Genomic DNA, 144,179 nt, shown 5'->3' with positions numbered 1-144,179 from the left:
ACAGTCCGTGGGGTACCAAAAGAGTCTGACCTAGCAATTAAACAACGAAACAAAATACTTAGTCCTCAAGATAAATATTTTAATGTGCTATTTTCTTACAAAATCAAAACTAAGTCCCCCAAAATTCCACAATGAACAAAATATCAAAGTGTTACATAAAGATTTCCCTGATGGTCCCATTGTTGGGACTTCACCTTCAAATGCAGAGTGTGCAGGTTCTATCCCTGGTGGGGGAAATAAGATGCTACATGCCTTGAGGCCAAAAAAAAAACAAAAAATAAAGATGGAAGCAATATTGTAACAAATTCAGTAAAGACTTTAAAAATGGTCCACATCAAAAAAACCTTTAAAGAAAAAAGTTAAATGAAAGCAGGTCTGACAGGGCTGGGATTAGGGTGAGGAAAATGAGGTCAAATCGTGCAAGTAGAGGGTCAGATCTCGTCTTTAAAATGTTGATATTCTGTTCATTGTGGATATTTGGGGCTTTTAAAAATATTATATGAAAATATTTATCTTAATGACTGAATCTTCTTTAATCTTGCACCCTAGGCTTTCCAAACCTGGTTTGGAAAATGAAAGCCATATCTGACCCCAGCTCTTGCCTCCTTTTTCCCATCATTTGGTCTCTGGCCAATGACCTCCCTGGTTCCTGATCTTTCTTACTTCTGAGCATCCGTCAGGCTGTTCCCCCTTCCTCAAACTCCCCCATTCCCAAGGCTTCCCCCTGGCTCAGTCGTATAGAATCTGCTGCAATGCAGGAGGTGCAGGTTCAGTCCCTGGGTTGGCAAGATCTCCTGGAGGAGGACATGGTAACGCACTCCAGTATTCTTGCCTGGAATTCCATGGACAGAGAAGTCTGACGGGCTGCAGTTCATGGGCTTGCAGAAGAGTCAGGTATGATGGAGCAGGCATGCTATTGCAATTATCATCATTCTAACAAATAATAACATCAAGTAAGAGGACTTCCCAGATGGAAAGGTACTTGCTAAGAAATAGGTAAAATGGAGCAAAGATTTTCTTCATAAAAAAAGACCATGGGCTCCAATTAGTGGGTGCACAACAGTTTTTTTTTTTGTTTGTTTGTTTTTAAGTCAATGAAGCTCCCCTGTTCCCTTCCCTGTAACAAGGACATTAGCGGACATTCATAGTCATGTCCAGAGAGTCAGTCCTTGAGCCAAACACGTAACATATGTATGCTGTCGTGTTCAACGCATGGCTCTGAGTTCAGACTGTAGCTCTGGCTGTCTCTGACTACATGTCTGAGTCAAGTTAGTAAACCGTTTTGGGCCTTGGATTCCTCAGTTATAAAATGGAAATAATAATAACACCCATTGATGGAGTTATTGTGAGGACAGAATAGGTTAAATCACGGAAAGTATTTCGTATTTGACACTCAGACTTCCCAGGTTTTGGCATCTAGAGTCCCACATTCCAGGAAATGTCTCAGTCCCTGGCAAACCAGGATGGTTGGTCACCCTAATTGGGGATGTTCAATCAAAGATCAAATGAGACATTTTTAGATTTAAAAAGCTAATAAAGTGTGTCCCCTTCAGGTCTGTACTACAAAGAATGCTGAAGACCACTCTTCAGATTAAAGGGAAATGTCACCAGATATAAACTTGAATATTCACAAAGAATAATAAGCATAGAAATGGTAAATATGTGAATAAATATAAAAGTATTTTTTCTCTGCATTTCTTTAGCATATATAGAATTGCTTAAAGCAAAATATTATAGCATGGCAGGGTGGGGGCTATAATACATGTAGTTGTGTTACATATAACAATAATAGCATAAAGGATGGGTGGATACAAAGGTAAGCAGGGGCAGCAAATGGACTTATAAGTTGCAGAGTTTTTCCATTTCACATCAAGTAGTGCAATATTACTCTCAGTGTACTGCAGAAATGGAAGGACATAAGCTGAAATCCTTAGAGCAACCTCTGAAAAATATAACTAAAAAAGTACATGGCTAAAAAGGTAATACATAAATTAGAACTGAATTTTTAAAATATATTTAACTAATCCAAAGGAAGGCAGAAAGAAGGACAGGGGATAAAACTTGAGGGGACAAATAATAAATAATAACAGAATAAAAGAAAAATGACAACAAAAATACAGTAAAGTGGTGGATATAAATCCAACCATAACCATGCTCTCATTAAATGTTTATAAGATACCTGTGTATATACATGGGGCTTCCCTTGTAGCTCAGTTGGTAAAGAATCTGCCTGCAATGCAGGAGACGCAGGTTGGATTCCTGGGTCGGGAAGATCCCTTGGAGGAGGAAATGGCAACCCACTCCAGTACTGTTGCCTGGAGAATCCCATGGACAGAGGAGCCTGGCAGGGTACAGTCCACAGGGTTGCAAAGAGTCGGACACGACTTAGTGACTAAATCACCATAAAGGGTTAATATCCAAAATATATAAAGAGCTCATACAACTCAACGTCAAAAAAGCAAACAATTCAATTTTAAAATGGGCAGAAGACTGGAAGAAATATTTTTCCAAAAAGGAAGTGCCGATGGCCAACAGGCACATTAAAAGATGTTCAGCATTGCTAATCATTAGAGAAATGCAAATTAAAACCACAATGAAATACCACCTCGCAATTGTCAGAATGGCTATCATTAAAAAAAAAAAAAAAACAAATTGTTGGTGAGGATGTGGAGAAAAGGGAACCCTCATACACCCTTGGTGGGAAGGTAAATTGGTGCAGCCACTGTGCAAAATAGCATGGAGTTTTCTCAGAAAACTAAGACTAGAACTACCATATGAGTCAGTAGTTCCACTCCTGAGTAGATATCAGAAAAAAAAAAAAAATGAAAACAGTAGTTTGAAAAGATGCATATATCTCAATATTCTTAGCAGTATTATATGTAATAGCCAAGATATGGAAGCACCTACGTGTTTATCAATAGATGAATGGATAAAGAAGATATGGTGTGCATACACAATGAAATACTACTCAGCCATAAAAAGAATGAAATTTGCAACAAGATGGATTTGAAGGGTAGTATTCTTGCCTAAAAAATCCCATGGACGGAGGAGCCTGGTAGGCTGCAGCTCATGGGGTTGCTACAAGTCGAACACGACTGAGCAACTTCACTTTCACTTTTCACTTTCACACACTGGAGAAAGAAATGGCAACCCACTTGAGTGTTCTTGCCTGGAGAATCCCAGGGATGGGGAAGCCTGGTGGGCTGCCATCTATGGGGTCGCACAGAGTCAGACACGACTGAAGCAACATAGCAGCAGCAGCATGCTAAGTGAAATAAGTCAGACAGAGAAAGACAAATACTGTATGATGTTACTTATTTGTGGCAAACTAGTAAATAAAACAAAAAAGAAACAGAATCACAGATAAAGAGAAACATTTCAAATGTTAAGGATTGTGTAGAATATACTTAAAACTCCTCTCCCCACTCGATATGTGGGTACATCTGAGGGTACACATATGAGTGTGTTGTAGGTGTGTGCATGTGTGTGTCTGGCATGTGTGAATCAGCACTCTTTCACAAGCATTATCCCCTACATGTTCACTAGTATCTGATAGAGCAAGGGGAGAGGACAGCCCCGTTTCCCAGCCTCCACTCTCTCCCTGGGGCCAGGAGGGTGGCATGTCCCCCGCCATACCCACCAGCCACGTTCGAATCACATCCCACCTGGTGACTCTGGTGGCCCCCGTGTCTGAGTGCAGAAAGGTCAGAGACAGGGTTTTAGAGACACTCATGATTACCTCCTGGGTGACCTCGGAGACAGGCTGTTTGGGGACTGACACCTTTCTAAACATAGCACGGGAGAAGGGCCGACATCCCGTTCGTCACCAAAGCCACTTACTTACCCGCCCCAGACAGACCCACATGCCAACAGGAGCCACTTATAGCCACCTTCAAAGGGGCCCAGAGTGGGTGCAGCACCCAGGGGGAGAGAGGGTGTGACGCTGTGGCCTGAGGTCTCTTGGCCAGAGAGGAATCTCTGGAGCCTGACACTTAGAGAGGCCAGGGGGCCTGCCTTCAAATTCTAACTCTGCCCCTTCAGTGTGACATCTAATCACTGCTCTGAGCCTCCTTTGTCCCATTGGCAAAATGGAGATATCGTTGCCCTGACTATTCCTAAGCAGCAGACCTTGTTGCCAGGGCTAAGGCCTGGAATTGACACCCCATCCCACCCTTGACCTCACTGGCTCAGAAACTGGTGAAAGCATTTTGCCTGGGGCAGGAGCAGCTATGGGCGTTCTCAGAATCACGGGTGTGCATAAATGTTCTGATTGAACACCATGTGTGCTGTTTGTCTTTGGGCGAAACTCTCGCCATCTCTGAGCTGCCCCTGTCCTTCCAGACCTATTTGGAGTCCTGCTTCAGCCACTGGTCACTAATGCCTGAAGAAAAGAGGCTACATCCCAAGTTAGGCTGGTCTTCCTTGTGGTCTAATTGCCCCAGAGCCGGCCCAGCCCTGGGTCCCCAGGAGGGCTAGGGAGCCTCCAGCAATGCAGACAAGGCCTGGCTCCCTTGCTCTTGGCACACATTCTCATTTTTACCAGGGGCCCAGTTGCTTCCATGCTGCCCTCAGGCTTCTGTCAATGGAAATTAATTCATTCCAAGGTGGTAGAGACTAAATGTGTCTCCAGACTCATTGCTTTTTCAAAGAGGAGCTGAAAGGGGAAATACTTAACCTGGCAGCATGACTGGGCAGGGGTGGCACCTCAGAGGCCCACAGGTAAGGTGTCTAGAAGCAGAAGCTCCTAAAGTCATGCTGTGGGTTTACTCAATCATGTCCGACTCTTCGCGACCTCTTGGACTGTAGCCCATGGAATTTTTCAGGCAAGGATACTGGAATGGGTTGCCATTTCCTCCTCCAGGGGATTTTCCCAACCCAGGGATCGAACCCACATCTCCTGTGTCTCCTGCATTGCAGACGGATTCTTTACCACTGAGTCATCGGGGAAGCCCCTCCTACAGTCACAGGTCAGAGCTAACAGCTATGTCCCCCCCTGGGCCCAGGTGGCTAGGGTTCCTCAGGGCATCCTGTTTTGGTTGTCCCAGTACCACTGGGTGGCAGGAGAGATGGGATCCAGGACATCAGATGCAGGTGGACCTCCATCCTCAGGCAAGTCCTGCGGGGGCAAAGGGGCTGTTCTGGGGGAGTGTGGGATATGCATGGGACCTTTTAGTTCTTAATGGCCCCTCTGACCCTGGGCTCAGGCTCCCAAGACAATGTGCCCTGGGGCAATGGGCACCCCAGGAAGTGGCCCTCCCCAGTTTTGGAGTCACAGAGGCCCACATTTGCATTTTGTCTATGCCCCAAGTGAGAGTACAACTTAGGGCAAGCATTCGCCTTTCTGAGCCTCAGTTTCCTCATCTGGGAAATGGGGATACTATTTCCTCCCTCATGGGCTTGTGTGAAGGCTTTCATGAGCTGAGCCACAGAGCCAGAGCCAGCTCTCTACAAATGGAGGCATCCACAGTAATGGTGACAGTGGGGAAAAGGAAGAAGAGGAAGAGGACCACATTAGAGGTGCTGATGGTTCAGGAAGCTGGCCTTAGATCTGTCAGCCGGAGCTGGGGTCGGGGGGCGGGGCAGGCTGGCAGCTCCTCTCCCTGCCAACAATGCTCTTTGCCATCAGCGACATCTGGCTCTCTGCCCTGGATGTGTATTAGGAGTGATTACGTGTCCCTTTAAATTCTGGGAGCTGTCGCTAACGGGTGCTGAGGTTTATCTGCACCGTTTATTTCAGCTCCCTTGCAGCCCCTGCCCATCTCTCCGGAGAGGGGCAGGGGAGGAGAGACACCTGCTCAGTGAGTTTAATTTCCATGAAGAGCGTGCTTCCTGGGAAGGAGGCCCTTTGAAGTGCTCCGGGTTGGCTGGAAATGAGTCCCTGGAGGCAGCCCCCACCCCAAACACAGGGCTCCCCCTTTCTGGAGATGAGGAGGAAGAGGGACCCTTTCTAAAGGGAGAATCAAATTGGTTGGAAATTAGGGTGGAGGAGAAAAATGATGATGAATCTGACTTGGGGGTGAAGACAGACTGGGGCTCCGGGGTCCAGCCAGCCTGGGCTTCTGTCACCTGCTGGTCACATTCTGGTTGAGTCTTGGGGCACATTTCCTAAGTGCATGTGTGTGTGTGTGTGTGCACTCAGTTGCAACCAACTCTGCGACCCATGGACTGTAGCCTGCCAGGCTCCTCTGTCCAAGGAATTTTCCAGAATTTGCAAGAATACTGGAGTGTGTTGCCATTTCCTTCTCCAGGGAATCTTCCTGACCCAGGGATCGAACCCATGCAAGATGTCTATTGCACCTCCTGCATTGGCAGGTGGATTCTATATCAGCTGAACCACCAGAAAGGGAAAGCTGAGCCCCATCCCCAACACACACACACACACACACACACACACACACACACACACTTGCAGAGTTGGGAGGATTAAACATGCTAGAGAATGTTGGATCCAAATCACAAAGGTTGACAGTCTCACAACCACCCAGAACATATGTGGAGCCAAGCTCAAGAAGCCCCACTTCTTAATGTTCCTCCCCCAGCTGCATGGCTCACTGTGAGGGCCCCTCCCAGAGTTGTTCTCCAGTCCAGTCATCCAGCCCTGTCTGCACACCGCCACTCCTCAGGGCCACGGGCACACATGCCAAGATTGTATCCCACCTTTGAGGGGGGATAGACTCAGAGAAAAGAAATACAGGGATCCTGAAGGACCATTTAGGCAAGAAATCATAGGTCCTAGGCACCCAGAGCATCAGCCAGAAGTGGGAGTGCACTCTCCCTTTGACTCTTGACCCTCACCTCTGAAGAAGCGTCACCTTGTGGGGGCAGGGGCATGGCTGCCGGATGGACAAGGCTGGACTCCTCCTTCTGGGTCTCCATGGAGTGCTGAGGTCAGGATCTGGGGAGTGTGGAGATAAATGGCTGCCATTAGCCACTCTCAGTGGGAGCGGAGGGGGCACAGCTATTTCGGAGGGCAGTTTGGCCATGGTTCCTGAAATTCCAATTGGCCTTCCAGATGGCATTAGTGGTAAGGAATCTGCCTGCCAATGCAGGAGACAGAAGAGACACAATTTTGATCCCTAGGTCAGGAAGATCCCCTGGAGGAGGCCGTGGCAACCCACTCCAGTATTCTTGCCTGGAGAATCCCAACAGACAGAGAAGCCTGGCCGGCAACAGTCCATGGGGTTGCAAAGAGTCAGACACGACTGAGGCGACTTAGCCTCCAGGCACATGGTGACCCAGGAAACAACATACCGCTGTGTTCAAACAGGTGGGTGCAGAGGTCACAACATGACTTATAAAAGTTGAAACACTAGAAGCAACCTTAATGTCCATCAGGAGGGGAATGTCTGATTAGACCACAGTGTGGCCACGCTGTGAAACACTGTGCAGTCATTAAAGAATAATGTCAGTCTATACGTTCTCAGAAGGGACAGTTGTGAAGGTATGTTTTGGGGCAGAAAGGAGCATAGTATTTTGAGCCAGTTTATAGCAAATCAAAGCAAAACGTGTATATGTCAAATAGAGAGCTAGTGGAAAGCTGGTGTATAGCCCATGGAGCTCAACTCAGTGCCCTGTGATGACCTAGAGGGGTGGGATGGTGGGTGGGGGAAAGGTTTAAGAGAGAGTATTAGTTGCTCAGTCATGTCTGACTCTTTGCGACACCATGGGTGATTGCGCAACAGGCTCCTCTGTCCGTGGAGTTCTCCAGGCAAGAATACTGGTGTGGGTAACCATTCCTTTCTCCATGGGATCTTCCCAACCCAGGGACTGAACCCAGGTCCCCTACACTGCAGGCAGATTCTTTGCCATCTGAGTCACAAGGGAAGCCGAGAGAACCCTCTCAAAAGTGACGGGACGTACATATACATATAGCTGGTTCACTGTTGTATAGCAGAAACAAAACAACATTGTAAAGCAATTATACTCCAATAAAAATCAACAAGCAAACAAAGAACACCGTCATATATTTCCACAAGAATAGGCACATGTCTGTAAACACACAGAAACACGTCTGGAAAAATTCACAGTATGATACCAGAGATTATCTCTGCAGAATGGATTAGGGGGCCAGGACTAGGAGACAGTGGTCAAAGGAACTTGAATCTGTGATGTGTGAAGGTCTGCACGTGGTCATGTGTTCCTTATGTCACTAACATTTAATCTACATTTTTGCTGAGTGGACACTGATTGAAATACATCTATGTTTCCTTTCCTTTCATCTTTAGAGCATGTGACAGTCTCCAAAGTGTTTCTCACTCAGAGTTTTCAAATCGGCAGAGCCAAGAGAACCCCCATTTCACAGAAGGGAAAAACAAGGTTCCTTACAGGGACTGATCAAGAACCTTCCAATCCCTCCTAGTGAGAACTCTACCTAGGAACATTAAGAGGGTGGCATGTATGAAAAACATCTAATTTCTTTAAAGAGATAGAAAAAAAATAAGAAACCCTTATTCTCCTTATCAGTATTCTTTAGCTGATGAAATGTGATCATCTGAGTGTCCTGCTTCTGCCTGGAACCCCTGCCTCACCCTTAGGGAGCCATCTCTGACTGCCCCAGTGTCAATCACTTCTCCTTCCTCTGCCTCTGTGTCTATGAGAACCAGCTCTATGTATCCACAGGAGTATTTACTGTGCACCTTCTATACGCTAGTGGCATTAAGCATTTTTTGAATGCCCATGAAATATTTAGGAAATAACTAAATGCTAAATCGTACAGTACTGAGAGTAAATTATTCAAAGCTTAGTTATTTTGAAACCTCGCTAGTCCAAAATACAACTCTAGAACGCTGTTGCTTTAGCCGTGCGTGTTTACGTACAGAAGAGTTCCATGAGGTCCCACTTAGGGCTTAATTCCTCTTACTTGACAAACTATTCTAACAATCACAGTGATGTGGTTTTTCAAATCTTAAGAAGAAACACAGATTCGAGCGGGGAGAGACATGGTGTTTCAGCAGTGATCAGGAAATGACAGCCCATATCCTGACAGGAAAATGAGAGAGACTTGAAATAACAGAGCCCTGCGGGACATTAAGGGCAAAGACCCACAGTGCCCCCACACCTGGGTGAGTCTCGAGCACACTCTCAATGTATTGAAGCCCAGAACAATAATGACATAGTTTAATTTATCCCTAAGAAGGATTAAGTGTTATTCAGAGTTCTCTGACAAAATAGGTTCATATATGGTCAATTGAGAAAATTTTTTCCTGGAAAAAATTTAGAAAAATTTGTATCTAGATAGCACAGCCTTTGATTATCTTCAATTGTCTAAAACTTCAGATATGTGAAAAAGCTTTATTGCTCCATGATTCTGGGTAACTAAGGTGGGACAGGTTACAGCAGATGGTTCCATGAAGTCTCAGTATCCATTCCATGGAAGATTCATGTTCAATGACTGCACCCATGTGGCCTCAGCATAACTCAGGGCTCAGCTGATGAAGATGCCCACCAGATCACAGGCTCACAACTCAGAACTGACCTTCACCCAGGCCTGTGCCTGGCATGCAGCTCTATCTCTGAGACTCTAGTGGGATCAGAGTAAGCTAGAAAAAAGTATCTGAAATAGATAACAAGAAACCCAAGCGATGGGCATCTCTAGTCTAAATTAAACAATGCCTGAGAGGAGGTGGGAGGCAGATTTATAGACGTGAAAGAGACAGAATGGCAGAAACCCAGACTCTAGGTCTTTGTGTGTCAGAAAGCCACAAGCCCATTGAGAATGTCAAGGTTCAACATGGCAAAGATAGTTCATTTGGTTTGCAGATGGTGATCATCTGCTAATGTCTGTTGGGGTAAGGAGATTCAGAGGCCAGATTCAGGCTCAATGAGAGAGATTGTAAGTGATAGGCTATCCATTATTGATGTGTGCCACAAGTGCGGTGAGAGTGGCAGAGAGCCTGCTAAGATTTGCTATCCCTGCTCTAGTCTAATGCCATTATTAAACAAATGGGGTGGTGGGTGGTCCAGAGAAAAGAGTGATTTGCCTAAGTCATCCAGCCAGAAGGAAGGAGACAGTTTAGAACTGTGCTGTCCAATATGGTGGCCACTAGCCGCGTGTGGCGACTTATCACTTGAAACGCAATTGGTCTGAATTAAGATGTATAAATATAAAACACTCAATGGATTTTGAAGACTTAATAGGAAATACCTCATTAACATTTTTATATTGATTCCATGCTGAAATGATAATATTTTGGACATACTGAGCTGAATAAACTGTATTAATTAATGTCACCTGTTTCATTTTACTTTCTTAAAATGGGGCTACTAGAGAATTTTAAATTACATTTGTGGCTCACATTACATTTCTGTGAAACAGCACTGTGTTAGAACAAAGCAGAGGCTGTCTGCCAGGCAGAGGGGAGCCCACTAGGACTAATTATCCTAATCTAGGAGGTGGTCCTGGGGGAGGGCAAGATCCAAAAACATTTTGGTTAATCCAAGGAACTCGGTCCAACTTTATCATCTTAAGGTGATTAAAATATGGGGCCAAATGGCTAGACTGCCTCAGAAGTTAAAATCACTTCTGCGTCCCTACCCTACAATGTCCCACCGTCTATGGTACATTCTGTGTCCCAGGCCTCTGTGCCTGCCTACCTCCACATCTCATCTCACTCAAAGAAGGATGCCATCCTACTTGATAGATGCTACAGCTGCACCAACTGGGGCTTCCGGATTCCAGGTAACTTGCCCAAGTTTACAAAACCCAGGCAGTGACAGAGAGACGGCGCTCCTTCCTCCATGTCCTTTCTCCATGAGGAAGAAACAACTCTTCAGCTGGTGCCTATTTTTAGGGCCAGGCTAAGCCAAAGAACTGCATTCATTCTGAAAAGCTCTGAATGGAATTCAGCCTTGCAATAAACCATAATCAAAACCTGACTTTTCAAAGCAGGGAGGGAAAGACCACGCCTTCTCCCCCCACCCCCCACCGCCAGCTCCTGTTAGTCCTTTATTCAAATTTCCCTCAAGAAGAAGCTGGGGCATGGCTACACACACATTTGGTGAGTATAAGCCTTGGGTGGCCATGTGCAGATCAATGTAACTCTCTCTAGAACTCAGTGTCCCTGTCTCTGCATTAGGAAGGTTCAGGTGATTTCATTCGACCCCTCCAACCTCTTCAATTCCAGAAAATCTGCTCTGCTTCCAGGCTGGTGACTTGAGGACGCTTGATAGGCTTAGCTCTAAGAATAGTCGAGTGAGATATCAGAGATCCAAGGACAAGGTTGGTAACAAGGCTTAGCTTTCCCAGCTCCAGGGCACCAGGGTCCTCAAAAACCCTGAGGCACCATTGGGCAGGATGTTCACTGCACCAGAGCATCCCTAAACAAAGCTAGACGGAGAAGAACTCCATTCCATCCCCCCAACCAAGTTCCTAGTGCGGGAGCCTCATCTGGCCTGAGGAAGGTGCATCTGTCTTTATGAGCACAAAGGCACCTTGTGGGGAAGTGGGAACTCCTGGCATTGTCCTCCCACTGAGCACTCACTCCCAAAATGATATCACCCACCCTTTTTTCTTCTACCTGGAGTGGTAGTGTCCACTCCAGAATTTGGTGTATCTTGCGGTCAGAGGCTTGAGAGGCATGTGCATCAATAGTGATCTCAGAGCCAAAGGTAGCCAAAGGTAGCCAAAGGTAGCCAAAGGTAGCCAAAGGTACAGGGGCTGGATGCCCAGGGGCATTCAGGTGTGTGCGGAAGCCAAGAGACAAGGCCAACGACCCAGGGACCATCTCTGGACCTGGGCTTGAACCGCCTCATAGTCCAGGAGCCACTCCACCACTAGCTCCTCATGTAGCTCTGGACAAGTCACTTTCTTTTCCTGAGCCTCAGTGTTCTCTTCTGTCAAATGGGGGTGTTTCTCCCAGGGCTCTGCTGAAGGCCAATGGAAAGGTGGATGTGGAAAGCACTTGACAGGCCATAGAACCCAGCCATGGGCAACTGACATGCGCAGTTCAAGGGGTGTAGGAGTTTTGTCCCTGGGGCCCCCCTGGATGACTCTACCCATCCTATCCCTGGCCCTGAACACACAGACTGCCTGCTTTTTGTCCTCAAGACCTTCCTGGTGCATGTAAGCCCTGCAGAGCTGCACCCCTGCTCTCCTCGAGGATGATGGATGATGAGATACAGGGATGGGGTAACATTAAACACACTCTCAAATAGTAGTAAAAATTGTCACCCCGTCTTCAGAGAACTTGAGGGCTACCCTCCTCTACCCACTGTGGCCCAGCTGCAGGGAGGGTACTCTGAGACGGCTGAGGCTTGGTGTTTTTCTTTCTTGTTTGGGACATGACCCAACTTAGGGGACAGAGAATGGGCCCCTGAAAGCTGATGCAAGGTCATGGATACATCTGCAGAGCTGGGCATGACCTTCACGGGTGCCGAGCTCTTGGTCCACTCCAGGGATCCCTCAGTCTGCAACGCAGGGGCTGACGAGAGGTGACATACCGATCCAGCCACGCTCTGAGGCCAAGAAGGGCCTTGGCTTCCAAAATCAAGGCCAAGACCAGGCAAGTACTGTCTGGGTGTTAATCAGCTGCCATCTGAGGCGTGCAGATCATTCAAGGTGACGGCTGACCCAGCCACTTTCTGTAATTGGGATCAAGTGCCCTCTTGGTATCTGGAGAGGAGGCTCTGGGGCATAAAAGACTCGCCAAGGTCTGGCCTCTCAACTCCCCAGGAGGATAGGGGGTCTTGGCTACCCCCACTTACCAGTCCCATCCCCCACTGCAGCCCATTATGGTCTCCCCGTCTTGGCTGCCAGCCCTGGAGGGTGAAGGAGAGTGAAGACGAGAAGCTAGGAGCCAGCTTCTCCCAGGCACAGCACAGGGTGGTACTTCTCTCCTCGGGACTCCTCTTCTGCCTCTGACACTTGGCACAGATACCAGCTTGAGTCAGACAGATCTGGGGTTCTATCCAACTCTGCCACTTACCATCTGGAAGCAGGTCCAAGGCTTCATGAGCCTCAGTTTCATATCTACAAAATGGGCATCTTTCTATCACCCAGCCAGTGTGGTGAATGATGTCTGGCATTGATGCTTTGTAAGATTAACCCCATCCCACATACCCTCCCTGCATAAAATGGGGAGAATAATGCCAGCCTGCCCAACTTCCTAATTTAGCAACAGGTGTTCACATTCTAATTTAGCTCTAAAATGCTATACAAATATTTCTTGTTATTACAACAATAATAAAAAGTGACACTGAGAATAGGAGGAGAAGGGGATGACAGAGGATGGGATGATTGGATGGCATCATCGACTCGATGGACATGAGTCTGAGCAAACCCCGGGGGACAGCGAAGGACAGGGAAGCCTGGCGTGCTGCGGTCCAAGGGGTCACAAAGAATCGAACACAACTCAGTGACTGAACAACAATAATAGCTAACACCTTGTGAGAGGTTAACTGTATGTGTCCAGCTAAATAGATATCTGTGCTAAACAGATTCCTTTCTTTGCGTTGTTTACTTGACTCCTCACATCAATTCAAACCAGTATGTACAACGGTTATTCCCATTTTGCAGATGGGGAAACTGAGGCATAGACAAGTTGAGGAGTCTGTGCAAGATCACAGAGGATGGAGTGGCCCAGACTTGAAGTCAAGGCTGACTCACTCCAGAGCCTGCATTCTTGACAACTGAGCCCCGCTGTCCTCATTAGCTGTGTAATATCTTTTACAGATCCCCGCCACCCGCCCCCGCCAGAACCCAGCCTCATGCTAGGGGCTCCTATCTGGACAAAGACAGGCCCTGTTCCTAAAGCCCTGGATCAGCCCAGGTGCCATCCCCTGTCTGCCCGATGATGCCCATCTCAGAGGCTGTGCCCGAAGGTGCTGGTAGCGGGCAAGAGGGCCGGTCCTAGGAGGGCCACTGTGATCCTGGCTCTCTCCCTTCTCCTACCCCATCCATTGATCTCAACAAGGGTTGAACTCTGACAGCCTGTCCTTAGGTTGAGAAGCCGGTTGTGGCCCCTGCCTCCCACCATTTGTTGAGTCAAATGGTGCAAAGCGAGGTTTGGGGGAACTTGTCTTTTTCCCTTGAGTATCACTCCATCTCTGCCTAGCATCTGTGTGCCTGGAAGGATCTAGAGACTTTTAGCATTTTACAGAATCTGAAAACTTTGTGAAAAACACACAAGTGATGTGGGTGAGCAAGCCCAGGGCATTTTTGGAAACTGGTGAAGACCAGAGGGGGATAAGAGATGAGCTGAGGCTGGCACCTAATGGCTCAGAATGCTAAGAGCCTCACATGCTGCAGGAAGCTGTCTAGACCTCATTCTGTACAGGAGCCACGGGAAGTTGGGGACCAGGAGATTGAGACATTCAGAGGTAACTTTTAGGGAAACAACTTGGGCTGGGGGAATGAGAATTCACTCTTTCATTGCACAAGTGTTTATTGAGCACCTGCTATATTCCAGACACCATTTCAGGCTCTGGGGACTGATTGGTGAACAAGACTGACAATGTCCTTGCCCTGGTGGGCTTACATTCTAGCACACCCTGCATTGGGGTACCTAGGAGTAGGCGGGGAGGGGGCTATCGGGGGAGTTCAGTTTTTCAAAATCCCCAGTTCCTCCTTTTTAAATCAAGCAAAGCCACCCTCCATCAGGCTCTGCAGATCCAAGACACAGACCCTGAAGGAAGTTCTTCTGCCCAAGCACCTCCCAGATAATCTGAGCCATGGTCAACCCCCAGCTCCTCGGTGGGAACTCTGATCCCTTTCCTGAGCCCCGAGGCACCTCTGCTAATCTGCTCAGCCTTTGCTTGTCTGTGCCTGGCTCCTACTTGCCAGCATCTTTTATTGCAATTGTGGTAAAACACGCAGAACATGAACTTTACCATTTTAACCATTTTTAAGTGCACAGTTCAGTAGCATTAAGTCTATTCACATCACTGTGCATCCCAATCTCCAGAACATTTTCATTTAAACAACAGCTCTCCATTTCCCTCTACCCCTACCCCTTGGAAATCGCTATTCTGCTGTCTCTATGAATTTGACTATTCTTGGTATCCCATATAAGTAAAACCATACAGTGTCTGTCTTTTTGTGACTGGCTTATTGCACTTAACATAATATCCTCAAGGTTCATCCATGTTGTACTGTGTGTCAAAACTGCCTTTCTGTTTAAAGATAAATAACATTCCAGGTATGTATAGATCACAGTTTAATCCATTCATCAACTGTTGGGTTGCGTCTGCGCTTTGGCTCTTGTGAATGATGCTGCTATGAACGTGGGTGGACATATATTTCTCTGAGTCCTAGTGACTCTTACTTTTTGGCTGTACTGGGGCTTCGTTTCTGCCCGCGGGCTTTCTGCAGTTGCGGTGAGTGGGAGCCACTCTCTAGCTGTGGTGCCCCGGCTTCTCACTGTGGAGCTCGGGTTCTAGGGCGTGCAGTCTGCAGTAGTCGCGGTGCACGGGCTTAGTTGCTGCACAGTATGTGGGATCTTCCTAGACCAGGATCCAAACCCATGTGCCCGCTGCTTTGGCAGGCAATTCCTAACCACTGAACCAGGGAAGTCCTCTTTTTTATGAACTTCTTTTACTCAAACAGAATACAGAAGGCTGTATGATTCGCGTGACATGCCCCAGAGTGACTGAGATCCAAGACACCCACCTTGGCAAAAGGACACAAAATATCTCAGATTTGGATTTTAAAAAAATAGCCTTTTATGCATTTACTTAGTTTACTAAATGTGCTCGAGATGTTAGCTGAGTTCACAATTTCCTTTTGAACTTCTGAGTGACTCTTACTTGTTTTTTCCATTTTGTTTTTACACCAAGGAGACCACAGTCAAATAATACACAGCAACTGATTTCCTTTCTTAAGTTCTTGTGATTATTTTCAGTAGATCAGAAGTGGAGTTACTGGATCAATTCATATTGGAATTACCAGATCATTACTGGATCATACAGTAATGCCATTTTTAATTTTTTAAAGAATCTTTGTGCTAAGTCACTTCAGTCATGTCCGACTCTTTGCAACCCTATGGACTGTAGCCCATCAGGCTCCTCTGACTGTCCATGGGATTCTCCAGGCAAGAATACTGGAGTGGGTCGCCATGCCCTCCTCTAGGGGATCTTCCCCACCCAGGGATCAAACTCACGTCTCTTGTGTCTCCTGCACTGGCAGGCGAGTTCTTCACCACTCGCACCAGCATCCTAAGTTGTTGATCAGTATGAAACCACAGGAGCTTTACCAGATTTAAGCACATGCAGCAGGTTAAAAATCTGCCTTTCCCAGAGACTGTTCAGACAGGTCAGACACATCTCAGGAGACAACTTTTTAGGCTAAAGCCCCCAGGAATAGCTGGCATACAAACGGTTAAGATCTAGGCTCACTGACCAGGGACAAAGTCACCATTTGTTGCTTTAGGCAGCATTGATTGGTGATGTCAGGATCTGAAGACTGTGGGGAAGTTTCACATGAATTCAAACACGAGATGATGAATTTACAAACCTCTTCAATGGCATGGTGTGTGCTGTGCTTAGTCACTCAGCTGTGTCTGTCTCTTTGTGACCGCATGGACCGTAGCCAGCCAGGCTCTTCTGCCCATGGGGAGTCTCCAGGCAAGAATACTGGAGTGGGATGCCATAACCTCCTCCAGGGGATCTTCCAAACCCAGGGATTGAACCCAGGTTTCCTGCATTGTAAGCAAATTCTTTACCATCTGAGCCACCAGGGAAGCCCAAGAATACTGGAGTGGGTAGCCTATCCCTTCTCCAGGGGATCTTCCCAATCCAGGAATCAAATTAGGGGCTCCTGCATTGCAAGCAAAGTCTTTACCAGCTGAGTTACCAGGGAAGCCCAGTGGCCTTAAGAATCTACTAAAAGAGGGCTTCCCTGGTGGCTCAGTGATAAAAGAATCTGCCTGCCAATGCAGAAGACACAGGTTCGATCCCTGGTCCAGGAAGATCCCATGTGCTGTGGAGCTACTAAGCCCATACTCCACAACTACTGAGCCTGTGCTCTAGAGCCCAGGAGCTGCAACTACAGAGCCCGTGTATCACAACTAGGGAAGCCCGAGAGCCCTGGAGCCCATGCTCTGCAACCAGAGAGCCACCCCCCTACTGGCTACAACCAGAGAAAAACCTGCCCAGCACAGCCTAAAATGAATAAATAATAGTATTTTTTAAAAAGAATCTACTAAAAGAAAAAATGGCTTTAATAATGAGCAAACAAATAACACATGATTCACCTTGTCAAGATCATGGTAGCCAGTGTTTCTCCACCTCGGCACTGCTGACCTTTGGGGCCAGATAATTCTGTGGTGGGGGCTGCCCTCTGCACTGTAGAATAGCTAAGAGCATCCCTAGCCTCTGCCCACTAGATTCCTGCAGCATCTTCTTCTCAAAATGACGAGCAAAAACGTCTCCAGTCATCTCAAATGTCCCCTGGGGGCGGTGGTGCAGAATTGCCACGAGTTGAGAACCACTGCTGTAGCCAGAGCGCCATTTGTCGTGTGTCGCAGTGGCCACTGCTGTTATTTAGACCGTGATGGTCGGGTGACCATAAAACCGTATACATTTGAACTAAAGCCAGCTTGGGCTCCCAGGGTCAAGAATGTTTATGGAAAGAAGGATTGAGAGAGGACAGACGGCTGGGTCCGGGGCATCCTCTGCTGTAATTTCCCCTTGGGCTGCATTTGGAAATGAACTTGTAAACCGGAGCCTGCACACAAGACTGCAGGGGGCGGATTTGGTCTTCTGAACAAAACCAGCTTTCCAGGGGCCCTGCATGCATGCAAATTGCCGCTGCCGTGGGCTAATTATAAACGATTATGAATTATTCCTCATTGCTCCTGAAAGTGGGTCTTAGGCACAGCCTTTGCTATTCCCCGTGGGATTGGAGAGGAGTGAGCCTGGATTTGGGGGGCATTTTAAAGAAGGAGGGGTGAGGGAGGTGTTTTGGAGGAGGGATGTAGAGAGGTGGGGAAATGCTCCCTCCCAGCTAGACTGCTGACCAGGGCATCCAGCTTAAGGTGAGATGGGCAAGGAAACCCTCTTTCTCTTCCCCCCGCCCCGCCCAATCCTTCCTCCATGTGCCATGCCAGCCTTCAGCAATTGTGCTCAATGGGAAGGAGCAGAGCTTTCAGGGGATCCGGGGTATTCCCGTTGCCAGCCTCTGTTTTTCAGCATTGAAAAATCTATACAGCTGTTGAAACAAAGTCTCGGAGGTTTCCCTTCATCAGGTTCCAGACGCCATTAGGTCCAGACCACTTGCGCTGTGCAGACCACCAGGGCATCCACTTTTCCCCCTGAGCCCTGCGCCACAAGATAGCCAGAGCTGGATGCTCCAAGCTGGGCCACCACTCTCTGAGGAGAATACTACCTCGGGTGTTTGTTACACAATAGCACGTGCCCAGCTGGAGGACAGCGTGCAAACTCCCTTTTCACATTCACTTCAGCAACCAGCAGGAAATGGGTCTCCAGTTAAATGAAGCTGCTCTTTATGATGTTTCAGAAGAGGCCAGGCACGGATACTCTCTCCCTGGATACAGAGAGGAAGGGGCACTGAAGCTGGGAATGCCCGAGTTGAACCCCCCAAGGGCTGTTTGTTAAGGTTCTGCATAGCACACAGCTGAAGAACAGACTCTGGCCTGTTAGGGCATGGGTTCAAAACACAGCCCAGACACCGTGCGATGTTGGGCAGGTCGCTTCACCCTCTACATGTCAGATTCTTCACCTATAGAGGGGGCTGATGATAGACCCTACCCCACAGAGCATCCTTGGTTAAGTATGTGAGTTTGCATATGGAAAGCACTAGAAAACTCCCTGGCATTCAAGAAACCCAGCTCAAGCTCTTCTCATTGCAGTGTGCTGTTATTCAGTCACTCAGTCTTGTCCGACTCTTTGTGACCCCGTGGACTGCAACACACCAGGCTTCCCAGTCCTTCACTGTCTCCTATAGTTTGCTCAAACTCATGTCCATTGAATTGGTGGGTGATGCCATTCAGCCATTGCAGTGTGGCATTCAGCAAATCACTTGAAGTCTCTCTGAGCCTCAGTTTCCCAAAGTGTAGGACAGAAACAGTAATGCCTTCTAAAGAGGGAAAATCAAGTAGGAAAACACATCTGATGTGCTGGGCACACAGCAAGTGCTCCATAATTGGCAGGGGTTATTTTTACACGATGGACAAAACCATGTCTCCAGCCTCTAATTCCTCTACATTTTTACTGTATTGTTTTCTCTCTCTCTTCTGTGTTGGAGGAGCCAAGAGATGTTTTCAGCTCATAATTACTCTTTTCAATAAAAGGGTCTGTTTCTAGAATGTCTATTTGTCAGATCAGTCTGTTCAGTGAGCTCAGAGATGATCGCCGTCCCACCTTCTCCTCGGCGTTCACCTATCCAGTGATGATCTCCGTGGAAAGTAATTATGGCCACTGAGCCGATAATTAGAGAAGGGTTCTATTTTCCTCTTCCAGCTGTGCAAATGTCACAGCTGGTTCCTCGGCCCTGAGTGCAGTCAAGCCCACTACTGGGGTAGAGACAATGCCTTCTCATCACCAGTGGCTTCCCCTGGAAGCATGCCTCTGCCCCTAACGCGCTGGGTGACCCTAAAAGCGTTAGTCGCTTCAGTCGTGTCCGACTCTTTTCAAGACCCTATGGACTGTAGCACAGCAGGCTCTTCTGTCCACGGGATTTTCCAGGCAAGAATACTAGAGCAGGTAACCATTCCCTTCTCCAGGGGATTTTCCCAACCCAGGAACTGAACCCAGGTCTCCCACATTGCAGGCAGATTCTCTAGTGTCTGAGCCACTGGGGAAGCCCGGGCGACCCTTAGCCAGCATTTCAGCTGATAATTTTTCTAGGATTCAGCTTCCTTAGAGAAGGACAAATAATATGCGATCCCTAACACCATGTTAGGACTTTCAGGAGCCAAAACAAAGCACAGGGCATGGCCCCTCTGGTGTCAAACCAAAGTGGGTGAACTGGCCTGCAGTTCAAGGGATGTGGGTTCTCCTCCAGGCTGGGTGACCTCAGACAAGCCGCCCCACCTGCCCCGCACTTGTGTTGCACATCTGTAAAATAGGCATTACACACATGAATCAGTTGTTTGTGTTCCTAGCTATTTATACTCTGCCTGCTTCCAAAAAGGATTTGAGACAGCTTGTAATCAGATGCTGTGAAAATAGACATGGAAAATCAAAGACCTTGAGGGAGGAGGAGGAAGAGGCAAATAGACCAGCCACATAGACCAACACAGTTTCTGTGGTTAATCTGACCCTTTTTACTTTGGATCCCAGGAAGCTCAGGACTAAATTTGTTATTCTGCAGTTACACAATCCAGACAGTCACCTGTTCAAAGAAAACCTACTGTTACCAGTTGTTGAGGAGGGACAACCTTTTTCCAGAAGTGAATTCTGAAAATGATTAACAACGAGACCAAACCTCAGAACACTCTGTAAATATCAGTCTTTTCTTTGATTCACTACAACTCTTTATTGAGCAAGATGCCAGGCATGGAGAACACTGGGGATATGGGATGAACAAAGCTAACAAAGTCGCTGCCCTCACCAAGTATATTTTAGTGAAGAAAAGCACACAGCATATAATAAACAACACCAAGTGAATAAATAAGAAGAGAGACAATAAACACAACTCCAAAAATGATAGGGTGGGGGTGGTGACCTTGGAAGGTCAAGAAAGCATCCTTGTGAAAGTAGCATTTGAGCTGAGAGCTGAATGGTGAGAAAACAGAAGTCTTGAAAATGTTTGAGGAGAGACAATTTTCAGGCACAGCATGTGCAAATGTCCTGGGGGCAAGTGTAAGAACTCAGCACTTGGAGGAAATGAAAGAAGAGGGGCAGAACAAGGTGAGGAAGGGAAAGAAAAGAGATGAGAGACAAGGAGTTAGATGATGGAAGTTGGAAGTTCTCATACAGAGCTATGTGTTAGAATCACCCCGGGGAGCTCTTCAAAACACACCACACTCTGGTCCCATCCCTAAGGATTCTAATATAATTGGTCTGGGCGGTGGGGGCATAATTTGTTTCAGTCTCCACAAGTGATTCTATAGAACACCAAGGTGAAAACCAGTGATGTAGGGCCTTGTGGACTATCTTAGAAGTACTCACTGTGATAGGAATCCACAGGAGGATTTAAAAGTCTTCTCTGCTGCTGGGTGGAGTGTAAATCCAAATAAGGTAAGAGTGGAAGGAGGGAGCCTAGGGTATGCAGAGCCCTGGGCAGATATCTATTCAGGGCCTCTGTCTACGTAAATAATTTGAGTCACCCCAAATCAATGAGTCAGCACCATTTAGATGACCAGAAATCATAGGATCCTATGAAAGAAATAGTGCACTGGCTAGTGTGAGGAATCTGCTTGCCAACTGGCCTCCTGACGAGGCCAGAGGCCCTGGGATGACCCCACAGGCGTGTGTCATCTGGGACATCTGGTCTACTGAATGTGTGTATCGGGTTGGGATGGGGAGTTAGAGAGGTGGGGACCCTAACATAAACAAGTCCCTGACTGGACTAAGGATGCCCAGTGGCACTGCTGGCCCCAAACAGTTCCCAGGCATTAAAAAGGGACTAAGACTTGCAAACTTCCAAGGAAATGACTCCAAAGTCCAGGACTCACTGAAGCCCAGCAGCCAGATCAAATGTAAGGATGCCACGGGGAGAGGGCACAGGCAGAGGAGGTGACAGGTGATGGCAGCCCAGGAGAAAGTAGTAGCAGAGCACGGAGAAAGAGGGCCGATCCAGGAATCCTGTGGGAGGCAGCACCCGTCTTACGAGCAGGATTTATCACAGTGACAGTTATCAGAGCTGTTGACAAATATCAGGTCTTCCTGTTGGAGGGCACATAGTCGAATCACGCTTCTTTGCCCATCTGAACTTGTGTGTGGTCATGTGAGTTGCTCTGGCCAATGAAACTTCCAAGGGAGAGGAAGTGATGTATCTCTTTGAACAGAAGTTCTGAGATAGCTCACAGCCCGCCATGCTTTCCCCTCTCCCTCTGCAAGAGGGAGCCTTCATGACCAGGTCCCCAGAGCGGCTGTGTTGAACAGCCATCTCCGCTCCACAGTGGACATGCTCCATGAGAGAACATGCAGCCTGGTTGCTGGCAGCCTCTGAGAGGAAGGGCTGAGGAGGTGTTTGTTACGGGAGCATCACCAAGCTTGTCCTGACTGACGCAGTGGTTCTCGATTGGCCAAGGCTGAGCTTTGCCCACAGTTTCCTCTCGTCCTTGGCTCACTGGGCTGGAGGGGTGAAGGAGAAGGGGTTCGCTTCCCAGCCTTATCCATTTGGCAGGCCCCTAGCCCTATTAGGCAGCCGTTTTCTGGGCCTTTGGAAGTCTCTGGAATAAAAACAGGCTGGTAGAGAACATATACGTGGCCCTTACCCCGCAGGCTGGCCAGCCGGGGCTCCTACGCCCCCACCCCGGCTGTGGGCTCATTAGATGAAAGTGCTATCACCTGTCAGACAAACTGCTAGAACTGTGATAAATTAATGATCAAATGATACAGTCGGCGCAGCTACTGTACTGCCTCGGCTAGTTACAAGCCGGCCGGGTGCTTAAAAAATGCAGCCGGCATTAAAAAAAAATCAGGCGTTAAAGGAAAATGTCACCCAGCTTTTCAAAAAGGATCTGTTTTAAAATGACCACAGACGGCTCAGTTTCAGAGTCTTTATTTGATTCCTGTTCTTTGTATTTTGTTTCATTGCTCACAAGGAAGGGGATGGTGGTGAAGTGGGGAGAAGGCAGAAGGAACGTTGGAATTTCTGACAATGTTCACCAGCCATCAACCCTTTGGAGCATCTGACCAGGAATTCAACCCCTCTTGACAGACACAGGGAAGTTCTTCCCAGGGCCTGGCTGGATTGAGTATCTGAGCAGTAATTACTATACAAATATAATAGTTAACACATTTTTTTGTTGTAAGATCTTTGCTTTCTTATTTCATTGACTCATTCTGATGACTCTACTAAATCCCCATTTGTCAGATTTAAAAAAATTGATAGAAAGTTACCATGATTACCATTCTTTGAGTGCTAACCATGTATACTGTGTACATGTACCATTTCATACAACTGCCATCATGGACCTAGGTGGATACTAACATGATCTCTATTTTAAGGAAGAAAGAGAGGATCATGAGATGTATGAAGAGTGTAACATGGAAACAGTTCAGTTCAGTTCAGTCGTTCAGTCATATCCGACTCTTTGTGACCCCATGAATCCCAGTACGCCAGGCCTCCCTGTCCATCACCAACTCCCGGAGCTTACACAAACTCATGTCCATCGAGTCGGTGATGCCATCCAGTCATCTCATCCTCTGTCGTTCCCTTCCCCTCCTGCCCCCAATCCCTCCCAGCATCAGAGTCTTTTCCAGTGAGTCAACTCTTTGCATGAGGTGGCCAAAGTACTGGAGTTTCAGCTTCAGCATCAGTCCTTTCAATGAACACCCAGGACTGATCTCCTTTAGGATGGACTGGTTGGATCTCCTTGCAGTCCAAGGGACTCTCAAGAATCTTCTCCAGCACCACAGTTCAAAAGCATCAGTTCTTCAGTGCTCAGCTTTCTTCACCGTCCAACTCTCACATCCATACACGACCACTGAAAAAACCAGAGCCTTGACTAGACGGACCTTTGTTGGCAAAGTAATGTCTCTGCTTTTCAATATGCTATCTAGGTTGGTCATAACTTTCCTTCCAAGGAGTAAGCGTCTTTTAATTTCATGGCTGCAGTCACCATCTTCAGTGATTTTGAAGCCCCCCAAAATAAAAGTCTGACACTGTTTCCCCATCTATTTCCACATTACCATATGTCAAATAGATAGCCAATGGGAATTTGCTGTATGACTCAGGGAACTCAAACCAGGGCTCTGTAACAACCTAGATGGATGGGATGGGGAGGGAGTGAGAGGCAGGTTTAAGAGGGAGGGGACATGTGTATACCTATGGCTGATCCATGTCGATGTTTGGCAGAACCAACACAATACTGTAAAGCAATTGTCCTTCAGTTAAAAACAAATTTTTAAAATAAAATTTTAAAAAGGAAGGATCAGAGAGGTTAAGCTACTCACTCATAGTCACACAGCCAATAGGAAGCAAAGAGAGGAAATCCACAGTTGTTTCTGGCTCCTAGGACACTGAAATCTCACCTCTGGGGACTTAGGGGAGCAATTTCCAAAAAGAAACAGGAAAAAGAGTTCTTTGGCTTAAAACCCAGGCCCAAATCTGGACTCCTGTTCATGGCATATAGGCATTCCATAAATGTATAGGTTTCCTCTGTGTGTCAGCCCCGCCTGGACCTTCCACCTCTAGTTTTATGAGCTTAATTTATTCTTTTTAATATAAAATCTCATTACCTGAACATGATACCACCACTTCCACTTTATCTTTGATATAAGAACAGAGAGAAACCTAAATCAAACCTTTAAATAAAGTCTATAACCATGCAGCACTTTCACTTGCTTTTCAAATTTCTAAACAAAATTAAGTTGAAATACCTCAAGGAGAGGAGTGGAAAGGGAGGGGGATTAGGGTGGGGAGAGATCCCTGCAAGTGGCTTTGCTAGGAAGCCGCCAGGGATGTGATTACTCAGAGCAGGAGAACGTCTCTCACCTGATGCTCAGCTCCCCAGCCCAGGTTTTTGGAGAGCAAATCAAATGAAGTCTGCTCGAACCTGTGTGTGCCAGGGATAAATCTCAAAAAGCTATTTGCCTTACCTTGATGTATATTTCAAGGCATTTCCTATCCAGCGTTAATTTTCATAAAGGGAAAATTGATGATCAGTTTAAAGAAACATAGTCAAGGGTTTTTATTTCCCAGAAGCCTGGGGTGGGCAAGTTGAGGCCAGGGGCAGAGGTGGTCTTGGAAGTTGAGGGTGGCAGGGATTTCTGGGAGAAGGAGCTTCTTCCTGGCCTCTGGAAGCACAGGTTCAGACCAGGAGCTCGCCTGGATACCAGCACCGAGAAGGAAAGAGAATGTCAGCTCTGTTGCCTGACGGGCAGGTAACTGTGGGCAAGGTATGTCTGTGCTCTAGGTACCCCCTCAGTTTTCCCATCTGTGAAATGGGGATGAACACTCCCCACTTCACAGAACTGGCACATTAAATTAAAATAACCTATGGGAAAGTGTCCAGCCTCGTGTCCACAGACAAGTTAAGTGATACCTGTCATCAAATCTGAGCTGCACCCCTTCTTTTCTTAGCACATCTCTTATCTTGGGATCTGGGAAAAAGTCTCTCGTTTTCTAGGAAGCCTTCCTTGACTGTTGATAACAGATCACTTTCTTTAGACCTCAGGCAAATGGGATACATCACTGTGGCATGAATAGAGAAAGCAACCTGAGCCCAAACACTGACTCTACATGTCCTCACTTGTGACCTTGGGAAGGTCACTTAACCTCTGGTATTTCACTTTCTTTTCTGTAAAATGAAAAATATTCCCCAGAATCCTGCTTCATAATTCTTGCTTGGATTAAATAAATTAATTTCTGCTAAGGAGCTTAGAAAAATGCCTGATACATAACAAATTTCAATAAGAGTTAACGAAGATTATCAATATTACTCCTGTCATCTTTCAAAGAAACTTAGGTGTCTATGGCTCTGTGTGTTTGTGTGTGTGTGTGTGTGTGTGTGTGTGTGTGTGTGTGTGAATCCTACCTAGGTGATGTTTTTATTGAAGTTTACTATACAAACAGAAATACAAACATACCAGAGATCCAAGAATTTTTACAAAGTAAATGCACTTGTGTAACAGCTTCTAGATCAAGACATAGAATACCACCAGCCTCGCAGAAGAGTCCTTTGTGCTTCTCCTGGGATGTAGCAGCCTCCTGGAAGACGTGGCTGGAATAGATAGAATTCCAATAGGTACCAGTAGGTCGGTCAATCTTAGAATAAATTCTTGAGTACATGGGAGAGATGGACAAGGACAAGAGCCACTGTGTTGAAAACTGTCGCTGATACTCTACTTGGAATACACCTTACCCCTGTCTCCAACTGGTAGTGAGACTAATAATCCCTTCCTCTCTCCAAGGTTCCATTTCCCCTTCTACACAAAGAGGCAGTTGGTTGAGATAACTTCTTATAGCTCTAAGGATGTATTTAGTCATTCACTGACTTAAATATCTGAGCACCTGCTAGGTGCCAGGTGCTGTCCTAGGCTCTTGAGTTAAAGCAGTAAACAAAATACCCATCTCTGCCCTCAAGAATTCTACATCCTCATGGGATGAAGTGGACCAACGATACTAGAAATCAAAAGTAATTCCATGTGATTCTGTGATTCCAGAGGAGTGTCCCAGCTAGAAGATAAAGGACAGCTACCTGTCACAATTGCTTCCCCAGTCCCCTTGGGTCTGTGTCATGGGCAGGTCACAAGTGGCTTCAAAACTGATGTTTCTGAACCATGTTCCCTGGAGTCTGTCTCTCCCTAAGGGCATGAAGGGGCTGGGAGAGCTTTTTCCCATCTACATCATTTTTTCCAATTTGTCCAAATGAGGAAAAACTATTTTAGACATACAAAAGACTCACAATAGAAATGAACAACCCTCAGCTTATGAGATGGAATTGAAGCTCTTTGTATCCCTCCCTGAGTGCACAGAGGTGTGAATTCTCCTGATAAGGAGCTCTTCCCTACCCCCTATGCTCTGTGGATTTGAAGGAAGCAGTTCCCACACACACCTGCCATTTTTGCAAAAATGAGTGCATTGCCTTAGGGATCCCCTGCTTTCTGCCCAGAGTAAGATCTCATCAAATGCACACTTGGAGAACATTCTCTCTGCAGAATGAACCTCTCACTGCCTCTCTCTCCTCCAGGTCAGAAAGGAAAACAGGCTGAGTTGAGCAGATGGGGACCCTTGTTGGAAGGGTAGAAGAGACTGGTGGGTGATGGAAGCGACTGAGGGAAGACCAGGAGAAGGCTGATTTTAAATACCTTCGGAAGGAGCCCCCAGAGAGAAATGGTTCTTGAGAAACAGGATCAGGTGTGATATTCCAATTATTTAACTGGAGTGTGTTGCATGGGCCTCAGCAGACCTTCTGGAGCACTTTCTGGATGGCCCATGCTAGGTCCAGTTTTTCCCTGTACCTGCTCAATTTTGAGAAGTCCAGTCATGGTAAGGAGGGCCTGGAGCCGCAGGCAGGAAAAGCACTCAGGGACTTGCTAGAGCAACTATTTGCCAACTGGTTGAATATATTTTAATATTCTTACAATCAAAGTAACCTGGGCTAGAGCGGCAGAGACATGGGTTCTGATTGTAAAGAGCTGGAGAAAGAAAGTTAAGGTAGGGCTCATACTCAAGTGCAGAAACTTCTATTCCATCATGAGTTTTGAGGGGCCAGCTTTATCCAGAACACAGGGAAAAAGGCAGTTTTCTGACATCGGTAGCGGTTTCAGGGGTCCTAAGCGCATGGGTTGGGCTTCCCAGCTGGTGCTAGTGGTAAAGAATCTGCCTGCCAATGCGGAAGATGCAAGAGATGCGGGTTGGGACAATCCCCTGGAGGAGGGCACGGCCACCCACTCCAGTATTTTTGGCCTGGAGAATCCCACGGACAGAGAAGCCTGGCAGGCTATGGTCCATAGGGTCGCAAAGAGTCAGACGCGACTGAAGCAACTTAGCACGCATGAACGGGCATGGGTTATACCAGCTGTGGATACATGCTAAGTCACTTTAGTCATGTTCGACTCTTTGCCACCCTATGGACAGTAAACCACCAGGTTCCTCTGTCCACAGGATTCTCCAGGCAAGATACTGGAGTGGGTGGCTGTGCCCTCCTCCAGGGGGTCCTCCCAACACAAGGACCGAACCCACATGTCTTCTGTCTCCTGAACTGGCAGGCGGGTCCTTTACCAGTAGCGCCACCTGGCTAGCTGCCTATAATCCACAAATCCTGTGGTTTTCTTGGAAATATAGAACGTTTTCTTTAAAAGTTTTCATTAGTTGTCCACATTTCCAAATGGGGAAAACCCACATAAAAATCTGAACTTCCGGTTTCTCTTGCAAATCAGAAGAGGCCACTGTCAGCCCAGCACCAGCCTTACACAGTGCCCGGAGCAGGGTGGAGCTGCTCACCCAGATGGTGTGCACCCTCCAATCACCCAAATCCCTCTCCAGCCCACTTCACTTGCTCATGTTTCCTTTCTGACCCTGAGTTTTTCACCCCTGAGAAAATAGAAAAAGCAGAGGATTTGAAGCCAGAAGACATGAGTGAATGTTTCAATCCTGTCCTCTCTAGCTCATTTAACGTCTTGGACTCTCACTTACTCCATCTGTCAAATACGGGTCATAATAATTTCTTCTTCCAGACTGGTTGTGAGGAGCAAATAAACTGTACAAATCACTGAAAGGCAGGACCACATAGAGAAAAAGGACAGAGGCATCCGAATCTGAGCACAGTTAAATCCTGGATTTGTCACTGCCAGCCTGAGTCACCCTGGACCTATCCTACAACTTTCCTGTGACTCATTTTTATCATCTGTGAAATGGGCGTGATATCAGCCTCACAGGCTGTTGTGAGGGTTCTGTGGATTAGCATCATATATGGTGTCACATCATATATGCTCAATAAATGTGCATCATCATTATTATTATAATAACTCCTACTACTATTTGACCTGCTCTTTTTGTGCAGTGAAAACTTATGCCGCTGAATCCAGAAAGATTATCTGTCTGCAGAATAGCACAAGATTAATCTCTTTTCACCCAGAATATCATCCCAAGGGAGGATAAATTATTATTTGAGATAATTTTGATGTCAGTAAAATAAAAGCCAATCAATGACAATTAAGGTGTTCAGTGGGGCCCTTTGGGGGTACTTTTTGTACAATTTCCTGAATTGCTTCAGGAATCAGAAAACCCAATGGTACAATCACTCTCCGCTCATCCTTTAAGCATCTTCCTAGAACATCCTTCTGTTGTAAGCAGACAGCAGAGCTATATGCTGGGGGACAAAATAAAAAGGCTTGAATCATCTACCTTGGGCATCTTTAGTGGGTGCAGAGCTGTGATGGAACCACTCTTTCATCTTGGAACAGTAACGTGACCATGCACTCTTGCATTTTGGAACAAAAGCAGAGGCTTTCTCCCCTGCCCAGAAGTAATCTGGGGAGAAGTCATCTTAATGGCCCATCTCTGATAGGAATAAAATGAACTGATGCAAATACGGGTGAGGCAGCCTGAGAACTTGTCAAGGATGGAAACCAATCAAACGCTTCCCTCTGTGATGAAAATCCATTCCCTCAATGTATTATGCCCCCTCCCTTGCCTGGGACCCTGTTCCCAGCAGGCTGTGCCCATGGTGGGTGCTTTTGAAGTCCAGCCAGTGGCCTCCCATTTCCACTTGTTTAGCGCTTACTGCAAACCATGCCAGCCCTAGCGGCATGAGCCATTATCATTTTTGCCTTGGGAGAGAAAAGCAGAGATCTAAAGCAGTTCTAGGAGATCCAAACAGGGAATATTTAAAATACCAAAAGCACTGGAAGTGGGGTCGGGGGCATTTCTTTAATTTGTTTCTACTGCTGGCAGCAGCAGAAAGAGTTTTCAGAGGGCTCCAGGCGGAAAGGCTGAGAAAGCAGGGAGGGTGCAGGGAGACAGTGCTGCTGGCAGGAAGCAGGATCTAGAAGGAAGTAAAGAGCAGTGATGGAGAAGGCAATGGAAGCCCACTCCAGTACTCTTGCCTGGAGAATCCCAGGGACGGAGGAGCCTGGTGGGCTGCCGTCTATGGGGTCGCACAGAGTCGGACACAACTGAAGCGACTTAGCAGCAGCAGCAGCAGTAAAGAGCAGTGATGTGAAAGCTGAAGCTCCAATACTTTGGCCACTTGAAGAGCTGACTCATTGGAAAAGACCCTGATGCTGGGAAAGACTGAAGGCAAAAGGAGAAGGGGATGGCAGAGGATGAGATGGTTAGATAGTATCACCGACTCAATGGACATGAATTTGAGCAAGGTCCAGGAGATAGCGCAAGACAGGGGAGCCTGGTGTGCTGCTGTCCATGGGGTCGCAAAGAGCCAGACACGACTGAGCGACTTAACAACAACAACAAAAGAGCAGTGAGTTCAGAAAGGTTTCCTCCTGCCAAAACCAAAACCATCAAGGTCACACGCCCAGACCCACGTGCATGCCCTACTCCGATTCAGTAGGTCAGGGTGGGGCTCAAGTCTCTGCCTCTCCAACAAGCTCCTGGGTGCTGCTAGTGCTGTTGGACTGAGGACCACAGTCTGAGTGACAAGGGTTAGAGGGCTGGTTTTGCAACTGGAGTTGCACAATTTTGACTTAGATTGTACCTGTATTTAGAGAAGTCTTGGAGTGTCTGATGGAGATTATTGAGGGGTTTTAATCCATCATAACTTCCCTTTGCCTTCAGAATCAAGTTCCAACTTCTTCCCAAGATTTGCAGAGCCTGCAGCACCCATCCCAGACCCATCTGCAGATTATTATCTCAACCCTACAGTTGAGAAACCAACCATGTGAACTGTCTGCAGTGTCTGAACACCTTCAGGCTCTGGCACTTCTGGGTCTTTGGACATGCAGAGGTTCCCAACACGGACCCTCCATGCCTGTCTCTCTGTATGGCAAACCTCTCTGCATCCGGATTTCAATTCAGAAGACTCTTCCTCCAGGAAGACTTCCCTGACTGCGGTGGTTAATTTTATGTGAAAACTTGACTAGACTAGGAAGTGCCCAGATCCTTGGTCAAGCTTTATTCTGGGTGTGTCTGTGAACATGTTTCTAGGTGACATTAACATTTGAATGGGTAGGAACAAGCAGCTTGCCCACCCCAATTTGGGTGGGCCTCACCCAATCTGCTGAAGGCCTGAAGAGAACCAAAATGTTGACACTCCTGCAAGTAAGGACATCTCCCCCTGCCTGACTGCCTTCCAGCTAGAATACTCTTTTCCTCCCTGCCTTTGAACTTGAACTGAAACATTGTTCTTCCTGGGTCTTTAGCCTGTTGGATTTCAGACTGGAGTTATACCCCCAGCTCTCCTGGATTCTGAGCTTGCTGACTGCAGATCTTGGAACTTGTTAGCCCTCGTAATTACATGAACCAATTTCATATAATAATAATAATAAACTCTACTGGTTTCTACTGGTTCTGTTTCTCTGGAGAAAATTGATTAATGCAATGACCCACCCAGGATATTATCTCTCATTTCTGTTGGTCTTATACTTTCAGCTTATACTAGAGATTTCATCTTACACCAGTAAAAATACAATAGTGGTATTTTAGAGCTGCATTGTCCAATGAGATAGCCACTAGCCCTATGTGGCTGTAGAGTACTTGAAATAAGGAAGTGTGAACTGAAATTGGCTGTGAGTGTAAAATTACACATTCTAATTTGAAGACAGTATGAAAAAAAACTTTAGTTTATTTATTTAAAATTTATTATTTTATTAAATATAAATTTAATAAAACTTGTTATAATTTATTGTATCTATTGCCTGTTGAAATCATAACAGTTGTGACATCCTGGCTTAAATAGAATATGTTATTAAAATTCATTTTCCCTGCTTCTTTTTTCCTTCCTAATGTAATTACTGCAAAATATGAAGTTGTATGCGGGCTTCCCAGGTGGCGCTAGAGGAAAAAAACCTGGTTGCCAATGCAGCCGACTTAAGAAATGCAGGTTCCCAGGATCAGGATGATCCCCTGGAGAAGAAATGCAGGTTCCCAGGGTCGGGAAGACCCCCTGGAGAAGGGCATGGCTACCCACTCCACTATTCTTGCCTGGAGAATCCCATGGACAGAGGAGCCTGGCAGACTATGGTCCATGGGGCTGCAAAAAGTTGGACACAACTGAGGCAGTTTACGCGCACACATAAAGTTGCATGTACATCTTATGCTTATATTTTTGTTAGATGATGCTGCTCCAGAGCAAGGCACAGTGAAAAGTCTAGATCTAACCAAGCTGGAAATGCTGAAATTTACCAGAGTCTTCCAAACTCTAGTTGAATTCCCTCACAATAGTTTCATAAGAAAATATATCTTAGGGCACTAGAGTAGAAGTGAGCAAACTGCAACCAAGGGGCCAAATCCAGCCTTCCACTGGCTTTTGTAAACAAAGTTTTATTGGAATCACAATTATTCATTCATGTATTGTCTAAGGCTGTTTTCATGCTACAATGGTAGAGTTGAGTAGTTGCAACAGAGACCATCTGGCCTGCATGGCTTGAAATATTTACCATTTGACCCTTTATTTTTAAAAAAGTTGCCCAAATCCTGATCTAAGGCAAAAAATGTAGGTATGCGGCTCTGGAAGGCAGAGAGGCCAGTGATTGGGCACCAACTCCGCTGCTCATTAGTTGGAGTCTCTGGGCACATTTCTGCAGACCTCTGAGCTTTGGTGTTGTCGTCTGTAAAATGGGATAGTTGTAACAGCTACTTCATGGGTTGCTATGAGAATTAAGGGAAAGGATGCAGCTAAAGAGGCTGGTAGCTAAATAATAACTATTATAACTGATATGTCTCTATGTCTTTATTATTTGTTTGTTTTGATGAGTTAGGGATGCTGCTCTGTGCTTCCACAGATCCCTGCAGGGCTGTCTCTCTGTAAGATATATGTCTGCTTCCCTGAGTGTCTCCTTACCCCAGACTACGTATTCTCTAGGGGCAGACGAGTCTGAGTTTTCTTGCTTTTTGTAATCACAGAACCAGAGTCAGGAAGTGCTGGCTGGCTCCCTCTGCTCAATGCTCTTAACTCTTCTTGTTCTATGGACAGTTGAGAGGACCCTCCTTTGAGGAAACTGGGTGGGAATGTGGTCTTCCCACACTGACTTCTCCTCGGTGGTCTGGGGGCTATGGAACCCTGAAGGGCTGGGTCCCTGCAGTGTTTAGTCAGACCTGTCGTGTCAAGCAATCTCCACCCCAGTTCCTTGTAGGGTGCCTTTGAGTCATCAAGGGACCCAGAGCAGGCATCCAGATGGGATGGAAGCCTATTTTTATCCACTATTGATCTCTCTTGCTCAGAAACCATCATTATCCTGGTGCAAAATGGCAGCTCCCAATGCAGGAGGCTCACGGTGTCTCTGGCCAATGGATACCCAGCAAATTGCTCCAAGCCACACCAGCCAGAGAAACCAAAATAACTTCACGAGACAGCCGTCCGGCCTGGCCCCACCAGGCTCTCAGAAAAGGGCTAACTTTGACCCTTTCTAACATTATCCACAGCTTTTCTTGTCTTGTCTTTGGGAAAACAAAGATGAAGCTAGTCTCTAATTGACCTGGTGTCTGCAGTTCTTGGCTGCGCCTGGCTGCTGAACAGAGGTGAGAGGCCTGCGCCAGGATCAAGCCCGGCTCTGCTGATTCTCCGGGAGCCGTTGATGGGCTCCAGACTCACAGAGGAGTAACGGGGACCTCTGTACACCAAAGGGCATCTGTGACCAAGGAAGAAGGTGCTGTCTTTCTCCAAACTTAAAGCCAAGCTCCCTTTCCCCATGGAATAGCCTGGAAATGAATCCCTGCTCATCTGAGGGCCCGATGAGCAAGCTGACACCATACGCACCCCGAACTGCCCTGTGGTGTGGGAGTCAGTGAAGGAGTTACAGAAACTTCCTAACCCATGATGTGGGAAGCACAGTCTTGGTCACTGGACAACATGAGTCCAGTCCCGTGGTTTGCAGGGAAATGTTTGACAACTGACATCAGAGGAAAGGGAGTAACTTAAATCTGTGGCCTTATTTGCTGATTTCCAAGGTGTGAATGGAGATTCCTCGGTAGCTCAGATGGTAAAGAATCTGCCTGCAATGCAAGAGTCCCTATTTTGATTGGTGGGTCCCGAAGACCCCCTGGAGGAAGCTATATATTCTTGCCTGGAGAATCTCATGGGCAGAGGAGCCTGGCAGGCCACAGTACATAGGGTCCCACAGAACTGGACATGACTGAAGCGACTTAGCATGCATGGTGTGACTTAGCATTCACATGGTGTGACTATTATCTTCATGCTGATTTCAAAGTGATCATCTCTCGCAAGCCATTCCATGTTGGCTCCAGCTTACCATGGATTCCAGCTCTACCCCTGGCCTCTCTGTGACCTCAGACAAGTTACTTAACCCCTCTATGCCTCAGAGAGTAAAACAGGAATCATATTAGTGTCTACTTCTTAAGATGATCATAAGACGTAAATGGTAAATGCCTGGAAAACACTCTGTGCTGGGCCTAGCACATAGGAAGCACCCAGTTAGCACTGGATATAATTACAATCCCTGGGATTATTGTTATCATGTTCATAACTGAGTTGGCCAGGCAACACTCATGTGTACATATACGTCCATACACATACTCTCTCTCACTAACTTCCGAAAGGCCAGGCAAGGAGAGATTAACTTTGGGTGGATCAATCCCAGGAGGCTTCCTGGAGGAGGCAGGATTCAAATCTGGAGGAGGTAAGACAAGAGGAAAGGAGTGAGTGGAAGATTGGGGGCCAGAGAGGACATGCATAGAGAGGAGCACATGAGGGATGAGAGATGGACAGCAGGAATAAGGGGATGAGAGTTCAGCTTAGAGAGTGGGCCCAAACCCACTTAGTGCAGACTGGCTGGCATATGCAGGCTGAGCCTCTTGGGGCTTCTAATAACTGGGCCCCGAGTGGAAGTCCAGTCCATGGAGAGTCTGGAGTAGGGCACCTGGACCCCTTAGAGGTCCCCTGGCAGGTGGCGTCCTAGAGAATTGGTCTGAGCAGCAGACCCTGTACCCCCAGACGCCCAGAGCTTTCAGAAGTGCTCCATACCCGCCGCCCCAGCCAAGCCCAGTGGCCCTGACTTGGGTAATTGCGAGTGATAATTATCCAGTGTGCACAAAGGCCTGGCTTGTTTTCTCATTTGGGTGGGGGCCCGGGGTGGCTTTGTTTGGGCCGGGAATCGTCGTAGGGCCTCTGTTTAGCCAGCGCTGTCTCCTCTTTGTTAACATTCCTCACTAACTGTGGCTCCTCGGGGGCTGGAGCAGAGTGAGGAAGGCGGCACCCAGGCCCTCTGGCTTCCGTGGCCCCGCTCCCAGCTCCTCAAACCCCTGGGAAACCTTGGCCCTGCTTCCTTCTTGCCCAAGCCACCGGGGACAGGCCCAGAAATAACCCAGCTCACCTGGCAGGTGCAAGACCCACATCTCAGGCAATTGCCTTAAACATGGGGAACTTCCCCGGGACCAACGGGGCTGAAAACAGTCATTAGGTGTCACTTTCTATGGCGGCTTGCTCTGTCTCTGGGGCTGAGGGGCTAATTACACACCTGGGGCCATCCCCACCTTGCACAACCCCCAGGACAAATGCTACCTGGGTCCTCCCTCGGTCCTTGGAGCCCACTCCCACCCAGCACTTACATGGCCGACAAATGAATGTTTTTGCCTGTCCTCGGTTCACATAAATAGCCACAAATTCCTATAATTAACTACAGTAAGCTAGGCTGGGATTAAAACAAAGACGGGCTTGTTTACTGGGATGTCCTGAAACAAGCAATTTTCAACATTACAGTGTCAACTACTGTCTCTGTCTTTGTTAAGCAAGGCATTGGGGTAAGGAGGGGGGGCAAGCATGATGAATGGTGAGGGACCCCAGCTGGGAGCCGGGAAGGGGTAAGGATGATCGCTTCTGATGTTTCAGCCAAAAGCCCTTTGTCCACGGGTCACTGGGCCTCTGAGGCTTTAAGACCCACTCAGCTTCTAGTGAAGGACAGTGGAGTAGGGCGCAGACAGGAAGGCACCCTCTCTTCCTCCCAGACGTTGGGATTTGAAGGTTCCCAGAAGAATTTCTTCCCTCACTCCTGGCAAAAGTGACTCCTTCCACCCAGCCAGCAAAATTCCTGGAATTTCCACTGTTAGGTGTTAAAGTGGGGTAGGGCTTTGGAGACCATCTGGACCAAGCCTTCCTCTTCCAGATAGGGAAAACGAACCCGGGGAGGCTATCATGGCTAGCTGTTCACCATTACTTGGGAGGTGATGACATGGCAGGATTTGACCTCTAGTTTTCTGATGACGACGGGGTCAGCAAACTAGGGCCCACGGGCCAAACCTACTCGATGCCTTGTTTTGTCTTGTTTTTTTTTTTAACAGCCTGAGAGCAAAAATGTAAGAGTTCTTACATTTTTCAATAATTGAAAAAAATTGAAAGAAGAAAGTGTTAATTACTCAGTCATGTCCTACTCTTTGTGATTCCATGGACTGTAGCCCACCAGGCTCCTCTGTCAAGAATACTGGAATGAGTTGCCATTCCCTTCTCTAGGGGATCTTCCTGACCCAGGGAATGAACCCCGGTCTCATGCATTTTACTCAGATTCTTTACCATCCGAGCCACCAGGGAAACCCAAAAGAAGAAAAGGCATGTGAAAATTCCATGGGGACTTCCCTGGTGGTGCAGTGGATAAGAATCTGCCTGCCAATGCAGGGGACACAGGTTCAGTCCCTGGTCTGGGAAGATCCCACATGCCTCGGAGCAACTAAGCCAATGAGTGACAACTGAGCCCAGGTGCTCTAGTGTCGGAGAGTCACAGTTACCGAACCCACGTGCTGTAAGTACTGAAGCCCGAGAGCCTAGAACCTTTGCTCTGCAAAAAAAAGAAACCACTGAAATGAGAACCACAGTTCCCAATCACCACAACCAGAGAAAGCCCGAGCAAAGCAATGAAGACCAGCGCAGCCATAAATAAATACATAAATAATTCTTAAAAAAAAAATTCCATGAAAGTTAAGTGTCAGTGAAAACAGTTTTACTGGGACATGGCCTCTCATGCACTTACAGGTTGCTTTTGGGCACTTTCAAGCTACATGAGGTCAGTAGTTGCCTAGACTATATGAAAAGATTTCTTATCAGACCCCTTGGTCTCTGTGCTAGTACGTTACACACTGCTCTGTTTAAAAAAAAATTTTTTTTAAGACAGAATTTCCTTCTTCAAAAGTTTGTTTTCTACTTGGAAGTCTTTCTTTAAACAAAATCTTGGGCAGATCCTTGATGTGTAAGGCTTATCAAAAGGGGAGCTGTACTTTTTAGTTGGGTGGGAGTGGGCTAAGAACCTTGAGGAAACTTTGTGGGCTCCCTGAGCAGGTGGAAGAATGTCTGAACCCCCATCTTTTGCTAAGGCTTTCTGGTCCACCCTGAAGTGTCAGGGTTGTCCACCTGGCCTGTGTTACAAGCCTCAGTGGACAAGCCAGGCGTCTGGACAGATCCACTTCAGAGACAACTTGTAAGGAGACTTTTCTGTTGGAATCGTCTTACTCCGCAGGGGTTGGACAAATGAATTTAAGATTCAGTAAATATTTCCTGAGCTCTTCCTCTGTGCTAGGTGCTGTCCCAAGCTTTGCAGATCTCGAGATGAACATCAGCTAGAGTCCCAGCCCTCCTGGGGCTGACGTTCTAATAGGAGGGACAGAGTCTGAAGATGTTAAGAAATTAATGTTGAGTATGGAAATCAACCCTGAATATTCATTGGAAGGACTGATGCTGAAGCTGAAGCTCCAATACTTTGGCCCCCTGATGCGAAGAGCTGACTCTTTGGAAAAGCCCCTGATGCTGGGAAAGATTGAGGGCAGGAGAAGGGGGCGGCAGAGGATGAGATGGTTGGATGGCATCACCAACTCCATGGACATGAGTTTGAGCAAGCTCCAGGAGATAGTGAAGGACCGGGAAGCCTGGCGTGCTGCAGCCCATGGAGTCGCAAAGAGTCGGACATGACTGAGTAACTGAACAACAAAGTTTACTCATAAAGAAGAAAAACCAAGTAAGGGATTAGAGAAACATGAAACTGTAATGCCAAATAAAGGAAAGAAGGAAGGACTCTAAGAAGGTAAATTTGAGCCTGGAATGAATGACTGAATGACAAAAGGAAAGGAAGAAGGAAAGAAAGAAAGAGTAGAGAAAATCCAGACTTTGGAAAGGGCGGGGGCAGGCTGGCCCGCACAAGTCACTAGAGAGAAACCTGAGGGATCCCCAGAGAGGGACAGATTGGATATTGAAAGGAAACCTTGAAAACTTGGAGATTTGTGTTGGGTGAGGGGTGGGGTGGGGCCTGCAAACACAATCTTATAACCCTGTGCCCCATCACTTGTGATCCTAGTCAGACTCCTGCAAAAGAACCCCAAGGCAAGACCAGATATCCAAGGCACAGAGAAATGAATGGAGAATACCCTGGAATCTAGGTCCTTTAACTCCTGGGGAAGACCTTCCAGGGAGGGTGGGCTGCTGGGAGTCACAGGCAGCGATTCCAGTTAACACCCTGCCTCACTGTCATATGTTTGCAGTCTGTACTCTTGAGTGGAACTCACTAGGTCCAACTCTTCATCCATGGATTTGTCACTCCTGATGATTCGCCTTAGTGGTGCTGCCATAAAGACAATTTGGTGTGTGACAAGGTGACAAAGCTCATAGAAAGTCAAGAATGTGTTTAGCAGCCACCGAGCAGTGATCTGCAGGTGCTGCCTCCTGGGCTAAGTAGCTGCCAACACATTAGTCTGGGCCAAGAAGGCTGAGCCCTGTGAAACCAGAGGGAGTCAAGAGATTCTACCCAAGGTGACATTCTGCAAGTCACTTATCCTCTCAGGACCTCTGCTGGCAGATTCTGAAAAATGGGGCGAAATGAACAATACATCCTCTCGGGCATGCTATGCAATGTCAGAGAAAAGATGTGTACAAAGCTCTTTAAAGGCCCTTAAAGAGAAGTACAGGCATCACTGATGATGCTATTAACAGAGGCAGGGCAATGAGCCTCTGGTCTGGCCAAGGGAAGGCCATGACCTATTGGAACACCAGGGATCTCATTGGACAACAGGCCATATGTGCCAAAATTAAGACAGGTCCTCTGGTTGCCTCGGTTCAAATCTCAGTCTGGGTTCCAATCCCAGCACTGATATACAGGGGTCTTGCAATGTGGATCAAGTTACTTCATTTCCTGAGATCTCAGTTTCCTCATCTATAACCTGGAGATCATAATGGGACTAACTTTACTTAGGGTAACTACCAAAACTGTGTTAGTCACATAAATAAAGTCATGAGAAGGACCTTAGTTCCTTATTACTAACTGGGACCACCTCTGCTGCCCAGGGCTCTTGGGAGGACAGAGTGGGCTCTGCTTCAAGAGAGAGCTGAGCACATGGGGAAGATTGTCTTACTCTTATCTGGGGGAATTTGGTGCTGGTGGGACCTTGCTTCTTTCTTCTCCTTCTTCTGGCTTGTCACAGCATGGACCAGCCAGAAGAAGGAGAAGCATGGCACCAGAACAGACCAGATACGGTATATTGAGTTGGCCAGTGAGTTTCTTCAGGTCTTTCCATTGCCTCATCTGGAAAAACCCAAATGAACTTATCGGTCAAGCCAGTCCCTTGCTGGCTTTCTTCTTCATCAAATTGTTTGCTGATGTTGAGCTCCAGGCATTAGTCTAAGTGCTGAAGACACAGTGGGGAGCCAACAGCCCAGTACCCTGCCTCTGGGAGCTGATATTCTAGTGGGGACAGATGTAGAGAGATACACAATAGCTTGCCGAGAATGAGGGGTGCTAGAAGAGAAGTAGAGCCATACGGGGCTCCTGCCTGCGGCCTGCTTCAGCAGGGAGGGTGACGTTCTCTCCGAGCAGGGGATGGCCGAGCACACATATACTCTCTGAGCCTTGGTCTCTTCATCTGGATGACTGTGTGACAGGAAGAACTGAGCAAGATGCTCGCTCTGGTCACCTTGTCTGCAGACAAGGTGCCGGGACGTCCACCCCTGGGCAGCGCAGGGGCTGGCACGAGGCAGGTACCTGGCTCCTCAGGACCAGCCCTGAGCAGAGCTCTTTTTTTATTCGGGCCAAAGGTGCAATTACCAGCCTCCGCTTGGGCCTCGCCCAGCCCCAGGGCCTCTGCTCAGCCTGACTGACTGGCAGGAGGGAGGAGACCCTCCCAGGGCCCCTCAGTTCCCTGCCAGGGCTATTTTGGTGGCTGTTATTTGGGCAAGGAGTGGGCTAGTGGGTTGTGGGAGGGAGGGGAGGAGGCAAGATGCTAAAAATACCGAGGCCAGACTGAGGTGACTGGTCTCTACCCTCTCGCGGGCCTGGCCTCCCTTCCTGGGTGAGAAGGGCCTGGTCTTTCCTGGGGGGCAGGCTACTGAAGGCTCAAACCCTCCCAGGAGCCCTTTGGTTTTGGATAATGTTAGTCACGGTTTCCATTAGTAGAGAGGTTGCGGGGAAGGCGGTTAAGTGACCTGTGGAGGTCACATGGCTGTAGGTGGAGGACAAATGTATGAATAGTTGAGAAACAGCTGTAATTGGAACAAAGGCCTGCCTGGCCAGAGTGGCGTCCTGCTGAGGAGGTGGTTGGGCAGAAGTCTGCATGACGGCATCACCTCCCCAGGCCCCACCAGCCCTTTTCTTGTTGCAGGAAGACCCAAGCCCCCACCTCCACTGCCTGTATCCCTTCTCCATACTCATAATCCCACAGACCGGGACCACCTCCTTCAAGAGGGTTAAAGTGAGGACACAGTCAGCTGAGATCACACTCTGTTCTCTGCTTTCTCACCTGCTAAACCAGTAAGCCCAGGACACCAGGAGGGAGAAGACTCTTCTGAATCCTGGTTTGGTTGTATGTTGACCTTGGGTGACCTTGGACACATCACCCAGCTTCCCAGGCCTCAGATCTTTGGCTCTGACCACCTTGCAAACAGCTTATTTGGGTGACTTTCCATGGCTTCTACCAGATGAGAACTCCAACGGAACTGTGGGCTCTTCAGCTTGAAGGTCAAGGTCTACTGCATAGTGAGGCCATCTCTACCCGGGGAGAGAGGATCCATGGGGGGAGGGAGCCTAAGTGAACCTTGATGTTAGGATCTAATCATTCATTCATTTTCTCATCTGTTCCATTCTTTAGTTATTCCTTCAGGATTTTTTGAGGAAGCACCACCTACATTCAGGCATTCATCTAAAGAGTAGCAATTCAGTGAGGAGCAAATTTACACCCTAAATCCTTATAGAACTTACTCTGTAGAAGGAATAGACAGCCAGTGCACTAGCGGGTGAAGCAGTGTGTTCAGAGGCGATGAGGGCCAAGAAGAAAAAGAAAGCAGATTAAACAAAGAGGTAGTGTGTGTGTGTGCATGTGTGTATGCGTCGCCTTATCATTATTTAGTCGCTAAGTTGTGTCTGACTTTTGTGACCCCAAGGACTGTAGCCCTAGACTGCCAGCTCTTCTGTCTATGAGATTTCCCAGGCAAGAACACTGGAGTAGGTTGCCATTTTTTCTCCAGGAAATTCTCCCGACCCAGGGATTGAACCCCCATCTCCTGCATTGGCAGGTGGATTCTTTACCACTGAGCCACCAGGGAAGCCATCATATGTGTGTGTGTGTGTGTATATAAATAAGTATGTTTGTGTGCACATCTGTATATGGGCATATATGCATGTATGTGTGTGAATGTTTAATGTGTATATGGATGAATGTGTATATATATATGTGTGTAATGTGTGCTAAAATGTATTTCAACAATACATGAACCATGAACTTCCAGTTGTTCAAGCTGGTTTTAGAAAAGGCAGACGAACCAGAGATCAAATTGCCAACATCCGCTGGATCATCGAAAAAGTAAGAGAGTTCCAGAAAAACATCTATTTCTGCTTTATTGACTATGCCAAAGTCTTTGACTGTGTGGATCACAATAAACTGTGGAAAATTCTGAAAGAGATGGGAATACCAGACCACCTGACCTGCCTCTTGAGAAATCTGTATGAAGGTCAGGAAGTAACAGTTAGAACTGGACATGGAACAACAGACTGGTTCCAAATAGGAAAAGTAGTACTTCAAGGCTGTATATTGTCATCTTGCTTATTTAACTTCTATGCAGAGTACATCATGAGAAACGCTGGGCTGGATGAACCACAAGCTGGAATCAAGATTGCCAGGAGAAATATCAATAACCTCAGATATGCAGATGACACCACCCTTATGGCAGAAAGTGAAGAAGAACTAAAAAACCTCTTGATAAAAGTGAAAGAGGAGAGTGAAAAAGTTGGCTTAAAGCTCAACATTCAGAAAACAAAGATCGTGGCATCTGGTCCTGTCACTTCATGGAAAATAGATGGAGAAACAGTGGAAACAGTGGCTGACTTTATTTTGGGGGGCTCCAAAATCACTGCAGATGGTGATTGCAGCCATGAAATTAAAAGACGCTAGTCCTTGGAAGAAAAGTTATGACCAACCTAGATAGCATATTCAAAAGCAGAGACATTACATTGCCAATAAAGGTTCATCTAGCCTAGGCTATGGTTTTTCTAGTGGTCATGTATGGATGTGAGAGTTGGACTGTGAAGAAGGCTGCACACTGAAGAATTGATGCTTTTGAACTGTGGTGTTGGAGAAGACTCTTGAGAGTCCCTTGGACTGCAAGGAGATCCAACCAGTCCATCCTGAAGGAAATCAGTCTCATTGAAAGGACTGATGCTGAAGCTGAAACTCCTATACTTTGGCCACCTGATGCAAAGAACTGACTCACTTGGAAAGACCCTGATGCCAGGAAAGATTGAAGGCAGGAGGAGAAGGGGACGACAGAGGATGAGATGGCTGGATGGCATCACCGACTCAACGGACATGAGTCTGAGTAAACTCCGGGAGTTGGTGATGGACAGGGAGGCCTGGTGTGCTGTAGTCCATGGGGTCGCAAAGAGTCGGACACGACTGAGCAATTGAATTGAACTGAACTGAATGTGTGTATATGTATATGTGTTTATGTATGCACACGTGTGTGCTTGTGTCTCTCTGTGTATGCATGTTTGCATTTGAGTGTTTCTATGTGTGTATGCACATATACATGTACATGTGTTTCTCCATGTGTACATGTGTGTGCATGTGTGTGCATGCATGCGTTTATGTGTAAATGCATGCATGTGCGACATATATGCGTGTCTCTCAGTGTGTACATCAATGTATATACATATGCATGTGTGTGGTGTGTGTGTGTGTGTGTGTGTGTGCGTGTGTGAGACTGTGTAGGGGACTGGGAATGGAGATCAGGAAAACTCATGTTTGAAGCAGGACTAGAAGAAGGTGAGTGTATGAACCATTCAGACACCTGGGGGAAGAACACCCCAGCAGAGAGTGTGAAGCACAGAGGTGCTGAGAGATCCTGGAGGATACAGAAGGAGAGCCCTAGGTCCACCCCTCTGCCATGGGTCATGGGGACAGAGGCAGCTCCTGCATTCTCTCGCCCATCACAGCACCCTCTCCCCAGGGCGGACCTTGCTCCCCTCTGCGCCCCTGGTGAACCTTCACCCTACAATTACCATCCTCTGCCCAGGGCTATTTCCTGCAGACTTGTAAATAGAACCTCTTTCAGCTCCACACACATTATGGTTTGTCTAAAACGGTGTCAAAGGAGCCAATTTTCCTGAACGGGGACCATTGACAAGAGGTGAAGTTTACAGAGGGTTCCCGCAGGACCTGGGCCTGAGAAGTCGAAAACAAGGATCCAGTGGTGACGCAATCGCCCGGCAAAACCAGCTTGAACAGAGGGGCAGACTTCGGGCATCTCTAGGGTGGATTTTCTTGGGGACGTGGTAAATAAGATGGTTAGGGCACAACCTGACCAGCTTTATTAGGGAGAGGCCCCAGCTCAGACTCCAGGCGTGGGAGGGTCTAGGCGCTGGTCCTGGCCTCTCTGCTATATTTCCATGGACCTGCTTACCCTTTAGGTTGAGGTCATCTTGCAGAAGGGAAGGAGGTTGATGATTGGAGAGAGGAAAGAAATATGAGGAAATGTGAGACAGTTCTAAGGACCCTTCCCCACTCCACCCCCCCAAGCAGCCATTCGTGACCCAGGAGGCTGCAGGCCCATATGATGTAGGTGAATTGAACAATAGCATCCACTCTGGGCAGAAGCACTCCCCAGGTATGAGACTTGGTTGAGTGGAAGGCAGGCTGGACTAGGGTCCCTCTGGGACATGAGGGTGGTGATCTCCATCCTATTGAGGAAGAAACTGAAGTCCAGAAGGGTGTCGCACATTTCGTACTCAAAGTCACACATCTGATAAGTGGCAAAAACAGGATTTGAACTCTGATTGGCCTCATCCCTAAGCCAGTGAGCCTTCCACACTTGGAAAGCCTCCCAGTCCTGACTCTGTTCTGCCTTAGCAAATCCTGAGAACAGCTCTCTGAGCAGGAACGTCTACTGACCATGACCTTCCCATGGCCCCGGAGGAGCATCCCATGCCAGCTCTGCAGCTGCTGGCCGTTTCCAGGGGCCAAGCCTGAGCCCTACAAGGCAGATGCTGCCCGTTTTGGCCCAGGTTCCTGTCTCACTTATGCTTCTATGAATAAAGGTTCAGAGAGCATTTTAGGAACCAAAACCACCTAGTAATCTTCCCTGACTTAAAAAAAAAATGTTCAAGGAACATCCTAACTAGAAAAGCATACTCACTTGGATTATATAAAGATGGCGCAGGAAACAGAGTTTCAGCCTTGGGTTCTGGATCCAGATTTACCTCTGAGTCATTTAACTTCTCTGAGCCTGACTTTCATCATTTATCAAATGAGGAAGATGTTAATATCTACCCTTGTTTATATCCCATTCACCTCATGGAATGTGCATTTAACTTCTCTGAGCCTGAGTTTCATCATTTACCAAATGAGGAAGGTGTTAATATCTATCCCTGTTTATACCCCATTCACCTCAAGGAGTAGTTGTTGAGAAATGGGGCAGCGTGGTTAAGATCACAGGTTTTAGGGTCAAACACAGGCGGATCTGAACTCTTAGCCTTACCATTTCTATCTGTGTGGGCTATGGCATCTTTGAGTCCCTTCTCTGAGTCTCAGTTTTCTGAGCTGCAAGATGGAATTAAAAATCCTTCCCCAGACTCTCTTCTAAAATGAGTTTGAGGCACCTGAAAAGCAGGAGCAAGGGAGTGAAATGTATCAAAGGATTTTCCTTCTCTCCCTGGGGATTTTTAGTTGTTAAAAGATTTATCTATCTTTCTATCTATACATATGTGTGTGTGTGTGTGTGTGTGTGTGTGTGTGTGTGTGTGTATATATATATATATATGTAGTAAAGTCATGATTCACATACAAATATAAAGTGAACATGTGTCAAAGATTTTATTTAATTCATTAATTAATGAGGCAACAAGCACGACGTTACAGCTGTTCAAAGGAGAACTCAAAGCACCCACATATACAGGCAACTGAGAAAGCAGGAAATGAAATTACAAATAGACACAGAAACAATCCACTCGGCCGGCATTTATCAATTGCATTGCAACCAAACAAAATTCATTTGCATTCCAATGGATGAGAAGCATTTGAATTCTTATCTGTTTTCCATAACTTTCCGAGATGTAAAATAGCTCAAAGACTAAGAAATGTGGAGGTCATCCATAAGGAGGAACGAAACAGCACACACAACCATTTATTTCCTGCTCATTTCCAAACCTTTTACAAATTTTGCAGACACGGTTCTGATGCCCTTCCTCCACGGCCCCCCGCCACCTCCAAACTAGAGAGCACACACACACACAAAAGTGTGTTGCTTGAGCCATTGGAATCAAGGTGGCAGGGGAGTTTCCTCTTAGGTATCAACTTCAATTCGTCAGTAGCAGCTGCTTACAGAGATGTTTGGAGGGGATTCAGAGCCTGTTCAGCATGGGAGAGAGTGAGTCCGGCCTGGAGGCGAGTGGTACTCAGAACTCTCCCATAAACCGCCCTCTGTGGATACTCTCTGCTCTTCCCTTTCCACCTGGCTGGACTAAAAAGGTCCCCGGGGTAACATGGAGAGTCAGGTACTGTAAAGGGCAGACCCACAAAAAGGAAGGTGCCTGAGTTCTGGAGTGCAAGAGAAATTTCCTGTCAGGATACTGGACACAAGTGAGAAACAGATTCTTTTCTTTGGTAAACTGCCGAGATTTTGAAGTTTGTCTGTTTTACAGCTGGCATTACATTATAGAGACTTCGCCTATCTGGATTTGAAATTTTGCTAACTTTCTCTGTGAGCTTGAAAAAGTGACTTCATGTCTCTGAATCTTGGATTCTGCAAATGCACAAAATGAGGATTAGGCTATAACCATCACAAATCAGGTGGGAGATCCAGTAAGAGAGTGTGTATGGCAGGAGACCATGCCCCCTTTCAGGGGAACCATTAAGATCAAAAGCATCTTTTCTCCTGGGTTGTACACAGACAGATCTTTTGACAGTCGATGTGATAGTCTCTATGAAAGGAGCCAGGGTCAAGTAGGAGCAGAAAAAGAGAAATGAAATGCTAGCACGATAATGATGGTGGAGGGGTAAGGATGGTAGTAGCGCCCAGTGGACTGCAGCAAAGCCATGTTAATGGGAAAAATGGCCCCTCCTCCATATGGGAGCAAACAGAACCGACTCCAAAGAAGATGAATACCATCATGATCGGGTGTACCAGCCTTGCAGGTAATCTAGAAAGAACACTGCTACACGTCTCTTGGATGCAGAGGCTGAAGTGGAATCCACACTCAAACATGAGCTTAACCTCATCCCTAGCTTCCTTTTGAGGTTTGCAATGGCTAAGCTGAGAGAGTCCTCACAGGGGTCTATTAAGGACACAGAAAGCATGGAGCCTCTTTCCCTTGGTCCTGCAGGAAGCAGAGTATCTTGAGGACTGAAAATGGTTACCATCCTTCAGAACTTGAAAATACCTGCCGATGGAGAGATGTGGAATGTATAAAAAGTGTTTTTAAAAGAAAGAAAATAATCAGGAGGAGAAAGGCCACCCATGGTGGTGTGGGATGGAAAAAGAATCAGGGAGTCATCTCAGTGAAGTCCAGGTTTGCAAGGACCTTCACAGAACAAGGGAATGAGTTATGGTTCTGACCAATCCCTCAAGTACATCTCTCTCTTTTCGTCCCAGTGCTTGCATGCATGCCGTCACTGCAGTTGTGTCTGACTCTTTGTGACCCTGTGGACGGTAGCCCCCCAGGCGCCTCTGTCCATGGGATTCTCCAGGCAAGCATTCTAACGTGGCTTGCCATGCTCTCCCCCAGGATCTTCCCGACCCAGGGATTGAATCTGCATCTCCTATGTCTCCTGCATCGGCAGGCATTTCTTTACCACTGGCACCACCTGGGAAGCCCACCTTCTAGGTGCAGCCCCCTCGTATCATCCTGTGAAAGTGATAGTGAACCTCCAATACTCCGTGGTGTTTTCCTGAGTCACCGGTCTCACAGGCCTCCAGCTGGGATGCTTGCTTCTCACGGGAAGGTGGGGTGGAGCTCTCTAGGAAGAAGGCAGAGTCTCTCTTCTGCAAACTGCATGCCCACCCACAGACACTGGGACGCACATCACCGCTGTGAGCAGGTTTACAGCCAGAGACTGCTTCTTGGAATGGAAGCTCAACAGCTCCAAACACATCTGTCATCCTCTCGACCTCACTGGCTGTTGGAAAGAATTTGAGAACTATGATTTTTTTTTTTAATTTAAACCTTCAGAATGCTTCACTGTTAAGCTTGGAAAACTTTGAAGTGGAAGCATACTTGGCACTCAGCATGGTCTTTTACATAGGTGGGTCTGAAACTTGTACTCCAGCCATTGAGACATCCATGTTTTCTATTAGCCTTCCTTGCTGGCTGTAATCAGTCTCTGGAGAGACTCTGCCATCTCCCCTGTGTGAGTTGCTGAGAGAGGCCTGGGATTTGGAGTGACTTAGACTGGGATTTGCATTCTACACCTAAATTTTTTTTAACCTGTCTGACTTTGAGCAAGGTTCTCTAATTTTCTGTGCCAGAGTTATTTGTTGTATAAAAAGGAGATCACAAAAATTGTAACCCCTACCTTACTAAGTGTATCAGTCAGGACAGGCTGGTCATGCTGTGTAACAAACAACTTTAAATTTTCAGTGCTTTGAAACAAGAAAGATGCATTTGCTCACACATACTCATGTTTATCCCATTGGCAAAGAGTCCATGTCATCTTCATTCAGCCAGGCTGGTACCACTATCTGGAATATCCCTGGTCATTATAACAGGGAGAAGTGAAAGTGCAGAATTGTGAATTAATCTGAAATGCTTCTACTCAGAAGTGCCACATCTATTGATCTAGGAAAGCCATAGAGCCACACTCAACTTTAAGGAGAAGAAAGCGTAATCCCTCTGTGCCTGGAAGGGGAGAGAAACTGGAAATTTTTTCCAGCAGGACTGATATATACTATACAGAGTTGGAGAGGGCACATGTGAGAGAAACCTATAGATTGTGGAAGACTCGGGAATGTAAAGAGTTTTTACAGGATTACTCTTTTCACTGGGGTGACCATCTTCTAACTGAGAAGTGCCACACTTTCCAATGCTGTGTCTGCTTCTGTGGTTACATTCACACTGGTATCAACAACTATAATCACTGAGGGCTTAGGAGAAAAGGAACAGAGAGAAACTTAGCATGAAAAGATGCAGAGACAACTCTGGCATCTATGCCAGCAGGGGTCCCACCCCAAGCTCTGTAGGACCAGTTCTGCCATTTGATTTGATGTTATGGGGTTTCCGTCCTTGTACACTGGTCTTCAAGGAGTCTATTAGCCACTCTACAGTCCTTCATTAATATGTTTTTGCTTATAGTACCATCATAGTTTTCTGTTGTTTGCAACATACCTATAAATATCAGAGGAATATTAAAATAAAAATAATCTGTGTTGAACCTAATCCCCCTCTTTGAAAGGAAAGGATTGGGTACATAGCATATATAAGCACTAACCCAGTGGGACTCATTTTAAAATGAAAGATGGAGGCTGTGACAGGAGATGGAACCTCCAGGGTCCCGCAGTGGGAGAGTAACGGAGTCCAGGGAGGGAGGCAGATGCTACACCTTTAGGACCCCAGGGCCTTCCAGTGAAGTGGCCCCGCTGGAGCTGGGCGGGCCTTCTCTGGGCCTGTGTGTGGCAGGTAGGGAGGCGATGAGGCTTGAATGGGAGCTAATAATAGAACTGAGTGAAAAGTCTGAAGGGCTTCTCCAACGGCTCAGTGGTAAAGAATCCGCCTGCAATTCAGGAACCACAGGAGAGGTGGGTTCAATCCCCATGTTGGGAGGAGCCCCTGGAGGGGGAAACGGCAACCCACTCCTGTATTCTTGTCTGGAAAATTCCATGGACTGAGGAGCCTCCAGGCTACAGTCCATGGGGTTGCAAAGAGTCGAACACAACTGCGCGCCTGGGCACATGTGCATGCGTGAAAACTCTGCACCCTGTGACCCCCTTCCCCCACAGAGCATCCTGGCAAGGGGCACTCCCAGGACTGGCCACCAGGATTCCTGGCATGGGCCCAAGAACAAGCAGGGGTTGGGGCAGCAGCCCTTGCCCCCGGAGCCACCAGACAATCACTCCGCAGTCCACAGCCCTCCCGTAAACAAGCTGTTGTGCCTGAAAGAACATGATAATAGCAGCCCCTGCCATTCTGCCCTCTCTCTGTGTCGGGGAAGGTCTGCAATTACTGTCTTAACCGACGCAGATATGGCTGGCGGAGGGCAGACATTTCCTGAAGCTGTATACAATTTTTGCAAACTTTTCCCTCATCTCCTCTTCTAGAGCTGGGGGTTCAAGCTCCCTCCCTCCAGCGCCATCCTTTAAACTTCTCTTGCAAGGGCAATGGCAAGGCATGATCCAGGGAACAGAACTTCAGGGCCTTCTTTGCCCACAGCTCATATCCATGGCTGCGGCTGAGGCTGGGGGTAGGGGTGGGGGAGGGACAGTGCAGAAAAGTCCCTGTTTAATGATCTCTACCCAGACCTTCACTGTGCCTGGAATATCTCCATCGGAGACTCAGTCCTTTGGTAAAGCATTGCTCTCATAAAGTACCTGCTAGACTATGTTTATCTCTAGAGGATACCAAAGGGACTTCAGAGAAAGTCAATGGTTCAGATGCCTAAAACAGAGCATATTCAAAAGTAGATAAATGCTGGCAAGGGTGTGGAGAAAAGGAAATCCTCCTACACGGTTGGTGGGAATGTAAGTTGGTGCAACTACTATGGAAAACAGTATGGAGGTTCCTTAAAAGACTAAAAATGGACTTATGATCCAGCAACCCCACTCCTGGGCAAGTATCTGGAGGAAACTATAATAATTTAAAAGACACATGCACCCCAAAGCTCTCAATATCACTATTTACAATAGTCAAAACATGGAACCAACCTAAATGTCCATCGAAGAGAAATGGATAAAGAAGATGTGGTATACATATACAATGGAATATTTCTCAGCCATAAAGAAGAAAGAAATAATGCCATTTTGCAGCAACATGGACAGACCTAGAAATTATCATACTGAGTGAAGTAAGTCAAATGACAAATGTCATCTTACACTTAACGTGTGGAAACTAAAAAAGTTAGACACGTGAGCTTATTTACGAAACAGAAATGAACTCAGAGGCATAGAAAACTTATGGTTACCAAGAGGGGTGGGGGTGGCAAAAATGAGGAGTTTGGGATTGACATACACATACTACTATATATAAAATATTTAACCAACAAAGACCTACTATATAGCAGAAGGAACTATATTCAATATCTTGTTACAACCTATAATGGAAAATAATCTGAAAAAAGAATATATTAATATATATGTGTGTGTGTTTATAACTAAATCACTTGGCTGTACATATAAACCTAAACCTAACACAACATTGTAAATCAACTACAATTCAATTAAAAAAAAAGTTGATCTGCCCAGCCCTGATCTGAGTGACAGTGTTGAGTGGGCTGGATAAGTCAGACCTGAGTCTCTAAACTGAGATTTGGCACCCACTGCTTACTGTCAGCCCTGCAGGCCCAGAAATAATTGTCAAGGACTTGCCACAGGACAAGGAGAGAAACTGGGAAATAGAGAAGGAACCAAAGAGATTCTGGGCTTTAGAAATGTACTGCTATGTGCCTGAACTAGGCCTAGTGTTAGCCATCAAATCTTTTTGTGCCTTAGCTTTCTCATCTGCAATATGGCGATGATAACTCCACGAAGCAGGTCAAGTCTGGTTATCTTGCAGTAACAAGCAACCCCAAAGCTGCCAACAACACAGGTGTGTTTCTCACTTATACTACAAGTCCACTGTGCGCCATCGAGGAGTTTCTGCTCATTTTGTTCAGAGCGGCTACCAACCCAAATGTTGCTGGGTAATAACAGGAGGGAGAAAGAACGACAGAGATCTTGAGCCAGCAATCATGCTCTGGCCTGTAAATAGCACACATCTGCCCTGTTCATACTCAAAGGCCAGATGTAGTCTCCTGATCCTTCCAGTTAAACTAAGAGCAGTCCACGTGTTCTGGAGAGAGGAAGCCAGAAATATTTGGTGACTAGCATTAATGCCAAGTCAGTAATCACAGAGGGCTTCCCAGGTAGCTTGGTGGTTAAAGAATCCACCTGCCACGCAGGAAACACGGGTTCAATCCCTGAGGTGGGGAGATCCCCTGGAGAAGGACGTGAGGGCCCACTCCGGTATTCTTGCCTGGGTAATCCCATGGACAGAGGAGCCTGGTGGGCTACAGTCCAGGGAGTTGGAAAGAGTCGGACAGGACTTAGTGATTAAATGATGCAAATAATCATATAGCGTATTTCTAGAGTTGTTGAGAGAATGAATGAATTCAATTTATAAGTTCTATGTAAATATAGACTGTTCACATTACAATAATAATGGTGGTGGTACTGTTTATTAATAGTCAGGATATTAAAGAAGGACCCAAGTAAACTGTCAATGAAGGAAAAATCACAATTCTAAATGCTTATTAAAGTGACATTGGAAAATTTGATGTCATGTCAAGAAGAGCCAAATCTTGGCTGTGCCACTAATTTGCTGTGTGATCTTAGGAAATATGCTGTTCATCTCTAAGTTTCCAATTCCTTTTTGTACAATAGCAGTCTTGGATTCATTATTCAAGAATGAACTTGGGAGGCGGGTAGGGTATAAATAAAAGGAGACTGGGGCTGGCTTTAGCTCACCCTCACTGGCTGGGGCGGCATGTACCCGTTGGTGCTGAGCTCAGGAAAATCCTTGACATTGGAGCTGTCTGTGTCAGGCTTATGAATCTCAATCCCTAAATTATGGGTGACAGTGGCTTCTTAAAGAGGAAATGAATTGTTGCAACACAATCCAGCCATGTTGTATCGATATGATTAGCTAGTTATCCATGGAGTGCAGTAATTTGCTTTGATTTTTAAGTATCCGTTAGCAGCCAAGTCCTAATGAGGCGGCTCTAAATTGATTAGATACTCCAAGATACAGCACGGTTCACAGATTGTTTCAGAAAACTGTCAAGATCCTGAGACTGGCATTTCATTGGATTTAATGATTGCTGGAGAAGGTGTGTATCCCAGCCAGATACAATCACATTTGTCAGCATGATCCTTTTAAGCACAATTCAATTAAAGTGTTATTCTCTAATTTTATTAGAACCAGAGCCCAGAGCTAATGCAAACGCCCGATATTGCATCAGGAGGGGAGTGTGCACGATTTAATTTCCCTAATTGGAGTTTAGTGATCTAACATGCTTTTCATATCTTAATTCTTGGGATAATCTCCGGGTTTTGCACCTGCTACGATTCCTTTCATGGAGATGAGAAATCAGAGGCAACCGTTATGCCTGGCGTGGAATCACTGGGTCACATCTGCCTCATTGAAAAGAATTTGCACATCTGGATCCTTTGTTTTTATCTGACCCTTTCCCACTGATCTTGGCCTTGACTTTGATAAACAGTGTCTCTAACCCAGATATGAACAGCGTTTCCTACCAGGCTGACGGTCTTAGTATGAGGGTAGTGGAAAGAATGTGGGCTCATTTTGGATCTCAGCTCTATCTCACACACACGCATAAATGCACTTGATCAATACTTGGGTGGGTGCCTGCTATGTGCTGGATACTGCATCACGGGCCGAGTGTACAAACATGAACAAATCAGGCGTGGCCTCTGACATCATGGAACTTACAGCCTGCTGGGGAGAGGGTCACAAATAGTAATCACATGAATATCAAAACAACCACCACTGTAAAATAAGATGTGGAGGGAAGGAGCCATGTAAGAAAGAGACCTTGTCCCACTGAAGGGTTAGTGTAGGGAGAACCTCCAAAAAAAGTGCCATGAAGCCCTCATGAAGGACCCTCCCTCAGGCTGCAAGGGCCCTCCCCCTGGCCCCAAACAAGTCCCAGCCTTCAGGTCTTGGGAGGGGCCTCAAAGTAGGAAGAAGCTTGGAACATCTGTGAAGCACAGAGTTGGCTATTCAGTTTAAATGACTTAGAAAATGTCAAGGAATTAGTTTAGAGCAGTAGCTGGGGGCCAGATTGCGTAGGATCTTAACGGGTCTCAGTTGACATCTGTTGTCCCGATGCCTCAATGTGAGCAATAAATTATAAGGTCACCACTTACAAGTCAAAATGGAGAGGGGTGTTTAACTGCTAACGTCATCTAGAATTGCTGATTTGTTGTTGTTTGTCATTTAGCCGCTAAGCCATGTCCGACTCTTTTGTGACTCCATGAACTGCAGCCCTCCAGGCTCCTCTGTCCATGGGATTTCCCAGGCAAGAATACTGGAGTGGGTTGCCATTTCCTTCTCCAGCAGGGTCTTCCCAACCCAGGGATCAAACCCACATCTCCTGCATTGTAAGTAGATTCTTTACTGCTGAGCCACCAGGGAGGCCCCAGAATTGCTGATGCATGGAGCTAAAAAAAAAAGACTATAAGAAAAATAGCTAAAATGCATTAAGCTCTGTGTGCTCAGCCATTATCACTGGATGTTTTCAGTGGCCATGGGAGGATACTGTGATCGTGTCCTTTCTGTGGGTGGGAACCTGGGCCTCAGAGAGGCAGTTGCCTGTGCAGTGTCATCAGCTAGTGAGGAACAGGGCAGGAGTTCAACCTTGCCTCGCTGATCTGTAAGCACCAGAGTGAACTGCTTGTTTTCATAAACCTCTCCTCATCCCCAGTCCTGAGTGCATAGCCTGCTAGAAAGGCAGGTACCAGAGCCTCCTCCAGGCCACACTGAGTGTCCAGAGCCCTGTGGATGCCACACCTCCCCTCCTCCCCCAGCTCTAGACTGGCTTAAGCCAGTCCACCTCCAGCCAGGATTCAATGCAGGACTTCTAGGACCAGGCCTGGTTACGTCAGGTTTTGTTGGACTCTGTGGGGAAATAGCACCCCAGCAGTGGTCATGGTGGCCTCCCTGGTGGCTCAGCTGGTAAAGAATCTGCTTGCAATGCAGGAGACCTGGGCTTGATCCCTGGGTTGGCAAGATCCCCTGGAGAAGGGAGAGGGGAAAAGCTACTCACTCCAGTATTCTGGCCTAGAGAATTCTATGGACTGTATAGTGCATGGGATCGCAGAGTCGGACATGACTGAGTGACTTAGGCTTTCATTTGCACCTACTATGGTGCCTGGTGCAGAGCAGAAGGTTGATAAATATTTTTGGATGGGTGGATGCACACATGGATGTAAGGATGAGTGCATGGTTGGATAGACAGGTGGGCACAGGCATGCATACACGGATGGATAGCTGGATATGTGGACGGATGCATGCCTGCAGGGATGGATGGAGGATGGTAGATGGACAGGTGGATGGAGAGGGCCCTCAAGTCCAACAAGACCACATGCAAGTTGATGTTTTCAGGCAGCAAAACCAAAAAGCAGGTATGAGAATAAAGAAACGAAGTACTTCCTGGGAGGCTGAAAAAGCAGACCCAGCAAGTCCCAGTAAAGCTCATAGAGATAGGTAATCCATGCATTTTTGACTTAGGACTGGAGCTGCCCTTCAATCCCTGCCTTTCCAGAGGTTAGCAGGTCTTATTTCTCTGGTTCCTGCCCATGTGCCCTCAACGACACAATGCCCCTTGAGTGGGGCTCTTTCTTGCCACTCAGAGAACCCAAATAGAGCAGATGACCCTGGACTCTGTGGCATTTTTTCCACTCTGACGTTATCTTCTTCTTGGTTATCTTATTAAAGTGTCATGATAATGCGGGAAGTAGGCAATCTGCTCCAATGAACAGATGAGAAAGCTGAGGCCAAAAAAAGAATTAAGGGGCTTGTCAAGGTCACACTGGGAGATGCTGGCTTTTCCAGAACCAGCTCCCAAGGCCCGGGTCTAGGAGTTTCAGCTCCTCATCACCTTCCCCAGTTTGTCATTGACATGGGTCCCCCTGTGACATCTCTCAACTCCTCCCTCTGCCTCCAGAGGTAAGACTTGCTAGGCCAAGTCTGTCAGAACAATTTGGATTTAGATGAAAAACTAGGAACTTCTGCCCCGAGCCACCTAATGGGAAGAGAGTGACGAGAAGAGAAAAAAAATCCTTCAGAGACAGAAGGGAGGCGAGCAATGTTTTTCTGGGAGTCACTAGTAAAAATTAACACTTGCCTAGGTGTTACTCTGTGCCAGACCATGTGCTAAGTTCTTTACATGAATTAATTCATTTCATTCTCCCCAAAACTCTAGGAGATTGAGGGTGGGAGAGTATTACTGATAGATGAAGTATCTGGGGCACAGAGAGGTTAAGTAACCTGTCCAAGGTCATACAGCTAGTAAGTGGTAGAGATGGGATTTGTACTCACAAGGCCTGGCTGGCGTTAGCATCTTTGCTCTTAACATGCACTAACTCATTTTTGCTTCCAAACACTGCTATAAAGGGGTATTAGCAGCACTTGCATTGTGGGGATAGTAAAATTGAGATTTAGGGAAGAAATGTGATTTGCTCAAGGTTTAAGCTTCATGAGCAGCAAGGTGACTGGCTTGGGGACTTCCCTGGTGGTTCAGTGGTTAAGAAACTGACTGCCGACGTAGGGGACACAGGTTTGATCCCTGGTCCAGGGATTAAGATCCCATGTCCCTCAGGGCAACCAAGCCTGTGTGCTATAGCTGCTGAGCCCACTTGACCTAGACCCTGTGCTCTGCAACAAGAGAAGCCACTGCAATGAGAAGCCCACGCATGGCAACAGAGTAGCCCCCACTCACCACAACCAGAGAAAGCCTGTGTGCAGCAAGGAAGATCCAGCACAGCCCAAAATAAATTAATACATAAATAAATAAAATTGTAAAAAGGATGACTGGCTTGCTCCATTTGGGTCAAGGCCAGACAGCACCTCCCAGGATGGAGACCTGGGATGATAAATACTGATGATAATAAACATTGAATATGTACTTACGTGTCAGCCACTGTTCTAAGTGCTTTATAAGTATTAACACGGGTAATTCTTATATAAACCCTATAAAGGAATTATAACTTATCCCCATTGTACAGATCAGGAAACTGAGGCCCAGAGAGTTTAGGTAGTTGGTCCGGGATCACACAGCTAGTAAGTACTGCAATCTGCCTCCAGAGTCCTCCAGCTTTTCTGCCTTATCTCCTAGACAACGGCCCTCTTCAAGCTTGAGGGCCACTAACCTGCATGCGAAATTCACATCTAGGTATGGAGGAAGGTATCTGGAGAAACACCGGCCTCCCTAACTCTGAACAGTAGCAGATGATGTAGCCTGGATCAGGGGTCGGGAGACACCCTCGAGTGGGACAAAATAGAGCCCCAGGAATGAGATGTTCATGTTTGAAGCTTCCCCAGGGGCTGGGTTGACTAATGGAAACCCACAAGATGTGCCAATAAGAGATGGGATGGGGAAGGTGGGCACCTTGCTCTGCTCTGCACGGAGGTGATCTTACTGTCAGAAATGATTAGGGGTCAAGTTTGTCTGCAAGCCAGCCTGGGGGCCAAGGCAGGGATGGGGCACAGTGGGAAAATGAGAATGAGGGGTGGGGGCTGTTAAATCAGAAAGAGAAGCAGTCTTACAGAGGCCAGCAGAGGGAATGGGGAGGGCGTGAGATGGAGAGAGAAGGGGAAGAGAGACATATTGAAGCAATTGGAAAAAAAATAAAAGGAGAGAGAATAATTTTGAACAAGCTCTTTTTAATCTCCCCTTCCCCCACATCCCTCATTCCCATCCCTGTTTCCCTGCCCGGTCAGAGTTGTGATTAAGTTATTCTACACATAACAAATAGAGTGAGACTGGGCTCTTGGAAAATTATTTACGGAAATAATTGAATTATTTTCTTCATGAGCACTGGTCAAATAAAATGATTCTGCCCCCTTTTCATTCAAAGGTGGGGCTGGAGCAGTGGAGGAAGGGTTGGGGGGCCAGGTTACCAGCCTGCTGGTGGAATTAACTCTTCAGTCTTTCTCTCTCTTTCTCTGACGGGTGGTAAAGATTCATTTCATCTTCCTGTCTGACGGTCCTGGCCGAGGAAGTACTCACGACAGTGAAAAATGGCATGTGGCTCCAGGAAGGATACTAGAGAAATAAAAGGCAGGTCTCCAGCCTCCATCTGCAAGTGGGAGGCCAGATGCTGGTGCCCAGGATGACAGGAAGCCCGGGTCTCCCCTGGGACATCAGGAAAACCTACAGCCCTCAGCTCCACGGTTTTACGGCAAGAGCCTCTTCTCCCATACTGGACCCCAGGGAAAGAGAGGTCGAGCCCCAGGGACGTCCCATCCCAAAGGAGCTGGGTAGGGGGACCAAGGCTTATTTGTGACACTGCTTGAGTTTCATTTGAATCAGAGAGAATGGTGAGTTTGACCCTCCAAAAAAGCAGTTTTTGATAATACGCTTTTCTCAATGATACTAACTCCTCAATGCAGAGCTTCTAGTTAGAACTCCTAACTATGGAGGACCAGCCCCTGTGAAAGTCTATGCGGTTCATAACTGGTGATGGAATTTCTTTTTGTTTTCATGTTTTATAGCGACAGCACTGACTGTGGCTTCATAATGCCTTGCTGCCTCCTCCTTGACTGTATGTAGCCTCTTCCTTCTTTTCCTCCTTCCCTCTCCTCTTCCTTCTCCGTCTTTCTTCCATCCCCCTCTCCTCCTTCCCTTCTTTCCCTCCTCTCTCATTTCCTCTCCCCTTTATTTCAATAAACATCTACTGAGCACCTGCATACAGGTTTCTCAAGAGGCAAGTCAGGTGGTCTGGTATTCCCATCTCTTTCAGAATCTTCCACAGTTTATTGTGATCCACACTGTCAAAGGCTTTGGCATAGTCAATAAAGCAGAAATAGATGTTTTTCTGGCGGATGTTGGCAATAGATCTCTGGTTCCTCTGTCTTTTCTAAAACGACCTTGAACATCTGGAAGTTCACAGTTCACATTATTGCTGAAGTCTGGCTTGGAGAATTTTGAGCATTACTTTACTAGCATGTGAGATGAGTGCAATTGTGCGGTAGTTTGAGCATTCATTGGCATTGCCTTTCTTTGGAAGTGGAATCAAAACTGACCTTTTCCAGTCCTGTGGCCACTGCTGAGTTTTCCAAATTTGCTGGCATCTTGAGTACAGCACTTTCACAGCATCATCTTTCAGGATTTGAAAGAGCTCAACTGGAATTCCATCACCTCCACTAGTTTTGTTCGTAGTGATGCTTTCTAAGGCCCACTTGACTTCACATTTCAGGATGTCTGGCTCTAGGTGAGTGATCACACCATGGTAATTATCTGGGTCGTGAAGATCTTTTTTGTATAGTTCTTCTGTGCATTCTTGCCACCTCTTCTTAATATCTTCTGCTTCTGTTAGGTTTGTACCATTTCTGTCCTTTATCGAGCCCATCTTTGCATGAAATGTTCCCTTGGTATCTCTAATTTTCTTGAAGAGATCTCTAGTCTTCCCCATTCTGTTGTTTTCCTCTATTTCTTTGCATTGATCACTGAGGAAGACTTTATCTCTCCTTGCTATTCTTTGGAACTCTGCATTCAGATGCTTATATCTTTCCTTTTCTCCTTTGCTTTTCGCTTCTCTTCTTTTCACAACTATTTGTAAGGCCTCCTCAGACAGCCATTTTGCTTTTTATATGCTTTTTTTATATGCAGGTCAGGAAGCAACAGTTAGAACTGGATACGGAATAACAGACTGGTTTCAAATAGGCAAAGGAGTACATCAAGGCCGTATATTGTCACCCTGCTTATTTAACTTATATGCAGAGTACATCATGAGAAATGCTGGGCTGGATGAAGCACAAGCTGGAGTCAAGATTGCAGGGAGAAATATCAACAACCTCAGATATGCAGATGACACCTCCCTTAGGGCAGAAAGTGAAGAAGAACTAAAAAGCCTCTTGATGAAAGTGAAAGAGGAGAGTGAAAAAGTTGGCTTAAAGCTCAACATTCAGAAAATGAAGATCATGGCCTCTGATCCCATCACTTCATGGGAAATAGATGGGGAAACAGTAGAAACAGTGTCAGACTTTATTTTTTTGGGCTCCAAAATCACTGCAGGTGGTGACTGCAACCATGAAATTAAAAGATGCTTACTCCTTGGAAGGAAAGTTATGACCAACCTAAATAGTATATTCAAAAGCAGAGACATTACTTTGCCAGCAAAGGTCCATCTAGTCAAGGCTATGGTTTTTCCAGTGGTCATATATTGATGTGAGAGTTGGACTGTGAAGAAAGCTGAGCACTGAAGAATTGATGCTTTTGAACTATGGTGTTGGAGAAGACTCCTGAGAGTCCCTCGGACTGCAAGGAGATCCCACCAGTCCATTGTGAAGAAGATCAACCCTGGGATTTCTTTGGAAGGAATGATGCTAAAGCTGAAATTCCAGTACTTTGGCCACCTCATGCGAAGAGTTGACGTATTGGAAAAGACTCTGATGCTCAGAGGGATTGGAGGCAGGAGGAAAAGGGGACGACAGAGGATGAGACGGCTGGATGGCATCACCGACTCGATGGACGCGAGTCTGAGTGAACTCCGGGAGCGGTGATGGACAGGGAGGCCTGGCGTGCTGCGGTTCATGGGGTCACAAAGAGTCGGACACGACTGAGCGACTGAACTGAACTGAACTGAGCTGAGTACCTAGTCTACGCCAAAGCCTGTTCTAAGCTCTGAGAACCCAGCAGTGAACGAGACAAGATTCCTGTTCTCATAACTCACATTCTATAAAGAAATGCTAGACAATAAACAGAAAAAGAAACAAACCCACAAACAATGCTGCAGAAGACTCTTGAGAGTCTCTTGGACTGCAAAGAGATCAAACCAGTCAATCCTAAAGGATATCAACGCTGAATATTCATTGAAAGGACTGATGCTGAAGCTGAAGCTCCAATACTTTGGTCACCTGATGCACAGAGCCCACTCACTGGAAAAGCCCCTGATGCTGAGAAAGTTTAAAGGCAGAAGGAGAAGGGGACAACAGAGGATGAGATGGTTGGATGGCATCAGTGAAATCAATGGATATGAGTTTGAACAAACTCTGGGAGAAGGTGAAGGACAGGGAAACTTGGCGTGCTGCAGTCCATGGGGTTGCAGAGAGTCAGACACGACTTAGAGACTGAACAATAACACAAACAATAATACTATAAATCATGTTAAGCACTCAGAGGGGAAAAAATGGACAAGGGTCGTGGGGTGGGCAGGGTGGGATGGAATGGGCAGGGGGCACAATGTGTTTGGACAGTTGGAAAGGCCTCTCTGAGTGGGGTCTGGAGTAGAGGGGAGGTCAGAGATGTGTGGTCAGATCTCGTAAAAAACTGATGTCACTCTGGGCCAGTTAGGAGTTGTCTGGCTGCTGTGTGGGAAATGGACATAGAAACAGTAGCCTGGACAGGTAGAAGCAATGGAGATGAGGATCCTGGAGACAGAGCTCGCTGGGTTGCTTAGGCAATGGACAAAGAGTGGGATGACCCTGGGATGATGACAGGGGGAGCACCTGGTGAACAAGATGCAGCTCCCTACCTGGCCGGGCAGCCAAGGAAGCCTTCAGCCCCTCGCTGCGGGGGGTGCCTCCATGCCGGGAGAGCAAGCTGAGACAAACAGACACCTTGACCTTCCTCCCAAGCAGAGGAATAGAAGGCACTTCTGGTAGAACACTTACTCTTGCCACCCCTGCCGGGGCCCTCTCTACAAAGTGTTATTACCCCCTTTTTGCACAGGGAAGGAAAAAAAAAAGATACGCCTCAATTTCTATTGATCCATCCTGAATCAATGCTTTTAAAAAATCTCACGCACATTTGGCTTAAGAGCCAAAGCATGCATTTTATGTTTTGACATGGTGTCATCGATCGGAGGCACGCGTGTGTGTGCCCCACCTGCCGGAGCCCCCCGCGCACCCCCCGGCGGCCGGCCTGGTCGCGGTGCGTCCTTAATGGCCTTGCCCCCGCCTGCACCTTCCATGCCTCCCCTGGCCCTCAGCACGGGGCCCTTTCTCAGGTTTTTTGAAAGGATCGATAAGGTGCTGAGGCCCCCTGCTGCCGCCTGTCACTCACCCTCCGCCATACCATAAATTATGTATCTCTCTCTCTCTCTCTGGCTCTTTTCTCTTGCAGTCTTCGATGGCTCCGCGATGGTTGACTCTTTTCAGCCCTTTGAGGCAGGAGTGCAGTTAAACTTTAGTGAGGACACAGGTCAGGGCGGCAGGTTTAGGAAGAGGGTCTGGAATGGGGGGAGAGGGAGGCGGCAGCTGCTGCCAGTGGTTGGAGTGTGGGGGTGTGGATGCTAGGGCTGGGGAGAGGGAGGGCGGAGCTACTTTCGGGGGGTCCCGCGACCTTCTCAGTGGGGTGGCAGTGGATCAGAACCAGCCTCCCCACCTAGGAAGAAGGGACATCTTTCTGGAGGAGAAGGGAGAGATCGCAGGCGGCATAAAATGTCGCCTCCTGCTGGGTCTCATCACCTGACTTTTAGACCAGCAGGAAATTTTGCTAAGAGTGGGACAAGCCCAGGACAGTGAAGATAGGGTACAGCATCTGTTAACCGGAGAGTGGGCCTGCGTCCCCCAGGAGCCTCCAGACCACCCACCTAGAATGCTGAGTGATGTGTTGGAAGAGCAGCGGGCTGGAAGGTCCCTCACTTACCTCCTGACTAGAGATGAGCGTGTTCCCTCCTCTTAGAGGTATAGCCAGGAGATCAAAGGAGTTAATATGTGCAACAGCTCTGAGTTACTGAGTATTTACTACGTACGGTCTCAGCTCTTCTTCCCAACAGCCTTGGCACAACCACAGTCCTCATTTACAGATGAGCTCACTTTGGCCACCTGATGCGAAGAACTGACTCGTTTGAAAAGACCTTGATGCTGGGAAAGATTGAAGGCAGGAGGAGAAGGGGACGACAGAGGATGAGATGGTTGGATGGCATCCCCGACTCAATGGACATGAGTTTGAGTGAACTCCGGGAACTGGTGATGGACAGGGAGGCCTGGCGTGCTGCAGTCCATGGGGTGACAAAGGCTGAGCACGACTGAGCAACTGAACTGAGCTGAACTGAGGCCGCAGAGCTTAGGTCAGTTACTCAAGATCACACAGCTAGAAGGAAGGGAAGTTTAAACCCAGGCGTCGCCACATCAGAGGCTATACTCCTACTCACTCCGCCCTGCTCCTCTTATGGCTGCTGAGGTCCTTCCTGCTTTGGTTCTCTTAGAATCTGTGCCCATGGTCTTTGCTCCTCTGCCTCAGGTTAGGACAGGCTTGGGAAAGGGGGCTCTAACGGGAAAGAGGGTGGGGAGAAGGAGTTGAGGCTGTAGCCCAGCCATGTTCTCGCCAGGTCTCTCCTCCCTGAGGGTTCTCCTGGTGGCTCAGAGGGTAAAGAATCTGTCTGCAACACAGGAGACCTGGGTTTGATCAGGAAGATCCTCCAGAGAAGGGAATGGCTATCCACTCTAGTATTCTTGCCTGGAGAATCTCGTGGACAGAGGAGCCTGGCAGGTTACAGTCCGTGGGGTCACAAAGAGCTGGACACGACTGAGCAACTAACACACACACTCCTCCCTGAACCTCTGTCTTCCTCCCTCAGTCCGCACAGCCACCATGTCTTCCTCTCTGCTGATATGGCATCAGTGGCGAGTGGATTGATAGGTTTTCTCCACCTATGTAGAGGTTTGCAATGAAACCCAGAAAAAGATTTGAGTCAGAAGACCAAGTAATAACGTTTGCCTTCCAGTGTGACCTAGAACAAATCCTTTCCTCCATTTTTACCTCAGTTTCCTCATCAATAAAATGGGTATAAGGTAACACCTGTTTTTACTTTGCCAACAAAGGTCTGTCTAGTCAAGGCTATGGTTTTTCCTGTGGTCATGTGTGGATGTGAGAATTGGACTGTGAAGAAAGCTGAGCACCGAAGAACTGATGCTTTTAAACTGTGGTGTTGGAGAAGACTCTTGAGAGTCCCTTGGACTGCAAGGAGATCCAACCAGTCCATTCTGAAGGAGATCAGCCCTGGGATTTCTTTGGAAGGAATGATGCTAAAGCTGAAACTCCAGTACTTTGGCCATCTCATGCGAAGAGTTGACTCACTGGAAAAGACTCTGATGCTGGGAGGGATTGGGGGGCAGGAGGAGAAGGGGACGACAGAGGATGAGATGGCTGGATGGCATCACTGACTCGATGGACGCGAGTCTGAGTGAACTCCGGGAGCTGGTGATGGACAGGGAGGCCTGGCGTGCTGCGATTCATGGGGTCGCAAAGAGTCGGACATGACTGAGCGACTGAACTGAACTGAACTAAAGGAGGTGGGAAGGAGGGAGCGAAATGTAGTTTTTCAAGATCCGAGTAGATCATGAATGGGGACATATTTTGAAGCTCTGAAACACCATATGCATGAAACAGATTTGGTCCAAAGAGTGTTTTATTCTGTCTCCAGGGAGTAAAACCCTAACAGATGCTCTGGGTGACACTGGAAGAGAAACTAAGAAGACAGTCTGGCTCTGTAGCTATCGTAACCTCTGCCTACTGGTTTTGGGGTCTCACTGAGGCTCCCTCATTGGACAACAAACAATGTTTTCTGGTTGCAAACAGTCACAATATCTGTGTCCCCATCCCACTGATGAGAGTGGATCTTGTTAAGACCTAGACCTGGCACTTGGACTGAGCCCCCAAACTTCCGAGGCCCAGAGTTGGAATATCTGTTTATAACTTTCACAGAGCAGGGTTCTCCAACTGTGAGCTGGGAACCAAACAGAGAGACCCATCCATTTGGTATTCAGAATATACCCTATGTTTATTCATCTATCTGTAAAGTGCTTAGTCCAGTGCCTGGCACATAGTAGGTGCTTTATAAGTGCATGCCTTCATCATTTATTCATCCTTTCCCTCACTCACTAGGTCACTCAGTCAATCACTATGCACAGCCCCAGGGGGTGACATTACATACGTAGGCACCTTGCTCATTCTCTCTCTGAAACCAGACACTGGGACAGGTACTTTGGGCTTCACAGGCTAATAAAAGAGAGTCCCTCCCACCACCAGCCCAAGGATCACACAGTCTGTAGCAGAGGAGATGAAGATGCCTATGTATGCATGCATGCTTAGTCTCTCAATCATGTCCAACTCTCTGCAACACGTTGGACTGTAGTCCACCAGGCTCCTCTGTCCATGAGGATTATCCAGGCAAGAATACTGGGGTGGGTTGCCATGACTGCCTCCAGAGGACCTTCCTAACCCAGGGATCGAACCCAGGTCTCCGGCATTGCAGGCAGATTCTTTACCAGCTGAGCCACTGGGGTAGCCCTGAAGATGCCTATAAACATTAGTAATTCTTAAAGAAGATAGAAAGCAAGAAATAGCACCTACAAGAAAAACAGAGAGTGGAAGAGAAGGGGGAGTAGGAGGAGAGGGGATGAGGGAGGATCTTAGTTGCCTTCAGGGCTCAGTCAGACAAGTTTACCTGCTGCTGCTAAGTCACCTCAGTCTTGTCTGACTCTGTGCGACATCATAGAGGGCAGCCCACCAGGCTCCCCAGTCCCTGCGATTCTCCAGGTAAGAGCACTGGAGTGGGTTGCCATTTAGGAATCCACAGAAGTGGAGAAATCTTGAAATGCCTGCCCCACCTGCAGGGGGCAGCAGTGACCCATCTACAAACAATTTGTCCAGGAATGTGGGACCAGAATTGACAGGTCTTTAGACTCTTTTAAAAAGACTCTTTTAAAAAGAGGTGGAAAACCACCATTTGGGGTACCATTTTCTGATTTTTAAAAACATAGTGCAGGTCAAACAAAAGGGCCACTAATTTTCAACTCCAGGTTTGAGCTTTGCAAGAAGGAATCAATTTTTTCCCAGGGAAGGCTTCACGGTGGCATTTGAGCCGGTCCTTGTAAAACTGACTTGCAAGATGGGAAGAAAAGATTGGCAGGATCCTTAGAGAGAATCTAGTTTCTCTATCTCACTTCATAGACGAGGAAATTAAGGCCTGGGAGACTGGCTCCTTTTAGTTGCCTGTTGAAAGGAGATGGGGCGATGGGGAAGAGTTTGGAAGAGTAGGTTGGAGACAAATTACAAAGCCCAGCTTTGCAAAATTGAATGTCCAGATGGGGAATTTGGGTTTGTATAAGCATGTATGCCTAAGGGCTAACACTTCTGAACACTTACTATGTGCCAGGCCCCATACACTATCTCATTTAACCTTCACAGTACAATTACTATCATTCCCATTTTACAGATGAGAACACTGAGACTTGTTAGTTTAAGAAACTTGCCAAGTTCACAAAGCTGGTAAATGGCAGTGCAGGTCCTCAGACCTAGGCCTTTCAGACCCCAAAATTTATGCTCTTGACCACCAAGTCCTATCACTAGAGAAAAATGGAGCAATGGATTTTTTTCAAAAAGATGTTCCATTACCTAGACATATTTTTTAATTCTCTAACTCCTTTACTCCCAGAGCCCTGTTTTGTTTTATTGACTTGAAGATTAGGTTTCCACATTTCTTGAGAAGTCTCTCCCCGCCCCTTTTTAAACACAGCTGTCTTTGAGGGTGGGGAGGAGGAGTATTTTAAACAGGAGTTGTTTAACTAATTGCCAATTATCTCTGAATAGGGTATGGTTTCCAACAGCTGTAAGGGATTTTGGTCTCCATCCATTGCCTACTGTTGCTGGTACTTGGAGTGTGTTGAGATATTCTTGGCCTCTTGCTTCAAAGGGACAAAACCAGTGCCTCACCCCTCCTCCATTCATGCAGTCTCAGCCCTGCTTTTTGCTGACTTGCTGGTCTAGGAGAGTGCTGACTGTTTCTGAACTATGAGAAGATCTGTAAAGACTGTTTGTCAGTCTGTCTCTGAGTGCAAGTGGCCTGGTACCTGTGAGGGCAAAATACTTCCCCAAGACTTGGTTCCTAGGCTGTCATTTCACAGTGCTTTTTAACATCTCCCTAGTGTGTGGAGGATTCTTGTTGAAATAGGAGACCAGACTTTGTCTCCTCCATCCTAAATCTAGCAGAAAGCTCAAAAGAAATTAATTTGAGACGTCAGAAGACCCCAGTGCAGATGGGTGATGTTAATTGTCCCTTCTGGCTCTGTCTGCTGGATTCTTGGGAACCGGCCGAGGGGCAAACCTTTGTAAATGTTAATCTCCTTATGCTTAAGATATCATACTGCCTTTGATGTTCCCAAACATGTTCACTCCTATCTTGGTTGAGGGTGTGTGGCCCAGACAAGCCAAATGCTTGTTTTGTCTTTCGTCTTCCTCCAGGAGGGCTCAGTTGATATATGCTCACCTTCAGCTGAAATATGAACAAGCCCCTCTTCAAAGCCAATGTGGTATTGGGGGCAGGGAGAGGGAGGCAGGATGCAGTGACACTCAGAGCCCCTCTACCTCTATACCCAGAAACCAAACTTAATTGGCACCATTTTCTTACTCAAGGCCCGTTGAATTCAAGTGGGTTGAATTCATGTGGATGGCCCTGTTACAAACCCCTTCAACACCATAGAAAGGGGAATAAAAGAAATATTTTTAAGAATCTATGCATATAGTTAAGGTAATGCTGATTGCTATAACTTTTAAAGACCGAAATTATATGATGGCTCAAATACAATGGAAGTTTATTTATCCCTAACATCAAGTCCAAAATGGATACTCCTAATTAGAGGGGTCTTTCCTCCAAATTGTGATTCAGGAACCCAGATTCAATGCCTTGTGGTCCTTTCATCTTCAAGAATGGTTTCCAAGTTTGCTGTGTTCATCTGCAAAGAGGTGGGGTGGGCACATCCATTTCTTAACTGCTGGTGCCTGAAAATAAGTCATATCATTTCCTGTCATTGGTAAGAATGAGTCACATGACCTCACCTAGAAGGAAAGCTGGGAAACATAGTTCTGGCTGGTGGCTGCTTCTCACTAACAACCTATATTACAGAAGTGAGAGTATGACTCTTTGGTAGACATTTAGTCCTCTGCTATATACTTGAGCCATGAGAAGATGGCTGGGACACAAGAGGAAGAAAAGCAGTTAGAAGGTATGGTTTGAGTTTCAAAGTCTGGCTATGTCCTTTTGGGTAGGTCACGTTCCCATTCTGAACCTTGGTTTCCTAATCTGGAAAATGGAGATGGTGTAAAATGGGCAGAGATGATAAGGGTGACCAAGTTATATTCTATGAAACATTCTACCTGTGCCTACCCACTAAGCTTGGATGTTGGAGTATTTGAGGGAAAATGTGATGCAGTTGATGATTTATATGGATTTCAAATTTCACTGAAAAAAGGGAAGGAAAGACCCAGCAATATGGGGTTTGCATTCCTGGATGGTGACAATCAGCCAGTACTGAATGTAGAAAAGGCAGCACTCGGACGCTGAGTTGCCACCACTCTCATATGGCTAGCTTGCCCATCTATGTGGCCTTTCTGGCCATGTCAGCAGGGAAGTTTGAGTCTCTTGAGCTGTGCAAGTATCATACCTATTCATAAAGATGATCACACTCAAGCTTCAGGAATGTTTTACTTCTCTTCTGCTTTCCAAAGATCTTAGTCATCGCCAAACTTTTACCACAGCTGCAGAATCTCGTACATCATCTTCATTGACTGATAAGCTCTAGAAATTGCATATTAACGATGAAGGCCAACATATATAATTCTTTTAATTGTCAATTTTTTTTTTTATGTTGGCAGAGTATTGTTACGACTACCAAAGCACAAACTTCAGGATCTTGTTCATCTTCCTAAGATAATGAATGGGCATTCCTGGAGAAGGTTTTGTTTCAGAATGCAGAGCCCTGTGACTCCAATAATTTGCTGAGGAAGTTACCTCCTGCTGAGGCCAGTGCTGGGGAGGCCTACTGACTGACAGCTGTAATTGATGGGCACTGCTGATGATGCCAGGGTCATGGTCTTGTGGGGCAGGCTGGTGATCTCCTGCCAAGGTCCACTTGAATATCACTGGGAAGGCAGGAGATGACCAATCACAGATGCCTGTTAATAGTCTGTTGACAGAAGATAAGTTAAGAAATAGAGTTATATAAGACTGCTGGGCAGAGCAGGGCAGCTGTGGGAAAGGAAGGGACAAGGAAGGGAAGAAGGAGAAAGAGGAGGAGGAGAATGTTTCTGAATATATTATTCAGGATAGGCTAAGTTATGCTGTTATAACAAATGACCCCAAATCTCAATGGCTTAAAACAACAGAGGTTTATTTCTTGCTCACGGTGCGTATCCATCGAGGGTCAGCAGGGGTCTCCACTTCATGTTGTCCTCAGCCTGGGACCCAGGATGATAGAGGCTCCACCATCTGGCACATCATTATGGGAAAGAAAAAGAGAATTGTGGTGAATTGTGCACGATGTTTAAAGACCCACCTGGAAATAACATGTATTTCCTTGGCAAAGGAAGGTATATGCCCTGCGTCTCTCAGAACCAGTGGAGAAGGACAATTCTGCCACCTGCCCAGGAGGAGAAAAACTGAAAATTTTGTGAAACAGCCTTCATATATACCTCTCAGAGGATCCAAGATTCTAGATATGGAAAGGATCTGTACTTATTGGGAAAATCTGAGTTGCAAATACAGAAGGTGAAACTCAAACTACTTAAGTGAAAGGAAATTTATTGACTCACAAAACTAAAATTCAGTGGCAGGTCTGTCTTCAGGCAAAACTTAATCCAAGGGCTCAAAGTCTCTAACATCTTGTCTTTTACCATCTCTTAGCTCTGTTCCTGTTCTTGTAGACTTTTTTTCAGGTCTTTATAGACCCAAGTTAAAGTTCCATGAGAAAAAAGAGCCTGTACCTCTCTTCAAATTTACTAAAAATCTGAGGCTTCAATCTCAGTCTGGACCATTTTGGGTCATGTGTACATTCCTAAACCAGTCACTGAACCCAGGGGGATGGAATGTTGGGCAGCCTTAAATCATATGTCTACCCTAGAATCAAAATTGAATTAAGTTCGTCAAAAGCATTTAGACCCAGAGGTGAAGACAGATGGTTCCCAAGGGAAATTCAGAATGCTGGACTAGAATAAATATCCAAAAATATACACAAATAAAATTATGCATATCCACTACAGGATGTAGAGATGCTCTGACCCAGTGGTTTTCCAAGTGTTGTTTCATGGTTGTTAAGCCTACACTGGAGTTCCCGTGCTCTCCAAGCTCCCTTTCAATTAGAGTAATTGTGCTCTGTTTGTTAAATATTAGCATTCCATGTAAGATTTCTTTGGAACTAAAAAAGTGGGATTCTCTGCTTAAAAAAAAAAATAAAAAAAACAAGAGGACTAAACAACACTGGTCTTTGATCCCACCTCCTCATTTAAAAAAAGCTGAGACTGAGATTCAGAAAGATTAGATTCTCTTCATGTCTCATTGGCCAGAATGGGTCACCTGACTTCCTCATTGCAAGGGAACTTGGGAAAGTGAGCATCTGGCAAGGGAAATAGGATGATCACAACTGGCCCAGATATAAATGGTTCATCCCTTAGGGCTGGGCACATTGCCACTCCACACAGAGGTGGGGTTCCTTTAGGAAAAGAGAAGGAAGGAAATGGTTCTCCAGGAGCTGTCAGCCATGTTGGTGTGAATCTGATTTCATGGAAAGTTCCTTAAGGCTAGGACTGGGTCTTGTGTCTCTGTTTATTCCCCACTGGTTTGTGAAATTTGCCTGCAATGATCTCTTTTAATCCTCAAAACAATCCTATGACTTTTAAACTGTCTATCTAGAATGGACCCTTATAACTATGATTGTGCCCCATTTTAGAGAAAGAGAAACCAAACTTCAGAGATGAATTAAGTACCGAAGTTCGCACAAGTAGGTAGTTTTGCTTGTTCCTTGCTTTGCTCCTTTATCACTGAGGGAGGAGGGAAATTTAAGCACAAACCTTTCACCATCTAGGGGTTGACTGTAGAAAGGTCGGGCGCAGACAGTGAGAACTGGGGCATGACAGAGTAAACAGCATGTACAAAATCCCAGAAGCAAAACAGTACATAGAAATGACAAATGGTTTTGTAGGTTTAGAGCCTAATAATTAAAGGAATATCATACTTAGGAGTTAAAGCCTTTGTGAGGGCAGTAGAGAACTGATAAATATTTTAGGCAGAAGAATGATATCATCACATACCCAATCTATCTTCATGGGCAAAATCAATTTCAGGGAATAGGACCAGGTCTGGGAGGCTATCAAGGAGATGAGAGATGACAGTGGCCTGGATTCCAGCGTTGGCGACAGGAAGGAAGTGGAGACTCGAAAAAAATTAAGGACGTTGAATCCACCAAATCTGAATCCAGATTTGGTACCTGGAGACGACAATCTGGAGAAGACAGGGAAAGCTGAGGCTGAGTCTCAGGTTTCGAAATGGTGGTGCCATTGGCTGAGGTGGGGCAGGTGTGAGCTGAGGGTGGAGGGCGGGAGCCCAGGCATCCTGGCTCCCGAGGCTGCATTGCTCGTCATGATGTACTCTGGAGGCCCTGTGCTTGTCCCCCATAGGGCTCAAGACTGGGCCACGGGTATTAAGGGAACCCTGATCGAAGTGAGGAAACCTCCTTCACTGGGTGTGGGTACAAGTCCTCACCCAACCAGTTTCTCACCCTGCAAAGAACACCAGGCATAGGTGAGGGCCATTCACCAGGAGCAGGTAGTGAGCCCCTCCCTCATCCTGCCTGGAGCCCCCACCTTTGCCTCTCCCCTGCACCCAAGGTAAGACACCTGGGCCCTCAGATTTCCTGGTAGAACCTGGCATGCATCTGGTTCCTTTCTCCATCTGTATCCTCAGAGAATTACCTGGATGCTCTCATCCCTATTACCCTGAAGCTCAGACGCTGTACCTGGCACAGTACTGAGAGAAAAAGAGCAAAAATCAATGATTTCAACATAATAAATTGATCCTAAAACTTGCATGGAAGCATAAGTCCTCCCAAACAGCCAAGTCAAATAGTTTTGAACAAGAAAAGCAAGAAGGAAGGACTTCCCTGATGCCTTTTCCCCAACAGCACCTCCTCTGGAGAGGGAGCAGTGTGGGACTGGAGCCACTGAGAATGTCCTGGAAGCCTCTAGAAGAACTGAACACAGTCTCTGAAGGGCGAGTGCATTTGGACAGGTGACTGGGTGGTTGCTCTGATGCCAAGGAGCCAGGCTGGGACAAGTGGCTTGGAAAGTGACTGTGTAGCCAGTGTGGCCAGAACACAATACACCCAGGAAAGGGTGTTGTCACACGGGCGCATGGGGTCAGACGGATGAAGAGCTTCAAAGACAGAGGGGGGAACTGTGACTTCTATCGGTCGAAATGCAGCTTAGATTTTGCCACTCTCCCACTCCACAACCTTCTGTAGCTCCCCTGGCTACTGTCTCCTGGCTAACAAGGCAAGAGCATGTGGGTGGAAAGATGGGAGAGCGCCTGGGGACAGAAAGGCCCATTAGGAGGCTGATGTCACAGTCCCAGAGGGAGAGGACAGGGCCTGAAGGGGCCAGGAGGAAGGAAGAGCATACTCTTCAGGGAGGGGTTTCGAGAGATGCACGCCAACCCCCTCCCCACCGTCACCCTGGCCCTCATCACACTGAGGATCACCGCCTCTCTGCAGCATCAGATAGCGTTTCAGGCTCAGCAGATAGCAGGTAACTTATTCTACTCACCGCAGAATAGAGCCACGAAGTAGCCAGAAAAACAACTGCTGCCTAAAACTGTAAAGAACACACAGCAACTCCCTCCTGGATCCAGCTAGGCCCAAAACACAAGAGTCAGATATTCCTAGGTTCATATCTCACTTTAACACTGACTCAGGCAAGTAAACCTCAGTGCCCCAGTTTCTTCACCTATAAAATGGGCCTAATAATAATACATACTCCCTAGGTTTGATGAGGCTTTACTGAGCTCATGTATGTAAAACCTTCAGTGGAATAACTAGTATACACTAAGAGCTCAGTGAGGTAGCTCTTATTATCAATAGCAAAATAATTGTTTAGGTATTATGTTAACCACTGTTCTATGCAATTGATTAGCAGCTTTTAGCAAAGGAATAGGTGTTGGAATTCTCAAACATCATTTATCTTATCATCAAGGTGGAGACGTGATTAAGAAATGTCAGAAGAGGAAACAAATTCCATTCCATTCAATTCAGGAAGTTGTGACTTGTCATTCCTAATTATAAAGTAATAGAGAGATAAATGGACAGATAGTAAATCATGAAAGCTAAACATTTGAAGTACTGACTACTTCAGTAGTGAGATTATGCTCCCTATTTGAAGTACTGACTGCTATTTTTAAAAAATAAAGAAAAGCCTATTCTACCTCCCCCCAAAAGTCCATGCTTTTGTGGCAGAAGTCCATGGTGTCACCTCTAGGAGTTTTCATTACTCAGCAATTTTGGAAATGAGTGATTGATGTAATTAAAGTTATTGGTAAAGAGAGACTCAGTTACCATGGAACAGATGAGTCAGCAGAAAGTTTAAGTAATGAAATAATGTTCCAAGGAATGATTCTTAAAATAAGCTTTTTTTTTTTATTTAATTCTAGCCATTTTAACCATTGCTGGTCAGCAAAAAGATGTGAAGTAGTTAAGAACTGGAGAAAACATGCTACACAATTTTAGAAGTTCTCAGATGAAGTCATTTTCAATCATAGGAAACTATATGTAGTAAGCAATAATGGTAAGTGCTCACATTTCTTGAGAGTTCACCATGGGCTTCAGTGGGCTTTGTATCCATTATCTCATTTAATCCTCATTTTTGAACATTTGGGCTTCCCTGGTAGCTCAGCTGGTAAAGAATCCGCCTGCAATGCAGGAGACCCCAGTTCAATTCCTGGGTCGGGAAGATCCCCTGGAGAAGGGATAGGCTACTCATCCTAGTATTCTTGGGCTTCCCTGGTGGCTCAGCCGGTAAAGAATCCACCTGTAATGTGGGAGACCTGGGTGTGATCCCTGGATTGGGAAGATCCCCTGGAGAAGGGAACAGCTACCCATTCCAGTATTCTGGCCTGGAGAATTCCATGGACTGTGTAGTCCATGGGGTCGCAGAGTTGGACACGACTGAGTGCCTTTCACTTTCACTCTAACATTTAAACAAGCAATGAGGTAGGTACTGTATTATTCTTGTTGTATAGATGCAGATGCTGAATTTCAGAGAGGCTAAGAAACTTTCCCCGGGTTGCACAGCTGACAGAGGGCACAGAGGGGAATGGAATCCAAGAAGTCTGGCACCCAATCACCACTCTGTTTAGATTTCCTGATTGTCTAGTCTGGTTCTTCAATACACCCCAGATAATAGAGTACAGTCAAGATTTGAATTTTGATCTGTCTGATCGCACAGCAGTTTCAAAATTCATATTTCTATGGGAAAATCCAAGTATCCTGGCTTGGGGTGCATTTCTTCATTTTCACTTCCATCAACAGGTATTGAATACCCAGGGTGCTGCAGGCTTTGGTCTCTATGTTGGTTCTACAAACATGGCTGGGACCCTCAGGAGGGTATGTGATGGTCAGTGTGATAGAGGATGAGGCTCAGACTAGTGCTGTGGGTGGGAGATACAGTTGAATAAGGCTTCTCAGAAGGATCTATAGGACTTGAGGACTGCATGCATGTGAAGCATGGGGGAAAGCAAACGGCTGGCACATTTCTAAAGCCTTTCCACTGGATCACTGGATGAAGGAAGGCAAGAGAAACCAAGATCTGGGGTGAGGCTGGGAATGGGAAGGGGGTGACTTTAGTTTGGGACACTTTTTTTCATCTGTCATTTTATATGGCTTTATTCTTATATATAAAATATATATATATAATTATTTTTATTAAAGTATAGTTGATGTACAATATTATATACTATAGGTATATAGTACAATATAGTATTCACAAATTTTAAAGTTTATTCTCCATTTATAGTTTTTATGAAAATATTGGGTATATTCTTCGTGTTGTACAGTGTATCTGTGTAGCTTATTTTATACCTACTAGCTTGTATCTGTCCCTCCCCTACTCCTATATTGCTCTTCTCCTCTTCTCTCTCCCCACTGGTAACCACCAGCTTGTTTTCTGTGTCTGTGAGTCTGCTTCTTTTTTGTTATATTCACTAGTTTGTTGTATTTTTTAGATTTCACATGCAGGAGACCGGGGTTCGATCTCTGGGTCAGGAAGATCCCTGGAGAAAGGAATGGCAACCCACTCTGGTATTCTTGCCTGGAGAATCCCACAGACAAAGGATCCTGGTGGGCTACAGTCCATAGGGCGGCAAAGAGTCAGACATGACTAAACAACTCACACACACACACACACACACGCACACACACATAAGTGATATCAGACAGTACTTGTCTTTTTCTGTGTCACTGATTTCACTTTCTGGCCTAATACCCTCAAACTCCATCCATGTTGTTGCACATGGCAAATTTTCATTCTTCTTTTTAATGGCTGAATAGTACTCTACCATATATATAGAAATTAAGGAAACATAGACATTGAGGAAACAATCCCATTTACCAGTGCATTGAAAAGAATAAAATAACCTAGTTTGGGACGTTTTGAATTTTAGGTATTCGAAGTCCTTCTGGCTGGAGATATAATGCAGGTGGTGAGATGAGTGCCCTGGAGCAGGGGCAGGGGCGGCACTGGAGGTAGGCCAGGTGCGCTGCAGCACCATTGAGGGGTGTGGCAGAGCTTCTGGGCAGGCTGCGGAGGGCCTACCCAACAAACAGGCTAGGCTGAAGGTCCGCGCCCAGAGAGAAAAGGAAAGAGAGGGGAAAGGGACGAGGTGTATGTTTGGGGTGGGGGCTTAACTTCGAGTGACATTACAGCTGCCAACCCAACAGCCCTCTACCCGATAGCACTAAACAGAGTTCCCATGTGTCTCTTTGGCCAGCTTTAGGAAGAAGGGGAGAGAGATGGGGACCTCCCATCTGTAAGCATCTGGCAAAGGGGGCGCTGAAGGGGCAGGGACCTCTCAAAGGGCAATGGATCCATGTCCTCAAGCTCACCCACCCCTTCCCCAAACTTTGCTCAGAGCCTCTCTTCTTGCCCTGCAGAAGGAACAGAGAAGGACTAGAGTCTTTCATGGTGTCAAAGAGCATATTGGTTTGTAGATCTGAGCCTCTTATCCCTAAAGTGTGCATGCTCAGTCACTAAGTTGCCTGACACTTTGCGACCCCAAGGACTGCAGCCCTCTGAGCTCCCCTGTCCATGGAATTTTCCAGGCAAGAATGCTGGAGTGGGTTGCCATTTCTTCCTCCAGGGAATCTTCCCAACTCTTCTTGAACCCTCGTCTCCTGTGTCTCCTGCATTGGCAGGCAGATTCCTTACCACTTTGCTACCTGGGAAGTTCTTAACCCCCCCCCCCAAAATGAACTACAATAAAAGAGACTCAGGCCCTGCAGAACCAGTGGAATGCAAGGAACCAAAGCTTAGCGGGTTTCTAATGATCCTCCCATCTCGGTCCTGCTCCTGCAGAAGCACGCCTGGAGATAAGGGCTACAGTGCATGCTCAGTGACTTCAGTTGTGTCCGACTCTTTGTGATCTCTCATGGGCCGTGGCCCTCCAGGCTCCTCTGTCCATGGGGTTCTCCAGGCAAGAATACTGGAGTTGGTTGCTGTGCCCTCCTCCAGGGATATTCCTGACCCAGGGATGGAACCTGCGTCTCTTACATTGCAGGTGAATTCTTTCCCCCCTGAGCCACCTGGGAAGCCATAAGGGTTCCCAGGGAAGGTTCCCTGGAGGAAGAAATGGCAACCCACTCCAGCATTCTTGCCTGGAAAATTCCATGGACAGGGGAGCTCAGAGGGTTATAGTGCAGGGGATTAATTAGGAAAGAGCAAGGGGGGATAGGGTGGGGACAGGAAGCAGGCATCTCTGACTGCTCTGTCACCAGCCAGCTGCATGATCTTGAGCAAATGGTTTTACCTCTCAGGGCCTGAGTTTCCATTTCTATAAAATGAGCAGTTACTATTTTTCAAAGTGTAGTAAGCACATTTCTGGCGGGGGGAGCGGGGAGGAGGAGACACACAATCATGGGCAAAGCAGAAGGACTGGGGTTGGGGGGAAACCTCTAGAACAACCAGAGACCCTGAGAGACGCCAGTTGCCTTCGAAGCCCAGGCAGCCAAGAACGTCACTAAGTTAGTTAGTTTTGCAATCATTGTCTTCCATTGATGACAAGGGATACTAGCTTTCGGTGACTGTGATGGTATACACATTCCTTTCAATATGAGGAAATGGTGACAAAATTCGAAGGAAATTATTCTGTAAATAGTAGTTTCAAGAGTCAGAGGTGATGATGAGTATTGGGAAGGTGGGGCTCAAATGAGTAAGTTTCAGGGAACACTGAGCAAGGTAAGGGTTCTTTCCTTGCAATTTTGAGTCCTACGGAGTCTTCTCAGACATTTTCTAGAAGTTGTCAGGCATTTACCACCAGATTCAAAGAAAAAACTTAAAAGAAGGTAGGAAGGAAAAAACAAGTCTGGAGAGAAAAAATAATCTCCACCAGCCAAAATAAACCAGGCCAACAATTTCTACCACATTCTTCATGAGAGTAAAGAGGTGGTGTTTATTCCAAATGAGCCCTTTTCTCCAAGTCACCACTCATCCACTCTTTTATGTGATGCAAGAGAGTCAGTCCTCAACTAGCCATGAAGATCTTTGCACGTGTGAGTGTTTAGAGGAAGAGCCACCTATTACTACAGGGTTTAGATTTAGATGCTGGATACAAATAGAAGGCAAACAAAACCAACCAATCAACCAACCAACAACAACAACAACAAAACTTGTGGTTTAGAGCTAAAAAAAGAAAGTCTCAGAAATGACAACTGTGTGGTAAGTCTGATGTCAAACTGTGTTAGCTGGGAAGGTGTCTGGTATGTTCTGGAACTGTGAGGGTATTTGGAATCTAAAGCTAACAGATGTCTCACTCTGCTTGAAAGATGTTGAGATGATGTTTCTAAGGGCCTGTGGGTTCCCTTGGGGACAAAGCCACCGATAGTTTTTACAGGAAAAAAAAAAAATCCCCAAGCTGACGACCATATATAAAATACAAGGATTCAAGAAAAGGATTGAGGGGTTGGAGGAAGCAAAAAACAGTCAAACTGAGACATCAAAAAGAAGAAGAAGAAGATGGAGAAGGAAATGGCAACCCACTCCAGTATTCTTGCCTGGAAAATCCCATGGACAGAGGAGCCTGGTGGGCTACAGTCCACAGGGTCACAAAAAGGCTGGACATGACTTAGCAACTAAACGACAACAAGAACAAAATTTTTTTAAAGTTTTTAAAAAGAAGAGGAAATGCAAAATAAATGCATGAAAGACTCATGATTGAAGTCCTTGTCCCCACTTACATATGTTTGCTAGAAGTTGCTCTGTAAAATGATGGGTGAAGGCACATTCATTTTTTGCTTGCATTATGTGAGTTCATTGTGGGCGGGCAGGCAGTTACTTCCAACAGGAGAAATGAGCAAATCTTTTCAGATGGCAATTATTTAGGGAAGTAAACACTCCTTGGCAGGAGCAGCGGTCCTAGTCCTTCCTGGCTGGTGAGTGTCTAGGGGAGATGACATACTTCTAGCTTTTTCCTCATCTGTACTTCACACCCGGAGTCCTGAGGAGGCAGCCCATCCTCCAGCAGCGTTGGAGGAGGGCTAAGATGTTTCCCGGCCCAGTCTAAAAATATCTCCCTTGACAGCCTGTCATAGTGTCTGAGATTCCACCATTATAAATTCATTCCTCTCTGTTAAGGCATTTTGTTTCCAGGAGTTCTCGGTTAAAATACAGATATCTGCGATATCTTAGCTTGGCTGAGACAGAGGGAGAGAACACAGCCTAGGTGTTAGGAGACTCGGGTTTCCGTTTGGTTCTGCCTATAGACTCAGTGGGGCTTCCCAGGTGGCGCTAGTGGTAAAGAACCTGCTGCCAGTGCAAGAGATGCAAGAGACAAGGGTATGATCCCTGGGGTTGGGAAGATCCCCTGGAGGAGGGCAAGGCAACCCACTCCAGCATTCTTGCCTGGAGAATCCCATGGACAGAAGGGCCTGGAGGGTTCACCATAGGATCACAAAGAGCTGGACACGACTGAAGCGACCTAGCACACGTGCACACGTAAACTCACTATGTGAGCTTGGGCAAGTCATTTTCACTTTCTAAACCTCAGTTTCTCCACTGATTTAAAAAAAAAAGAAAAGGAAAAAAAAAGACAGGAATAAAAAGGGAACTGAACTAGAGAGTTCTGAGATCTCTGGTTTCAGGAGGTACGATCTGTTCACTTCAGGGTTTGGCCCGGACACCAAGTCCTTTGCCACTGGATTGCCAGCGTGTTAAGAGCAACTCCTTTGGGCCAAAGGATTTGGCCATCAGGTCAAGGGAGTATCTTACTTCCCCTTCTCTGAAAAAAAACAAATCCCTGCTCCTTCCTTACTGTTGGCCACCTCAGCAAATGGCAACTCCATGCCTCTGGGTTTTCAGGTTCAAATTCTTGAAGGCACCCAGAATTCCATTTCTCTTGTTCCCAAGAGTGTTTATAGATCCAACCCACCAGCAAAACTTGTTGACCCTTCCTTCAAATTATCGCCCAAACCTGACTGCTTCCATTTCCCTGGCTACCATGCTGGTCCAAGACTGAATTCCATCACCTCCCCCTAAAATTCTCCATCAGCTTCTTAACTGGTCCCTGTGTCTACTCTTACCCTTCCAGAGTCTCAGCTCCTCATACCTGGGGATGCCTTCAAAACATAACTTAGATCCTATCTCTCCCCTGAAAACCTTCCCTCTCCCACTTCCTCCCTCTCTGTCATCATAAAATCCAAAAAGTCTCACATGGACCTATGAGGCCCCATATAATGTGAACCTGGCTTTGCCTTGGTCTAATTCCCTCCCTCAAAAGTTTTATTGCTGTTGCTCAAACTTGCTCCTACCTCAGGATCTTTGCACCTGCTATGCCTTCTGCCTGGAATTCTCTCCCTCCGATTATCTGCCTGTCCTTTTCAGGTGGTTCAGTGGTTAAGAATCCACCTGCCAATGCAAGAGATTTAGGAGACTTGAGTTTGATCCTGGATCAGGAAGATCCCCTGGAGGAGGAAATGGCAACCCATTCCAGTATTCTTGCTTGGGAAATCCCATAGATAGAGGAGCCTGGCAGGCTACAGTCCATGGGATCACAAAGAGTCAGACACAACTGAATGAAAATGCATGCACAGGCACCCATTCCCCCAGCTTATCCACTCAAGTGCCCCCTCCCAGGCGATGCTTCCCAGACTGCCTTGCCTTAATTTTTTTTCCTAATGCTCATCACCTGGAAATGGTGATTAGCCATTATTACACTTATTTGTTTACTTTCTGTCCTCTCTAAAATGTAAGCTCCAGGAAGGCAGGGACTTTGCTTTGCTGCTCGCTGCATCGTCATCACCTAGAACAATGTATTTGGCACATTATAGATGCTCAATTAATGTATGCTGGAGAGAGAGAAGGTAAGGATTTAAGTGGAGCTGCACTAATATGGGGCCCAGCCTAAGCTTTCCACTGGATTGGTCGATGCCAAGGGCTTCCCATGTGCTGCTTCAGCAGGGCAGCAAGTCCTGGGGAGACAAAGGTTAGAGCCTGTTGTTGGGAGATGTGGGCGGGGCGCTGTGTGGGGTACAGGTAGGTAGGGGAGGCAAAGACTCCAAGCTGAGTTTATATGTTTATGGGCTACAGATTTTTTATTCAGACTAGAGGAAGTAGCCAAAAGGCCCTCAGGACACACTCCCAAAGATAGGAGCCTGTAGAGAAAGGGTGGGTTATATGTGAATCAGAACAGCTGTGAACAGTCGTGTGGGCTAACCGGAAATTCAATTCTGCCCCTGTAGGGGATCCCAAGCCAGGTCTAGTCAGCTCCCAAAGGTCAGAGCTGCCTTCTCAGGCTCCCACTGCCCCCCTTAATCAAGTTCTAGAGAGTAATATACAGATGCCAGGGAGGTAGGGAAGGGAAGAGTGCTACAGGATACCAGCCATGCTGGCAGGATTTTCCCCAAGTCAGAACCCAAAGCCTCAAGTCTTCCTCCCTCCCTCCCCTACCCTCAGGCCTCGGCTAGCATCTTCAGTGAAGTGAGGTCTTAAGAGATATGACCATAATAACTCTATCAAAGGATGACCACATGCCACCCATTAGAATCCTCACAAAACAGGTGGTACAGGCCATTGTACAGAAGGGGCCATTGAGGTTCAGAGAGGTTATGTGATCTGCCCAGGGACACACAGCTTATTAAATTGCAGACGTAGAATTGAGTCACCAAGGCCAAAGGGCCCAACCAGTAAGCTATAATGCCTCTGGACAACAGCCTACATCTCCGTACTGCCTGGGGTGCCCTGGTCAAGTCCTGGCTTCTAGAATACTGGAGCAGCGCTGTCCACCTCTGAGCCTGCTGCCACAGGAGTCCCTCCCAGCCCCCGTACCACCCCACACTACAGCCGACAGCCTGCTGGGATGGTGGAATGGCTGGAGTCCACATCCCAAATACAAGGCTGGTCAGCAAAAAGTGGCTAAAGAAAAGGAAAGCGCCCAGGGCCAGGGCTGGATGCAAATAGAAATCCTTGAAGACGCTGAATCCTCTGAGGTAGAACCCCAGCTGTGTGGAGCGCTTCCGACAGGCCGCTGGTGCGCACCAGAGCTCTCCAGCCCTTGTTTGATGAGCAGCGGCCAATAAATTCATTAATCATCATTTTATGCCTCATCAAACCCCCTCCAAGCCCCTCCATGGGAGTTACACAAATTAGCCCCTGAAAAGACAGTAATTTCAGTTTAGCGATGTAAGTGCTTTCTGATGGGCTCCGCGCACAGAGCTCTCCTGACAAGCCAATCCATCAGCGCACTGGGAACCGGGCGCGGCCGGGCCGCCCGGACCAGCCGGCCCTCACCAGGCCCAGCCCTGCCCAGCCTAGCTTGCGACGGCTACCTGGCGAGTGTCTCGGCCTAGGGCGCCCCCTTTCCCCAGCTCTTTTGCACCCATCCTCCGAAGTCTGTCTCAGCCGCCCTTTTGCCCTCACCCACCCCTACCTGCTCCTCAACCTTCTGAACAGGAAAGAAACTGTTGGAAACACCGAGGATCAAAATCGGTTAACGAACTTCTCCGAGGGTTAAGGAGACAGACGTACTGATGCTGAAGTTCTGAACTCTCGCCCAGGGGAGGGGAGAACCAGGTAGCCCTTTCCCCTCATACAGTCTGGATGTCGGGGTTCGGCGGCCCTTTGAAACCATGGAAGGGTTATGTGTATTGCGGGCATACTTTATTGGGGAGAGGGTGTGTCCATGCCAGTCCTGAAAGAAATCCCCGGATCAAAAAGAGAGCCGTCTGGGAACAGAGAAGAGGCTCTCCGCGCCTGGAGGGCGGCTCCACGGGACCCTGGTGGCTGGAGGTGGGGGACACGCCTGGCCTTTTTCGCGGCCCTAGCCACATGGGGTGAAAGATGACGCCTGGGGAGGGGAGCAGGAAAGGATTTTTCCATCGAATGGGCCTGGCCAGTAGGACTCCAGTATAGGGAGTTGGGTATGAAAGGAGAGGGGAACAAACCTCAGAACATTGTGGCGAATGGTTGGGTATTGGCAAGCGCGAAGCCAAAGCCGCGCCTTCTCACTTTCCGGTCCTGGTGCACAGAAGGTACCAAGCGGATCCTACCCGGCGGGCAGGGGAGATGGACGAGGAGCCGCGGTCCACCGAACCGACTGACCAGCGCGCACGGCCGCGGAGAGCTCGAGCGCCCGGCGACGCGCCCCTCCTTCATTAGCTTCCCCTCCACGCGGCGCTGCCTCGGAAAATAAGTTAGCAAACGGGGAGCCGTTTATCTCTTTTATCTTGGGGCCTGATCCAATTAAATAAGTGCACATTTACATTTGCATCCATCAGGCGGGAGCACTGAGAGCCCGGGGTTTGCTCGGAGCAAATAAAAGCAGATTTCACTGGGAAAAGTGGCGTCTGGGAGCGCCGGACTCCTCCGGGCGCCGGAAACGAGCGCGGCCCGGAGGGCGGCCTTGGGGACCTTGGGTTGGGGCTTGAGGCCGACTGGAGGCCAGAGATCCCCAACGGCCCGGAGGGGCTCCGGCTAGGGCGGGGTGTGCAGCCGGAGCTGCCTCCCGGCCCCCGAGGCGATCGTGTTAGGCCACAACCTGGGCCCCACCTGGTGCCTGGGACCCAAGTCGCATTTAGAGCGAAAACGAAAAGAAGAACCGCTCCGGCCTGGTCCAAAAGGGAGACCCGCGGGGTGGGTCTACGGACAGTCCGGCAGCTTTGGCCAGTTTAGGGGGAAGAGCAGGAGGCAAGTTCCAGGTCCGGCCGATTTCCCTCCTATTCGGCGGCCGAGAGGCAAAGGAATGCGAAGAGCCAAACAGAGGGCGCGCCTCCCGCTGTCCTCCAACGTCCTGGCCCGAGGGGAGATCAGGGGACACCTTCAGGAGGGGTAGAGGGCATGTCCAGGTGAGCACCTCCAGCTTTGCCACGCCGGCCTCATTAAAGATTCGCTCTAAACCGGGTTTGAAGAATTTGAGGGTAGTTTTAGCAGCAAAGATGTCTAACCCACAGGCCAGAAGATAGAAATGATCTCTGGGGGCCGCGGCTGCATGGTAGACCCCGCTACATGCCAAACCGCAAATAAAAAACTGTCCGGGGGCCCTGAGGCCGGGCACGGGAAGGCCCGCAGAAATGGAATGCGTGCCCCTAAAGCCGAGCGGGAGCACCCGAAATGCCCGGGCTGCGCGGGCGGCGGCCCCCACCAGCAGGCTGCTCCGGCCGCCCGCAGATTGCTCAACTGCCTGCAGCTGGTTTGTAAAGACTGTGCCCCAGCCTTGGCAGGCATCTGCAGGGTTAATCCTCTTTTGGTCGCAGGCCCTGCTTCCCGAATCCCCAGTGTTAACTAGGTTCTGGGTCCCAGGCCGGAGCGAGTGGGATGGCGGGGGAGTTTACATTTGACCCTCTTGGGGTCCAGAGCTAAGGATCCAGCGGCGGGGGTGGGCGGGGGGTGAGGAGGGGGCATGGCCGGGTGTCGCCTAACTTCTTCTCTCTGCGAGCCGCAGGGCGCTCGGGGACCAGTAGGCGGCGCCCTTCCTGAACTGCATCCGCCTGCGTCTCCCTCTTGGGAGCGCAGGCACATTCCTTTCAGTTTGGGCGCTTTGCAAGGGCGTTATTTCGTGTCTCTGCCCGGGGTTGGCAGCTTGTGAGGCGGGACAGGTGGGCTGGTTGGCATCACCCGTTCTGAAACCGCACGCACGACCACCTTACCCCAGACCCTCAATCTTCCAGGTTCCAAGAGCTGCGTACATCTCGGGGGAAATGAGAGGGCCCCGAGGGGTTTGCAACCAGGAGGCCTCGATGAAGGCTCCTCACCCAGGCCTAAGAACAACACTTCGGACACTGGGCCCCGGATCCGAGGAGTGGGGAAGAAAAGGGGCCCTTTCTGCAGCCTCAACCTCTCTGAGCCCTCGGGGACTGACTGGGCTGTTGGCTTGTCACCCCAAATCCCAGAAGCTGATTCTGCCGCGCACAGAGGGGGAAAGGGGAAGAAACCCAGCGGGTCTCTGGTTTGGAGCTCCCTGGGTAAGGGTGGCGGGGGCTGACTGCAGGGACCCCACTCAGTGATCCCGCGGCCTCTGTTGCTGGACTCAGCAACTCTTTTGCGAGATGCAGCGACTCCTAGTCACCCTCAGTGTCAGGCTAGCCTCTGTTTAGGCACTGGAACCAGCGCAGCCAAGCGCAGGTGGCAAATGCCGCGCAACCCCCGCAACGAGGTGTTTTAGGCGCTGCTTCGTATCGCGTAATTTGCGCGCCCCAGTTCAAGTGTGCGAACAAACCTCCGGCACAGGCCGGAAGGTTTCCCCCCTGCCCTCCCCGCCCCACCGCCCCTTGCAAAGAGCATTGCCTTCGACACGGCCCAAGATGTGGCCAAGCAGAGGCTCAGAGGCTCTAGGAGGGACTTGGAACCTTACAGACAAGCCACTACTTCTGAGATTAAACGCGGGAGACTGTCTTAACCGCACATACCTCGATCCGCCCGGCAGGCAGCCCCCAAACTGAAAAGTCTCTACACACCAGAAAAAAACATTGGTCAGCGAACCCTAGCTCTGGAAAGGAGAAAACCCTAAACTTAATTCGGAGCTTGTACTTAGGGCAAAGTACGCAAAGAAAACTAGAGGCCAGGGTAGGAGGGATGCAGGCAGGGGACAGCGAATTTGGGCATCAGCCTTCCAACCTCTGGCGGTCTCGCTGCCCAGCTGGAGGCGCTTCCCGCAGCCCCTCGTTGGGGAAAAATGCCGCGGGCTCCCCGGTGCGCGGCTCCCGTTCCCAGGCAGCCCCCGCGGGCATTCGGCTCCCAGCCCCGAGCCTCGGCAATCAGACCCGGGAGGCCCGCGCCTCGCCATTTGCATATTCCCGGGAACACAAGGAGGCCTGTAATTTTCTTTTTAAAATCGTTGGGCAGGGTTTAGGGCCAGTGCTTCCAAATCCCGCAGAGTTGATGTCGTCCTTAAACTGGACTGGCCTATTCTGACTTTTTTAGAAGAGAAGGTGATTCCTGGGGTTACATATTCAACAGGGGGGAAAAAGCTGATTGTGAACCGGGCTGTGTGTGCGGGGGGCGGTTGTGGGTGGAGGGGATTGGAGCGCGGGGGGTAGGGCAAGTCATCTCTGGAATTCAATTGTTTTAAAAAAATCATTTATAATTAAAGGGACAAAGTAAAATACGATCGTTTCATGCATATTTAATCATTCACACTTCCAAGTTTGAAACCATTTTCCCTGAGTGAATTTTCTCACTAATTTAAACTCTGAAGTCGACTGCCATTCGCCAAAACATCTGGACAATGCTGGTTTCAAACTTGTTTAAATTCGAATAAGCTAAAAGAGCCCCGTTGCAGGTTTAAAGGAAAAAGAAAAAGTAGCAAAAGTAAAAACTCCGGTGAAAGTTCGGGCGGTGTTTAAAAAATCAAGTAGGGTTAAAGTACTCTTGAGTAGAAATGCAAATATGTGCATTTTGATTTAGCCTAATTAAACTGGTGTTATGTGCAAACACATTCTCTCTACACTCAGAGGCTTGGGTTTAATAGAGCAAATTAATTTCCCTCGCTGGCGTACGTTTTTGCCCTAAAGCCTCCCCTTCCCCGACCAGTGAAAATTTCCCACGAAATTCCACGCGTCCGCGGTTCTCCATCTCCAGCGCAAAATGGAGACTGGAGCACCGACAGTGCTAGCGGGCCTCGGGCGCAGGGCGGTTTCTCTTCCTCGTTTGGGACTGAGACCCGACCTGACTTCGTTTTGAGATGAAATGTGCGGGATTAAATGGAGAAAATAAAACCTCAGAAATACTTTTGCAGCTACTCGAGACTCTTGAATGAGCGATGGGAGACGTGCTAAGGTGACGACAAGCCTGATCAAATCCACAACGGCCTCATTATCTAGGCAAATGTCCTTTAACTGCTGAATGCCTCTTGTCCGAAAACGGGGTCCGTGGGGTGGGGCGGGGGACTCTTCTGGTCCATCCGGGGCTCCCCTTCCTTCCCCCAAGCGCCTGTGGTGCTCCCTCCCCCACTTCCGCCCCCTCTCTTGCCAATCTACTCTGCAAAGTGCAGGCTTGTAATTCAGGACAAGTGTGACACCTACCTGTGAAAGGGGGGAACCGTCCCCTCGCTGGTCCCGCGGCCCCAGCCCCGCGGCTGCGCGGGGAATCTACCCGGCCGCCTACCACCCGCACGGTCGCGGATGGAACATTTACTAATTTAATGAAATCCAGCGAAGAGATCAATGCCCAGTTTTGAAGAGGCAGAGACGACAGTGACTTGGGAAAGCCTTCTCCTTGGCATCCCCCAACTGCTTCCCGCCCGCATTAGCCCAGAGCACCTTTGAAATAGTAATAAGGGCTAAATCCGGCATAAAATCGAACTCATTAGCAAAGTTCACCAGCTGATTGCTTTGCATAAAACACGACACTGATTGGAAGTAATTAGGTTAAGCGTTGGAGCTCGGGTGGTGCGTGTCTCTAACTGGCTTTGCCATCTCTTCTCCCTTCTGGGCACACACTTGGGTCTCTCTCGTCCCTCCTCCAGGGTCCAATCACCCCCCACAGCAGCCCGCATCAGTGATCCAAATTTGCATTCCGGGCAGGGCCAGGTTCCCTGGAGCTCGAAGCCTAATTACGGTTTCCCGCTGGCAAACTGGGTTCGGTGGAACCTTTCATTCCCCACTTCGAAAAAAAGTTGCAGGTTGCATCTTTTGTCCAGGGCGATGGACAGTTTATTGAGGCTTGTAACAAGTAATGAGTGGCTCTGATTATGTTAAAATCTCTTTTAATTAAATATTTTGCATTTTACAAAGGCGGCTGCAGTTTCTTTTACTTTTCAAATCTAAGAGTATATAACCTGTTTCCTTTCTGTAATAATACTTTAGCTCATACCCAGAAAAAATCAATAGGTGTAAAAAAATTAAATTAAACCTGTATTTTTAAACTATGAAACAGTTTTGGGGGAAACACAAATGTATATATTTATATTACAAAAAAAACATTAAATGCCTGTACAGGTGTCTTAATTTCATAATTTACTTCAAAGATATTGAATTATCAATTTAAATACAAAAATGCTACATTAAATATACAGAATAAGATTTAATACAAATCCTTTTTTAAATTTTTCTTTTCAGTTGGTTAAGACATTTCTGTGGGTGTGTGGAGATGTTTACATTTTTATATCATCCATCTCCATGTACTATAAACTTTTTAGTAGGAGGGGTAGTTTTGCTTTTCTCTCATGTTGATGGAAAAATAACTGCCAAGGCCATGTTTTCTTTTTTTAATAAATTAGGAAGGTCCGGGACCGACGCAGCCCGCGTTAAATGTCGGACATACCTTTCTTCAATTCATAGGGAGAGTCTTTGCACAGGTCTAGCTGGGACTGGCTCCGCAACATTTTCGGGTCTTTAGCCAAAGCGTCCGCTCGATTCAACACGGTCTGGTTTAATCCATTGAAATGCGAGCCCGGACCCGTGGTGGGGCCTGGCCCGGGCCCCGGGTGGCCGTGAAGGTGTCCGAAGGAGCCATAGTTCGTGTAGCCAGGATAGAAGGGCGCCGTGTAGTAGAGAGGCCGGGACAACACCGTCCCGCCTGGGAAGGGACACTGCGCCGAGGGCGAGCGCGATGGCGCCGGGGCTGGCGAGGCGCGGCTGCCTCCTAGGGCTTGCCCAGCTACGGGCCCGGGGCACGGTGGGCACGGAGAGCCCTCGCTCCCGCCGCCCCCGTCCTTGACCTTGTCCGAGGATGTGGCGATCTCCGCCAGAGACCACAGTTTGGGCTTGGCGAGCACCGCCTGCGGCGGCGGCGGTGGCGGCGAGTGTATGACCGAGGACCCTCCGGGACCGGGGGGCAGCTCTCCCGCGGCTGGGTGCGGGCCCGGAGCCGGCGCGCCGGAGGGGTAATGAGGGGCTGGGTCCTCGGCCAGCCGCGCTGCCGCGGGCCCGGCCGGGGAGAGCCCGCCGGCGCGGGGGGGCCCGGGCAGCGCGTCGAGGCGGCCCTCGGATGGCGGCTCCTTAAAATCCGAGTCGCTGAGGCTGCCCTCGGTCTCCTTGCCGGCAGGGGTGGGCGGCCCCTGCAGCCGTTCACAGCCCGAAACCGCCTTTTGCTCTGCTCCTCCTGCGGGTGAAACCCAGGCGGTCAGAGGCACGAAGGCCACAGGTCCCCACCCGCAAAGGCAAAAGGCCCTGTCCCCAATCTCCAGGCCTTGGGCGCCCCCTCTCCAGGCCCCTCTTTGGCTCCACACACCCTTTCCCGCGTCCACCAACCTGCTTCGGGGCCCTCGGGGTCGCCCTTGTCCTCGGCCTTCTGGGGCTCATCCTCGTCGTTCTTCTCCAGATCAATGTTCTCCTCCTCCTCCTCGTCCTCGCTGCGGTTCCGTGGCGTCCACGTCATCTTGTTCTCCTTCTTGAGGCGCCGGCGCGCGTTGGCGAACCAGGTGGACACCTGGGTGAGGGTCATCTTGGTGATGATGGCCAGCATGATCTTCTCGCCCTTGGTGGGGTAGGGGTTCTTGCGGTGCTCGTTGAGCCAGGCCTTGAGCGTAGCGGTGGCGTCTCGCGTGGCGTTCTTCCGGTACGCGGGGTCCCCGTACGGGTACGAGCCCAGGGGCGCCGCGTACGGGTGGTACCCCAAGGAACCTGCCATGCCCGGTGTATGGTCGTAGGGAGAGCCCTGCAGGGAACGGGCAGAGAGAACGTGAGTGGGCCGTGGTCCCCAGTTGGCACCTGGGCGACCGAAGCACACTTCCTCTGCGCCCAGGGGTCTTCGGGCAGCGAGGCCCGCACTCAGGCTTCCCCTGGGGTAGGGCTGGAGGGCTCAGACCCGGGGGCAACCCCTCTTTCTCCTTAGAAGGAAGCAGAGGCCGCCAATCCCTGAGTCCTTGGAGGCTCTTGGAGCAGTCCAGGCTTCCCCGGCACCTGGTAGGCCCCCCTCTGGCTGGGCACGTCCTCCCCCGCGTGAGCAGATCCGGCCACCGAGGCCAGGCCCCTCTACCCAGAGAGAGGCCCGGGCAGCGGCGGCGACTCTGCTCTCTGCGCCCGAGTGGCTGCGCAGTAGAAACAAGGGTAGTGAGCAAAGGAAGTCAAGGAATTTTTTTCCCCCACAGAGAAAGGCAAACGAAGATACAAGCCTTGTCCCTGCACCCCCTCCCCTCCAAAAGTGTTACCCCAAACCGAAGCCACGGCGCTTTTCCAGAAAGTGCACCCGGCCGAAAAATCCCGGATGCACCGCAGCTCGCCCGACTTTTCAGAAATTTAATACCTCCAAATCGGATTGCGAAGATAGGATTACGGATTTGCAACATTTTGGAGGACTAATTAAAGGCGAGGCCAAACACATTTACACAGACCGAGCACGCTTCTGTTCAGATTTCGGATCTATTTCTTTTGAACTACTTTTCGCCAAATGGCCAAACCCCCCAAAATGAAATAGAGTAAAATGTGCAGGACGGCCTGGAGCTCACGTTTGAACCAAATGTTGCTCTTTGAAGCGACCTCTCCCCCAAAAAACCCCTTCCGCCAAGTTAGCGATCTGAGCAAGACGCGGCTCTCCTCTCCGTGCAACTCCTGAGCCCGAAACCCGGGCGAAGCCGAGAGAGACAATCGCCCAAGTTCGCAGGGGCCGCGAGGCTCGGCGGGACGGTCCGCGGTGAAGCCGAGGCCCGTGTCCCCCGCAACCCCCGCCCGCCACGCGCGGCCCCAGCTGCCCTCGCCCGCCCAGGCTCCCGCTTACTTACCACGTACGAAGAGAAGGCGGCGGCGGCTGCCGCCGCGGGATCGGCACCGTACTGGAGGTGCGAGTTGTAGCCCGGCGAGGGCGCCGTGAAGGCGGTGGAGCCGGCGTAGGGCGAGAACGCGGAGCCCGACGACGAGCGGCCGAGCTCATCCGTGCGGGGCCCCGAGATGACGCTGGTGCTGTACGCCGGGCAAGAGTAGAGCGCCAGCGAGGCGGACGGCTGGTACAAGTAGCCCTGCGGGTAGGACATGGCCACACACGGGCATGGGGCGCTCCGCGCCGCGGCCGCCAACGAGCCGGGCGGCGCCCTGCGAGGGCGAGCGGGCGGGCACCTGGTCTCCGCCTGCCCCGGGCCGCCGCTCCTCGGGCCCCGGCTCCCGGGCTCCGGCCCGCGGCGCCTCCTCGCTGGCTTCCCGCGCGCCTCCGGCTGCGACCGATGAGCCCGCTCCTCCGCGCGCCTCGCTCCTCCCGGCAGGGTTTCCCCCCCCTCCCTTGTTGCTTTCTCTTTTTCCCCCTCGCTCTTTGCACTGGGGGGCTCCGCTTTTGGCTTCGCAAAGGTCCTGCCAAGATGCTAAGTTGGAAATTGAGGATTCTGACGCCTTGTGCGCGCCTGAAGCTCCTCCTTCCCGGGGTGTAGTCGGTGGGAGGACTGGCAGGAGCCTCTGGGCGGCCGCAGCCAACCCGGCCGCCAGGCGCTCCTCGTCCTCTCCCTCTTCCTCCCCGGCTCCCTCTCCCGCTCGCTGGCGCTCCCCTCGCCCCTCCCTAGCGCCCGCCTCTCCTCCGCGGCCCTCCTCTCCCCCCTCCTCTTATTCCTCCCCTCCTCCCCTCATCGGTCTCTCCCTCTCTCTCACTCAGACTCACGAGCGCCGGCCCCAGGATGACAATCACATCCCAGGCGCGACGATCTCTTCCAACTTTCCTCCCCTGCTAAGTCGGGGAGGAGGAGCGGCGGTTCCGACACAAGCGGGCCCTGGTGGCCGGTCCGCGTTCCGACGCACAAAGGGAACGAGGCAGCGGACCACGCGCCAGCGAACGCTCTGCTTTTTCTACGCCACAGTAAATCGCGGAGTTAGCGGATTTCTTGTTCGCGAGGAGGCTGGGCTCCAAAGCGGATCGCCGTCCACCCTCCCCTGGTTTCTCCCCCTAGTTTAAAGGACCCACGAGAGCGCTGGAGACCCAGATGGATGCCAGCGTTCAGGGCGCTGGGAGTCCGGGGTGACTATCCTCCACCAGCAGCAGCAGGTGGGCGAGAGACAGGCCTTGGACATCTGCACGTCTCCGGCTCAGCCTCCCGTCCACCAACTCCCCGCCAGACGGCGAGGGAGGAGACACTGGGGACCCAATACTGCGGGGGGAGCCTTTCTCTAGAGAGGTTGTGGGCAAGAGCTGCCAGACGGAGGAGAAGCAGCTACACTGGAGTAAGTCTCTGGACTCCATTACGCCCTCTCCCACAATGGCTCGCTGCCCCTTTCTTGGGGCTTTGCATCACCGGCAGCTCGCCCCTCCAGGCCGGTGGTGACGGTGGTGGAGAGTGCGGGTCCTCTTCCAGTTCGCACGCTCACTCGCTCGCACCCGCCCACGCTTCACCGCTAACAGTCCGCGGAGGAGTAACCAACCCAACCACTGTTTGTTCAGCGAGGCGCTGGCAAGGCAAACACAACTGAGTCACAGGCCGAGCCCTTGCCCACGAAGGCCACACAGAATACAAAATAGACCTTTTGCCTGTCTCTACACCCAGCGCCACCGCAAGCCACAGAAGCACTCGAACTCTGGGACAGACAGGGGCGCTGGTGAACCAGGACAGGGGCTGGCACAGTGTTGGGCACTCCAGTAGATCAGGGACTTTGTGGCTTTTATAATGCAGTCACACGGAAGCCGAAGTATACCTAGACACAAAGTTTCCCTCAATGACTCTGACAGTTGAGATACTTTTATTTCCTAAGTTCCAACCGGGTCTGGCACACAAGCCTAGTCTCCAGACCCGCACTCTGCAGCGCGACTTCACGCACGCGCGCAGACTCCTCCCCATCAGTTCTCCCAGGCTCCGCCCCTCAGGCGGATATTCTCCTACAACTTCTGAAATCGCCCGGCCCCATCCCTCCCTGCCTTCGCCTCTAATTGGACGCTGGCCTCTATAGGCTCCGCCCCTCGGCGACGTGAGCCCGCTTCCCTCCGAGTCGAGGCGCCGAGGGGGCGGGGCGGGGCGGGGCGTCGGCGCCCTATTGTCATGGAGACGGGAAGCCGGCGGTGGCGGTGGCGGGCATAGCCCAGCTGAGGTGGCAGCGAACCGGCCGCGACTGAGGCGAGGCCGAGCAGCCCCGCGCGCGCGGAGGCGACCGCTGGCGGCCTCTCAGCAGCCAAGGGGGCAGTGTCCTCCGGGGCTCGGGCTAGGCCGGGGTGATCGCGGGGAGTGCCCAGGAGCGTCCCCGCCTGCTTGCGTCGCTCCCGCTCTTGCGGCCCTTCAGCTCCCCAACGCCCGCCCCCGGCTCCGCCCGCCGCCGCCGCCGCCGCCGCCGCCGCCGCAGCCCCTCGCGCTAACGGTCGGTAGCGGCCCGCGCGCGCCGCCCGCCGGGGGCTCGCGCCAGCCACGAGGGAGCGTCCGCGGCTCGAGCTCCCGCGCTGCGGAGGAGAGGTGAGCCCCGCGTCCATCCTGCCACCGCGTACCCTCTGCGTCTCGGCCGGGCTTCCTGCCTCTCGAGCCGCGTCCACGTCCGCCCGTGGACGGGATGGACGCGGTGGTGCCCTGCGCCCCTCCGGGCTCTCGGTAGGCATGGGCCGCGTGAACGTTGGGCGGGATTCTCGTGGTGTGACGGTCCCCCCAGCGGGCGGGCGTGGGCGTGGTCCCCTCCATCCACGCGCGGCGACTTCACCCCCTCGGCTCTGGTCCAGGATTCTGATCTCGGAAATGGAGCCCTGGAGGTTTGTGCCACCGAGAATCTGAATCTGTCAACACAGACATCCTCATTACATCATCCTGCCACTCTGGGCAGCCCCCACTCCCCCCCCCGCCCCCGCCAAAGCACACACACCCCATACTTCCCGCCCCCGCACCCCCCGGTTTTCTAATACTGTCTTCTTTTTGGTGTCAAGGACTTGGAGAGAATCCTGAAAGATATTGAAGCATTTAGAATTTATGGTTCTGTTGCTGTGGTTGTCACCTCCGCTCTGCGTCAAATTTGAGACTCATTTCTTAAGGATGTCTCTATTTTCTGCTTTGTTTGCACATTGATGGCTCTGCTGCTCCGCCGGCCACCGCCGCCCGCGTCTGCGATAGACTCGTGTTAATATGCTAGAGGGAAGAGCTGATCATTAGCAGGCAGGCGGGATTCAGATAGCATCTGGCGGGTTTTCTCCGTTTTCATGTGACAGCCTTCCGTTTTTGCTGGTAAACCCGAGGTTTTAACTTTTAGCCTTGGATGCATTCCTTTCTCTCCCCTCCCTCCTTTTCCCACTTTATTCATCAGCTTTCCAGTTTGGGAGCCTGCTTACTTTTAGCAGTAGTTTAACTCATCTCCTGTCACTGAAGCTTTCTCCCCCCCGGCAGGCAGGAACTAACTCCCTCTGGTTCCAGGTTACCAAGACGATTCTTTTTCTTTTCCGCTTTCTGGTGCATTTGTATCTTTCTGAACATTTGCACTTAGGTTAGGGCTAGGCATGCCTTGATCTTAATGAAAGACTTTAAAACATTCTAATTTTAAAACTTCCTAAGGGTTTATTGGTTTGTCATGTCTGCACGGATCCTGTTACGCATTACTCTTAAAATTTAGAGCTTTAAAATAACAGACACAATCGTATTGCTAAAACATGGTGTGGAGCTTGCTCCTAGAGTTTGGGCTGCACAGTTGTCATTGTTTAAATCGAGTGCAAAAGAGGTTATTTCTGTTTATTTAGTGTAATAACTGTTTACAGTAAAAACTTTAAAGACTTATAAAAGTAGATCTGTATTTTAAAAGATCTCATCATTCTTGTGGGAGAGACACAACACAGGCTAGGAAAGGCAACAGATTGTTTCTGTCATATCGCTTTGCTGTTTTGGAGTGTACTTAAAGGATTATGATTGATAAGGCTGTCTTGCCAGAGAATGTTGACACAGGTGTGCATCGTTATCTTAATTAAGATCCTGAGAAAATGTTGTCTATAAAATGGTGACATAAGAAGGGCAGCATATTTTTGTACAGTTTTGCTTCTGGAGAATTTAATTGCACTAGAAATCTGTCTTTGAGTTCCAGATTTTGTGAGCACTTTGGCAGCAGAAGTTTGAGAGAAATGATAGTTCAATGTTAAGTGTTCTGGCATGTATTGATACTACTTGTGGCTTTTTTGGCAATGCCTCTGTCGGCTTTCTTTGTGCTCCATCTTTGTGGAATAATGGTTTCTGATTTAGAAAGGAAAGCATGAATAGCCTAGTATGTTATTAAGCAAACGTTTATTAGTATTCAGAAAAAAATATGTAGAGGAAGACATGCTTAATGTGCAGAAACAGGAATGTAATGAAAAAGTAAATATATAAGAAATTTATGTTCCTTCTTTGTGGTTTTTTTTTTTTAAGTCTCTTAGGATGTTTTCATGATCTAAAACATTTTCTTTTTTCTTCTCAAGTACTTAGCTACATTGTTTATGGAATGCCTTGTTTTACTTCCAGACACAGAAGAAAACTGTTTTATTTCTTCCAAAATGTGTTTCTGTAAATTCGAATTGATGAGCAAGTGAAGATAGTGCATTTAGACTCTTATTAGTTTAAGGATCTGAATCATAACCTGGATGACCACTAAAATAATATTACTGTCCTTTACTTCAAATCTCTGAATGCCAAAACAATAGCAAGACGGATGCTGTTGATTATATTACCCCTTGGCTTACCCAGCACCTAATACCCTTCAACATAAGTATTGCATTAAGATTTCCCCCCTCTTTTTGTAGCTCATGATTTCCTGGAAGCCGGCTGTCCATCAATGTGTATGTAAGATGTGTGAGTGTTTTTCTTTAATATTAAAACTCATTGTAGAAAAAGGAAATGAAAGTGGAGGAGGCCATAGGCGTTATGATCGGAGAGGCCAGGTATAGAGTCACAGCTTATTTGTGACTCCAGGGATAATTAGCTGCCTGTCATTATATGGGAAACTAAAATCAAAGAATGATTTATTTAGACTTGTTTGCTGAAACAAAAACAAGAGCATTACTTTTGAGATAATTGCTTTAGTTATCTCCCAGATCCCCCATCAAAATTTTTTTTTTCTGGCAGCCAGTATCAGCATCCCAGTGTTATTATCCATCTATTATTTTCAAGTATGATACGTTAAAAGAAATGAAATCAGAATATGAGCTAATTACCTGTCATCTGCTTTAATAAATAATACCAAGTAATTATTAATGTATTAATATATAGTTATATATTTTTACAGTATAGAAATCTTGGGGAAGTTGTCAGTGTTTTTCAGTTGATAATATGCAAGTAAATGAGATCATGTGATCCTGAGTGAATTAAACATGTTTTTTAAAATAGATTATGAAAACAGTATTGTATTTTGGAATAACGTTTTAACTCGGAGATAGCAGAGCCTGTTTTGTGTGGTAGTACCTCAGTGTCTTTACATATTTCCCTTCAGTGTCTACATTGTGTGGACTCCTGTAGTTTTAACATCTTTTGGGTATAAATGTTAGCTGTTTTTATAGAGAATAATTGTCCTTAATAGAATAGCAGCTGGTACAACTCTGAAAAGATGTAAAACCTCGGAATTATTATTATTTTTGTTCAATAATGACTCTGGTTTGCTTTCATAGCACTACTCTGGAGTGTGGTATTCATGACTTAACTTCTTCATAAATTTGTAGTATTTTTATAGCTGGAGTATACCTAAGTACCAATTTAACGTGGTAAATTAACTTAGATGCTTCAAAATTGAAAACCAGTATATACAAATGTAGTTAAAGTTTAAATCTTTATTAGTGAGGACGCACTTAACATTTGTTCAGGAGAAGAGAATATAATTTTGTCCTACAGTTATCTTTTATGTAATCCATTTTTCCAACCTTTTCTCAGGTTAATGATATTCCACACCTTGATACAGTCTTTACTTGTTTATTTGCGGTAATATAAAGTGATACCTTGGGGAAAATTAGATTAGATATTCATATCTAATATCTCAGAAGTATTTAACCAGACTTCTATATTTCCTTAAACAGAATCATTTTTATTTTCTGTGCAGGTTATGAGTATGATGCTTCCATATACGTTTGGATGTTTTCAGCTAAGTTCACTTCTGAACTTTGGGGTTCCTCCAAGTGTTGACTGAAATCTGTCCTTGAGCATCCCCACGCTCATCTGTAAGTGAGTGTCTGCACAGTTGTGCTTGTATATTTGGGAGTAAACCCAAAATAGCACCAGTGTTTGTTTTACCAAAGTACTTATATTGGTAATAGGGACAGTCTCAGTACAGAATGCAAAGAACGTCACTTGAGGCCTTTATTACAATTTTACCAATGTATTAATAAGTAGGAACATTTTGCTTCATGGAAATAAACTGAATGATTTATTTTTTAATGGTATCTTTGGATAGTGAAATTTATGACCTCAGTGCTTTTCATAAAACTCAAGACTAAGGTTATGATGTGTTATAAAGAGAGAATTATTATTTGAAAGAAATATTTATATCAAATTACAGCTTTTTATTATTTTCGTTATCCCAATTCTTTTTTAGAATAAATATAATGGGAGTATCAGCTCTAGTCATAGGTACTACACTCTCTTAATGACAAAGAACATACAGGTGTGCTCAAAACTTGCCCCTTCTCATCAGAATAGGGGCTGCTGAACACAAGCAGATGAGAAAAGCTATAAGAAAAAAAAATTGTGCAGAATATTTGTGTTGTCTAGTGGGGAGAGCAAAGTACAGGATTCAGTGATAGAGAATATTTTCTTAAGTAAAAAAGATGGTTGGAGGACCAAAAAAGAAAGAAAGCTAATTCTACAGGAGGCAACTCGAGTACAGTCTGCTATAGAATCAGTGCTTCTTTGTGAATACTTTCAAAGGCATTAAAGTGATTCTCAATATTAAATGAAGTCATATCTAATTGTTTTTAAATAGCACCTTTGTGTTCTTCTATAACTGATTGAGCCTTATAGGTCTTCATGTATGACCAAGAGCTGAAGTATTATAGTGACTTAGGAAACACACAGATACAAAGAAAATGTTATACAGTGAACAATCTGATTCCTCTTTGTTTGTCTTTAAGCTTAGTTTTTTTTTTTTTAACCACTTATAAACTTGTTGAATTTAAAAGACGGAGGATTAGATTTTTTTTTTCCTTCCTAAGAATGAATATAGGAAAATCTAAACATACAGGCAAATTGGTTGGATTTTATATCTGTTATTCGACAAAATTTATTAAGATTTATAGTTATTATTTATATATTAATGGTTTTCAAATATATTAAAACTAATTCTCATTTTATATAAAATAGGTGTGTGGAAGGGAGTTCCCTACTCTTGAAAAGATGAAGAAAGCATGTCCTTTCCAACAATAATAGATTATAGTTGATTAACTGAGAAGGTTATCCTAAATATTCTCTGGTGGAAATGGTTAGGGTATGCTTTTTGAGAAATATATCCTTCAGGAATAAAATCAATTCAAGTATAGGTAATTAAATTGTAATTCAATGAAGGAAGGAAGTGGTAGGAAAGATGAAGCTAACTCTTGCTGTTTTTCTCTTTAAGAATCTACAGTCCATAATGGAGCCACTGTACTGGCTTTTGGAAGGAGGAGATTCTGAAGATAGGGAGGTAATATTATCTCTTTTAAGAGAATACTTTTCTCTGTAATCCTGCGCCTTTATTACATATAAGAACTTTATCTAGGAGGCAGCGATTTCTTTAAATTTGGGGTATGGAAACAATCTGATTTTTCTCTGCTGAGTTTTTGAGCTGCTGTGTTGGGAGGGCTGAGAAATCTCAGCTAGGCCTACTCAGCACCCTTAAAATAGCTTCTTTCTGAGAATTAGATCTGCGATGGTGGCCTACCCCATCCCAGTAGGTGTCATTTTAGTGTGTGGTTGATGTGCACACACTGAGCAGTTGCTTAGTTGTCCTCATTTACCTCTCTGGCTTTGTTACCTTCTCTAGGGGAACACGCTGTCTGCAGGGCAGTTTACTGTCAGCCACCACCCAGCCCAGAGTGGGAGACTCGCTGGTTGACAACTGGTTCCAGAGCTCTGCCAAGGAGCTCTCCAGGCCCAGCCGGGGCTGCTGTAGCGCACGGGAGGCCGGGAGCTGCGCCACTCGGGTTCCTTCCCTAGTTGTCAGCTTTAGGTCCCTTTCCATTTTTTGTGTAATCCTGGGCTGTGGGTAATACTTTCCCTTTCCTCTCACTAGGTTGGCTTGCTGCTCTCTTTGCAGCTGTTGCAGGGATTCACATGGAATGGAGGACTCTGTTTTATTCTGGATGAGATCTTTGAGCATTTCTCCGCATGCTTTTTCAGTTTCAGAAACCTAATGTTGGTGTCCAAGAGTGAATCTAAGATTCTTGAACAAGAATAAAAAATGAGAAAATTTGTATCAGAAAGAAAAGCTTCCATCTTTTCAGGCTATGCTGCTGCCTTGACTATGCAAGTTAAATTAAACACAGAGTCAAATCCTTTTATAAAATATCAGTCTGTCATTCAGTCATTCTATTTTGAAGAATGTTTATAAAGGCTTAAATTGTGTTATGGTGTTTATGTAATTTTTTTTCCTTTTTAAGAAAAATGATATACTTTTCTAGTCATCAAAAATATCTACTCCCCAAATTATAGCTATAGAAGGATGTTAATGGAATAATGAAGGACTTTATGATGTCTAATTATATAATTGGGAAATGGGTAAGCAACAGTAGTAGTAGCTAAAACCAGTTTCTTCTATTAAAGAGCTAGTATAGAGTTAAAAACAAAAAACTTCAAGAAGACGACTCTGTAATCTTTAAATCAAATGACATTTTTGGTTAATACAATAGGAAGAAGCAGCATACCAATCTCAGATTCTTTTATTCTGTCCTAGGTAGAGGTTGGAAGCAGCTGAAGAGCTGTTAACATGTGGCCTGGAAAAAAATTATCCAAAAGTGGTTACTTGGAAGGCAGTTTACATTTGCAGAACAATTCAATATTATGACCTTGACCAACTTTTACACTTCGTATTACTTGGGTTATCACTCCAGCTTTTAAAATATCAATCTATGGTATAGCTTGTGTATGGAATACAAGGGTATTTTTGAATTGACTAAGTCTTGCTCGTCATTCTAAATTGTGCTTCAGTATTACAAAGTTGAAATGTAATATTTATTAATAGAAGGAAAATATAAAATTTAATATCTGGGCAACTGAGACCATTAAACCTACTTTAAATGTATAATCTTGACATCTATGACACTATTTTTTTGTCTTTGAGATATAGATAGAATTATGGATTATTCTAAAATCCAGATGTTTTATTTATTAATTCCAAATTTTGTTCTCTATAATGGACTTTTGAAATAAAAGAAATACATGCTTTAGTCATGGACTAATTTATTAAACATTAGTACACAGAAAATCAGCCTTGATTAATTTAAAACTGTGAAAGGGGGCAGGTAAAACTGTTTTCAGCTGAAATTTCCTAATGCAGCAACCATTTAAATTAAATGTTTGTTAACATAATAGTGATGGCATTTTCTCCTCCTCCTCCTTGTGGTTTTGTCCAACTAGATGTTACAGTGGCAGTTGCACTGACTGTTAAGTGTTTAAATGATGACACCATTATGTGAAGTGATTTTGAAATGAGAGATTCCAGCCAAGAATTACATCTGCTCCCATCTCCTTCAAATCATAGTCTCTGGCAGTACAGATTATGATTGATTTGTTTGTGACAGATTGCAGGAAACAGTCATTGATTTTTCAATATTTTACCTTAAAATTATTTACAGTTGTAACCATGGGGAGGTATTTCCATGGGCTGTCAGCCCCTGAAAGACTAGGATAATATTCCCTGCTCTCTGACAAGACAAATTACCTGTAATGAGTGCAGTAGCTGAAGGGTATACTTTTATTTTAAAATATGTCAATAACCCCAGTGACTAAACGAATATTGATTTAGCATAATGAAGCCTGAGTAATGTGAAAATGAGCTTTTTCAAGGAGCATAGTAAAGACTTTCTTTTTAGCTGGTTGTAGTAAGCTTTTCATTCTTTTCAGCTAGCAAGTGGAGATAAGGAGTTTTATATGCAAACCATCAGAATGATAGTGTTATTTGTGATAACCAGGGTCCAAATATTCTGCCCTTGCTTTTATCGATTCTTTTGCAAATCTTATTTGGAGTCTTACTTTTAGTCATAGAATAGATACTGATTTACTTGCTGTTACCTTTAACCAACTTAATATATTTACCATTTCAGCATCTTTTGCATTAGAACCTGTGGTATTGAATATTAACATATAAGTTTATATCCAGTCATTTGTAGATGACATAATAATTATGTTAAGACATTTCAAATGGGTCTATTGTAGTATTTAATGTGCTGTATTTTATGGTAGAATAATTCCCAGTCCCTGGACATCAGATTGCTTTCACTGGGAATGAAGATTAATTTACTTAAGTCCTGATATTTTAGGCAGCAATGCATGTCTCCATTTTTGTTAGACTTTCCCCTCCTTTCCAAATGTAATTCTCAACTTTTTAATGGATCAAGACCCTAAAATATAAGGTCCTTCAAACAAGAATAATAGTAAAGTAGTATATAGCTTTGTTTTATAGTTCATCGAGGAGCCTGAAGATCTTATGCCTAAACTGGTATTCCATGGAAACCTAACATATTTTATGATAACTAATAGTAATGAAATTTTATTGAAAGCAGTAGGTAAAGTCCCTTTAGAAATTAAAAATGAGTTTTGATTTAGAAAATTCAGGTGACTCTTTGTGACTGTTAGTTCTTTTGCAGCACTGCTTTGGAAATGTTTCAATAAAATGAAAAATACAAACAGATCTTTTAATGGAAAATAGGATAGACTCTAGAATAAAAATTATCATTTTGGTTTTTTTCCCCAGGAATTTGCCTGAGGGTGTGAGACAGATGATTTCTGTTACTCATCCTGGTTGTATCCTGCAGTAAACTGGATACTTTATAAAATACTGGCCCCTTGGTTTCAAATGCTGTAAGATTGTAGTTCTCCATTATTCTCTCCTCCAAATTCTTTCCCTTTTTCTATAAAGGACCTTTGAAAATAGAAATATAAAGCCTGCACCATCATCATATGTGAAACTGATAGCCCAAATTCTTCAACCATTAATTTGGTTTATAGTTTTCTAAGTTGATCTCATATCTTAGATCTTAGATATGAGTACTTACTTATGGATAAGGCTTATCTACAGAATATACCCTCCAGAAAAAAATAAATATAGATCGTTCTCAGTAATTAAAAAAAATAAAGCATATTTTCTTGAGACAAATCTGTGTTAAGGAAAACATCTATATTGTTGTTTAGTTTATTTTGGAATAAAATAATAAATGTATATGGTAAGCACCCCCTGACCCCATCATGTAGTTTAAACCTGGCTATTCATTTTATAATACATGTGCAGAACTATTTATGTGAGTAAAATTTAATAAGTACATAGATAAAGCTTTTTCTGGGGAAATTATTCTCTTTTGGATACTCTGCCCTTTTCTATTTCTTCTCTCCCCTTGAAAAAAAAAATATCCTGCCCTGTTCTCCTTTAGGGAAAAATTATTTAGGTAAAGTGTTTTTAAATCATGCAAGTCATTGCCTGGGGTTGGTTAAAACATTTATTTTTTTCAAAAAGGAGAAAATACCCCCATTTGAAAAACCTTTCTTGCATTTGTATCTATTAAGATAAACAGTTTACTTTGATACGGTACATACCAATCTACTTAGTTAATTTTTTTCCAGAATTCATTTTACTCTATTTGGTCTGACCTTCTATGATAACTTAATATAGGAACAAATTAGCATATAATTCTATTTTCCTTATGACCTCAACCAGTTGCAGAATTGTACCGCCACTTTTGGGGGGGGCAATTTGATATTTTATGTAGACTCTAGCATTAAGCGTTTGCAAATGTTCACTGTATCCTGGCTCATGTGTTATCAAAAATGTTTGAAAGTAAGCAGTTAGAGGAAATCCTCACCCCTATTACTAAGGTATTACAATGCCTCCAAAAGGTAGCATTTTTAATTAGTGTACATGATTGAGTAGTGATTTGTCTTTCTCCCAAGCATAAAGCAGCTGGGCAAAATTAAGTGAGGTTGGTGAAGTATAAGAAGATATTAGGGTCTGATGGTGACAGTGATCATGACAACTAAATAGATTTTTTTGTGTTTTCTTTTAGATTCAGCAATCAGTCTTTGAAATTTCCTGTGGTCTGTTCAATCTAGATGCAAAGGACATGGAAAAATCAAGTGCTCAAGTGGTTTAAATATGTTTTGGATATTATTTATAGATTACAGAATTTTTCCAATTAAAATCCACAGTTGTCATGCAGAAGGAGGTTATGCCCTTCTTGATCACCAGTTTTATTTGAAATGCTTAGCATTATAGTGTTACTGAATGCTGTTTTAATCAAAGTATAGAAAAAATAAAATCAATTTTATATGTTGACTTTTTTTCTAAAATGACTTTATTGAACTGAATGAATGTTTAAACCTGAAAAAGAGGGTTCCCCCCGAGAAAAATCACTTTCTCCATTATAGCAATTCTTCTGGCAATCTGATATCATTAGAATAGGTTTAAAATCACTTTCTAATGTGACCCTATTATATTTATGGAAGAAGAAAGACTTAAAAGGTATCCATATATATAATTTTAATTCTCTATAGTAGTCCCTCTGGAATGGAACATTTTCTTTTAAAAACATCTATTAGCTTAACTCAGGTATGAAGGAAAAATCATCTCAACTGGCAGAGCATTTGTTATGTGTTTGAGTATTTGGTTTCTATAAAGGTTGACATCCAGTCTTCCACAGAGTTCTTATATTTGGGCAGACTGAATAATGAGGGGTTGCCTTGTCATCGGGAAATTCCTTGTTGTGGCCTTTGTGGTGGCTGAAGGAAAACGGAAGGATTCCTCTGTGGCAGGCAGGCCTCTGGCTTAGGTGGTGTGAATACTGTCAAGGGGTATGTCTGACCAGAGGTAGCCCTTAGTGAGGGGACTGGAGAGATGCACAGATGTGCTGACACCCGAAAAAGTAGTGGTGAGTGACTGTTTTGTACGTGACACAGTTTGTACTCCATCCACTTCTATAGTTTTCACAGAATGCTATGATAAATTCTTAAGCGCCAATGTCCATACAGCAAAGTAAATTTTTTAGGCTAGACTATTTTTTATTTTTAATTAAACTTTATATTTTGAGATAATTACAGATTTCACATGCAGCTTTACTAAATAATGGAGAGGTCCTCTGTACCTTTCGTTAGTAAGTTTCCCCTCAGTAGGGAAAGTATCACAACCTGGACACTGGCGTCATTACAGCCCAGATGCAGAGCTTCCATCCCCAGAAGGACTCCGCACTCTGTCCTTTCATAGTCATACATGCTTCTCTCCTGCTCCTCCTCCTTTAGCATCACTAGGCTGTTCTCCTTTCCTATAATTTTTTTTCTTTTCAAGGATGTTCTATAAATGGAATCACATAGTATATAACCTCTTGGGATTGACTTTTCTCTCTCAGCACAATTTTCTGGAGATTCAACTTGGATGTATCAATATTCTGTTCTTTTTATGGTTGGGTAATATCCCATGGTATGGTTGCCCCACGGTTTGTTTAACCATTGTACCAGTTGAGACTTCAGTTTTGTTTCTGGTTTTTCACCATTATGAATAAAACTGCTGTAAACATGCATATACAGATTTTTATGTGAACATAAGTTTTCATTTTCCTGGGATAAATGCCCAGGAGTGTGATTGTGGGTCATATGATAATTACATAGAATCTTTTTAAGATTAGAATTGATTTTGTGTGTATGGAAGGGGAGACAAAGAGAACATCTACATTTTTGTGGTATTTTTGCTTTAACTGGATTTGTCTATGATTTCAAAACATACAGACTATTTTAAATAACTTGTAGCTAGATATAAAAAAACCATTTTTCCACAAACTAGATTTTGTTCTTATTTCTAGAGAAATACTTTTGAGAAAAAACTGACTTTTTTTTTGCGGGGGGGTGTAAGCAATTTCTGTGTAAAGGAATAAAGGTAGACATACACTATAGAAAAGTGCTGCAAAGCTGACAGGTTACTTGGGGAAATTTTCCGAGTGTTAATAGAGACTTGACATTCAAGGGTATATTGTAATAGTTTTTCAATTTGTAGACTTTAACTTTTGTCACTGCCATGGTGCCTGCAGATTTTATTTGTAGAATAAATTCATTATCTTTATAATTTGTGTTCAGCTGTGTTGCATTTCATGTCCATCTAATTCAACTATATGCATGTAGGAAGAAAAAGAAGGAAATGAGAAACAGAAAGTATCTTTTCTAGTGCAGGCATGCTCAGTTGTGTCCGACTTGCAACCCTGTGGACTATAGCCTGCCAGGCTCCTTGGTCTATGGGATTTTCTAGGCAAGAATACTGGAGTGAGCTGCCATTTCCTTTTCCAGAGGATCTTCCTGACCCAGGAATCAAACCTGTGTCTTCTGAGTCTCCTGCATTGGCAGGTGGGTATTTTATCACTAGAGCCACCTAGGAAAGCCATCTTTTCTAGTACCTGGCCCCTAAAATGCAGCTACTTTATGCGATGCTTAGTGGAAGAATGGCTTTGTTTCCAACTCTGGTAGAAATTATGCTGGTATACTTACTGAGACATAATGAGGCACATACAAAACCATCTATGCTATATTTGGGGAGAAACCCACTGAAAGAATTGTCAAGGATAATTTTATTTTGATTTTCTACCATATATATTGACTTTAGCACTCTTAATGAAGATGTTGCTCCATTTCTTTTTAGAAAACTTTGGATGTCATTAAGGGGTTACAATAATCCTTCTAACAAAAGTCAATATTATAAATCTTTAATTTTTTCAAGTGAGGCCTTAGGGACCTCACCTTAGGCCGAGCAGACCCCAGTCTTGCAGTGCTTCTAAATATAACTTCATCTTTAACCCATTATGGCCATGACCACAGTGATATAAATGACATAAGACAATAAAATAGCCCTTGCCCTTGAAAATGACCTGGACAAAAGATACTGTGGACACATGGAATCTATAAATATCAGTCGTCACTCAGCATGAAGCAGCGAGGGAAGCACCTCTGTCTAGCACTTCTAGGCACTGGGACCCTAATGATAAGGAAGAGCTACACAGACCCTGACCCCTTAGAGTGGTTCTCTTGATTCTTAGATTAGGGGTTGGGGACAGGGGAGAAGTAGATAGAAACTGAGATAGAGACCAACATGATTATGTGTTACTAGAAATCCAGAACCTTCAGAATTTAGGAGAGAGGCTAGGAAAGCTGAAGCTGCTGGAACAGGCCTCACAGAAAATGGTGGGCTTCAGCTGGGATGGAGCATATCCGTGATATGGAGAAAAAAAGACATTAGGAAGAGAAAGAAAGAAGCTGCAGTTCATTTCGTTGAAAGTGGGGTGCAGTCTGGTCTGGCTAGAATTTCCCGTGGTATTAAAATGGTTTGTGACTGCCCCAAAGTATACTTAATAGCTTCCTATGTTTTAGTAACTCACCAGAAATGTGGCAGGCTTTCTTTAAGAGTAAAATTTGAATTATGTGTATTTGAGAGAAAAAAACAAATGGATACTCTTCCTCCTAAAGCCAGGGCTTGGAAGTTTGTTTTTGTTATGAAGCTCAGTTTGTGAAAACCAAAATATTATTTTCTTCCCTTTATGTTTTATAAGGGATAAAATATTTTGTACCTTTCTAATGTCTTAAATGTATAACCTATAAGACTATAATACTTTGAAATGTTTTATTTCTTTTAAGCTTAAAATAAAAGAACTTTAAATTCTTTTGGAAGAGCTCCAAAATTAAAACTGCAAGATCACATGTAGATTAAAAGTTACATAAAGAACATGTTTTTAAGACGGTACATAGAGCTGATGGCTCTACTAAGAAACTTTTTTGGGCACCCTAAGAAAATACAAATATTTCTGTGCATTTTTTTCAAGCAGTCAAGATAGGAAAAGAGCTGAGAGTCTTTTCTAAATATACATCCAATTTTAGAAGGCTAAATCAGGACTCTCTAATATGACTGGGCCCTTTATGTCAGGAACTTGGAAAAAGGAAGCCACCTAAGGGACTATTAGAGTTCTATAAGTTTATGTAAATCACAGATTTGATCAAAGTGGTTATAAAAGACATCCAAATTAAGACACTCAGGGCTTTACATGTAATAATATAGATTCCAGTACCCTTAACTATATACCATTGCCAGTGAGGAGACCAAGATGAATTGGGTCTTGTGAAAGTGCAACATGAGGTGGGCGACTTAAAATTTCCGAATATACGTAATGACCCAGTATTGTGGAATCATCTTGTAATAGTGTTTATCTAGCAGTTTAAGGAAAAAAAAAAAAGAGAGAGAAAAAACGGTGCTATTTTAGATAGTTTAAAAAATTTTTTTACAAATACTGCAAATCATAGGTTGGTTACCACTAGACTTCCTGACTCTGCTGTGATTGCTGTATTCTCTGTATATTCTTTTAAAATACCGAGCACTTTATAATTTTGTCTATAATTGTTTATGTATATTTTATCCACAAAGTGTTTCTAGAACAACTTACATTGCTAAATTACCTTAGCCTACCTGCCATTTTTAAGCTTTATGTATGAATATACTGAAGTGTCAATTGTAAGACACATTAGCAGACTATTTAATTTTTTTTCCAGAAGTCTTTTTATTCAGAACACCTTTCAAACTCAATGCATAAAAATAGCAGGCAGCTCCCACTTGCAGGCTTTTGAAGCTAGAGAAGACGTGTTTTTCACATGAAGAAGCTGAGTCCTGGGAAGATGAAATGCCTCAGTGGTAATAAGGATCTTTTGACTCCAAAGCAGATGCTGCCAACTTGAAGATGCTTGTCCCCAATTCTGGAAATTCAGTCTTCAGATGCTTGTATCACAACCGTCTTCTTCATAATATTTTGTTTTACAGACGTCAGAAATAAATGTCTAACTCATCATCTGTACGTGCCATCCAAAGGTTTTGGCACCCAGTATGGGTACAAGTAACAGGGTAAAGCATGTTAATCTCAGAACTGGATTTTAACCAAAAGAATGTTCCATGTATTCATTACTATTTATGCATACCTGCTGGGTTTTAACATTGTGATAAATTCAGGGAATCAAATCTGAAGACACGTTCCCTGAATTCAACAAAGTGGGCATTGGACTCAGGCCTGGAGTTGAGACGGTGAACAGCATGCAGTGTTTGTCTTTGTGGAGCTTGGAGCTTAGCACCTGCCATGGCTATGGAGGCATAAACAGACCATTTCAGCTCAGCATGGTGAGAGGGAAAGGCCAGGTGCTGTGGGACCACAGGGGCAGAGGCCCCAGGCAAGCCTGACAGAGGGAGGGTAAAGTCAAGGAAGGCTTCCTGTAGGAAGGGGACATTGAGGTTGAGTCCTGAAGGAAGGGAAAGCCTGGTGCCTTTGGGAGTCAGTGAGGAGTGCGAAGGAAGCAGAAGATATGTGTGCAGAGATGGGAAGGAAATGAGAGTAAGGAGGGGCCAGGCTGGAAGAGCAGTTTATATGCCAGACAGAGCAGCTTGGACTTCATCTTCCTTTCACCAGATCAGCTCTGCATTGTGGAGTTAAAACTTTCAGTAGTGACACAACAGTCTCTGGATGATAAGAGACTGAGTGGTTTTGCAAGTAGTTGTCCAGGGATGAGATCAGTTGCAGGAGCTGAGAAAATGGCCAGGGGAAGGAGGGATGTCAGTGGATTGATGTGAGATGTTAAGATGCTAGAAATAAAAGGACATGTGACTGAAGGGTTATAAATGCAGACAAAGGAAAAGCATGTCAGTGAGGATGTCCTGAAGGTTGCAGCAGTTAGGTCGTGGTGGTGGTGTTTCGAGACAGGGGACCTAGAAGAAGGTCTAATGGAGAAAAGACAGTGTGGGCAGATCAGTTGGTTTTGAGGTACTAGTAGAATATCCAGGGGGTTGGAACTCACAATCTTGAAGCAGCCAGAGAACACAATCTATTCTTTCATATCAGTCTATTTTCTTTTCTCTGAAAATGAGATTTTCTGATTTCTGAAAGGCAGATTTTTTTCTTTCTTTTTTTTTTAAAGTGTTCTCTTTCATTATTAAATGTTTTTTCCTCATATGATACAGCTGTAATGATCCCATGGAAAGCAAGTCTGAGATGAACTGTTCAATATTACTGGGCAACATTTGTTTTTAAAAAAAGATGTGGTTCGGAAGGATATAAAGGAAGGAAAGGGAAAGACTGTTCCTGGCGATAGCTGTCCCCTAAACAGTTTGAAGGATTCAGTTCAGTTCAGTTCAGTCGCGTCCAACTCTGTGCGACCCCATGAATTGCAGCACGCCAGTCCTCCCTGTCCATCACCAACTCCTGGAGTTCACTCAAACTCATGTCCATCGAGTCAGTGATGCCATCCAGCCATCTCATCCTCTGTCGTCCCCTTCTCCTTCTGCCCCCAATCCCTCCCAGCATCAGAGTCTTTTCCAATGAGTCAACTCTTCGTGTGAGGTGGCCAAAGTACTGGAGTTTCAGCTTTAGCATCATTCCTTCCAAAGAACAACCAGGACCAATCTCCTTTAGGATGGACTGGTTGGATCTCCTTACAGTCCAAGGGACTCTCAGGAGTCTTCTCCAACACCAGTTCAAAAGCATCAATTTTTCGGCGCTCAGCTTTCTTCACAGTCCAACTCTCACATCCATACATGACTACTGGAAAAACCATAGCCTTGACTAGACGGACGTTTGTTGGCAAAGTAATGTCTCTGCTTTTGAATATGGTATCTAGGTTGGTCATAACTTTCCTTCCAAGGAGTAAGCGTCTTTTAATTTTATGGCTGCAATCTCTATCTGCAGTGAACACTAAATTTCAATCGTGCAGAAGGATTTAAAGATAGAGAGGGAAGGGCAAAACACTTCCAGGAAAAAAGGACTGGAGAATAGTTTTGTTTTTAGAAGCTTGGTGAGTTTAGATTACAATATATGCTTAAGTGATTGGTAAGTAACATTATCTGGATCATATTACTTTCAGCATTCACCCACAAGTCCTTACTGAGCATGTACTGGGTATTGGGTACAGGGTACTGGGTACAGGGTACTGGACAGTGCTGGCCATTGAGTAGGGACCACACTGGGCATGGCCCTTCCCTCACAGAGTTAATAGTCTAGCTGGAGGACTGTAAATTCCAAAGGTAGCTCTCTATGATCTTTCTGTCTGTATCTGTTTACTATCATTGATATATATTGGGAGGACAACTTATGACTCTCGGATCCCATAGAAATGAAAATGTATACCTCCAGAGGGCACTGCCACATTCACAGCAGGAAGAAAAAGAAAGGATTCAGGCTGCCTTGACTTTCTTCTACCTGTTGAGCTGGGGCTGGTGGGATTGTTATTCGAAGCAGGAGACTGGAACATAGGTGGATAGTAGCTCCTAGATATTCCTGAGTGGCTGAGAAAGAGTTGTGGCTTGTTTGCTCACAAGTGTCAACACTCCCCTCCAGAGTAGTGCATTTGTTACAGTTGATGAACCTGTATTGACACCGTCACCCACTGTCCATAGTTTACGTTAAGGTTCACTGTTGGTGTTTTACATTCTGTGGATCTGGACAAATGTGCAACAATGTGGATCCACCACTGAAGTATTATACAGAATAGTTTCACTGCCCTAAGCAGCCTCTGTGCTTTGCCTGTTAGTCATCTCTCCACCAACCCCTGACAGCCACTGATCTTTTCACTGTCTCCGTAGTTGTGCCTTTTCCATAATGTCATAGTGTTAGAATCACCAAGTATTTAGGCTTTTCAGATTGACTTTTTTCAGTTAATAACATGCACTTAATGTTTCTCTTTGTCTTATCATGGCTTTACAACTTATTTCTATTTAGTGCTGAATAGTATTTCATTTTCTGTATGTACCAGAATTTATCCATTTACCTAATGAAGCACATCTTGGTTGCTTCCAAGTTTTGGCAATTATGAATAAAGGAGCTGTAAACATCTATGTGTAGGTTTTCATATGGATGTAAATGTTTAACTCCTCTGGGTAAATACCATGGAGTGCTATTGTTGGGCCATATGTAAGAGTATTTAGACATATAAGAAGCTGCCAAACTGTCTTGTAAAAGTGGCTGTATTGTTTTGCATTCCCACCAGCAGTGAATGAGATTAGGTCTCTGACTTAATGAGCCTGTGCCTCTTGCCTGAACTTCACAATCCTTCTTAGTCTTCTTCTTTAGCTAGGACAGGGTGGCTAGAGTGGGCTGGAGTTACATATTTCCCTTCTTCCCTGTGGAAGGCTTGAGCCTGCTGGAAATGGGTATTTGTTTTCCCTCAGGTCAGTTAGGCTCTGGTAAAACCCTAGCAGGTTAGGCTCTATTAAAATAGTTTTCCCTGAGGACAGATCTTGTTAAGACGAAAGTTTTGGAACATTTTAAAATAATTTCTTTTCCCCTCCCCCTTACAGAAACTCAACTTTTTTTTTTTCTTTCTGGATATTCACTGTGAGAATCTGGTTGAGCTTCTGGAGGTAAAACTCATAAAAGTTTGGGGGAACTCCCTTTGACTGGGTCCCCCTGGGTCTCCCTGTTGCTTCTCAGAGTTGTCTACACTGAGCCTCTGGCATCTGGTCAATTACAATTCAGGTTCTCCTACCCCACTTTTGCTCTCATGGAGGTTTCTGCTTGTGGGTTTTTGCTCTGTTATGATTTTCTGTATTCACCTGTCTCTCTCTCCAATTTTGGGGGCAAACGTTTGCCCTGTAACCTCACTTCTCCTATGGCTCTTGCAGGATTGTTGATTTTTCAGTTTGTTCAGTATTTTACTTGTTTTATATTGGAGTTGTTGACATCTAAGCTCTTTACATGTTGGACCAGAAACCGGAAGTCCACAAATACTTACCAGCCTGTGATGAGATAAACACCAAAAAGAAAGCGTTTAGAAACCTGAATAATTATTTGAAATTGCTGTGATATCCAAATACACAATTTTATATTTTATAAAAATATTGGTCTGCAGAAGATTAGCAAATAGGATCGAAACAAAATGACAAGAAGCAGTTGGCCCTTTACTCCAGATAAGTGGAGAAGCATAGGAGTAGGAGGCAGTCAAGAAAACAGTGATTGGGATGGGAATTATACCACTTTTGCAGTTGTCTAGAAGGTGCTCTGAGATCCCTGGGGAAGAAGATCAAACTGGAGTACAAAGAAAAGGGTGATTAGGGCTTTTCAGAGTGGACGTGATGGGGAGTAAACAGCAGCCTATGGGAGGGCAAAGATAGCTTCCAGCCCCCACCTACCTTACCCGAGCTGTCGGAGTGATCTTCCTAACATAGAGATCAGACCATGTCACCCCCTTGCTTAAATCCTTTGGAGACACCAACTTCTCAGCCCCATTCACAAGGCTGCTTACCACCTGACCAGAGGACCCGTCTGGCATCATTTCTACCACTCCAGCCCATGCACCCTTCTCTCCAGAGGCTGGTTTTCCTAGACTACATCACAGCGTACAGTCAATTTTAAGTGTGGAGCTAGAAGGGAAACTTTCAGATTCAGCCACACTTCTGATAACCTCATGTCCTTGTGTCTTCGTTGGGTATCTCACAACTGGAAAGAGGGATGTGTTTCAGGCCATTAGGTAGGAGCAATTACTACATGACCCTGAAACCAGCATCTGGATGCCTCAGGGCTGGGGGAGACCAGAGAAGGGGCACTCAAGGTCAGGGGTGGGGAACTAACTTTCCAGGATGGAGGGAGCTCCCCTGGGGTTCCCATCCTCCTCACAGAGAAAGCCTCTAAAGCAGGACTTGGCAAACTTTTTCTCGAAGGAGCCAGATAATGGATATTTTTGGCTTTGTGGGCTAGACAATGTCTGTTGCAACTATTTTGTCACTGCAACGCAAAAGCAGCCATAGACAAGTGGGTGTGGCTGAGTTCCAATGACACTTTTACAAAAGTGTTCCAATAACATTTATGAAAACAGGCTGCAGGCTGGATTTAGCCCATGGGCCACAGTTTGCCAAACGCTGCTCAAAGGAAGGAAAATGTCCCCTTTCTTCTGCCCTGTCTCTAAATAGCCTTTTGAGGCCTCACTAAGTTTACCTTTATAGTTTCTAAATTCCTGAATTTTTTCCCTTCAGAATAGCATAAACAATGAGTAATCCGCCCCCACTTGCCAATCAACTGCAGTGGCCTGAAATGTCCTTTATTGGTGAAGTGAAAGATGCAATGGCATACACTGAACATGTGTAATAGTTTGTAAAATTAATCCTTAACCCAGGTGTCTTAATGAGATAGACACATGAGATGCTTACTGTGAATGATATGAGAGCTCAAACGTTACCATAAAGTGATTTGGTAATATCTTTGGTGCTCTGCCTGTGTTTTGCTGGGCTGTGTGGAATTTGGACCTGGAAAGTAGGGATGAGCTTTTCATAAACTGGGTAAGGCTAGAGGGGGGATACCCATGTCCGTGACCTAGCATACTGTCTAGAATTCTCAGTCTATGGGAAAAACTGCACAGCTTACTGATATCCTGTCTTTGGAATAATAAAATAGACAGGTATAGCAATGCATCAGTTAAGCCAGTAGACATTAAAGGCAAGTACACCTGCCTCAAATGGCTCAAACGGCCATAAACTCTATAAAATACTCAAACCAAATAGCCATGTACATTAAAACCTAAAACAGTGGGGTTATTAAAACCCTGACATCATTAGCCTCAGGGAAGCGAGTAGAGGAGGCTTGCTAATGCTATGATGGTCTTTGTTGCTACACTCTGTTCTCAAGAGGCTCCATAGAGTTCACCCTGCTACCCTATCTCCCCAAAGCCACAGATCAGGGCATCTTTTGTCTCCTGACTGAACAGATGACCTAGTAGCAAGGCTTGTGCCAGGGAAGCCATGAAGGGGCACTCTGGCCTTGTCTTCATCATCTCCTGTTCCTGTTTGGAGAAGGGCATGCTGCAGTCCGTGGGGTTGCAAAGAGTCAGACACAACTTAGCGAATGAACAGCAACAATAGATTAGCCACAGTCTCCTACCCTGAGACTGGGACATTCTTCCCCCAGTAGGTTTTGCCTCTGGATGCGGTCAGAATCAATGTGTGCTTTACAGCCTGCAGTGGAGTGGTCTCCTTTACAATCTCCAGCTTTCCCTTTGCATATGTCTTAGAGGTCTAAACACCTCCAAGAAAAGTTGATGATACTCCCAATATCTCGCTGCTTTTATTTATGTGACAGCCAGATCACTTGTAAATTATATTTCAGATAAACAATGATCTGTTGAGCACCTAATAGGTCATTATGATGTGAAATAAATGAGTGGTGTAGAATATTACTAGACCCTTACCCAGATGCATAGCCTAGATTCATTTTCCTACAGCCTCTTCTCATGAACACAATGTGTGATTATTGAGATTTCATCCAAAGGGTACAAATGAGCAATTTCTTCTCTCTTTTCTCCCCATTTATCTTAGGACATTTTTGTTTTTCATTTTGAACAGCCATGGTGAATATATTTATAGTCAGTGTTGAAGAAGGCTCATTTTAGTTTATTCTAATGTTATGTACTTTAGTGCTTGAATTATTTACTGTGGGTTTGGTTATTGACCTATTTTATTTGTCATTTTATGACATACATATTTTCAGTGGAGACACTTAGGCTAAGCTATATTTATTTATACCGCAGTACATTAACCATAAAACTATCTAACTACAGTAAAAACCACGATAATCTGGAACCCTCGGGGAGTGGGCTATTCAAGATAGCCAAGTTTGAAGAATGAACATTAACTATTTGTGATGGAAACCTTTTAAAAATGGATCATACCTTTCCCTCTTATCTTGAAAATGAGATATCAAGTCAGTGAACTTGGATAATTACTCCTGGTTTTCAGTTGGAATTGCACTGCATCACTCAGCTTTTCATTAAAGGACTTGGTTGTTCTGTTCTGTTTTTAGTTTTTGTTGCTGTTTGTTTTTAATTCTCACGGGCATTTCTGAAACCAGTCTTCTTTCTTCAACGGCTGTCAGCTGTGTTTCTCACTGCCGCCACCCGCCCCCCCACCACCCCACACCCACACCCACCGCTAGCCTTCCCTCTGCCTTTCAATTTACTGCTTTTATACTTCTGTGGACTTGAAAACTAGGTGATGAAACTCATGAGAATATGGGGGGATTGCCTGAGAAAGGACTTCCCAGAACCCATTAACAGGCCAGATACTGCAGTTGTGTATTGACTTGCCACCAACCCTTGTCTCCCTGAAAACTCTTAGTTATTAATGTGTTGGTTGTCTTTGTTCTAGTCAGTGAGAGCTGGTGTAATCCTCCCCTCAACACGCTTCTCTACTTAGCAAAGCTCTGCAACCAGAAGCTGATTCCAGCCAGGCTAGAGGAGCTCTGGGCCTTGTGTCTGGGAAACAAAGCAGTTAGTTGAATATTCCTTAGAAACGCAAATCAGATTTAAAGCAGGCCTCATCGTATATTCATAGTTTATTCAGTGATGCCTACATCATGATACTATCCTGCAAATTCTGCTTCTCTTCTTTATCCTATTGCTTCTTTTTCCTTTTTTTAAAAAAAAATAAAATGCTGAACATATGCTCTTTTAGCTTGTAACTTATTGGGACTAAAGCTAATACATCTAAAAAATGCTTTTCTAAAAAAACATATTGTCAAAACTGCAGAGCTGGGGCTTCCCTGGGGGTTGGTCCAGTGGTTAAGAACCTGCCTTGCAATGCAAGGGACACTGGTTGGGTCCCTGGTCTGGGAAGATCCCACCTGCCATGGAGCAGCTAAGCATGGGCACCGCAACTACCGAGCCCACGTGCTGCAACCACTGAAGGCCGCACGGCTAGAGTCTGTGCTTCCCCAGCGAGAGAAGCAATCACAACGAGAAGCCTGCACAATCGCAGTGAGGAGCAGCACCCACTCTCCCCAACTAGAGAAATCCCATGTGCAGCAACGAAGACCCGCCACAGCCCAAAGAAATAAATATGTCTTAAAAGAAACTGCAGAGCCCTTAATGATTCTAATTTTTAATGCACACTATTATGGAGCTACTGCATATATTTTTACAATAGTTTCTTTGCACAGAAACAAATGAAAAATGCTTTATTAAAGATGCTGTCAGGTGAATATTAGACAAGAAACTTGGTTGTCCGGCATTTCTGTGGTGCTTAGCAGCATCTCCAGCATTTCACTGTGCTTCCTTGTTGGACCCTGAGAACAGCCCAGGGGTTACACTGTCCCCCATGTCAGAGCTAGTAGACCAGAAGTGCAGAGGTGTCCAGCGACATGTCCAAGGTCTGTTAGCGTTCTTGAGACTGAGCCCGGGAGCTCTGCCTCCCAGACCTGTGGGTTTGCCCCGTGAGATCCCAGGTTATCGTACTGATGTGTAAGAGCTGAAACCTCTTAGTTTACAGCGTGCAGACACGTTTGTTGTCACCGTGCACCGCGGGCTTGCCCACCGCTCCAAGAATGTGAAATGTCAGAGCTTCCACCATGAAAGGAGAACCTGAGCGGTGTGTGATCCTGAGGGAGAAGTCTGTCTTCTTCAACTAGCTGTCCCCCTGCTGCTGCTGGAGCAGGGGATCCGAGGATCGACTGGTTAGTCATGTACAGTAATCTGGGGACCCCGGATCTAAATAGAGTGTTAGTTATTAGCCCACTTAGGCTTCAAGGAGTGACTGGTTAGTTGTGTACAGGAATTTGGGGACCCTACAACTAAATATAGTGGCATTCGTTGTTACTGAAGATAACTGTCCAGTGTTTTTAAAGAACTAAATACTGTCTTGTTCAGTGGTGTTTTGGCCTCAAAACATCACTAAAGTAGTGGTCAGTTAATGAAATTATTATCTTTCAATATTAGGTGCCTAAGGTGTTTTGGAATATATTCTGATCCATTTCTTAATACAAACAATCATATCTGTGCCACTTGTATCCAAATCAAAAGTTTCCCTTATTTTTTACTTTCAAATTTCAAAATATAACTGTTTCAGAGCTGGAAAAAAATGAGTCTTTGACAAGAATAATTTGCATAACTGGATTTAATTTGTCATTTGCAAACTCTATTGTGTTTTAAGAATTGTTAATGATAGGTTATGTTAAACCAATGATTTTGAAGGTCTATTAAGGTGTTACATTCCAAATAGAACAATATTTAAATAAACCTTTCACAAATTTGTATTTTTCTCTTCATTTGTGTGTGTGCGTGTATTTGCTGATGGAGTATAGAATGCTTCCTGAGAAGTCAACCTAATCCCCAAATTCTAAAATGTTCTCATTATCCAGCTTAGTTTTTTAAAAATCAGAAATTTAGGCTGATCTATTTATATTCACAGACTGGTGCTATCAAGTTAATCCTATAATTAAAATTCATTTCCCAAAGATGTTACTAACATCCTAGAAATATTAAAGATTTAAATCCTAAAAATTGGTATGGAAATGATTCAATTTTCTCTAATTTTTTTCCTCCTCTCCCAGAGTGATTCATTTCACTTTCTGTGTCTTCCTCCATGAACCATAATGCTTTTGCGGAGATCCCTAATTCAGTGAAACCTGTTTAGGGGATCATCTCCGTTAGAAAGACAGCTGCCGAAAAGGCATTCACTTTCCGAGCATGGATTTTAGATTACGGCCAATCAAGACTCAGAGCTGGAGGAACACCTGTCAGAGACGTTTTTCTACAAGAAGATGGTCTCTTTAATCAGGTTTCATTGCACTTCAGAAAAAGATTCATTTTAAAATGTGGGTAAAACGGCATCTGCTTTTATGATTCATCCTCACCATCCTTTTAAAGCTGAAAAACCAATTTAGAGTTTATTTACGACACCATTCTATGGCAGAAGGAGAAACTTCAACAAAGTGTTTAATGAGGAAGGACTTTCCCAGATGTTAGACTTGTAACTCTTGTGAAGAAATCTAAAAATCTAGTTTTGAACTTTTCTCCTGTGAGTGTAATTAATGATAGGAATTCTTCAGGGCCAACTTTTATAAATGTTTAAGGTGAATTGGGAAAATATCCTTCCTGAAAGCTGGGAAACTGTCCTGTGTTGAAATTTGTTGCATTTATCTGTGAAAAATGCAAAATATTATTGATATTGACTGGTGTTTAGAGGAATGACACTCAGCTTTCAACTCTGCTCTAATTAGAGGCACAGTTAAGTATATAAAACACAGGTACCTTCTAACATCTGCAGACTATATTGAGCGTAACTATGAAAAGACAAACTTCATTTTGTGAACTGTAATTTAATGGTATAACTGTGCAGACTGGAATATCGGTTAATTTTCAAAACATTTTATTCTACACCAATTAGCTTGGGTCCTAGAGGGCAAAATGACAAGAGGTTACTCGTTCACTATGTATTTAATTAATTGAAAAATGCTCAAATTGCTTTTACAGTTGTTATTAAAAAGTAGAATCAGTGTTGCCAGTGCTCAACCATAATTGGAACCCCAGGGAATTAAATATTTAGCATTAGTAATGTAACAGCACTTAGGACACAAATTTCTATTTTCGTAATGAAAGCTATACACTGTGAGTGCAAGCGGCTGAAACGACAGCTGTGACAAGTGAAACGGCCTGGGATATTTCAATAAGACACCTCATTGGACAGCAAGTCTTACCACATTACTCGTTTGTAAGAGATCTGCAAGTTTAATTCCCAATAGAAACCCGTTACCCAACTATTTAGATTTCTAATTGCATGCAGGATGAACAGTTGGGCAAATGTCTTGGCTGTAAGTGGCTGAAATGTATAGTGCTTTCTAAATAATCCTATATAAGTTCATGCCTTTGTCAGTTTAAAAATAGCAGGACTGTCAGGGAATAAAGATCTTGTTTGTTTTAAGTTTAATTACATTTTAAGCATAAATGCTTTCAGTGTTACAATGAGAAAAGTTGGATATTAGACTCTAATGAGCTACAGTGGTAGACGGCTAGAGACCCTAAGGGATTCCCTCCGTAAATTAACTGGATAAAAGTACTTGGTTAGGATATAGTTGATGGCTGAGCTGTTCTTGAAACCCAGTTATAGAGCTGTCTCTCACTCCTGTTTTCATTCTAAACAGGCCCTGTAGAGACTTCAACGGCCGCCTGTTACAACCGTTCAACTTGTCAAAATGTATTATATTACTCCACTAATAAATAGTATTAAAGGGTATTTGACTTCATTTCTCCTTTTCAGAGGGGATCAGGTTGATAAACACAACTGGCTTAGGTCGGCCTCATTTTAATTTGTTTATGTCATCTAAGTAATATTGAAGGTCCCTGGTTTGAATTTGGCAAACATTATTTTCCTGGGGATGTAAAACTTACAAAATATTATGGACAATGGAAACAATTAATGGAGACTATTTATTATAGAATCCCTGTCCGTGAAAGATGTATGACTTTGACATGTTTAGCCCATGTTCAAAGTATTTGAAAAACCATAGCTAAACTGACATTCTTTGAAGCATAACTCGCCTAATTCCTTTGCCAATCACATTCTGTCTTTTCTTGAAAAAAAAAGAAAAAGTTGCAAGACATTTTGGTTTCACCATCTTCTTTTGCTTACCATTGTCTGAGACAGTTGTTTTCAAGAATTTATTCTAACTGATCATGATTTCTATTTATTTTTTGTAATGTTCAGATGTAAAGGTTATTTTTTTTTAAAGAGAGAGAAAAGAAAAATGTAGATATGTATTTGATAAACTCTCCCTTTCACCCTCTCCCCTAGTCTTCCCTCTCTCACTGGTGATCACCTTTGCTAACAGTTTGATAATGTATCAAGCATCCATAATATTTTCCATAATATTATACATGTGCACAAACAGATGTTATTTATACAAATTACATATAGCGTATTTATTTAAAGAACATACTTTTTTTTCCCCACTTAATCATCATGGATACTTTCCTATAATGGTGCCCAAATCTTCCTTATTCTTTTTCATAGCTAATTGCCATTCCATATTTTAGAGGCATAAGATTCGCTTAGCTATTGCCTGTTGATGTAATTTGAAGTGACCTCTCATTTTTCACTATGGCAGATAGCGTGGCAGTGAACTTCCGAGTGTGCCTGAGTGTATGTGTGTATATGTGTGTCTGCAGCAGATGTGTGTACATCTTTGAGCAGATGTCATAAAACGATATTGAACTAGCATTTATTACATGATTACTCTGCGCCAGGCACTATTCAAAGCTCTTTACATATATTATGCTGTTGCATCATTACAATAAAAAGTTAAGATGTATTGTAATCTCCATCTTACATATAGGAAAGCTGAGGCACAAGAGAGGTTAAGTTGCTTGCCAAAGGCCACAGGCAAGTAATAGCAGAGCCTGGGGTCAAACCCAGGAGGTCTGGCACACCAGTCTGAGTTCTTAACCGAACCAGTGTGCCTGCAGAAATGCTTTGTTTTTCCTTCAGAAATGCTTTGTTTTTCCTTCTGATTTACCTCTACTTAGTAGTGAGTTTGAATGTGGTTTCATATGTTTATTGCCATTACATTTCTTCTTCTGAGAACTGGGCTGTTTCTGTCTTTGCTCATTTTTCTCTAGTGGTGTCTTCTTAGCAAATTACAACAGATCTTAATTGTTAATGGCTGTTGGCGCTTAGTTATACTTCGTCAAATATTTTTTCTAAGCCGATTGCTTATATTTTTACCTTGGTTTATTTTAATATTACAAGTTTTGCTTTATGGATTGAGGTATAAAGAAGTTTTTCACCACCTACAAGATTACAACTATGTTTTCCTATGTTTTCTTCTACTACTTTTAATTTTTTAACAGTTTTGATCTTCCACTCAAGTGGGATTTATTTGGGTGTGCAGTGTGAGATAAAGATCAAACCTTTTACTTCTAGTAACACCCACAGGTTCCTTTTGTAAGCCGTCCATTTTTTTCTCTATGGTTTGAAAGATAACCTCTGTTTAATACTATATTCTGCCTATATATGTCTCTGGATTGCCAATTCTCTGGAATATTTCACTTGTCCAATCCTACAGCATCACACTTTTTACCATTATAACACAAAAGTGAGTTTAAAATCTTATAATTAAAAAATAATCTCTATCAAACACTCTCATATTATAAAAATAATATATATTATAAATATCTATATATAATATAAAATTACATATACATAAAAATTTTAAAGATATTTTAATGACATACATTTGCTTTTTCAGATAAACATTTGTGTCAGTGTAAAATTTCATTTAGAAATTCCTTTGGGATTTCAGTTGGGAATAGATTGAATTTATAGCACAATTTAGGGGAAGGGATGAATCTTTCTAATCCTCACTCCTTATGATATCTCAGAATAACACCTCATAAATATCTGTTGAATGAATGAATATGTGCTTTGTTTTGGTTTTAGAGAAAAGGAGAGGGGGTAAATACTTGTTTTTTTTCTAGATAGCTTAAAAATTCTTAAAATGATCTATTTCATTAGATTTTAAATTTATCATTGTGAAGTTCTATTATACATAGTATTTTCACCTAAAACATCTTCCCCATATTTCTTACTATGTACGCTTTCTTAATCCAAATGTAGTTTACTTTGCTTTCTCCACTTTTCATCTTTGTCAGACAACAGTTTTACTTTATTGGTCTATGTATATAAAAAATTTGATATTACTGATATGCTCTTTTTCACTTGTTTTTCTTTCATCTTAATTCTTCCTTTTACTTGTTTTAGTTTATATGATTGACTTTTTCCTGGGTCTTTTGGCTGAATGTAGAGTGTGTTTATTTTTTCCTCTCTCTTTGTTTTTAATACATACTTTTAGGCTATAAATTTTCCTTTGGGTTTTGCTTTGACTGTGTCCAGTAGTTTATACATATATTGCTTTCATTGTCTTTCTTAACTGAATAGCCTATAATTTTACACTTTTATTATTTTTTAACCAAAGATTTGTTTTGAAAATAGCATTAAAAAATAAATGGTTATAGCAGTATTTTGGGGGGGGGGCATAGGTAAAGAGGAGAGAGCTATCCATATATTGTTTATTTTAGGTTACTTTTTTTTCATAATAGCTTGAGAATAAAGCCTGTATCATTTGCCCTTTGGGTCGTATGTTGAGATTTCCTTTGTAGTTAACTTTTGTAAACATTCTGCATATTTAAAGAAAAATGCCTTCTCTCTATAGGAAAAGTATCTTTAAGTTTACTTATTAAATCAACTTTGTTAATTATGCTTTTCAAATACTCTACATTCTTATTTTTCACATATCTTAACCTGTCAGTGCCCTAGAGCTTGTAGTTTTAAAACTTCTCCTGTATCTCCAATAATGTGTTTATATATTTTGAGGCTGTGTTGTTTCATAAAGATTTGTTTGTACTGTATCTTCATGGTGGATTGTGTATTTAATTGATACAAAATTTCTGTCTTTGTTCCCTTAGATTACTAAAGGAAATCTTTTCCCCAGTGTGGTGCTCCTTGTGATTTTTATTTTATTTTTTGAGAGTCTGGAGTTATTTCTCATTTTTCTTGCTTCTCCCTCTGCTCCAGACCTCAACAGTGAGCCTTCCCTAGGCACACTTCTCCCTCCATTTGGTGAGCAATTCTCAGTAGCACACCCTGCTGCTGTAACCCACTGTACCTGTGAGTGAGGGTGAGTGAGTGTGGGGAAAGGCTGGCACTCGAGTAGGCCAAGGGAGACCCAGGGGGTGCAAAATTGAGGTGATCACTGTCAGTGACTTCAAAGTCAGGCAGACCTCGCAGAATGCTGAGAGTGTGTGCTTTCCTGAATTTTGCACTCTAGGGCCTCACCTGCCTCCCCGGAGTCCTTGTCCTGCTAACAGAATCTGTTTTCTCCAGGTGGGCCTTTCAGTGATATTGAGAGACTGCCCGTCACTCACTCTGGGTCTTTCAAACCTGTCATCTCTGAGTTTGCTCCATTGAGAGGGACGACTTCATTTCCATCGTAGTTATTCCTATACCTGTTTACAGTGTGATTTGCTCTGGAATTTCTATTAATCTATTCCGGTCTTCTTAATTCTTATTTTCATCAGGGTGACAATGATGAATTAGGTAACAGTGAACTTACACTAAAAGAAAACAGGAGGTCTTCACCTTGCCCTTCTTCACTTCATTCTACTCCTCAGAGATAACCCTTGAAAAATTTCTAGCTGTTTCTTCCATTATTTGCCTTCACATTTCTAAATCATATGATTTCTGCTTTCCTTATCAGTTAAAGGAGTGCTTTATTGACTTCCACTCATGACATATGAATATATGGTTTTGTTAGTTTACCATTCCTATTGCTCTAAAACTTTATTCTCCCAATATAATTTTTGGTTAAATTTGCTTTTTTACTGCTGGGCAAAATAGTGCAACTAAACTTCCCTAATCATTTACACTTTTTTCCCTTGATGCTAATAATGGACTTGTTTCCATATTTGATTAATTTCCATTTGCTCCATCCATTATTCACTATCAGCAGTTTCTAAACAGTTAGATCTACCAGATGATAATGTATCAATTCTCTTTTGGTTATTTGGTTTTTCTTTTTTAGGGAACTCTCTCTGGAAATTTTCTTTCCCTCCTTCTCCAGTTTGCATTGATTGCTTTCTTGCTTTGCCACCTGGTTGTCATCCTGAAACTTATATTTCTGCTGTCCTGTGCTAGAGTCTGTGTTTTCTTCCTGTATGTCTTCTTCCTTCTTGCTTCTCATTTTCATGGAGCACATCCTTTCACAGCTTTCTACAGAAGTATGGAAGGAAGTAAAATATTTTCATGTGAAAATGTCTTTACTGGAGGTGTAACACTTTTCTAAGAGCTCTATCTTATACCCTGATTGCTCTTGTTCTTTAACTGCATATTCTTGTCTCATTGATACAATACCTTCTCTTATTTTTCTGAGGTTGTTAATAACTTGATTTTCAGCACTATTTCCTTTGGTGCTCCACATGGTCTCAGCTTCCTCCAGATCCCATTTTTTGATATGTGTAGGTCTTTTTCTTTCTGTTGGAGGATCTCCTCAAATGTCTTTGTGGCATTAACTGTAATATTTAAGAGAAAGGTACTCAAAAGCTGATGGGAAGCTGTGTGTACCTTTATGAAGCTTTTTGGTGAATGAATTGGAGGATCAAGGGGCAAGCCATTCTTGACTCTGGGAACACTTGAACTTCTTGAAAGTCTCCCTTTCTTTAGACTTGGGTCTTGAGAGGTGAACCTACCAATCTCCTCTTTGGGAGGTCTGATTTGGTGGCTGACTTGGGCTTCCCTGATGGCTCAGTGGGTAAAGAATCTGCCTGCAGTACAGGAGATAAAGGAGACTGGGCTTCACTCTCTGGGTCAAGAGGATCCCCTAGAGAAGGGAATGGCTACCCACTCCAGTATTCTTGCCTGAAGAATTCCACAGACAGAGGAGCTTGGCAGGTCACAGTCCATGGGGTCACTGAGAGTCGGACACAACTGAACGACTGACATTTTCACACTTTCTGGAAGCAAGGAGGAGGAAGGCCCCAGGGAGTATGCTTTAAAAAGTATGTGGCTTTTTTAAGCCCCGTGTCTTGAACAGCTCTTCTCTCTGCATGGAATCTCTGAGGCTGGACCCTTTAATTTAATGTCTCCTGCCCCTGACTGTTGCCAGGATACATAGGAGAGGAGAGAAGATCTGGGAGTCTTACTGCTGTGCACAGAATTTGAGCCTATCTCCACCTTAACCCTCAGCCCCCACACTCCACCATACCTGTTTCCTCCCATTCCTGAGCCTTTAGGTGCCATGGGCTTCATTCGCAGTTTTGCTCCCCTTTGCAGAATTTAGATTCTAGTTTCCTTTTCTCTTTAAAGCCAGCTCATCACTTCTCCACACTCTCTGCTTTCGAAAGTGTTTTGATGTCTTTGAAGATGATTTTGATATCTTTCGTGCAGTCATGTCTTCCTTCTTTTCTCCTTACATACTTGCGTCCTCTTTGCCTGGAATGGAACCCTTATCTCTTCCTTCAGGTCTCAGCTTTACTGTCACCTCATCAGAGACCCCTCTTGGGGGTGTCTCCATTTTCTCCCTCTTGTATTGTCTTTTGGCCTCTCTAGGCTGAAAGCTCTATCTTTTATCACTCTTAACGCAAATACTGGCACCTGCATGTTACATATTTGCTGAGTAAATAAACACAGCAGAGATAGGTTGTTCTAGACTGCAGGAAGCACACCGTTTTCCTTCTGCCTGGCCTGGAGGAAGCTGCCATCAGAGGCACCCATGTTGCCTTTCAAGTGCCAGATCTGGGACCACATACTGCTTTACGAAGGAGTGAAGCTGGATCCATGGGGAGAGGAAGATTATGTCTGCTCCTCACTCTCTCACATCTGTGTTCCAGCTGTGATGACTTAAGCCCTGTCCTTTTTGGAGAAGAGTGTGTAGATCAGTGATCTGGGGTGGGGAGTTGATTCATCATGTTAATAATGAGAGCTCACATTTATTGAGCCCTTCCTACGTGCTGGGCACCATACTGCATGTGCAACATTTTGATGTCGTTTGGTCACTAAGTCGTGTCCGACTCTTTTGTGACCCCATGGACTGTAGCCTGCCAGGCTCCTTTGTCCCTGGGATTTCCCAGGCAAGAATACTGGAGTGGGTTGCCATTTCCTTATATAAGATCTCATTTAATTCCCACCAGGGGGTAAATTATCTCTGTTATTCCTGTTTGTATAAATGAAGAAACTGTGACTCAGGGAAGATGAATTGCTTGCCCCAGTCCATGGGATTCATGAATGAGAGAAGTGGGACTTGGACCTGGCTTTGTCTGATGCCAAAGCTCCTTCAGTTGGTGTCCTCGTGTTCTACCAGTTTCTGTGATGTTTTCCTCCCTCTACACTTAAGCATCACAGAATCACTGGCTGGAGTCATGACATCTTAGAGGAAGAAAAGATCACATTTGGTGAATGTGATCTTCTTAGAGGAAGAAAAGATCACAAAGGTCATCTGTTTGGTCCAACTCCTGTTGGCACTGAGGAGAAAACGTATGCCTGACACTTCCAGTCACCCATCATTTGCAGGGTGAGCACTGCATTTAGCACTGATGCCTCATAGGAAATAGTAGGACCAGACGCTGTAGCTCACCAAGGCACCTACAGAAGGGCACAAAAGTGGGCCCCAGATCGTTTTGGGCAAGTGCACACAGCCCTCTGTCCACAGGGTAAAGGAAGCTATAGTCTGATGTAACTTAAGTAAATACAGTGCTTAGCCTGAGAAGGGCACCTTGGGAACCTACTCTGACATCGCCTTTGTTCTGACTTATAATTAACATGAAACACCTATTAGTCAGTTTTCCAAAACCCTGTGACACCTCAGGCTTTATGTTAAACACAACACTCTCGCAGCCCAAGGCTGCAGACTCAAAGGGCAATGTGCGAAAAAAAGCACAGCAGGATATGTTCCAAGATTCACCCAACAGTACAAATTTTGGACTAAAATCACAGGCTATTTCTCTCCACTCTTCCTCCCCAGGTTTACCTACTCCCATGGTTCCCTAGGTTTGCAAAGATTTGAGGGTAAGGGGATTACCACTGAAGCAAGTAGGTTTCACATTCTGATGGTGTTTTTGTAGCTGCCACATGTGGCCCCGTGTTAAGTAGCTGAACATTTCTGTTTGCTGGCAGCCAAAGTCAGCCCTCACCTCCTAGGGAGCTCCTTCTGACTTCAAAAAGCATTCCACAGGGTTGTAGAGAACAGGGAGTGGGGGAGAAGGTTACCGCTTATGCTGCCTGAATTCAAGTTCCATCTTTGTGCTTCCTGGTTATTAAAGCCTCTCAGGAGACAATGAAAGGGCAGAGGATTTACAGGGGTTTCTTCAGATAAGGTGCTGGAAACCCCGATATTTGAATGAGAGATTGCATTCTCTTAGAAGCAACTTTTTATTGTTTTTTTTTAAAAAAAGCATAACTAAATGTTCAGTTGGGAAGGTTCCTATCACAGATGTGCGAAGTATACTGAATCAGTTAAGGGATCCCTTGCTATCCATGAAAGCTCATGTTTTTGCATCTCTCAGGAAAAAAAGCAGTCATTTAGAATGTCTTCCACAGTATGGCAGTTCTACTGGTGGCAAGTGAAGCCAGCCTAAGGAGGCACTGCTTCCAGAATGGCATAAGAAATGTGTCATTTACAAACTGTCACTGTGCATAGCTGGAGCGTGTAAATGAAGCTAGAATAAATGTAAGCTGGACACCCCCTGACTGGAGTCATCTCTTTTTTTGTTTGTTGATGTTTTACTTTATAGTGACTTCTGACAATTTAGCTACCAACAGATTGTCATGAAAAGAATAGCTCTCTTTCTCTCTGAAAAGTATGATTCTTTAAAAAAGTTATTAACTAATTTACTATCGGGATTAAGCACAAGGAGTTTCCAAATTATGGCATCATCTTAACAGCAGTCTGCCTGCAGAATTTTTGAAAAAAATTTATTTTTGCCTGTTGGCATTTCTTAAATTTGAAAAAGTCTTTAAAGTCTTCTAGATTGCTTTCACCATTGAAGATAAACCAACATAATTCTTATTTTGTTCTACTTCATATTTTGAGTGAAATTTTAAAGTAATGTAATAATTCTTTTTTAATTTACAAACTTTGGGCAGAACCCTTAACACAGTACAATAAGTTGCTTCATGAGCCAGCTTCCTTCAACAGATTTAACAGAGATGTGAGCATACTTTGTTCTATCAAATGAAGGTAATAGGCTGATTTTTATTTTGAAATGTAGCCAGTCAACAGATACTTATTGCACATCCCTGTGCATAAGGAATTGTGTGAAATGCCATAGGCATCACATGTTTGGGATGCAATGACTAACTTAGAACATCAAGCATCTTCTGTTATCCTTCTGCAGTGATACGTATTGAGTGTGGACTACACATCTGTTGTGATGATCTTGGGGAGAAAGGGGGCGGGGTTCTCTCAGCAGCACCTGCCCTTTGGTGCTGAACCTGACTATAGTCAGTCTCCCTGTCCCTCTGGGCTTCTGTCTCTTTCCTCCCCCTAACTCACAGGGCAGACTATAGTTGGAGTGGAGCTGGAGGTTTCTCTGCGTGAAGCTAATTGGCCCATTTGGGGCTGAAACCCAGATTCTTAGACCTCTTAGCACCTTACTTTAGACAGCTGGGCTTGGTGCTTTGGATGCAAATGCTAATTGTTAACCATTAGGAATAACTTTCTCCCTTGAGGAGACGGGGTTGGTTGGCTACTGTATCAGCCTTGACTCACGCTTACAGTGGGAGCTTCGGTCCTCTGTGTAGAAACAAGTGAAGTTCAGGCGTGGGGCCGATATGTCCCCTCTCACATTCCAGGGGACAGTTCAGTGGGTGACACATCCCACGACCTGGCCTCCTCCATGATAACATGCAATCACCAGGAGTTAACTTAAACAGTAACTAGCTAGAGATTGATGCAAATGTGTGAACCGCATGCCTATTTGTTGGCGGCAGCCTCAAAGGCTACCATGGTGACTTCTGGAGGAAAAACTCTCTTCCTCTTCTGATTGTATGGATTTGTCGGCTTGAGAAACCTGCGCAGTGATTAGGTTGATGGTCTTTGTTGGCCCGAGGCAGTGTTCTCCTTGTGTTCTTAAGTAACAAAGCTTAAATGTCTCAAGAAATAGATGTATAAAGGAAAACATTTACTTTTTAGTGAATTCAGAACTGCTGACTTACAGAATTGAGATGCGTTCAATATGCATAATAGCCTGGATCTTGATAGGCCGTAAACTTCAGGAGTCAGAAGGATCCATCATCTAATTTCCAGATCCAGAATAGTAACTCTTTCTCCCCTTGTCCAAGCAGCCATTCCTAATCCACCCGGCACTCTTCCCCGAGCCCAGATGTGTTGTTAGAACCTTCCTTAAGACAAACTTAAGGCAAGTGATTGGAACGGGTGCTTCGGGACACATTTATAGACCAGCTCTAATCTAGGTAGCTTCATTCAAGGAAATGTCAGAATTCTACGTTTTCTGGGAGTCTACACTGGTTTATGTTTGGATAGTCTCACTCTCTGTCGTGACTTTTGTGTATTACTCTCCAAATGGCATCAGTTTTCAGCCTAGACTTAACTATGCCTCGTGTAGCTGCCAGGCAAAAAAAGGAACTTTCTAAGTCACACGCAGTTTTAACATCATAATAGGATGCCATATTATAACTGGCTTTTAATCAGTGTTAACTAGACTTTATTAGTTTGAAAAGTGAACTATATTCAGTCTTTTAATTTTTAAACCATCTCTCGCTTTATGACTTCATTTATTTTTGTCTGTGCTGGGTCTTCGCTGCTGCGCGCAGGCTTTCCCTAGCTGTGATGAGTGGGGTCTACTCTCTACGTGCAGTGCATGGCCTTCTAATTGCAGGGGCTTCTCTTATTGGGAAGCATGGGCTCTAGGGCACACAGGCTTCCGTATTTGCCACACGCAGGCTTAGTTGCCCCATGGCATGTGGAATCTTCTGGGACCAGGGATTGAACCTGTGTCCCCTGCATTGGCAGGCAGATTCTTAACCACTGGACCACCAGGGAAATCCTGAGTCTTTTAATTAAACGTCTCATGAAAAGTCTATTGTTTGGACCAGAGGCATTTTTCAGATTATATACCTTAGGATACATGCCCCTTAAGTCAAAACAAAGGCTGTGAGTGTGTGTGTGACAGTGTATGTGTGTGTGTGTATTCACAACCGAACTCATACTAAAACCATTTACTGAGCTGGATATTATGGCAGTTATTCTAAATATATTTGAAATATTTTTCAGGGCTGCTATAACAAAATACCACATTGAGTAGCTTCAAGAATAGGAATTTATTTTTTCATACTTCTGGAGACTGGGAGTCTAAGATCAAGGTGTTGGTGAGTCTGGTTTCTCCTGGGCCTGCAGATGGCCACCTTCTTGCTGTGTCCTCACGTGGCCTGTCCTCTGTGTGTAAGCATCCGTGTGACTCTTGCCCTCATCTCCTCTCCTTATAAGGACCCTCGTTAGTTAGAATGGATTAACTAGGGGGCCCCCTAAATGGCCTCATTTTATAACTTAATCACTTCTTTAAAGGCTCTATCTCCAAACCGTTCCTAGAGATTAGGGCTTCAATATATAAATTTGGGATGAGGGAAAGGGAGACACATTCAGCTCCTAACAGTGTTGAATTCTCACCACAATTTTTGTAATAAAGGTACTGTCATTATCTCCATTGTAGAGATAAAGAAACAGTGGTTCATAAAAGCTGAGTCACTGGCCTGATGACTTCCACGTAGCAAGCCAAGCATACCATTTACATGCTCTGTATTTCTTTTTGAGTGTGTGTGTCAGAGATATCATCTAGGTTTTGAAGTGGGTTTGAAAAGGCCCATTGAAATTTCTGGATTCCTTTAAAAGAAGGCGTATGTAGCCATGTTGCTAAAGGAGCTTCTGCCACTTAGCAGCTGTGTGACCTCTGGCAGGTTACTTCACTTCTCTGGCCTTTGGTTTTCTAGTTTACAAAATAGGGTTATTAATCAAACCTACCTGAGAGGGCTGTTGTGAAGAGGATGTGAGATAATCCGCATAACATATGTCTGTAAATAGCAGGGATTAAGTAGATGTTAGTTGCTATTATTATGTGATTATCGTCATTCCGAGAAAGATGCATTTTCAGAATGGGACCAAGTGATTACTATCATTCCATTTTAATATTTGAAAGTGATATTACTTGCTGGTTATTTGGATCTATATATTATCATAGTTTTAAATATTACCATTTTCAACACATTATGTCATTTTACATCAGTAACATGTCAGAGGCTGGTCTAACGGGTCAAAAGGGATTTAACTCATTGGCTGTGTGTCATCAGTGTGACACAGCTCTGAGAATCAGATCAACAGCACCTGCTTTTAACACACATTGGACATACCTGGGTGGTTTCCTTGGAGCCAGGTGACTCGCTGAGCCGTTGCAGCACCAATTTTCTGGGGAGTTCAGAAAGACCATAAGAAATGATCAGGACTCCCTGCAAGCCAACTTCCAGGTAATCCCGTTGCAAAACGGCTCTGCAGTCACTCCACCATGTGGCTACTGTAGTCTTCTTCTGCTGGGTCGCACTGCCACGGGTGCCAGCCCTCTGGAGTGATGCTCCTTGTAGATGCTACCAGACATCTAATGCTGCAAGTCACGCTGTGCTGCAGGGCCTCATCCGTCTCACCTAAGGTACTTTTGCAAGGATTCTTCTTCTAGATTAAATTCCTGGCAGTACAGTAGCTGGATTAGAATTTATATGTATTCAGAATTTGGATCAATACCACCAAAGCGCCCTTATAAACAGTCAGACCAATACAGTCTCATCTACAGTGGATGAATGCACCTCTTTGATGTTATCAAGTATTTTCATTTTTGCCAACACGATAGGTAAGATCCATTCTCCCACAGTTGCTTTGATTTGTCTTTACCTATCAATATCATTGAGCACCATTTCATGCATTTGTTCCCTGTTTGTATTTTTCACTTCTGAGTGTGAACTGCCTATTCATATCCTTCGTCCACTTTTCCACTGGTATATCTTTCTCCACCTGAATTATATAGACCCCTTTTCAATTGAGGAAGTGAGCCCTTAAGGCAAATACTTCCTCCAGTTTACCCTTTGTCTTTTGTCTTTGTTTACAGTATTTCAGTCCATCCTAAATGTTTACATGTTTTTAAATTTCTCAACACCCAGGAAATTTGTTGAGTTGGACCACATCTCAAGATCCCTCCAAGTCTAAAGAAGATGCCACAAATACCATCAGCTAGAAAATGAAAGGAATATGAGTCCAGTGGTGGACTTCTGCAGACTTTAGCAGGTGAGTGAAAGCCACTTCTATTGTCTAGGCCTTTCGAAGGATTCTGTCACCTCTCCTGTAAAATACTCAACTCTGTCTTGTATTAGCAAAACAGTCAACATTACAATCAAAATATGATTTTTTAAAATGTTTTTAAAATGTTTTTATTAGTTATAAAAGTAATATGGTTCACTACAGTGATTCAATTTTTAAAATCTAACAATAGGTTCTGGATTTTTAATATCCAGGCTCTACCCTTCCACCATGCCTGTCCTTCAGGAATGTGCTGGACAACTCTATCAATGTTTGGGGTAAAGGAACATGATTCATGAAAAGGATGAATCTCCCTTAGAAGGCTTGGTGAGTTCAAGGATGCTCTAAGACTTCTTCAAGGGGAGGAAAAGAAAGTAAGAGCTTTGAATGAAGTTATTAAATGATTTGGAGTCAGCTTTAAAGAATTTATGATATAGTTTTAAACTTTTTGGAAAATATGGATCCTCTTGTCTATAAGCTTTCTCCCCTCTAAAACTTAAACTATTAAGGTGAAAAGTGAAAATGGCATCTGATTCTTTGTGACTCCACGGACTAAACAGTCCATGGAACTCTCTAGGCCAGGATACTGGAGTGAGTAGCCTTTCTCTTCTCCAGGGGATCTTCTCAACCCAGGAATCAAACCAAGGTCTCCTATACTGCAGACAGATTCTTTACCGACTGAGCTATCAGGGAAGCTCAACTATTAAGGTAAAAACTCAATCATCTAAATTAGAGAGATCCCCCAAACCTTATGTGCATATGAATCACTTCGGGATCTTGTTTAAATGCAAATTATGTGGTTCTGTGGGGGCAGGGGGACAGCGGTTTGGGCTGGACTGAGATTCAGCATTTTTAACAAGCTGCTTGTTCCCAGACCTCTCAGTAGCTGGGCTCTAAAATACAACTTTTGTGAACACATTGCCCTTACTCATTGCAGTATCCTATGTACATATACACATGCTTTATATATATCTTTATACTCCTGCTTTCTAAAACATTAATTGAGAAATAGGCCATTGTTACAGAAACCACAATGTGCTTCATGAAAAAACATTGGGTACAAAGGCAAAACAGTGACAAATTGATACTTTCTTGCTTGGTCACGCCTGATTTAAGGAAATGAACCCCAAATAGGCTATGTGAATTGGAAATTGACTTCAACCACATTTAAATTGTTGTCTTTTAAAATATTAGCAGTTGAGTGTGTAAACCAATATTTATTTTCTAATCAAAGGTTTGTGGCAAATGGTTTATAAATGAAAGAAATGAGGGGAAAATGCTTTGAAATGTTTCTCGTAATAGAAATGGAAATAGGATATTTTATTTCTTTAAATGGCAGGCACAGGCTTCAGCTAAAATTCATCCTGCTCTGGAAAGAGGAAATTATATGAAAAACTGATCATAGTATAAAAGCCCAGACCAGCACCTCTCTGCCAGCGATCATAATAAATATCTTTCAGCGGAAAAAAAGTTGAAGATCCAGCTACATTAAGGAAGAATCTATTAACAGAATAATTGTATCCTGAGGATCCCTTTAAGAAAAGCTTCCAAAATTCCATTATCTTAACTGTCACTCGCCACTTTGAGTTGTCTCAGCGCTGTGTGTTTTCATGAATTACCAGAGCTGTTTGTTTTTTCCTTTATCAGTCATCACCCTGTCAGCCGGGCCATTCATAACAACTTTTGGCAGCTCATCAGGAGAGTTCAGAGCTTGAATAGGACCCTATCAACTCTCACACCTCATTGTGTGAAACTGTTTACCAGCATTGCCTTTTTCTGTAAATATTACAAGCAGAGCCCTGAAAAGTGGAGATGCGTGAAAACAAAATGGACAGACCTTGTAGCAGTTGGTGGAGATGGCAGATGGGGGTGGGGTGGGGGGAGTGACTGAGAATTTACAAGTACTCATGTTTCCTTGATTGGGCTGAATCCTACCTAGTCACTGGGCTTGAATTCTTGTATATGCTGGTTAATTAGACAATATTTAATTTGACTTAACATTGGTGTCAGTTTGGTGAAAGTGGGGCTCTGTAATTAGGGAGTACAGACTGGGTTTCTGTCACAGTTCTGCTCACTTCCTCTAATTTAATGCCCCCCTTTCCAGTGTATTATCACCCTGGATGTGTTGAGTTCCCTGCTGTCTTTTCTGCTTGACTGGTAACAAGGTGGCCCACATGAACACCAGCAGCAAATGGACTCACTCAAGTCTCCTGGTCTTAACAGCCTGAAGTTCTGCCAGATTCACCCATCAGAAATAATTTCCTCTTGAAAACGAATGTCAGTAATTCTCTATGGAAGCTAATATCACCAACTTGCAAATGGGTATGATTTTTTTTTTTTGTTGTTGTTGTTCTCTATTTTTACTGAAGTTATATATATACAGATTTTTGAAGGGTCAAGTAGTTCCTGGTTTTGTGATTAAAAAGTTAAAAAAAAAATTAAGCCTTCTCCCCAGCCCCCCACCTTGCCCACCAGAGGCAACCACTTTCAATTCTTACAGCAGATTATTTAGAAAATAATGTCACAGGGAGAAATAGGTTGTTTTGCTTTACCAGTTTTGGGATGTTACATAAATGTGACTTGCTTCTTCCCTTTACCATGAAGGTGGATTTTCTTTAATTACTCTTTTTAAAAACCAAGGTATAATTTATATACAATAAATGCACAGATTTTCAATATACCATTCAATATATTTTCAGTTCAGTTCAGTCACTCAGTCGTGCCCAACTCTTTGTGACCCCATGGACTGCAGCACATCAGGCCTTCCTGTACATCACCATATATATTTTAATGAAAGAATATACTGACATAGCTGTACACCAAACTGCAGAGCATTTGCAAGACCCCCAGAAGTTCCCTTATAGATCTTTGCAATCACCCTTTTTAGATCTGTAAAGCAATCACCCTTATTTCTTTCACTGTAGATTAGACCTACCTGCTCTGGAACTCTCTGTAAGGCATTAGGTATTATGTACTCTTTTGGTCCTGACTTCTTTTGCTCAAAATTATATGTTTGAGATTCATGCAGAAATTTATTCCTTTTAACTACCAAGTAGCGTTCCATTGTATGAAAATACTACTGTTTATCAGTTTTCTTTATTGATGCTCATTTGTTTCCACTTTGGGGATGTTTTTATTATCGATTCATGGAAGTTTTATACATTCTAGATAACAAGCTCTTTGTCAGAAATTGACTTTGCAAATCTCTCTCCCAGCCTGTATTTTCTCTTTTCATATTCTCAATGGTATTACTTGATGAGGAGAAATTTTAAATTTTGGTTATGTCCATCTTATGATTTTTTTTTATGATTTGTGCTTTTTGTATCTTATCAAAGAGCTCTTTGCCAACCACGAGATCATGCAAATATTCTTCTATGTTTTCTTTTAGAAAACATTGAAGCTTTCTAGTTTCAGATTTTACATGAAGGATTCCTTTCCTATCTAAATATAATTTTTGTGTATGGTGTGATGTAGAGGTCAAGGTTCTTTCTTTTTTAAATATGAGTATACAATTGTTCTAGCATCATTTGTTGTGAAAACTTTCCTTTCCACATAGGATATGTGTGTGTGTGTGTGTATTTCAGGACTTTATTCTGCTTCACTGACTTTTTTATCTTCCTTATGCAAGTAACAGCATCTTAATTATTGTAGTTTTCAGTACAATTTAAAAGTACAAGTTTTCAAAATTTGTTTTTCTTTCTCAGGTTATTTTTACTATTTTTTAGCTTTTGCATTTTCATGTACATATATAATCAACTTGTTAATTTCTACTACAAGCCTCATGGAATTTTGATTGGGACTGTACTGAATTTATAGATCAGTTAGGGGTGAATTGATACTTTAGCAGTATTGATTTTTCCCATCCCTAAACATGTATATGGTTTAAGTTTTTATTTAATAACTTTCTACAGTATGTAGCAGTTTTAAGAATTTAAGTCTTATCTATATTTTCTTAAGTTTATCTTTGAGTATTTTATGCCTTTCCTACAAAGGTAAACAAATTGCCTTTTAATTTCATTTTCTAATAATTTGCTGGTAACTTTTGAAATATAAATTTTGTATATTAACCTTAATTCTTGTGACTAAATTCACTTTTCAGTTCTAGTTGTTTTGGGGGGGTAGATTCCTTAGAGTGTTTTCTATATACAATCATGTCAACTGCAAAAAAAAAAAAAAAGACTTTTGTTTCTTTTTAATTTTTATAGTTTTATTTTTTTCTTACATTGTTGTGCTAGATAGGGTTTCCAGTATATTGTTGAATAGATGTGGAGACATTGGGTATCTTGTTCCTGAACTAAAAAGCATTCAATATTTCACCATTAAGTATGACATTAACTGTTGTTTTTTCATATATGCCCATTATCAAGTTGATGAAATTCCTTTCTTTTCCTAGTGTTCTGAGTTTCTTTTCATGAATGAGTATGACATTTTGTCAAAAATGTTTTTGCATCAACTGAGATTTTTCTTCTCTTTGATTCTGTTAATGTGATGAATTACAACTATTGATTTCATAATGTAAAACCAACCTTTAATCCCGGCATAAGCTCCATTTATTAATAACATTTGTCCTTTTCATATAACACTGAATTTGATTTGTTAATATTTTATTGAGGACTTTGTATATTTATTCATGTAAGATATTGGTCTATAATTTTTTTTTCTTGTAATGTCTTTGTCAGGTTTTAATAACAGGGTTATGTTGGCCTCATTAAACTACTTGAAACACATTTCCTTCTATTTTCTCAAAGAGTTTATATAACACGGTATTCGTTTTGTCCTTAAACCTTTGATAGAATTTGTGAGCAAAGCCATCTGGACCTGAGGCTTTCTTTGTTGAAAGGTTTTTAATTATGAATTCAATTTTGAAAATGGATATAAAGCTCTTTGATTTTTTTCTATTTCTTCTTGTGCTAATTTTGGTAAGATGTGCTTTTTGAGGGATTTGTCCACTTGTTCTAAGTTGTTGAAATTATAGGTGTAAAGTCATTAATGTTTCTGTCTTCTTGGAGAATTGAATTCTTTTTCATCATGTAATAAGTCTCTATATCACTGGTAATATTTCTTGTCCAATCTTGTTTTGATATTAATAAAGCTACTTTAAGCTTTGTTTTGAGTACTGTCTGCATGGAATATCTTTTTTCATTCTTTTAATCTATTTATGTCTTTATATTTAAAGTGGTATTCTTGTAGCCAGCATATAGTTGAATCTTGCTTTTTATGTAATATAACAATCTATCTTTGAATTAGTATAACTTACATTTAATGTGATTATCAATATGATTGAATTAAAATCTACCATCTAACCAGCTGTTTCCTATTTGTTCCATTTTGTCTTTTGTTTCCTTTCATTTTGCCTCCTTTTTAATTAATTGAGCATTTTCTGTGATTCAGTGGTATTTCTACGATTGAATTATCACATACAACTCTTTTTTAAAAATTGAATACTTTAAGGTTTACCATCTGCATCTTATTAATCAGTCTACTTCACATTATATCCCACTTCATGTCTGCCATAAGGACACTATATCCCCAATTTCTTCTCTCATCTCTTTTTCTGTTTTGCCACATATTTACTCTTACCCGTGCTATAAATACACAGTATTACTCTTTTTGCTTTAGGTAGTTATCTTTCAGAGCAACTAAAATCAATAAAAAATTAAATTTGGACTTTGTTTACCTTTAGTTATTCCATTTCCAGTGCTCTTCATTTCTTTGCGAGGATTCCGATTTCTGTCTGCTATTATCTGCTTCTGTCTGAAGATCTTTCTTTAACATTACTGATAACACTGATCTACTGGCGATGAATTCGCTCATATTTGTTTTATGGTTTTGGTTCAGGAAAGGCTTTATTTCCTGTTCCTTTTTGAAAGACATTTTTGCTGGGTATAGCATTCTGACTTAACGGGTTTTTGCTGTTGTTCGGCTACAGAGACCTCACCCCTTGCACAGTTTCCGGAGAAGTCTAGCTCTTTAGTTTTCATCCCTCTGTACGCTGTGTGTCTTTCTCTCCACTGGCTGCCTTCACAATCTCCTTTGTCTCTGGTTTTCAGCAGTTTCTATGTAATATGCATATGGTGTGGGCGTGTCTTGGGGAGGGGAGTGTTAATTCTGCTGGGTGTTCTTTGAGTTGTTTGGTATCTGTTATTCATTTTGGAATATTCTTGAGCATTATTCCTCCTTATTTTTTCTTCCCGGGATGCCAATTATACATAGGTTAGATCTTTTGTTATTGTTTCACATCTCTTGGATGCTCTGTTGTGTTCTTCCAACCACTCTCCCTCCTTCCCCACTGTTCTGCAATCCATGTCAGAACTGGTATAAACCCAGTTTCCATAGATGTGAGGGTCTGACTGAAGAAACTTCATTGCTGTTATAGCCTCTCCTATTCTCCAAATCCCTATGGGTTTATCCCTTTAAAAGATTGTTTCCTGGGACTTCTCTAGTGGTCCAGTGGTTAAGAATCCACCTTGCAATGCAGAGGGCTCGGGTTCAATCCCTGGTTGTGGAACTAAGATCCCACATGCCTTGGAGCAACTAAGCCCACATGTGGCAGCTAAGACCCAGTGCAGCCCAACAAATAAGATTGTTTTCTGCCATTTTAGTGGTCTTGGGAGGGAGTGAAAGTAGGTGCACATGGGCAGTCTGCCATTCTTTACCTGAAGTCAACTGTGAATTTCATTATTTAAGGTAAACTTAGTGGTGGCAAAGAACTAAATTTCCTATTATCTTTGAAGTAAGTCAATCTGTTATATCATCTTCCTCATTTTAAATCACTTCTGCAGTCTCAAAAATAAGAGAAAAGTATCACAAATAATGATAGCTAACATTTATTATACATCTATCATATGCTAGTGTTATAAATGCTATTATATTAACTAAATTTTATTCTCATAACAGCTTTATAATAGAGACAGTCTGATTTTCTTTTTTAATTTTTATAGGTGAAGATAAACTGAGGCACAGAAGATTAAGTAATTTTCCCAAAAATTCATAAATAGAAAATGACAGAACTTGGCTTCTTAACCACCATATTCTAACTGCTTCCAACGGATGGGAAGATGGTGGCTTTTAGGGAATTTCTCTGATTTTGTTCTCTGCCGTCTTTCATGTACTACTGTTAACTTTCCAAGAATCTTAACCTGTTAATCAGCAAGTACATATTCAGTGCCTGTTATGTGCCCAGCATTGTTTTGTTCACTGTGGAGGTATAAAAAAATACAGCCAGGCCATTTCCTTCAGGGAGCTTACATCTCTCCAAGAGAAGGCCCCCCATAAATCTGAAAATAAGCTTAATGTACAAAGTGGAACCATCATTCAGAAAAATGAAAGCTTGATTTGATCTGGGTGTTCAGAAACCATGAAAAGCTCATTAAAAACCCTGATAGTTATTTAAGAATTTACTTAGCTTCTGGCTTACCTGTGTTGCCTTTCATTTCTCCCTTTACCTCTTTTTTCTTTTCTTTTCTTTTCTTTTTTTTTTTTTTTTGCAGCCTAATTTTAGCTATTATACTGTTTATAAACATTTCTTCCACAGAGCAAATGTAAAAAGATCATTTGTTTATTTATTTCGCTGCGTTGGTCTTAGTTGCAGTACAGGGAATCTCTGTGGCAGCACATTAATTCTCTAGTTGCTACACACACGCTGCAGTGTATGTGGGCTCAGTAGCTGTGGCATGAGGGCTTAGATACCCCACAGCATGTGGAATCTTATTTTGCTGATTAGGGATCGAACCCATGTCCCCTGCATTGGAAGGTGGATTCTTAACCACTGGACAACCAGGGAAGTCCCCACAGAGCAAATTAAGAGGATTGTTTATAAGCTCAAAACATCTTTGTGAAAGTTTAAAGTGGGAAGAGTCTCAAATTCTTGGTCATAGTGAAATAAGGAGATATATGTATATATATATATACACACACACACACACAAAGCTTTATAGATATATGTACTTTTATCACTTCTACCTTCTTTCCCTGTCAAGTTACATAACTAGGAATGAATATGTGTTAACATTAGATGTTCTCTGGTATTTCTGGAATGGCAGTGAGTAAACAAAGGGTTCATAGATATAATATTGTCTTTAGGTTGGCTAGCACAGTGACTGCCTCCTAATAAAAACCTAGCAAATTTTTATTGTTTCATGGATTGAATGCATGAAATTAAAGAAATCCTAGGGTAAACTTTTTTTTTATAGATGATGAAGAAAATCCTCATGAGTTTGTATTATAATTTGAAGGGATTTTCCTAATGTAATACATGTCAACACACCTTAGAGAAAAAGTTGTCATTGATCTATTATCCTTACACCAAATCTCTTTTAGGATTAAGGGACAGGATTCATTCACAGTGTCAGACCCCTCCCTACCCAGCGCAATACCTAGCAGACAGTAGGTATTTGTTGGTTGGAAATATCTGTTAGGTGAAAAAATGAATCATTTGACAGTCTCTAGTTTGACATTGAAGAAGTCTAAGTGCTCAGTAACCACTTCTCCCAATGGTAGGTTCTACACAAAACTAGCAATAACAACAGAACAGTGTTTTAGGAGAAACTTGATAACGTAGCCGTCAGACCATGTGCTTTGAAGCCAAGCAGACCTGAGTCTAGTCCTATCTGTGCCACTTAGGAGCTAGCATATGACCCTCAGGAGGGTTGCTTAACCTCTTCAAGTCCCAACTTCCCAATCTTTCAACTGGGAGCAGTAACAGTATTCCATATGCTTGTTGTGAGGATTAAAAAAGATACTCTGCACTGTGACCCACTACAGCTAGTGCTCAACACATGGTAAATAAACAGTTATTGTTCTACAAGGATGTCGGGAGTTGAGGCTGTGGCCATTTGGATCTGTAAAGAATCTTGACAACAGTGGGGAAACCTAAAACAGAGGAGCTTATATATTTCCTAGTTTCTCTTATCTTGCTTTAGGAATTTTGAGTGATGTATGTTTGGTGGTATGAGTATGTGGAAGGACGCAGAGGTGCGGTGGGACAGGATCTAGAAATTCTTTCTACCTTTAGAGAAATGCCCTCTACCAAGGATTTATGCTAACAGGGCCCACAGGCCCACCCTATCAGCTGAGGATGAAAACAGCCAGAGACAATGGGATATGACACAGTAATGAGTTCTCATTTGTCAGGTGTCTACTTGCCGATATGGTCTAAGGATATGGTGTTCAATAATTTCTAGAAATTGGTAATAATGATACCATTTACACGGCAGCTCCTCTGGCAGTTTTCAAAGTGCTTTCACATACACTTTCTGTTTTAATTTCCACCACAGTGCTAGGAGGAACCTGAAATAAATATTATCATTCCCATTTTATAGATGAGTAAATTTATTCTGAAAAGTGAAATGACTACGTCCAAGGTCACACAGCTGCTCAGTGATCAACCTCAGATTTAAACCTGAGTTCTCACTCTGGGGTCATTAAATTTTTTTCTTCCATGAAACCAAACAGCTTGTTTATTCTACATAACTCATGTAGTATTTTGGATATTAAGTGTGCTTGCACCCATGCTCCCTGGTGGTCTAGTCAGTAAAGAATCTGTTGCAATCCCTGGGTTCAGTCCCTGGGTTGGGAAGGTCCCTTGGAGAAGGAAATGGCAACCCACTCCAGTATTCTTGCCTGGGAAATCCTATGAGCAGAGGAGCCTGGTGGGCTACAGCCAGTGGGGGTTGCAAGAGTTGAACGTGACTGAGCGACTAAATCACCACCACGTACCCATGCTAGACCTTTAAGAATTTGTGTTCATAAGGTCATTTAGTAATCAAAATCTGCCTGCAATATAGGGACGCAGGAGACATGGGTTCGATCCCTAGGTCGGGAAGATCCCCTGGAGGAGGAACTGGCAATCCACTCCAGTATTCTTGCCTGGAGAATCCCATAGACAGAGAAGCCTGGTGGGCTGCAGGCCATGAGGTCACAGAGTCGGACACGACTGAGAGACTGAGCATGCACACATGGAACAGCAGCTAACCTTCTGTGCCTTTTTTGTCCTACAGAGAACAAAATTTGTCATCCGGATACACCTAGTGTTTAATGATGTCAATAAGGAAACCGTCCACCCTTTGGTCCAGAGGAGGCCATGGTTATTCTGGTGAAGCACAAGGGCAAGGTCATTTTGATCAGTCACTCTACAGAGGGTCCAAAGCTGTGAAGCAGAGTAAACTCAGGACAGACGGCTGGAATCCTGGGAGTGTAACCTCACCAACAGATGAGGTAGTGATGGATGACTCCTGATTACAGTCTTTTCCCTTTCCCTCTCTCAATTTATATTCTGAGTTGTTACCTAGAATAAATCCTACAGCTTCTAATTAATGCACTCATTGTCTTTGTTTTGAATGGAAAAGGGGAAAAAATATGTTCATACCCCTGCTGGCAGCATAGGAAGTATGCCTAAAGTGGAATATCTTTCTCCATCACAAATAACATTAATCTCTATAGTCCTCCAAAGTAACTAATTGCCACATAGTTGAATTTCTATTTGTATGGATGGGTGGTATCCTTTATGAGTTTCCAGGTAACAATTTGTTGCAGGAAAGATTCTGTCCAGAAACCCTTCTTAAGATTATTATCAAATTCCTAAATCAAGAAGGAGAAGTCAGACCGGTTAGGCTAGATGCACAGACAACCAGTTGGCAACAAACTGAGCTCATCAGTCCTGGATTCTCAACTGTCGGAGAGGATGGGCGGATAAAGCTACAGCGGGCTTGTTGTCCATTACAAGTCTTCCAAAGGGAGGGGAGCAGCCATGCCACAGTTTTCTTCTATCCTGAGCCTGTCCTGTGTTTTTCTAAGTGTGTGATCGTGAGCTCCCTGCACACACCCACGCCCTCTGATGAGATGATGATGGGAGTAACCGGGAACCTGAAGATGCCATGGCCACTGTGCCCTATTCTCAACAGAACCTCCTTTTGTTCCAACAATAACAACTTTCAATAAAAAGAATCATTACATTTTAGACATTTCAATATAAGGGCTTGGAGAGATACCTTACCTTGTTCGAGGTCACGCAATTATTAAATGGCAATGTAGGAATTTGAGCCTGGGTCTGTCTGCCCCCAACTCAAGGCTTTTGAGCATCACTCTCATTGTCTCTACTGGGATAATGGCTTCCTTGTGGTAACTGTTAGAAGCTGGAAAATGTGGGCCTGAGGGAACTTTTCAATATGAAATGCTAACTCTTTGCCTACTGAGATTCTTATTTTTAAAAACCCAGAGGAAGTTCATATTAATAGATTTATTTAACATTTATGTACAATATTTACATTTACAAAATGCTTTACAGTGTAACAGAATGGGCAGAAATTTTTATTGCAGCATATAATTGTCTTTTCTTTCATATTCATTTATTCCTTTGATTTATTTCAAATGTTCTCCACTTGGTCTTCTGAGATCATGTACAATAGTAACAAATTTAAAATAAGATTAATAAAAGATTATTTTGTATCACTCCTAGGGAAAACCGAGCAGGGCCATGCCATTCTCTGTTCTTGATAAATGTTATGCAAAAGCGCATAATATCGTCCCCAGCACACTGCCTGTAACACCAGCTGTGCTTGTTCATGGTACTTTGAAACTGTATTTGGCTCCTATTCCTCATTTATTTTGTGGTGTTTGTTTTCTGCTCTTCAGCTGGTTGGGGTGCTCCATATTTGGGATGATAAACTGCTGTCTGTCATCTGAAGAGGCTGCACTATGGCCTTTCTTCACTGATCACCAAGGCGGAAACCTCTGCCAGCTTTTCTCACTGATGATTCCCTCTGCCTGCAAAGCCTTCTTCCCCAGATGGTCCCATAACTACTACCTTCTCTTCACTTGGGCCTGAGATCAAATGGCACTTTCTCCAAGAGGCCCTGCCTTGACCCCAGGTCCCAGAGAAACTCCCCTATCAGTGTATCCTGGCATTCTCTTTTATTTTCTCTTTAGCATGTAAGATGCTTTAGTAAAAACCCTAGAACTGGACTTCACTGGTGGTCCAAGAATGGTTGAGAATCTTCCTGCCCGTGCAGGGGAACATGGATTCGATTCCTGGTCCAGGAAGATGCCACATGCCGCGGGGAAGCGAAGCCTGTGTGCCACAACTACTGAACCAGTGCTCTAGAGCCCGGGGCTGCAAGTACTGAAGCCCACACGCCCTAGAGCCCACGCTCTGCAACAAGAGAACCACTGCAATGGGAAGCCCACCCACCTCAATGCAGAGCAGCCCCCACTCACCACAACTAGAGAAAGCCCGTGAGCAGCAATGAAGACCCAACACAGCTGAAAATACACAGGTAAATAATTTAAAACCTCTAGAATTCCACTGTTTGATAAGAATACATGTATATGATAGTTATTGATAGGTTAATATTTTGTCATTTTTAAGTTGCTAAGGAATCTCTTTAATAAGAAGTACTCTGAAGGCTTACAATACATTGCTTATCTTTTTAGAGTCAGGCCATTACTTTGGAGGGCATGCAAATATATGGCTAGGGGAAAATGTCTGTATTTGGTTACCTTACAGGTTCTAAATCTAAATAACTTCTGTGCATGATCAGTAGATTAAAAATTTACTCTCAAAAAGTTTTTCTCATCCTTGTATATGTGTGTGTGTGAATATTAATTTTTTTTCTTTAAGAATTGCAGGTAGGGTGTCTAACTAAACTGTGGTTTAGAAAGACAAATGTGGAGGTCTGCCCTGGGAGGGAGGGTTGGGGGACAGACAAGACTGAGTAAGTGGTTCTTGACCCTGGCTGTACATTATTAACAATGATCTATCCTACCAACCAGGACCAGTAAAATCAGGACCTGGGAGGGTAAGCCCAGGCACTGGTGATTTTTTTTTAAGTCTTTATTGAATTTGTTATAATAATGCTTCTACTTTATGGTGGTTTTTTTTCTTTTTGGCCACGAGGCATGTGAAATCTTAGCTCCCTGACCAGGGATCGAACCTGCAGCCCCTGCTTTGGAACACAGATTCTTAACCACTGGACTGCCAGGGAAGTCCCGGGCACTAGTGTTTTTTTAACTGTGCCAGGCGATCTGATCTGTAGCCAGGAATGAGAACCCTGGATTAGCAGGCTGCTATAGTCCATTCTTGAGAAAAGTGAGTGACCAGGGTAGCCACTGTCAGCCCTGCCTCTCCCACGCCTGCCAGGTAGAGGTGCTTGATTCTATCCAGCTCTGACCAAACCTGGAAAGAACTTAGGATCCTCCTCTTACCTGTGGATGGTTTCTGAAACTGGTCTTGCTGTCTTCAGCAATGTCCAGTGAGCCTGGTCCAATGCCACCAGGGCTCTCCACTCTGTTTCCTGTTTCGATTTTGGTGTTTTTTTTTTTAATGCTGCAGGGCTTGTGGAGTCTTAGGTCTTAGTTACCCCACCAGGGATTAAACCTGGGCTGTCCGCAATGAAAGCACAGAGTCCTAACTGCTGGACTACCAGGGAGTTCCCCTTTTCCGATTTCCTGTTTGGTCTCTAGCTGTTCTCCTGGACCCTCAGCCCAAACCTCTGCCGCCTCCTCTGTTTCTGCCTACTCTTTGCTTAGCTACTGCTGACTTCCGATTCATGGTGGCCTTATACCCCATGTCCAAGCTGCCAGCTGGGGTCTGGCGTCAAAGATGAACTACCCAGAACCACAGTGGGGGCTCCTTCCTGATTCATTCTAGCCTGGCAAACTCAGCTGCTGCCAAATTCCCCAACAGGGCAATCTCCTTGAACACGGCCCCTCAACATTGCCTTCGAATTCTTGGGAGAAATAAACCCCACTCTCTGAGCTAGAGGCTGTGTAAAGCCATGTGCAAGGGGCCGGGACACAGGGAGGGAGGGGTGAAAAATGCAGGCCATTAATGCAGTCAGCCAACCACAGATGGAAAGCAAATAAGGGAGATATTGATTGAGCATTTCTCAGAAAGAAGCAAAAATTGCGTGAACATCAGCTCTATGGGGAATTTGATTCAATCTGAGGTGAAAATAAGGTGACAAAATGACAATTGTGATCACGTTGCCGTGAAGCATCCAAAAGTTTGGCAACTTGGATGTGAGTTGAG

At 44.8% G+C, this 144,179-nt stretch overlaps 1 protein-coding gene and 1 long non-coding RNA gene across 3 annotated transcripts; one reads left to right on the top strand and one right to left on the bottom strand.

Annotated features, from left to right (window-relative positions):
- Positions 1-68,208: 68,208 nt before the first annotated feature.
- Positions 68,209-89,459, bottom strand: IRX5 (iroquois homeobox 5). Its single transcript, XM_052656426.1, has 4 exons — positions 89,211-89,459; positions 87,742-88,147; positions 86,813-87,592; positions 68,209-68,297 (listed from the first exon to the last, which is right to left on the bottom strand). The coding sequence occupies exons 1-4, from the start codon at positions 89,457-89,459 to the stop codon at positions 68,251-68,253; spliced, it is 1,482 nt and encodes a 493-aa protein (XP_052512386.1). The 3' UTR covers positions 68,209-68,250.
- A 2,386-nt stretch (positions 89,460-91,845) lies between these two features.
- LOC128064179 (uncharacterized) lies at positions 91,846-101,763 on the top strand. Of its 2 annotated transcripts, none has more exons than XR_008200921.1 (4): positions 91,846-91,973; positions 95,416-95,533; positions 96,925-96,990; positions 101,561-101,763. It is a non-coding gene; the product is annotated as an uncharacterized LOC128064179 (long non-coding RNA). The 2 variants fall into 2 exon arrangements; XR_008200922.1 differs by lacking the exon at positions 91,846-91,973 and adding an exon at positions 94,128-94,178.
- The last annotated feature ends 42,416 nt before the right edge of the window (positions 101,764-144,179 follow it).

Source organism: Budorcas taxicolor, chromosome 18 (genome assembly GCF_023091745.1).
Source record: "Budorcas taxicolor isolate Tak-1 chromosome 18, Takin1.1, whole genome shotgun sequence".
Taxonomy (NCBI): Eukaryota; Metazoa; Chordata; class Mammalia; order Artiodactyla; family Bovidae; genus Budorcas; species Budorcas taxicolor.
The sequence above is the reverse complement of the archived record's forward strand: the minus strand, read 5'-3'. Positions and strand labels throughout refer to the sequence as shown.

Bases quoted from the DNA above. Each gene is read 5' to 3' on its own strand.
- IRX5 (XM_052656426.1), bottom strand. From the start codon at position 89,459: ATGTCCTACCCGCAGGGCTACTTGTACCAGCCGTCCGCCTCGCTGGCG. The intron at 88,148-89,210 runs GTAAGTAAGCGG...CGTTCCCTGCAG, and splicing joins CCGCCTTCTCTTCGTACGTG to GGCTCTCCCTACGACCATAC. The intron at 68,298-86,812 runs GTATGTCCGACA...ATGATGTGCCAG, and splicing joins TCCCTATGAATTGAAGAAAG to ATGGTGGAGCCTCTATCATC.